The sequence below is a fragment of the Ruditapes philippinarum genome, unplaced genomic scaffold (assembly GCF_026571515.1).
Source record: "Ruditapes philippinarum isolate M1 unplaced genomic scaffold, ASM2657151v2 ctg3070_1_1_1_1, whole genome shotgun sequence".
NCBI classification, from domain to species: domain Eukaryota; kingdom Metazoa; phylum Mollusca; class Bivalvia; order Venerida; family Veneridae; genus Ruditapes; species Ruditapes philippinarum.
In genome coordinates, this window is record NW_026856030.1 from 12,846 (window position 1) to 157,024 (window position 144,179).

The 144,179-nt window shown below is 32.5% G+C and overlaps 5 protein-coding genes across 9 annotated transcripts; 4 read left to right on the forward strand and 1 right to left on the reverse strand.

The window, feature by feature from the left end:
• Positions 1-1,827: 1,827 nt before the first annotated feature.
• On the forward strand, positions 1,828-26,993 carry LOC132745182 (interferon-gamma-inducible GTPase 10-like). Of its 3 annotated transcripts, none has more exons than XM_060734013.1 (4): positions 1,828-2,136; positions 20,717-20,815; positions 21,411-21,519; positions 22,088-26,993. In XM_060734013.1, exons 1-4 carry the CDS (start codon positions 1,952-1,954, stop codon positions 23,150-23,152), a joined length of 1,458 nt encoding a protein of 485 aa, XP_060589996.1. In that variant the 5' UTR covers positions 1,828-1,951; the 3' UTR covers positions 23,153-26,993. The 3 variants fall into 3 exon arrangements, with proteins under 3 accessions (XP_060589996.1, XP_060589997.1, XP_060589995.1); XM_060734014.1 differs by lacking the exons at positions 20,717-20,815; positions 21,411-21,519; positions 22,088-26,993 and adding exons at positions 7,102-7,200; positions 7,996-8,098; positions 8,729-10,474 and having other exon boundaries at positions 1,833-2,136; XM_060734012.1 differs by lacking the exon at positions 1,828-2,136 and adding an exon at positions 17,057-17,323 and having other exon boundaries at positions 22,088-26,992.
• A 2,317-nt stretch (positions 26,994-29,310) lies between these two features.
• On the forward strand, positions 29,311-38,079 carry LOC132745180 (interferon-inducible GTPase 1-like). Its single transcript, XM_060734009.1, has 3 exons — positions 29,311-29,991; positions 35,525-35,636; positions 36,125-38,079. The coding sequence occupies exons 1-3, from the start codon at positions 29,774-29,776 to the stop codon at positions 37,298-37,300; spliced, it is 1,506 nt and encodes a 501-aa protein (XP_060589992.1). The 5' UTR covers positions 29,311-29,773; the 3' UTR covers positions 37,301-38,079.
• A 12,685-nt stretch (positions 38,080-50,764) lies between these two features.
• On the reverse strand, positions 50,765-111,269 carry LOC132745183 (serine/arginine repetitive matrix protein 1-like). 3 transcript variants are annotated; one of them, XM_060734015.1, is made up of 12 exons: positions 111,144-111,269; positions 110,598-110,707; positions 110,110-110,235; positions 109,607-109,736; positions 105,797-105,853; positions 104,036-104,095; positions 103,737-103,846; positions 57,263-57,388; positions 56,625-56,754; positions 54,308-55,438; positions 52,808-52,912; positions 50,765-52,365 (listed from the first exon to the last, which is right to left on the reverse strand). In XM_060734015.1, exons 1-12 carry the CDS (start codon positions 111,247-111,249, stop codon positions 51,041-51,043), a joined length of 3,516 nt encoding a protein of 1,171 aa, XP_060589998.1. In that variant the 5' UTR covers positions 111,250-111,269; the 3' UTR covers positions 50,765-51,040. The 3 variants fall into 3 exon arrangements, with proteins under 3 accessions (XP_060589998.1, XP_060590000.1, XP_060589999.1); XM_060734017.1 differs by lacking the exons at positions 103,737-103,846; positions 104,036-104,095; positions 105,797-105,853; ... (2 more) ...; positions 110,598-110,707; positions 111,144-111,269 and adding exons at positions 61,381-61,490; positions 62,102-62,233; positions 69,185-69,286; XM_060734016.1 differs by lacking the exons at positions 103,737-103,846; positions 104,036-104,095; positions 105,797-105,853; ... (2 more) ...; positions 110,598-110,707; positions 111,144-111,269 and adding exons at positions 61,381-61,490; positions 62,102-62,233; positions 69,110-69,246.
• On the forward strand, positions 74,995-85,075 carry LOC132745184 (uncharacterized). The gene is made up of 14 exons (XM_060734018.1): positions 74,995-77,371; positions 77,658-77,823; positions 78,036-78,250; positions 78,609-78,767; positions 78,969-79,245; positions 79,819-80,056; positions 80,174-80,484; positions 81,009-81,233; positions 81,469-81,690; positions 82,103-82,378; positions 82,630-82,724; positions 83,132-83,379; positions 83,633-83,881; positions 84,387-85,075. Exons 3-14 carry the CDS (start codon positions 78,086-78,088, stop codon positions 84,961-84,963), a joined length of 3,042 nt encoding a protein of 1,013 aa, XP_060590001.1. The 5' UTR covers positions 74,995-77,371; positions 77,658-77,823; positions 78,036-78,085; the 3' UTR covers positions 84,964-85,075.
• Positions 91,147-92,361, forward strand: LOC132745181 (uncharacterized). Its single transcript, XM_060734010.1, has 3 exons — positions 91,147-91,384; positions 91,616-91,760; positions 92,006-92,361. The coding sequence occupies exons 1-3, from the start codon at positions 91,147-91,149 to the stop codon at positions 92,283-92,285; spliced, it is 663 nt and encodes a 220-aa protein (XP_060589993.1). The 3' UTR covers positions 92,286-92,361.
• Positions 111,270-144,179: the final 32,910 nt, after the last annotated feature.

Genomic DNA, 144,179 nt, shown 5'->3' on the forward strand with positions numbered 1-144,179 from the left:
GTATAAAACCTTCACATTTTTGTTTGTTTTTGTTACAATTATACAATAAAACATTGTGTTGATTGAATATCAAATACACTTTAAGAAACTATGTAACTTTTGGAATTTTGTACATAGTCCTAGAAAACCATGTTAGAGAAAAATGAAAAAAATGGCACTTTTTCTTTGATTTTTTAAAAGATTTTTTTTGTACAAAATACTAAAACATGACTAACAATGTGGTTAACCTAAAATTTGAGTTTTTTCTAATATATTTCACAATTTTATATGGAAATACGCATACCGTGTGCAAAGAATTATACTACAAAAGAGATATATCAGTTTTCATTAAAATTGGCAGCCATATTGGACGCCATCTTGGATTCTGAAGAAATATGCAAGAGAAATCGCTTAAAGATTTAAATTTTTGAAAAGGGAAAACTATATGCATGCTTTGGTGTAAGTTTCAGGTCTGTACAAAAAATTGGAATGAATGATCTATTATGTACATCAAATTTATATGGCGGCCATCTTGAAAATGGCGGCCATCTTGAATGAGCAGAGATATTTTTGGGCCCACTTCACTTTTGAAATCTACATGGTCTAAAGATAATTTCCTGAAAGTTTCATGCTTGTATCACAATTTGCACTATTTTGACAGCAGAGACCTTATTTCCCGCCCCACTATTAATAGGCTATTCAACATTGTCACTTACAATTTGCAAACATGTTTTTTAATTTTGATGATATATTTCTTTTTAACCGTAACATAACTACTTCTTCCTGGGAGATATTTACAATAAGCCGATTTAATATCTGGAACAAGGTTCTGTAATGTATACACCTTTATTCATTGATTCAAATATCTACAAAAACACCGAGTGACATATAGTGATTTTCTTATGTTTTTTTCTCGGTTGTTACCTTCTTTCATGGGCAAATTCTTTATGATTTACGATAGATAAATATTACCTTAAATATATGGAAGGATACATAATTTTGATCACATATTTTATTGAATGATTCTAGTAGTAAATTTGTAGTATATTTTTGAGTTCTAGATCTACGCTACTCGGTTATCGCGCCGCAACTTATGATATATACAAGTGATAATAAGTGAAATGATGTTATTTCCTTTCATCATGTAAAAGCCAATTTCATTAAATTCAAAAATATGAAATTGTAATGCGCATTAATATGCCCCGACTTAAACAATAGGAGCATACTCTGAAACGGTAAGTGATTTAGGTTTCTTGATAGGGTCATTGTCCATGACAAGTAGATGATCAACTATTGATTTTGAGGTCATTAGGTAAATGGTCAATTTCATTATTGTCTTCACCTCTCAAGCTTGTCCGACCACTTAAATTATATCTTGTTTATCATATTTTTGGCCTGCAGTTCTTTATTTTAGTATGGGGATTGATCGTGACCCTATTGATTTTAAAATGAATTGGACAACTATTTCTTATCGATCATTAATAGCTAATTCCCTTCCCCTTAATACGTCTGTTCAGATTTAAACCAAATAAAACCAACTATTGATAACTTACATAAACAATTGCAGTAATAATATCAGATACAATATACAGAGCATGTTTATAAAATTAATGGTTTGATAAGCACTGTTGTTTTATAAAACCAGTAACATGAAATATATGATTTACAATTTACATATCACAAAATTGAATAGTTTTCATTCAAAAAGTACAAAAGGTTCATTTTACTGTGCTTTATACAATTTCGTTACACAATGTTGACTGTATTTTAATATAAGTTATGAAATCATTCCTCTAAATCGTTTTTTACAATGATCAATACGCTTTCTACTTATCATTGAAATACCTATCTCACCGTGTAAACACTGAAATGCACGTTACATGTATGTGAATACTGTCAATATAATTTTATCTATAGATTTACCTTCGCCGATCGTATTATCTTTTTGGCGTGTTACAGCAGGAAGAAAGTAATGGAGAATTTATGGTGGATTTTTGTTTTTGTTTGCGTTGTTGTTATAATTGCTGCTGTTTTTCAGTCCATGGATCAGTTTTTAGCAAAAATTCCATCTAATAAACAACATGAAAAGGTTAAGAAAAAGAATGTGAAACAATCAACAGAAACAGATGAAGGTTCAACATTGACAACGCGTGAAAAGTGAGTTTCATATCCAATGTTTATTTTTAATATAACGGAAAACGATTTCTTTTCTAATAATTTACAGATATAGTTATAATCTAAGTAATACTTAAGTTGATTTTGTTTTACACATTGTTCAACACTAAAGCAATATCTCACTTTTGGTGGAGACCGTGAAATCGAAAATAAGGGTAAAGTATGGTTGCATGCAAGACCAACGTTCTCATATTCAAGGTCACTTGGAACTCAAAGGTCATATAATGTCTGGCTTATAATTTTGAAATTGCTCAATTAAATCTATTTACAGTAATTGGTTTATTTGCTTTATGCGACAAATATGATTATATTACCCTTGAAATATATATTTGAAAAAGTAGTGCTTGTTTAAAATTTCAACGAAAAATATTTGCACTGAAGATCAATATTATATTGTTTTAGTTTGTGTGAGTTGGGGGCATACTTGAAGTAATGCCGTTGATTTCAGATTAATATATTAAGCTTTAATGCGTTATTACTAATCTATACGTTCCGTACGAGGAAAGTACTATTGTTTTAAATCAAAGCACTGAATGTACTGATGGGGAGGCTATGACAGAATGTTTCAGACTTATAGTTTCTTTTCTTTTTGCTTAAAATGTGCTGTTAAATAAGAAGATATGCACATTGCGCCATTTATCGTTCAACCATTCATATATATGGTTAATACGGTTGACTATTCATTTTGTTAATATTCCAGAACATTTCATTGAGGTCTACATTCGGATTGTTAATCATGCAAATTTTGAAAAACCTAAAAACCATTCATAAAAGACATACCAGCAGGTATGACGACTGTTCATTATAATATCATAATACCATTTTACAACTGACGGTTCCTTATCAAAATATTCTAGGACTGTTCATCATAAATACTTTATGTCATTTTAATATCATTGAACGAAAATAACAACTGCAAGTTAAGCAACATTTTAATTGAACATAAAAATTATACATATTTACATGTACCATAATTGAGATCAATAAGACACTGTCTTGTGATGAGTATTAATATTCATTCTCTACGGACAGAAAGTTGTCTTCTCCCGAAGCAAATCTCGAATAAAATCACGTTTCAGAAAATTATTCCCATTTCATTACTCGTCGCTGACTTTGACGGCTTCGGATAATATTAAAGCTAAATATTTCTTGAAAAAATACATATCTGCAAAGCTTATTCAAAATTGAATCAACCTAAGTGAAAATTGATCAGGAAGTTATATCTTCTTTTTTACCGCCAACACTCAACCAACTTATGGTAGTTAATCGATAGATTTTAAACCTCGCTAGCTTGAAATATATACTGCGGAAAATCTGTTGTTAACAGGGTGTGCGGTTATCACGTAGGGTTTTCCTTGTCGACCATTTCCCGCAAATAGATGAGAACATCGAAGCGTCAGTGCTATAAATGGTGTTATAAATAGCGTGTTTTGGAGGTTTTTGTTGAAAATTCTCCAAATCCCTCCAGGGATATGCACGTCGCAGAGAAGCCACACGGCAGGTCAAGTCATCTCAAGTACCAGAGGTGATTGTTTGACCTGTCGTAACTTACTCTGGAGGTTTGGCGCTAGTGAACGCCGTTTTTATTGTCGTCAATCAGGAAGTTGATGCCTTGACAGTACTGTCGTCTCCTTTACCACTAACGAACGAAGAATGGGCTACCAGGAAGATTCTGCTTCAAACAGACGTCCCCGATGCAATAATCTCGGACATATGGTTATTCCTGCGCCGAGAATAAATGAACTTAAAACACACACTCTTGTTGAAAAAAAAACAAAAAAAAACAACAACATATTTTCTGTAGTAATTTTTCAAGTGTTGTAAAATGAAAACGAAATTCGGTTCATGCCGCCAATTAATTTTAGAACACAAGCATATAAGTTCTTTTTATTTGATTTATTCAAATAAACAATAATCACTTAAGCGCGCGCAAATATCGTTTTCAAATTAAAATTTCGTAAGATACAAATGTATGTTGATGAATTTCCGATGCCCGACTGTAAGTCATTCGTATATATATGCGGTTTTTGTTTTGTTTTTGTTTTTTAAAGCTTCTTATTCTTTAATATTTTTATGTATCTCACAATCTGTATTGAAAATTATTACACATGGACTATCAAATTATGATTCGTTGCCCTAGAATTGAATAAACTTTCTAATTACACAATACGGGGTCATTCATTTGATTGAAGACTGATCTTTGTGTCTTTCTCTGAAATAATTATTTCCTTGTTAAAACATATTTGACCACATATTTCTGTCATTTAACTGTTCACTTTACTTCCGATTTTTGTTGTACCGAAACACATGTTTCTATTTGTGATTTCTATTCGAATCCATAATCAGTTTAATGGGATCACCACCGGGTAAACGACTACTAGGTACTTTGGTCATGTTTTTTACCCCAAATATTTGAATGTTTCTATTGGGATTAAAATGAGCGTAGATAACTAAACAACTGGTTGTATAAATCCCTGACCTGTCTAATTCTAATTATGAGATTAGTGGATATATTAAGACATTCAATACAAAATATTCCTAAACAAAAGAGCACATGTTTAAATTTATTCCTTTACAAATAAAAGATCAGAGTAGGGATCTGTCAATTGCCAGACATATTTTTAAAAGATACTTTTATGTTAAAAGTTTGATTAATGAATTATGTAACTAAAGATGAAAATATAAGTATTGTTTTTTTTATTTTGCTAATATTAAATGTAATCTTGTGGTGAAATTTTGTCGGATTTTGTAGTTAAATAGTTTTTTTTCGGCGATACATGGTTTAAGAATATAATGTTTTCAAACTATATGTTCATCCCCATTAGTGAATGTTTAGTTAAATGTATGCAAAATATTTACTAACAGCTATATGATATAGCGGTTTATGAGCGTTTTCCGCGTACAGCCTCCTAAGGTGTACTAATAAGTTAGTTTTCCTTAGTTATCACGCAAGCATGATCCATGTATCTGATGTAAGCGACAGTTTACCATTATTTGTCTTTAAAAAATATAAAGGACTATTAATGGTTTATAACAACAAAAGAACATGCATGATATTGAGACTACGGTGTTGCAACGTTCTAGTTAATGACACGTCATAAACAGTTGGTCGCTGCGTAGTAATTGGAAAATTGTTATCAAAAATAATAAAGAATATTTGCCACCTAATTAAAACATTTACCTATAAATTTTCATTTATGCTTTTTGTTTAAAAAAGATTGATAAAGTTATTATATAAAAGGTTTTTCATACCAGAACTATTTATTACCAACGTACGTATGCCTAAACCTGATTACCGCGGCAGTATGACGTCACGGAGTAGTGATTTTGAAAAAAATAACAAACAAAATCAAGAATTTTTCAGAGAATTATTATCTTTACAAATTGCAGATATGAAATAAAAGAATGAAAATATTATCATATTGTAAATGTCTGTGATGAGTCAGCTTAGAAAAAATCAAGGTACTATTTTTTGACCTGATTACCGCGGCAGTAAGATTTGACGGATGGTATTAACATTGGGTAGGCATAGCCTCCCCAAAAATAAGAGGTACAAAACATCATATATATTTATTGATCATTATATCATCACATACCTGATCATTATTTACCTTTCGTCTGAAAGAGATATATTTAACATTGTTTAACAGATAAAGCATGGTATTGAGGGCAATATGCATGTTTACGGACTGGTTGGTCAAACTGGCCCGAAGCGAATTTTATTTGCTCAGTGTGTGAAATATCTCAAACCTAAGCCGGATGTATTTTTATTATTCTTTATTGTCGTGAAATTCATACGCCGTAAAAGTCGCTATTTAACAGTCTGTATAAAACTATGGACTGGGTAGCCGGTCTGTATGCGATTTTATGGACTGGATGGTGTCATATTAAATATGGAACGGCGTATGCAAATGAGATATTATATAAATATATAATTGTCCGGAATACGTGTGGTGTGAACATGTTGAAAAGCGGTGGCTCATTCAAGCCACCTGCTTATGATTACGCAATAGGCGAGGCTACACATGTTGACATAGTTTATCTTATTGTAAAACTGTAGTATTTGAAAACCAGATAAATGACATTGCTAAAACATTGTGTTAAAGCTATAAAATATGCCCCTTTCTTTATAGCTATTGATTTCAAACTGTCTGGTCATTTGGGTTCATTGATTGGAATTTCATTACGTTGACTATAAATGCTGCTATGACATAAGGGGACGTAATTTCTTTTTAATATATCAAATATACTTGTTTTTCTACATAATTAAAAAGTTATTTTGTTTTCATTTTTTTTTCAATTTATTTGGATGCAAATTTGTGGTAAAGAAAAGTATAATGACATTTGATATGTCCATAATGATCACAATCAAGTCAATATTAAGGCTGCAATCAATAGCATACATTTAACACATTTAAGGTTTTAACTAATATTATGATTTGTATAATACGGATATTATCTGACTCTTACCCGCCATTGAACAGCGATTCATTCTTTGGTCTGACAATAAATGTGCAATTTTAGTAATAAACATTTGTGTCTGCAAAGTGCGCTGAACAGGTGTCAAAGTTAAATGTGGTTAAAAGCATTGTAAAAATACATGAATATAATTATCAACAATAAACGGAAATAAAAGGCATAACTGTTATTCAAAATCTTACATTACATACCATTTTAATTCTTCAATCAAGTGATAGTTAATGAAGGGTAGTGGTTTCGTGTAACTAATTTTTGTATAAACTTATTGCTACTCTCGGTCATTTCCTTTTTTCTTTAGGTATATCTAATGATGTACCCTTCAACTCAATAAGGGTTATCAATTTGCCTCTAATTATCATACTTTGCATGTGTATTCTTTTGTGTATCGCTCTCATTTCCTTTTCCTTATAAATCATATTAAGACCTTTTCATTCGTCCTTATTGTTTTTTTATATTTTGGTTGTCAAGATTGATAGAAACGAGTTCGGTCAAGAAACGGAAACAAGTCGGGCCGTCTTTCAGGGAAACGTTGCAGTCGGCACACAAAATGAATGTATCACTATCAAGGTATGTAATTTTGTTTATTTACCAACGAAGTAGCTTTAATCAAAGTTTATCAAATGGTGTTACAATAATTTCTTGTTCATTTGTATACTTGTGCAGATATTTATTATTATTTCATGTAATATACTTAAAGAAAGTATCAATTCAAATATGAAACGAAATAACTGATGTGTATCTTTTGGTAAATTATAATCCTTTTTTCAAAAGTCACATAAAACAGTATGCATTTTACTCTTTGAAAACAAGAACATTTGGAATTTGTGTTACTTGCACCACAACGGAATATTATCATAGACCCAACAATTGCAATCGTAGGTTCATATTACTAACATGCTTAATGACATGAGGCAAGCAAGTAATTTAATTATCAGTGCAATATCAGTTATCAATTACAACAATATATGGTCCATTTTCAAAACAATTGTCACCACAGATTTGATGTAAATAAAAAACATTTTACTTAAAACAATGGGTAATTTCCATCATAATATATATCCATATATCATTTTAATTACGTTATAATATATGCAATATGACTAAAGGTTTTTTTCATTCTAACATTTATCGGTTACAGAAAATACTGAATTGTGACGACCATATTTGTCACAAAGACTGCAAAGTTTGACAATAAGCTACGCTCTTATATTGTATTATACAAGAAACCTTTTATGCAGAAGAAAGGGGTCACAAAACTTGCTGTCGAATAATCTTGGGTGTTTTTTCAGGCCATTTCAAGGATGGATATTTTTTACATTTGTCCGACAAACATTACTTTTACTGTTGCTTTTTTATCTTCAGCGACTGTTTATCTGAAGATGAAATGACAGACAACTACATGGACGAAATGAATGAAGTCCCAGGTCGTATTGAAAATAGATCATTGTCAGGTCTTAAATATGACGTAAGTTAAAGCTTCGCAATACTGTCGACTGCTTCTTTTGACTTCAGAGTGTAAGATGAAACTAATCTATAGTTTAAATAAACAAGAATCAAAATAAAGCGATACGAAGAGGTAGAATTATGCAGATTAGAAACCTTAAAATCTGACAAATGTTAATTTCTGAAAAGAAAATTTCTTTTATTTCTCCAAAATGTCCAAGAATTGGTAAAGAGCAATTTGGATTTAATTATTTCTTTCTTACTTACAACTATGTCAATTTTTGAAAATGGTCTGTTGTAAACACATTTTAAATTAATGTATAGAAACAAATAAATGCAACTATTTCATGCAATTTTATAACATTTTGTATTTGGCCCAAGGATAACATTGCAAAACAAAAAAGCAACAGTATAAGTAATGTTTGATGGACTAATGTAAAAATTATCAATCGTTGAAATGGCCTGAAAAAATATCCAATTCAATTGGCAGGTTATTCGACAGCAAGTTTTGTGACACCTTTCTTCTGCATAAAATGTTTCTTGTATAATACACATCCAAGATATTATAATTTTATAATACTTTTCATACAGACTGTGTTTTATATAGACCTTTCAAGCACGCTTTTAACACGCGTTATACACTTTTTCATAGAAATTCCGTTCATATATTGACGAAGATTGTCTGCAGGAAGAGATGGAAAAAGCGGGGGTGTTGCATGGCCTTAATAAATACATCAAGGATTCATTTGAAAAGTGGGCTTCCATGGAATTAAATGTTGCTGTGACAGGCAATTCTGGTGTAGGAAAATCCAGTCTCATCAATGCTCTGAGACAGTTAAAACCTCCAAATGAAGGGGCGTCTTTTTCTGGTGTTTTTGACTCAACAACAAAATGTATAAAATACATCTATCCTGAAAATCCAAAGGTCGCTTTCTGGGAACTACCTTGTGTGGAAACACAATGGCTCACAAAAGAGAGATATTTTGATGAAATGAATTTTCCTCGATTTGACGTGGTTATAATTGTTTCAGCTGGGCGATTCCAAGAAAATGATATATGGTTGGGAAAAGAATTGCGCAGCATTCGCAAAAATATTATTTTTGTTCGAACAAAAATTGACATTGACATAACGAACATAAAACAAGCGTGTCCAGACATATTCGACGAAACTGAATGCCTGAATAAAATAAGGAAAAACTTATCAGAAAACATTCGTCTTGGGGGATTTCAAGATTTTAGTAGTAATGTTTTCTTGGTCAGCTCTGCCGAAAGAGAATTGTACGACTTTAGTGGTTTCAATCAGGAACTTAAAGGTTTATTGAGCATCAAAGCAAACGCCATCAAAGATTTACTACATAAACAAGTTCAAAGACAAATAAAGAAAGTCCAAGAATCGTGCAAGTATAGATTCAAAGGTCTCAGTGGTTTCCTTTACGTTTGGTCTTTGAAATTTAACTCCAACTGTCAATTACTTGATGCATACCGGGAAAAGTTTTGCATCGATGAATGTTCGCTTGATTTCATAGCAAATGAGTTAAAAACCTCAAAAACTGAATTAAAAAAGTATCTGAAATCTTACAAGAAACAGTCAAACGTTGTATTTATCGACAAAGGGAAATGTTTGAAAATGTGTGGTGAAATGGCAGAAGACGGACGATGTTTGGCAATTCTTCGTCTTGACCTTCTTGCAAAACAACTAAAACCGATTTAGTAGAGCCCAGCTGAATATGGTTTTGCTAAGATAATTGAATAAAACAGTATGATAGACTTTATTTTGGACAAAACACCTCAACTGGAAACATTATATCTACAATTTGACAGATGTTCAAAGCCTCACAAATAATATGAATTACAATTGCTTATTAGATGTCTGGGTCAGAATAACTTCATATTCAATCTTTCACAAATATATTTCATTCAAGTTAAATTAACAGTTGTGTCCCTTTTGATGGTGGTACAATTACGGTATTCAAGAAAAATGCAAAGCAAACCATCAGGGCTTCGGCAGCACAGGTTATCCAGGTATTTTCATTTCTTCATGATAATATAACGGAGATGCGAGCAGATTTAACATTAACAACGTCTACAATTGATGATAATTTCCTGTTGTAGATCTTCTATATTTTTAAAACAAGACACATTCAGACGGTCAGTGTTATTGCACTAATCTAGCAATGAGTCCAGGTATGAGAGGGAACTGAGCTACAATTGAGCAGAATTTATACAAAGACGATGTAGAACTTTCAAAAACGGAAAATATGACAATCAAAATGTTCTGTAGTTCACACAGTAGAAAAGCAGATATATACCCCTTTATAGCTAACTTCTAAAACTTAAGAAATCGAGAAAACATTTCCAAAAGTAAAGAAAATCTGTCAGTAGTTGATCTAAAAATATCATCTTATTTTCTTTAAAAATGGTTGTATGGTATTATTCCGTGTTAAAGAGACATGGAATGACTTTAAAATATATTTTGCTAGTCTTTTGCACAAATCGACTTCAACCCGACTTTTTTGCATATATTACAGTTTTATATGTTTAAAGTATTTTATGTAGGTCCAAGCTAGATGTCATTTTAAACAAAATAATAATACGCTTTTGAAGGCCTCCAATGATACACAGTATGTACTTTTTCAAACACGACTTAGATGTGAACTATAATCAACATTTCGTAATGTTAAAATATGGATCATAATGAAAGTCAATTTTAATGTGATGAATACGGGTGCAATTATGTATCTTTTGTAGTTTGGAATGGATGAACATGGAATTTGCTTCATTTTTGTCCTTGTGTTTTTGCCCCTCCACGAATCTCGCTCATGAAACGTAAATACAGTGAAATAGTTGTTGAATCGAAGTATTTTTATTGTTATATTCAATACAATATAACGGTAACCGAGACATAAAATATTTAATGTAAATTTATCTTCCAATGACGGTTATGAAAAATATCCTATTTTAGTTCACCTGAACACAAAATGCTCAAAAGCGAGATTTTGTGATGTCAGTGTATCCGTCGCTTATCGTCATCGAAGATTTCTTTAAACAACTTCTTCCTAACCATTTTTGATGGTTTTGGGGACTAAATTTTTACAAAATTAAGGACCCCCTCTCCCAATTTTTGTAAATTTTTTATCTAGGGCAAATTAGGCCCACATAGAAAACAAACCATTTTAAAAAAGGGAAAATTATTAAAAAACTCCTCCCCGTCAAAAAACTAAAATTCCCAAAAAATTATATTGGGGCATTGGGGCATAACCTTGTGGTCCCTACAAAAGGTTAAAAATCATTCCCCTTGGTAAAAATTTTGTCCGAGGGGTTAAGGTTTTTTGATTTTCAAACCACTTGCCACTCACCCCCCTTTTGGGTTTGGAATCCCGACAGGGATTTTTTTCAGTGAAGGAAAAAACTATCCGGCTAGTTTAGGGAACGTCGGGGGTTTCACTCGGGTGCCCGTTCGTGGCCGAAATAATTAGGGGGGGGCACCGAGGTTTTCCCACCAACCATTAAAGGGCTTGGAAGTCGCGATATGACCTATACTGTGTCGATGTGACGTAAACACCACCCAACCCCCCCCCCCCCGCCCAAAAAAAAAATAAATAAAAAATTGGTCGCTTTAGGAATTTTCATTTCAGTCTTCTTTTCTATAACTACTCTGCAAAGAGCCCCTGGGCTTAAAAGAGGGTTTTACCCTGGTGGTAACTTAGTTAAGATGTGCAAAGAACAATTCCAAAAGATAAGATATAATGCATTGAGAAATTTGACCCCGCTCCGTGGGAAATTAATTTTTTTTATAAATTTATGATATATTAAATCTACATTATAGTCTTCTTTTATTAAACTAAATGCATATAGCTTAGATACTTAGCTTGTAGCATTGCCAATTAAACATCTACTAACGTTATATAAGTTATGTCAAGGAGGTCAAAATTGGCAACAACCTAGGGTTACTTAGTTTATATAGACATGTACAGTAAGAATGTTTATAAAAAAATGTGCATGTCTGAAAATTAATGTCCAGAATTTAGATATTCTGCACGTAGCATCACCTTGTGGCCCTCTACAAAATTTATATATAGCTAGACTCTTGGCTCAACCTGCTCATTGGCCACTGAGTTAATATAGACTTATACAGTGAATCACATTTAAGTTGACTTATTGTGTGAAATTGTAATGTCAAGAGCTTAGATAAATGTGACTTCTTTACTAACTTTCACATTAAAAGTACAAATTATGGTCTTTTCTAGTAATGAATTATAGGTGAGCAATCCGGGGATATCATATTCCTATGTTTATTTTTAAATGTTCAGTTCATTTGATTTTTGCAAGTTGTATCGCTTTTTTGTTGTTGTTATTTTATGTGTTACCGAATTTGTATACAAAATGTAATATTGAACAAAAGTTTACTGGTTTTGAGTCGAAAAAATGCATCATTTTGATCATGTTGATGTTGCGAGTAAATTGTGATATGTAAACTATATACATTAATGGTATCATTGACGGCAGCGTTTAACTGGCATAAATGTGTCTATGAAATAAATTTTAAAATTCATCATTTTTTCTGAAAGTGTGAGTTTTCCTATATATAGAACAATTGATGTAATTCAATGTTATTCATTTCGTTTGCTTTTGCCTAATCATTGAAATATAATTCATATCATTTTCAATGTACGTGTAATTGTAATGCACATGTTTCGCATTATACTTGTAATGTCATGCAATTACAGTCCACTGTAATTGGCCCTATGCGTGATCATACTTTACCATTATGCAATATTTAGTTGATGGAAGATCGAAGATGAGCCCCGACCAGGGCGACCGCAGCAACAACATTTAAAATTTTAATATTGCAGAGGTTTATACCCGCTTTCCTGTGAAGGGCATTATAAATTTATGGAGCAATAATTTGTCATCAGCATACTAACAAACACTTTTAGAGCTACGTAAAGTTTAAGTCTGATGGATACAACGCCTCAACATAACGGTTTCATATGAATATTAAATACAACATCTCATTAATTTGTAAATCTTTATTATTTTAATATTTTTGCTTTAATTATTGAAACTGTTCGAAGCCCTCTCGACTTCATAGTAGTTAATTAAGTGATTTATTTTCTCTTATTTCATTCTCTTTCCTTTTTCTGTTGCCACTGTTACTATGCACATGTTCTAATTATTGATTTGTTATCATTTGTCATGTCATAACAAACTTTTAAATTGAATTAATCGTTAAAGGCCAATTATGCCCGCCCCAGAAAGAAATATTTCTCAAAACTGTTTTGTTTTTGGTGTCCGTTGATTGTTTCCAGAAAGTTGAACCCTCTTTGAAATCTTGTTCAATCTGGGAATGAGTACAATTGTAGTGATAAAGTATGTTGTATGAAATTCAAAATACTAGATAATTTACGGTTTCCTATTTATTTAATTTTTTAACAAATAATTTCACATTCAACACTTCTTTCTTCTTATGATCAAAACAAATTTCTAAAAAAAAAAAAAAAAGAAAAAATTTAAATTTTCCCCCTTTTTAAAAAAGAAATTTGTTTTTCCCTTTTTTTTGGGAATTAAAGTGCCTTTTAAAATAAGCAATTTTTAATTTTGAGATTTTAATTTTTTCATGGTTCTTAACAAAAAACAAAAAAAATTTTTTACGCCCGTTTAAAGACGGGTCGTATTATAGTTTCCCATAGGCGGTCGGGCGGCTGGGCGATCGGCGTCCAAATTTTTCAATGTACGTGTAATTGTTACATTGAAAATACAGTTTGTGTAGAGATCCACAACACGTATATGAACACGTATATTTTATTGTTTATATTTAATCAATCTGATTAAATTTCATTTACGTAAGGTAATATTTGTCATATTTTTTTATTTATCGTAATGAAAAATACGTATATAAAATTGAAATAATGAGTTAATGTCAATAAGTGATAAAAGTATAGTATTATATTTTTTCTGAGCTAGCTATGAATTTGCTTGATACAGAATATTAATAATGATTTATTTTTTTTTTCAAATCTTATGTAAGCAAGAAATATACAACTGAAATAATCTGGGGCCCGTCTTATCAACGATCGTACGATTTTGGAAATCTTATCGTACGATTTTGATCTACGATTGTCGTACGCTCGATCGTAAGAGTGTCTTATCAACGCGGTCGTACGTTCAACCTAAAATCTTACAATTTTCATAAGCGTACGATTCTTACGCCTGCGCACTAACACGTACTCTTCAAAAACGGAGGTAACGCGCATTTTAATGTCATACACGAAATATGACGTCTGCTACAATTCAGCGATGTCTGACAAGGCAAGAAAAGTTAATTGGACAACTGGAGAGCGTGATATGCTCATTAGCAAGTGTGAAACTGCTGATGTAGTCACCGGCAAGTTTTCACAGACAATTACAGCCGCGGACAAAGCCCGTTTTTGGGCGGATGTAGTGGAAAGGTAACCAGCAATGTTTATTAAAAGATCAAATAGACTGCGATCTATCCGTTTTAGGGGAAAGATCAGCCCGACAGAGCTCCTCCAACTCTTTAATTGCTGCTTTATTGAGTCTGTATCGGGAAATGACTTCTCGATTGGTTAAATCATCAATATTAACCGTTCGTTGCCGAAAACAGCGTGATTTTCGTCGGCGGCGTTCGTTTACAAGTAGTAAGGCGGCCATTTTGTTTGATCTGCGACTGCTTCTCAGCGATCGCAGAAAAAATGCATGATCTTAGGATAATCGTACGATTATGAAAGTCTGCGACTTTTGATAAGACACCGCCAAAATCTTACGATCGACGTACGACAATCGTATGATAAAAACGGTCGTACGACCGTTGATAAGACGGGCCCCTGATTACAACCTCGTGGTACTGATTTAGGAATCTCAATCACAACATATTATAATTTATCACAATTTTGTGGACGTGCACGCATTATATCGTATGCTTTTTTGGCATTTTTCTATTCAAAAGGACCACATTTGTAAACGTTCTGCCTTTAAATAGGCTATTCAACATTGTCACTTACAATATGCAAAAGCATTTTTCTTTTACCCGTAACATAACTTCTTCTCCTCGGGAGATATTTACGATACGGCCTTTATATAAACTAATTTAATATCTGATGCAAGGATCTTTAATTTATTCACCCTTATTCATGGATTCAAATATCTGCAAAAACACAGTTACATATTGTGATTTTCTTATGTTATTTCTCGGTGGTTACCTTCTTTCATGGGCAATTCTTTATGTTTTACGATAGATAAATATTACCTTAGATATATGTTAGGACATATTTACATAATTTTGATCAGATATTTTAGTGAATGTTTCTAGTAATACATTTGTAGTATATTATTGAGTTTTAAATCTACGCTACTCAGTTATCGCGCCGCCACATATTACTTAAACAGACACAACAGACATACAATGGTTATTCGGTCTATCCTGCTAGACTCCTTGCCGGGCGTCATGTGTTGGAGGATGCGTTCTTTCAATGTCTCCTTTCCTCGATCATATCCTACGCTATACAACACAATTAAAAAAGTATACAAGTGATAAATGTAATGATGTTATTTCCTTCCACCGTGTAAAAGTCGATTTCATTAAAAACAAAAATATAAAATTGTTATGTACATTCATATGCCCCAACTTAAAAAAATGGACTATACTCTGAAACGGTTAGTGATTAAGGTGACTTAATAGCGACATTGTTCAGAAAACATAATTTTTTTAATGCGTTTATTTAAGGTCGCCGCCGGAAAGTTCATGTGGGCGACCGTACACTCAAGTCGGGCCATCCTAGAGCGTCACGCCGAGATTTTTTCGTCGATTTTTTTTCCAGCTTTATTGGTGGAGGAAGACCCCAGGTGCCCCTCCGGGCATTATTTCAGGCACGAGCGGGCACCTGGGTAGAACCACCGACCTCCCATAAGCCAGCTGGATGGCTTCCTCACATGAAAGATTTCGACCAAAGTGAGGATCGAACCTACAGCGGTGAAGAACCTGTGATCTAAAGTCAGCCACCTTAACCACTCGGCCACGGAGGCCCCAGAAAACATACATTACCATCTATTGATTTTAAGGTCATTGGGTTAATGGTTAATTTCATTTTTGCCTTGACCTCTTAAAAATCCTATTACTCGATTGTATTATGGTTTTGTATCATAAATATAATGCGCTAATGAAGATTTATCAATATTGTAAGTTCCAAAAAGCATTATTTGTAAAGATATTTACATTTTTGTGTCAATAAAGGGGGGTTATTAGAAATTTATTTTCTATTATTTGCCAATAAGAAATGAATGCATATATTTTTATGATTACATATTTTAATGTGGACAAATATTTGCAGTACATATTTATTTTCTTCGATGTTTGAAAATTATTTTAGAAGCATCATTATATACATATATAAAATTTCACGTAAGTGTTGTAACAACCAAAATGCAACAAACAGGATCTGTAAGCTTGTCCGACCACTTATTTCTTTATTTTAGTGTGGGGACTGATCCTGATCCAATTGATTTTGAGTTACATTGGCCAAATATTTCTTGTCGATCATGCTTAATAGTTGGCTAATTATTTTACCCCCCTAATACGTCTGTCCAGATTTAAACAAAATAAAACCAAATATTGATAACTTAACATAAACAATTGCAGTAATAATATTAGACACAATATACAAAGCACGTTTACAGAATTTAAAGTTTAACAAACACTGTTGTTACATAAAGCCAGTAGCATGAAATATATGATTTACAATTTACATCATGCACATATCTCAAAAGTGAATAGTTTTCATTCAAAAGGTACAAAAGGTTCATTTTACAACACTTTATAGAATTTCGTTACACAATGTTGACTGTATTTCTATATAAGATTTGAAATCATTAATTCAAGTCTTTTTATAATGCCCAATACGCTTTCTCGTTATCATTCACCGTGTAAACATTGTAACCGCGGGTTATCATGCACGTGATACTGTCATTATAATTTTATACATAGCTTTTCGTATACCGAGGCCGATCGTCATTATCTTTTGGGCGACAAGAAGGAAGTAATGGAGGATATATGGTGGATTTACGTTTTTGTGTTCCTTCTTATAATTGTAATAATTGCTGCCGTTTTTCGGTATATCGATTCGGTTTTAGATCAAATTCCATCCAATAAAAAAAATGAAAAGGTTAAGAAAAAGAATGTGAAACAATCAAGAGAAACAGATGAAGGTTCAACATTAACAACGCATGAAAAGTGAGTTTATATCCAATGTTTATTTTTAATATAACGGAAAACGATTTCTTAACAGATATAGTTAAAATTTAAGTAAAACTTAAGTTGATTTTCTTTACATATTGTTCAACACTAGAGTAATATGTTTCAGTTCGTGGATACCTTGAAATCGAAAAAAGGGTAAAGTATGGTTGTGTGCAAGACCCAAATTCTCACATTTAAGGTCACTTGGAAGTCAAAGGCCATACAATATCTGGCTTATATTTTTGAAATTGCTAAATTAAATTTAATGGTTTTATTTGCTTCATGTGATAGTAATGCCTACATTACCCTTCAAACCACTTGCCCCTCACCGCTGTGGGTTCGAATCCCGACAGGGACTTTGGATTCATTCATGTGAGGAAGCTATCCAGCTAGCTTATGGAACGTCGGTGGTTCTACTTTGGTGCCCGTTCGTGACTGAAATAATGCACTGAAGGGCACCTGAGGTCTTCATCCACCAGTAAAGCTGGAACGTCGCTCGCCAAATGACCTATACTGTGTCGGTGTGACGTATTTAACCCAAACAAAAAAGACAAAAAAACATTACCCTTGATATTTAAAAATGTACTGCTGGTTTAAAATTTCACTGATTAATATTTGCATTCATGATCGAAAGTATACAGTATAAGTGTGTATGTGGATGGGGTATATTAATGTTTTAAGCTTTATTGCGTTATTGCTAACCTCTACGAGTACTATTGTTTTAAAAAATAAGAGTCACGAAACAGTACATGTCAAACCGAAAGTAGAGAATGTCTATATATCATAGATATACATATCATAGATATACATATATATCTCTGATCATTATTTGCCTTTAGTCAGAAGAAGATACATAAATTGGTGAATGTGATGCATACGTTTGGTGTGAACATGATAAAAACTATTGCTTCATTACAGCCCCAAACTTATGATTACGCAATCGGCAAGGCCCCACATGTGTGTAGCTTCTTGTAAAACTGTTGTATTTGAAATAACGAAAACGACATAGCTTCAACATTTTAGTGTCTACTTTTTCCATTGCTCGTTTATTAATTAATTTGCGTTGATAAGAATAATGTTTGGATGTAAATATGAAAATGTTGTAGCTGTAAATTTTGCCTTTATCTTCATATCTATGTTTTCAAATTTTCTGGTCATTTGGGTTCATTGACTGAAATATCATGACGTTGACGAAGACATGCTGCTATAATTTAAGGAGTTCTTTCACACTTTCTTTTATATCAAATTAACACATTCTTCTACATATTTTAAAAGCTATTTTGTTTTTAAAGTTTTCAGAAAATGTGTATTGAGTTTTGTGGTAAAATAAAGTAAAATGTTTTGTGGTAAAATAAGAATGACTGCCTTGATGTTATTTAATCTCAGGAAAGATTTAGTAATAAATACAAGAACCAATTTTCAAGATATGGGGGCTGGGCATCACCGCCTGACTTAAAATTGAAATATTTTCAGTTGGAAAATTAGCGTTTAATTCTTTAGTTAACACTATTTTTTAAGTATTTTTATCTTGTTCTTATCTCAAATACATACACATTTAAACAACAAACTCTGATTATTATTTACACCCAAAACAAAGAACTCTGATCATTATTTACACCCAAAACAAACACGCATCATTTATCAACCACTTATTTCACGTATACGTCTTTTATACGAAACAATACTAGACACCTGGCGACTCAAAGCTCTTAACAACTTATGATCAAACAAAACAATAAAATCACCACAAAATGAATAACACAAAAATCAATATTTTTACAACTCTAAGATACAGTATAAACCACAAACATTCAGCCAACAATATAAACATCACAAAATCTAATCAGCATCTAAAAAGCAAACTAAAGCACCTAATATTATACAAATATGGACTTTTTAGCTGTTGAATATGATGTGATATGTACTGAAAAAATTAATATTGACCGAGGCGATAGCCGAGGTCAATATTAATTTTTCAGTACATATCACATCATATTCAACAGCTAAAAAGTACATATCTGTTTTATTATATAATCTATAAATAGCTTTTATATGGCTTATCACATCTGCCATTGCATACGACGGAAATCATTATTTTTCAGCTTGTCTACTGTTTCCATAATTTGGCCCTTTCCACTGGCATGCTAATCCCTATTTTTCTTAAAAATGAAAAACGGTAACTAAAACAGACTAATTTGACTCTTGTGTACGCCAAACTCAACGTTTCTTCAGAATAATAACAACAAACTTGGCGTGACGTCACGTCAAAGTCTCGCGTCTTTTAGGGATTTCCAGAAAATCTAATTTTAGAAGAATAACCGGTGAATATACTCTGAAAATCTATTTTTAGGAAAAAAAACAGTGAATATTACAAAAAGTTGCTTGTTAGCCAATCAGGGAAAGGCATTTCAAAGCTATTTATAGATTATATAATAATTACATATATCCTCAATACAAAGCATCAACTAATATAATCTTGACTCCAAACATTCAACCAATATCAACGAAGTATATCTTACCAAACAGATATAACTTAATAACCGAAACAACTAATTACAACCGATAAACCCCAATCAATTAAGATCACCACAATTATATTCAACCAACTTCAACAAATCAACAGAACTCCCTTCAAAACAACACATTCTCTTCTCAACAAAAAAATAAACGCTACACACTATCAGTGTATCTCTACTAAAGTGATGTAAAATCTCTCCCTAAACTCGCATATTTTCTATTTGACATTTACATATAGAAATTTAAACCTCAGCCACAGGTTATAATTGAAACATGATACACTTCGGTGTATTGCTGTAGGAAGACATTAACTCAGTTAAAAAATATATCTACAGTACAAACTGTACGACTGACACAAGTCACTGCCAATTTTAAAGCGGAAATCAATAGGGTATATGTAACAAATTTAAGGTTTTTAAATAATATTAATGATTGTGTCACATGTAACCCGTCAAAATTATTTCTGTAAAGAGTGCTAAAATGTGGTTTAACGTTGTGTGAAAATAATGTGTGTAATTATCAACGATAAACGGAAACAAAATGCCTAACTGCAATTTAAAATCTTACTTTAGATACCATTTTAATTGTGTTATTAAGCAATAGTTATTGAAGGGTAGTCGTTTCGTTTAATTAACTTATATGATTATAAACTATTGATACTCTCAGCGATTTCCTATATTATTTATGTAATGCTGTAAACTACAACCCACATTGTGTTAAAAAGTAATGGATACCGATTTGCCTTTATTTATTGTACTTTACATGTATATTCTTTTAGAGCATTTAGTTGACTCCTTTTCTTTTATTTTTTTTAATCATGTTAAAACCATAATTCGTTCTGATTGTTTCTTCTTTTAAACTTTTACTGTCAAGATCGTTAGATGCAAGTTCGGTCAAGAAACGGAGACAAGTCGGGACGTCTTTCAGGGAAACGTTGCAGTTGGCACACGAAATGAATGTATCACTATCAAGGTATATAATTTTGTTTATTTAATAACGATTTGTCTCAAATCAAGATTTATCAATGACAGATTTCTTCAATGGTGTTATAAGAATTTCTTGTTCATATGTATGCTTTTGTGAATATTTGTTATTATTTCATGTAATATACTTAAAGAAAGTATCAATTTAAATATAAAAACAGATAACTGGTATGTGCCTTTTGGTGAATTGTAATCCTTTCTTTTTTATAAGTAAGTCGTAAAAGATCAATCGTATCGTTCAAAGCAGTAATGAAACTGTCCCCTTTATAACAAAAAGCACAACTCTAAATAATATGTTATTAGCTTTGAATTCCAGACAGATAAATAGTCAAAAGACAAAAAAAAAGAATACTAAATGTCCCATCCGAGCCACTCACTTTACAAAACATATCAAATTATTTTTTGAATGTAAGTAAACTAAAGAAAAGTTTCATGAACTTTGACTTAAAGTTTTTGATTTTAACATTTATTGGTGAAAGAAAATAGTGAATCGTGGAGACGCTATATGTCGCAAAGGCTGTAGATTGTGACAATAAACTAAGTACCTTATACATATATTTATTTTATTGTTATCTTATCTCCAGCGAATGTTTATCTGAATCTGAAGATGAAACGATAGAAAACTGCAAAGACGAAATGTATGAAGTTCCAGGCCGTTTTGAAAATGAATCATTGTCAGTTCTTAAATATGACGTAAGTTACAGCTTCACAATATTATCGACTGCTTGAAACTAATCCATCTTTTAACTTACCAAGAAACAAGATAAAGCAATACTAAGATGTAGAATATGGAGCTTGAAGACTGCTTATTTCTGCGAAATATCAGAGAATTGGTACAGAGTTATTTGTAGTTAGTTATTTTTGTTTCACCTTAACCTATGTCAATTATTAAAATGGTCTGTTGTAAACGAGTATTAAATTCATATATGATATAAAAATTGATGAAAATATTTAAAGAATATTTTAAAAAATCTTTAAAATCTTGTATTTTCACAAAGGATAAAAATGTAAAACATAAACCAATGTTTAAAGTAAGATTTGTCTGACTAATTTATAATTATCTGCCCTTGAAATGACCTGAAATATTACCAAATTCAATTGGTAGACTATTCGACACCAAATGTGGTGAAAAAGGTTACTGATATCATACCCTAAGATCATCAGAAAAATAATAAATTATTTCTTTAATAAGTCTATAAAGCATTTGCATTTAAATAGAACTTTAAATACGCTTTGACACAAGGTATGTACTTTTTTCTAGAAATGCCGGTCATTTATTGACAAAGACGATCTGAAGAAAGAGATGGAAAAAGCGGGAGTCTTGCATGGTCTAAACAATTACATCAAGAATTCTTTTGAAAAATGGGCTGACATGGAATTAAATGTTGCTGTCACAGGCAATTCTGGTGTTGGAAAATCCAGTCTCATCAATGCTCTTAGAAAGTTAAAACCTTCGGACGATGGGGCGGCTGCTGTTGGTGTTTTTGAATCAACAACAAAAGGTATAAAATACATCTATCCTGAAAATCCAAGGGTAGCTCTCTGGGAACTACCTGGCATGGAAACACAAAGCCTCACAAAAGAGAAATATTTCAATGACATGAATTTTCCTAGATTTGACGTGGTTATAATTGTTACAGCTGGGCGATTCCAAGAAAATGATATATGGTTGGGAAAAGAGTTGCGTACCATACGCAAAAATATTATTTTTGTTCGAACAAAAATTGACATTGACATTGCGAACATTAAACGGGCGTATCCAGACATATTCAATGAAACTGAATGCCTGGATAAAATAAGAAATAATTTATCAGAAAACATTCGCCTTGGGGGAATACCAGATTTTGTTAGTAATGTGTTTTTGGTCAGCTCTCCCGAAAGAGAAGTGTACGATTTTAGTAATTTCGATCAGGAACTTAAATATTTATTGAGCATCAATGCAAGCGTCATCAAAGCTTTACTACATGAACAAGTTCAAAGACAAATAAAGAAAGACCAAGAATCGTGCAAGTATAGATTCAAAGGTCTCAGTGGTTTCCTTTACGGTTGGACTTTGACATTTAACTTTGACTCTCAATTACTTGATGCATACCGGAAAAAGTTTTGCATCGATGAAAGTTCCCTTGAGCTGATAGCAAATGAATTGAAAGCAACAAAAAGCGAATTAAAGAGGTATTTGAAATCTTACCAGAAAAATCATTTAAACGTTGGGATTATCGACAAAGGCAAATGTTTGAAAATGTGTGCTGAAATGGCAAAAGACGAAAGGTGTTTAGCAAATCTTCGTCTTAGCCTTCTTGCAAAACAACTGAAACCGATTAAGTAGATAAATATGGCTCTGATAAATTAAGTGATAGACTTCATTATGGACAATACACCACAACTGGAGTTAGTATATTTTGTCTGAAGTTCCAAGCTTCACAAATAATAAATAATAAAATTGCGAATTACATGTCTAGGCTAGCATAACTTCGAATTCAATATTTCTATGGCGGCATAATAACAGTATCCAAGAACATTGCAAAGCAAACTATTAGGGCCACGGCAAGATGTGTTATCCAAGTATTTTAATTTCTTCAAGATATAACAACGGTGATGCGATCAGATGTAGCAGAAACGAAGTATACAATTGACTTTTTTTCTCATTTGTAAGTCGTTTTTATCATAAAATGAGAGACATTCAGACTATCAGTGGTATTGTTCTAATCTAGGAATTAGTCCAGATTTGAGAGGGAACTGAGCTACAATTGACTAATTTATACAAAGGCATTCTGGACCTTTTCAATAAAAAACAACAACAAAAAGGTGCCAATCAAGAAGGTCTATTGTATACGCAGTAGAAATGCAGATATGTGTCGTTTACATCTTAATTCTAAAATTTAAGAAATCGAAAAAATATTTCCAAAAGTAAAGAAAATTTTTTTCAGTAGTTGATCTGAAAATATTATCATATGAAACATTTTAGTATGTAGTAATTATCTTATTTTCGTTAAAAAGTGCTATGACATAAGATCGTGTTGAAGAGACATAGACCGATTTTGACAATGAATTTAGAAGTGGTGTTCCGTATTATGCAGATAATATAGTTTTAAAGTGTTAAAATGTTGTACATAGATAAATGCTTGATATCATTTAATACATAATAATAATTAAATTAAAAACTATTGATAAGCTACGTATTTGAGTGAAAACGCAATGAAATTGTCCCATGATATACACTATGTATTTTTTCAAATATGACTGTATTGTGAACTATCACAAGCATTTGTAATGTTTAAATATTGAACATAATAAGCCAATTTTAATGAATACAGGTGCAATAATTTAACTTTTGTAGTTTGGAATGGATAAACATGGAATGCGCTTCATTTTTGTCCTTGTGTAATTGCTCCTCCACGAATCTCGTGAAATATTTCTTTAATCGAAATTCTTTTATTTTATATTCAATACAATCTAACGGTAACTGACACATACAATATTTAATGTAAATTTATCTTCCACTGTCTGTTATGAAAATATCTCATTGTACTGAAGTACGCAGAAGCGAAATTTTGTGATGTCAGTGTATCCGTCGTTCATCGTCATCAAAGATTTCTTTAAGCAACTTCTTCCTAACCATTTGATAGATTTGGACTCAATTTTACAATAATGATTTGTAGGCGGCCCTCTGCGAATATTGTAAATTGTTTTACTCTGATGCATAATTAGGTCACAGGAGCTAACAAATACACTTTAAAAATGAAATCTTTCAAACTCTTCTTTAAGAATCTACATTGCAAAAAGATATGAGGCATTGAACATAACCTTGTGGTCTTCTAAATCATTACCCTTGGTCAAAATTGGTCGCTTTAAAAAACTTCATTTATGTCTTCTTTTGTAGAACTATTCTGCAAATAGTCCTGGGCTAAAAAAAATGGCTTAACCCTGGGTGTAACTTAGTTAAGATGTGTGAGTATAGTAAATTGTCTTTAAATCTTTTTCTCTGAAAGAACAATTCCAAGAAATTGGATATTATGGATTGAGAAATTTGACCCCGCTCCGTGGGACAATTATTTCATATATAGATTTATATAGGCAAATAGATTAAACTACAATATCTAGAGCTTAGATAATTGGCTTGTTCGAGAGGTGCCCAACTTATTTTTGAACAAAAGAAATCCGTGCTTAGTAAGACACATGCACGATTTTATAGTGGCTGTTGTGTATTATCGGTTTTGTTACAACCTATGTATACATTTACATGTACCTTAGCTCGATTGGAAAACATGGTACGTACTAAACCGCAGCTACAGAAGTATTCATAAGGAGCTTAAAACTATGGGTTATAGCATTTCTTTGGGCTCCATCAGGAATATTCGCTACCAAATAGGGTTACAACGCAGTGTCACTTCTCCGAATGTTACAGGGGGACATTTACAAAACGGCCCACGGCGGCTACACCTGACGTCATTAGGAAGGTTGGCCGTTTCATCGCCAAAGTGAATCCGCCTACTCAAAGAGAAATGGCTTCAAGATTGGGTGTGTCAAAGGGAACTATCTATAACATTATCAACAAAATTCTGAACGCAAAATTACGAAAGAAGTGCAAAGTTCATCAACTAAACATGGCTCAAATTAAGAAGCACAGGGCCAGATCTTGGAAGCTTTATCTGAAATTAAAATGCAACCAATGGAAAAACTTTGTCACTTCGGATGAAGCTATGTTTTACTTAGGCGGAAGTTATGGGCGAAGAAAGGTATGTTATATTAGAAAAGGGGATAACCTTGGTGAGAAATTGAAGTTTGTTAAACGCGATGCTTTTGCTAGCGGTTTCATGGCATGGGCTGGTGTGTCTTCTAGAGGGAAAACGGAGATTCGGATCATCGATAAAGGTACAAAGGTGAACTCTGAGTACTATATCAACAAAGTGCTCAAGCCATTTTTGGAGAAAGAAGTTCCAAGACTTTTTCCTGAGGGGGCAAAAGCAGTGACATTCCACCAGGACAGTGCATCTAGCCACACATCTTAAAGAACGCTGTCATTTCTGAAAAACCGTCAAATTTACTTTATTACAACCGAGGAGTGGATGCCAAAATCACCTGATGCTGCACCGATGGACTTTGGGATCTGGGGTGTTCTAAAACGTCGGCTGCAGAAGCGGCAAATAAACATGCTTGTCGGTCTTAAAAGGGCACTTAAGAACGAGTGGCGCAAACATGATCAAGAAACTATAAATTCGACTTTAAAATCGTGGCAAAAGCGTTGTAGAATGATCTACAACTGTCATGGGTCTCATATTGAACATTTACTACAATAAATGAGTATTTCTAAAGAATTGCTTGAAGTTTTGTTTTTGTTCAAAAATAAGTTGGGCACCTCTCGTAGCATTGCTTAGTGAACATCTACTAAAGTTATATAAGTTATGCCACGGAGGTCAAAAGTGGCAACAACCTAGGGTCATTTAGTTTATATAGACATGTACAGTAAGAATGTTTTTAAAATGTTCGTCAGAAAGATAAATGCCCAGAATTTAGATAGTTTGCACGTAGCATCACCTTGTGGCCCTCTACAAAATTTATATAAAGCAAGACGCTTGGCTCAATCTGCTCCTTAGCCACTAAGTTTATACAGTGAATCATATTTAAGAATGACTTCTTGTGTGAAATTGTGATGCCAAGAGCTTAGACAAATATGACTTCTTTACTTACTTTTACATTAAAAGTATAAATTATGGTCTTTTCCAGTTATGAATTATAGGTGAGCGATCCGGGGTTGTCATAGCCGTATGTTTATTTTAAATTGTTCAGTTCATTCGATGTTTACAAGTTGTATTTATAGAATGTGTATACAAAATGTTATACACATTGAACAAAAGTTGTGAGGCGTGAAAATGCATCTAAGTGGTGATGCATCTAACATCTTGATGAAGTTTATGTTTAGAGTAAATTGTGGATATGTAGACTATATACATTAATAGTATGCTGGCAGCGTTTAACTGACATAAATGTGTCTATGAAACAAATTCTAAAATTTATTATTTTTCTGAAAGTGTGAGTTTTTGTTGCACGTATTCATTATCTCTCATGTACAGACTCAATCAAACCGAGTCTGCAATTCTCTTGTAATTTTATTGTGATTAATGCTTCCGAGGGATCACTTTGTTACCAGATTTTTCCTATACATGTATATAGGAAATCGATGTAATCGAAGTTTTAGGAGTCGAAGTTTTAGGAGTTCGGGCCTAAAAATGATTCTTTAAACTATAAAGGATTTTAATCAACAGCATGACTGTATAAAATGTTTTCTAATACTGTATCTGATACTGATTGGCGAATTTGACAAAATACACGAATTCAAAGACTAATTCCAATCCGGCTTGTTCCTACAATTAATAATCACATTACAAAGTATTTTGCAGAAATACATTTGTAAAGAGGGTAAGAATTTATGTTCTTTATGAAAAATTTAAAAAATGCATTTAATGTATTTATTCATCATCTTATTTGCAACCATAAGTGGGACTTTATGGAATTCAGTGCATGTGTCATTTTATCAATATGTAATAACGCTGGCACAAAAACAAGACAAAGGGACATTACGACTACGATAATGTCTAATTTATATTTTATGAATGATCTACCTTTTTGCTTGTAAAAAATACATTACCTACATGAATGTATTTTTTCCCAGCTCACCGACCAGTCTTTACCATTTCGTAATTTTATAATACCGGTAAAGTATGGCTTTAAATGAACAATAATTTATTGTGCTGCAATTAATAGTAGTGAATTTCTGAAAATATAGAATGAGTCAAAATACAATATTGAAAATATTTTATAAGCGTAAATTAGTTTGTAAATCATCAAGTTACATTTGAGAAATGTGAGGACATGTGTGTGAGTGACTAAGTGAGGACATTTGTGATTTTAAATAATTTAATGATCAGTTAAGACAGGGTATATTCGTTAATAAATATAAAAAAAGGAACGAAAAATAAATTTTAAAAAAAGAATTCCGAAATGTAAAACTCATATAACTTAATTTATTGCAAAATAAATGTTTTTATGGTCACTTACAAGCTTGATGGTGGGTTTCATTAGGTCTTTAGTCATAGGTCGAAATATATTGGGTTCGAAAAAGCCGTACTAGTAAGTACACTAAGGTTATCGTTATGAGTAAGTACAATGTGATAATTGATGCTGATTATGTCCGCCATTTTAGAAGAAGAAATAATTCATAACAATTTTCAATAAATTGCTTTTATACACGGAATCTGTGTCTACAGTACGTTTTGCGATTGGATTACTACATAATGTGTATAAAAACACCGGTGGATGATTAACTCTTCAATTCTATGTTAGTAAAATGTCTATACTAATATTAGGAACATCTCACATACACTGGTTGGAACACAGGAGCCTGAAATTATATCAAAAACAAAAAAAAAATAACGATTTAAAAAAAAATCCCATATATCTACTATAAAAAACACAAGGAAGGCAACAACATTTCCCCACCCACCGCTACATTTACCAGGAATATTTATAAAAACGCCTTGGATTTACTTCCGAGCACTTTTAATCAATAAAGCACATTAAAATCTATCAGAAACACTGATTACTCTTATCAACTATCCAACTTTTACGCCAATTGAATGAATTCATCACTGAATTTCTCCCATCGTCGGTTCCATTGCCAGTTCTGCGCTAAATTCCGTCATACCGTCATTGACTGGTTTTTGTAGATCCTGAAATTCTATCAAAAACGAAAAAGAACGATTTAAATAAAAATCCCATATTATAAATACTATTATAAATATGGGATTTTTATTTAAATCGTTCTTATTTTTTTTTGTTTTGGAAAGAATTTCGGTAAGTACATACCAACAAGTGAAAAGTGAAATTTCCTGGATCTCAAGTGAAGAAGACAATTATTTACCTTACATCTTAGTCCCAAAGTGAACTTGGGACTGATATGAATTGTGGTTTAATGTGAGAGTTATATATTATCATATATTGGGTTCGAAAAAGCCGTACTAGTAAGTACACTAAGGTTATCGTTATGAGTAAGTACAATGTGATAATTGATGCTGATTAAGTCCGCCATTTTAGAAGAAGAAATAATTCATAACAATTTTCAATAACCCACCATCCCACCCACTTTCAGTATTCAATTTTTGACAAGCTTATAAACATCCCATATATCTACTATAAAAAACACAAGGAAGGCAACAACATTTGTACAGCCAAATAGATGTTGCAAATTTAACATTTCTAAGCGATTCTCATAACCATGTTGGCAATTTCCAAATTTACCTTTTCCTTTTGAATCACGATATATCTATTAAAAAGTTTAGACTTCACTCAATTTCAAGCTATTATCATAATTTTAAAATAAACATTACTGTGTCAAACGAGGAGGCAGCCAACCAAACTTACCATACATGGCATAATCAGGAGTATATTTACCCACACCAAGGAAAAGTCTCATTGTATTTATATGAGTAGGATAATCCCACAAAGATGCCGCCCAATACGCTATAACTGGCCATACTGTGCTTTCATACAGCTTCTAATATATTTTTTATAGAAAGCCATTTCTTGATTTAAACTTGGCTTAACAGTAACCCTATAACCCTTCCCGCATTGCAATATACTTTAAATTCTAGAAATTCGGTAAAAACACACACAAACAAAACACAGTGCCAAAGATTCGGTTGCCTGACTCAGCATAACCGTAATTATTTTCAGGCAAGTTAGCGTATACTATTACATGAAACGCCAGTAAATCATTAATAATGGATTATTTACCTACGCGTTTATGACTTATTCTTTAAAGTCAGTTGTCTTTTATCTCTTGTCGTTTTGCGGTATATTTAGCGCCGAGTTCACGTAAAATAATACATTTAAACATTAGGCTTTTGTTTAGGCAGCAATATTAATAATTGTCGATTTTACAACTTAAGCGATGTTAAAACAGAAGCTTGAACTAATGGAGATAAAGTGGGGGATAGTTGGGATTGTTGCTGTTGTGATTGGTTTAATTGTCTTGATTATAAGATCACGTTTCAGGAAAATTCCTGCTAAAAAGCTAAATGAAGATGTGACGACAGAGCCTGTAAAAGCTTCAAGAGAAACTGACTTTAATACATTGACAAAGCGTGAACGGAGAGCTTCTCTATCCAGGTAAATATCTTCTAAACAGAAAACAGAGTTTTTATTGTTCTTTTCTTAAATAAAAATGATAATGATGATCGCATAAGTGCAAAACAATATCAAATATTTTATCAGCTATCAATTTGTTTTATTCTCAAATACTAGACCATATTTCATCATTTAAAAATGCTTGAAGTTTTTGTTTAAATGTTTGTTAAAAAGACAAATATTTATCAAAAGAGGAACATATACTTTCTCGCCTAGACAAACACTTCAAGGATATCGCTTATTTGCCGTATATTGTTTAATGTTTGTTAATAATAATAAGTAGATTTGTGTTTAAGGATCTAATCAAATAGACTTAATAAATAACAATCGCATTAAATTGAAACGTTTCCACACATGTCCATGTTTCCAAAATTTGAAATTGAACAAATGCAACATGTTTGCCTACATGACATTTTTGAGTGGGGTTGGGATTTGATTGTTTCCTATTGTTTTGATTGGATTTTACCTTGAAACAAAACAGTAGAGAGCATATGGCGACTTCCAAGTTTTACTGGTGGAGTAAGACCTCAGGTGTCCCTCTGTGTATTATTTCAAGCTCGAGCGGGCACCTAAGTAGAACCAACAACGTTCCAAACCCTTAATTGAAAGATTCTTGAGGGGAACTTTAATGTCAAACACAGTCGTCAATTAACATGGCATAACAAACATTTTCATGATTTGCTTTTTATCAAAATTAACTGCATTCGGAACGGCTAGAACAATGAAGAGTACAATCTTTACATGGAGTCCAAAAATTTCTTTGTAAGTTAGCATTAACATTGTACTATGTTTTATGCTGAATAAACTTCGTATTCGTATTCAGATATAAATAAATAAATCTGTACTTCAAGGGTAACATGTATATTTGCCATTGTGTTAGGTATAATTACAAATCGCTCGAGCGTGGTTGAAAGTTATCATTTAGACATAAGTATATATGTACTTCAAAAGGGTAATTATAGAGGGTATATGCACCTTCTTTCGTGCAGTAACACATGCATGAGAGGGAGAGTCACTGAGTAGGATCACGAGGATTTAGTGAGAGGGAGGGTCACTGAGTAGGATGACGAGGATTAAGTGAGAGGGAGGGTCACTGAGTAGGATCACGAGGATTTAGTGAGAGGGAGGGTCACTGAGTAGGATCACGAGGATTTAGTGAGAGGGAGGGTCACTGAGTTGTGAACAAGAGCAGCAATGGCGCGTGCTCGTTAATTCATGTTTTAATCTTCGTAAATGTATGCCTGCGTGCGCCGTTTTAGGGTTTGACATATGATACAAGGTAATTCAACGCACTCTTTGTGATTATCATTAATAAGACAGTTATTTAGAATCGAATGCATATTTAATTTTCTTATATCTAAACATTTTCTCGCAATATATATGTTTGTCCGCCAGTTTGTCCGTTGGTAAGTATGCCAAGTAAGGACAGATAGACACAAACAGATATCTTTATTCACTACATATTCAATATAATCAGCATAGAACAATGAACAACACAATTATTATATGGCCAAAAATTACTTGTCAAATTTAGCATTAACATTTTACTATGTTTTATGCTTAATAAACTTCGTGATCGTATTCAGATATGAATAAATAAATCTGTACTTCGAGGGTAACATGTATATTTGCCATTGTGCTAGGTATAATTACAAACTGCCCGAGCGTAGTTGTTTATGACACTGAAATTTGAGAGGCCAATCTCCAATATACGAGTAGTTGTTAATGTAATTAATGTTCTAACAGAACTTAAATCTCCGTGTCGTATCATGTAGTATATCATGTTACACTTTACAATCTGAAATACCTTTATTTTCAATGTAGCATTTCAATATACATATGTAGCTATATAATATAATATATTATATTCTATTATGTATATATGCTAAATTGAAATATTTCAAATAAAAGCTACCCAAAAAAGGTTTATTGAAATGGGTTACTGCATACAATTCTCTTTTATTAGTTCATTGAATCTCCGTGTCATAGGACGCAGTATATCATGAAACACTTACTGGTTTTAAGATATAACCCATCATAAAAGAAAAAAGAGAAGAAAATATTGCCGAATAAATGAAGGTTAAATGGGGGTATTGCATACAATTCTCTCTTATTTGTTTAACTAAAGTGTCTAAATGACCATTATTATTATCACTTTTTATTACATGCTTTCAGTGGTTTGTAGAAATATATCAGTGAATTATAAAAGTGATATTTCACTGAAATTATTGATTTGATATTTTTCACTGTTTTGAATTTAAGCCCGTTACGTAGTTTCAGTGAAATTCCAGCGTGCATAGTACTGGAAACCAACCTAATGACGTGACGTCGTAAATGACGTCACTTTGTATTATTATTTCGTATCGATTTATTCAGTGAATAGACATAATTCTACACATACAATTTTATCACAGAAATCAACTTGCATATATATAAAAACACACAAATAAATGCACAAAAATAATTATAAGATTAATTAATAAGTATGTTCTATGTAACCCTAGGATTGCCCATTAAGCTAAAAGCTTATTTCCAATGGGGTCCATTTTCTGTAAAATTATTACACTAACTTACATAATAATAAATGAGTTATAAAGAAGTTAAAATTAATGACAATTTTCAATAATCAAGACACATTTTTCAATATAATAGATTTAGATTTTATTCCAAATACATGTGGGTATTATACCCATGAGCACACAGCATATATACAAACATATATACATACATAAACATAATATCAAGGTCATTAAACATATATAACATATATTTAGCATTTACTGTATATTTGAGTCATAAGTTTGCTTTAATATGAACAGAATAACATATTGCAGCAAGGTTTAAATGAAGCACAGGTTTTACATAATGATATCAATTAAGTAACATTACATTTACCTTCCTAGGTACTATAATTTACGAATATTCATCATTTGTTCTTAATTCAAACATTTTAAAGATAAACATTGATAATTTTCTTATAACATTTTCATTTTGAGATGTTAACAATTCAATAAATTTTGGTATATTTGGTTTTTTCCAATAATATTTATCTATGAGCTGTTTTCTCAAAACATTGTATTGTGGACATTCTAATAATACATGAAATTCATCTTCTAGTTTTAAGCAAATATTACATTTTCTTTCATTATAAGGAATTGCTTCAGGTTTATGCCATCTACCAGTTTCTACTTTTAATCTATGCGATGATGTCCTGAAACGTGATAAAGATTTCCTAAATTTTTCAATATTAACCATTGACAGATATGACTTAAAACCAAAATCACAAAATAATACATAACTTCTTGCTCTTGATGAATCTCTTAAAGTTGCATACCAATTTTGTATAAATGTATCTGTTAATCTTTGTTTTACTACTGCTAAAAATATATTTATATCACCAACGCCCTGATTAATCCATACTTCATTGAAACCTAAAGATTGTAACAAAATCATAACAGACTTAGCCCAGGACATTGAATTCGGTTTAAGTTCTAAATCTCTACACATAACATCATATACAACTTTGACATATTTTGTACTACTTAACTGAACAACTTTTAACCAGTATTTTATAACATTAATAGCTCTCATTGTTTTTAAAGATGTCCTTCCAAGTTCACCATAGATAAAATTGTTTTGTGTTTGTCTTTTAACTCCTAACAACTTCTTACAATACTTTAAATGAATGTTTTCTAATACATGACTATCAAGTAAACCCCATATTTGTGATCCATAGTTAAGAATTGGTAAAATAAGTTTATCAAATAAATCCAGTTTATGTTTAACTGACATACAAGGGAATCTTATCAGCTCTTTTTCAAGTTTATATAACGCCTTCAATGCTTGTCCAGAGAGTGTTTCAAAAGTCATATTAAAAGATCCACCAACAGAAAAAACAATGCCTAGATATGTAAACTTTTTAACTATTTCAATTGACTGACCTTTATAATAAAAATTCAAATTCTGTCTAAGTCTACCCCCTTTTTTAAAAATCAAAACCTTTGTCTTTGTACAGTTAACACTTAATTTCCACCTATCACAATATATTTCTAATAATCTTAATCCTTTTTGTAAGCCCTCCTCTGTTTCAGACATAATCACTATATCATCTGCATACAATAATAAAAATATCTTTAAAATACCTAAGTCAATACCTTCAAAACCATTTAACATAAAATATTCTTCTATATCATTTAAATACATAGAAAATAAAAACGGCGGAAGGGATTCGCCTTGTCTTACTCCCAAGTAACATACAAACTCTTCACTAATAGTATTATTGTATTTTACTCTTGATCTGACATTCTCATACATGGACCTAATAATATCTAACATTTTACCTCTCACTCCAAATTGAATTAATTTATACCAAATAACATCTCTTACCAAATAGTCAAAAGCTTTAGTGAAATCTACAAAAACAGCATACAACTTTTTATTATTATTTAATAAATGTGTTATAACACCATGTAATATAAAAACATTATCAATAGTGCTCATGTTTTTTCTGAAACATAATAAGACAAGTACATTGTACACAAACAAAATGAAATAAATTTCGTTTAAACTAAAACATATTGAGTACACATAAACATGTTTCAAAACCTTATCATAAGTTACACATCAATTTAATAATAAATAAACATATTATTCACTTGTTTATCATTTTCATTACTTAAAAAAAGTTTTACTTTCGTTTTAAATGTTTGGATATTGTCAATTGATCTAATGTTGTCTGGTAAAGAATTCCAATCTTTAATGGCATTGTAGAAAAATGTATTTTTAACATAAGAATCATTTTGAGGTAAAACAAAATTAAAATTACTGGATCTTAAATTGGATATTCTACAAACCTTAAACAATTCCTTTAAATAAGAAGGGCTTTTGTTGTAAAAAACTTTATGAATGTGGTTGAGTCTTAACTGTCTAACTCTATCATTGACATTTAATAATTTAAGATCGGACAGAACCTTATTTGTCACTGAAGTCCTAGGAGTGTAGTCTTTTATAAAGCGCACAACCTTATTTTGAGCTACTTGAAGTTTGTGCTTCAGTGACTTACTCAGTCCTTGGTACCAAGAAGATGAAGAATAATCAAAGTGACACAGCAAAAGGGCAGGGCGCGATTTTCCTTAAGTATTAGGTTAAACGTTTTTTGTTTTTGTTTTTTTTGTTTTTTGCATATAATAAAAAGAAACTTTGTTAAGTTGAGTGTAAGATCGAAATATATAGTTCACCTCGTGAATACCAAAAGTTTATATTTCAATCGCGGCTGCGCCACTCGTGAAATATACCTTTTGATGCTTATTCGTTGAAATATATTCCGATCTTACACTGAACTAAACAAATATCCTCTATATCATTATCATTAGTAGAAGCAGTAGTAGCAATGCAGACTTGTAATAGTAGTATAAATATTATCATTATTATTATTATTATTATCATTTTTATCTTTAATTACTTTTATTATTATTATTATTATCATTATTTTACAATAGGAAAGAATATCTTTCAGCGACTATATTTACGATGGGCCTGAGTCAGTGCAGGGTAGGAAAGCTGGAGATGTTGCGGGTGATGTGCATTCTGCAAAGTCTATATACAAATTGGATGAGCTTGAATTTGATGTACGTTTATTGTTTTACAATGTTTGTCAATGCTTATACAATGTTGGCATTAGGTAATAATTGAAATTATATTGCACGTTTTCTTCTTCCGTTAATCAATTTATTATCATAAAAATACAATTTTACCACTGTAGAGCATTCGTTTGCTAAGTAACACAAAGATAGTTTGACCTCTTTGAGGCAACACCTCACAACAAGGCTCTGTAGCGGATGCACTGTAAATGCTAAAAGTGTATTTTTCATTACCGATATTAAAATTGTATAAATTTATTTTGACCTTTTGCCTGCTGTGATATTATCCATCCATTTACAAATCAATTAATTTCTATCTGAATTGCAATCTATTCTCATTAAGCAAATATACGTTTGCAGGCGAACAAAATAAGTAGTTAAAAGATATATTTATAACATGATTTACGCAAAATAAGTGGTTAAAATAGATTGGATATTTTGGAAATTGTAAATATATGTACTCTTGATTATTACAGAAATTCCGTACGTTTGTTAATGCAGATGTTTTACAGAAAGAAATGAAAGAAGCTGGTCCTTTGCATGGTGTGAATAAGTTTATTCACGATTCACTTTCTACGTGGAATGAAATTGAACTTAATGTTGGTATTACTGGAAATGCTGGTGTTGGAAAGTCAAGTCTAATTAATGCGCTTCGGAAATTGAAACCATCTGACGAAGGTGCAGCCGCTGTTGACGTTGTTGAAACAACAACAAAAGCAAGTCGGTATTCACATCCAGATAATAAACATATAGTATTTTGGGATCTGCCTGGAGTCGGGACACAAAAATACAAAAGAGAAACATACCTTAAAGAAATGGATTTTGCAAGATTTGAAGTCGTAATAATTGTTTGCGCTAGTCGCTTCATGGAAAGTGATATGTGGCTGGGAAAGAAGCTTCGGGAGCTAAAAAAGAACATTCTGTTTGTTAGAACTAAGATTGACTTTGACATTTACAATGCACAACGAGACCATCCTGAAACATTCGACGAAACTAAATGCCTAACAAAGATAAGAAATAACGTATTAGAGAATATACATGATGGGGGATTACCAGATATTGTTAGTGGCGTCTACTTGGTTAGCTCCTCGGAAAGAACAAAGTACGACTTTCATGAATTAGATCAGGATCTAACAAGCATGCTGAGCATCAAAGGAAAGGCTATCAGTGCTTTAATTCAGAAAGCCGTTCAACAAGCTATAGGCAGAGATAGAGAATATTACAAAAATGAATTAAAAATTCTTAGGGCACTTTCAATTACATACGGATTTCTGCCATTACCAGTTCTTGACAAACGACTTGGCAATTGGTCTGTGTCATTCATGCGTAGATTTTGTCTTCGAAGATTTTGTGTTGATGAGATGTCACTTGACGTGATGGCAATTGAATTAAAAAAGCAACCTTCTGTTTTAAGGATCATTCTAAAAACCTATCAGAATGATGACTTCCATGTTCTTGCTACACAGAAGATAGAATCGGCCTTAGCAAATAAATACGTTGTTCCGATTCTTGGCTTCTTTCTTTCAGCACGCAACTTATATGCAGCGCTTGGAGAATGTTTGAAGGCAATGTGTGAAGCAGAAGACGAGCTAAAACTGGCAAACCTTCGGCTTGATCTCCTGGAGGATAATCTTAAACCGATGAAAACATAATATGATCAGAAAGATAGTATACGAATATTCAGTTTTCAAAATACCAGTACATTACAGACTTGATATTATTTTGCATTGAATACGGTAGGTTTAAGACAATGATGCAAGCAGCTGGCAATTTTATTGCACAGGTCAACAATAGGACAACATTATGTCACATATATGGAGAATTTGACATAAGTAAAGTTCTTGTTTACTAAAATACACCTAAAATATAAAATAAAATAAACAATTGAATCGTACTTTGATAAGACCTAATTTCAATCAATGTGTTTTTCTTATATCGCATGCCCAAAATCAAGACTCAAACTTTTACATATTCATTATTAAAAGTCCTAGTCATTTCTATCATATCGGAAATTATCACATTAAGCGTTTGTTTAGAAAATGGATATCAATTCTGAGTACATTGTTGTAGATAAATGCACGGTTCGAGTTAAAATGCTAAGGAATATATTCACGATTGCCGATAAGCCTGAGTGATTCATTACAAAGCGGGTAATATAACAACGTTTTGTTTCATGTCAAGTGGAACCGGGTTCAATGTTTTGCTCAGGGCAAAGTTCAAAGTGCAATAACTCCAAACTAAGGCTTTCTTTATGGATTCTGTATTTATCTATTTTAGGCAAGGCAGAATTACTGTTCTTTGCACTGCACTTCTACCCACTTAGTTTTTTCTTGATACATATTGTAGTACAATATAGGTTGGATATGGATTTTTTTCACTCGGAAATTGAAAACCATGCTAGCACGGGCAACTTAAGTACTTTCTTTGGAATTGTGAGATGCAAACGAGGCAATAGATAAAATTGAATCAAGTAAAGATTTCTACCGATCATCACTGGTGCAAACTTGTTTCGTTTTTATAAAGTATGAATAAATGATAATCCTATTTGCTATTATTTTTAAACCTTGCAAAGGAAGAATGTTTCCCTTTTTCTAGTTCTCCTTTTCATCTCAAATTTAATCGAAATTAGCCCGATAACAGTGGCGTTAGAAAAAAAAGCTATTCGACATTTTAATGAATTATCATGGTGCACAAAAATTTAATTTAGCATTTTCGCTATCGATTTGCAAAAACAGGACTCCATTATTACATTCCATGCAAAGGAACAAGTCAATGGCAATTAATGACACGCGAACGTTTCTACAACGGCCGACACAGTCAACGAAATGTGTTGTTCGAAGACAAACAGTCATGTTTAAAGATGTGAAAAAATAAAATAGCCTTTAAGATGATAAGACATCTTTGTATAGGATTTTAGATTAAAAAATATAAATCCTCAACTCTGAAAAACTATAGAAAAGTTCGCATATTAAATGCCGGTAAAAATCATTATTCATGAGAGTTTTATAAAAGACTGAATTGTGAGAAATCGAAAAAGAATTTAACATCCGTTGAGTCTATATTTTACATCAGCGAGAGCGCCGAGTTTATTACAACGAACTTGTTGCTAAGGAAGTCACTGGTTGCTATTGAAAGTTACTGGTTGCCATGAGAAGTCAATGGTTACTTTGGAAAGTCAATGGTTGTTATTGAAAATCAAAAGATGCTTTAGAAAAACACTGATTGATATCTAAAGTCAATGGTTGTTATGGAAGATCAATGGTTGTCATGCAAATCACTGGATGGAAAAGGAAGTCAATGATTGTTATGCAAGACACTGGTTGTTAACGAAAGTCAATTGTTGCTATATCAATTACTGACTGCTACGGAAAGTCAATAAATGCACTGGAATCCGATCTGTTGGAATGTTTGCAGACTGACCTAATAAGCGCAATGATCTAAAAAAAAAAGGCCCGCAGTGCTGTGTATTATTTCTGAAATAATGAAAACCAATCACATCTTTGGCGGGAACAATTTTGAGTCCAATGTCATAATTTGAACAACCTTGTTAGAGACCCATTAGGCATACTTTTGAGCTCTGGCATTTGTGGTTTAAAAGAAGTTATTTTTACACTATTTAATATAATTTCATACATTGAATGAAAATACATGACCCCTCCCCACAGGCGGGTCCAATTATGTCTACAGGGCTATAATGTCATCATGCATAGAAATTGCGCTTTTGGAGAAGACGATTTTTAAATCTGTCTTTTAGCTTCTGTGACCTAAATACGGACAAGAACCATTTGAACACACTTGGTAAATGTTCATGCAATGAACATTTGTCACATTTCGAACTGGTGCTCGGGAACAAAAGATACTACAGTTTCCATTATCTTTATGAACAGACTTAACAAGAACTGTCCGCGGACAACGCGCTCCATCTTTCTTGATAGTTAAATAAAAGCAATATAGAACAAGAGTGCTATGATGGCCCTGAGTCGCTCACCAGAAACAACTGATTTTCAGTGTTGGAAATTATCCATTGTCAATATTTTCTAATATTAAATTTGAGCATAGAATATTTTTAAACAATAATTTGAAGAAATGCCATGACCTGGGGTATTTAAACTTTAGCTTAAACGGGGCCAATCAAATTAATATGAGCAAACTTGATAAAAGACTACCCAAGAATGCTACGACAATGTTTGGTGATCATCCGTCTATTAGTTCTGTAGAAATAGACGTTTAAAGATATTTCTATTTTTAGCTTTATCGGCCCCTTAAAGGGGCGAATCAAATTAATATGAGCAAACTTGATAAAAGACTACCTAAGAATGCTACAGACAAAGTGTGGTGATCTTCCATCAATTAGTTCTGTAGAAGATGTCTAAAGGTTTTTTTCTATTTTTAACTCTAGAGACCACTAAAAGGGGCCAATCAAATTAATATGAGCAAACTTGATAAAAGACTACCCAAGAATGCTACAGACAAAGTTAGGTGATCATCCTTCAATAAGTTCTGTAGAAATAGATGTTTAAAGGTGTTTCTATTTTTATCTTAAGCGGCCCCTAAAAGGGGTCAATCATTTTAATAATGGGCAAACTTGATAAAAGACTACCCAAGAATGCTACAGACAAAGTTTGGTGATCATCTATAAATTAGTTCTGTAGAAGAAGTTGTTTAAAGGTTTTTCTATTTTTAACTCTGTTGACCCCTAAAAGGGCCCAATTGAAATGACATGATCAAGTTCAAGTGTGACTGTCACAAGGATGCTACAGACCAAATTTGAAGTAAAGCTGCCAAGCAGTTTCAGAGAAGAAGACGATTGTTGACGCATCACGACGGACGCCGAAACATCCTCCTTTGATACTAATAGCTCACCCTGAACCTTCGGTTCTGGTGAGCTAAAAAGAGCCAAGAACTTTGCCAAAATAATTGTTGGATTATCTCTTCTTTTGAAATGGTGTCATGAATTATGACCACAAACATGCATATTAAGTTTGAAATGAGAATCTTTTACATTTTCTCAAAAAAAGGACCATAAAGAAAAGGTTAACAAGCAAATTCGTTGAATTTATATCCCCCGCCGAGTACTGGTTATTATTAACACAACAACTGAAGACATAAGGCTTTATTTATATATTAATCATGGCATAAACAGTAATATTCTTTGAACCTGATAAATATTCAGGGAAATAACAGAGCCATAACTTTGTGTTAAATAGTAATATCTGGAAATGCCAATGAGATGTATGCATACTACATAACTAATCAAGGGCCATAAATCTGAGTTATAAGTATCTGACCGGAACAAGGCGACTATATGCACATCTCCTCTTAGTATCCCATAAAGTTTCATTGAATTCCAGCCAGTAGTTACAGAGAAGTAGCACGGAAACGATTATTGCTCTGGTTGTATACTGCCTAAGTTATCAAGGGTCATAACTCTAAGTTAAAATGTCTGACCCGAACAAGGCGACAATATGCGCATGTCCTCTTCGTATTGAAGGTTCAAATAAAGTTTCATTGAATTCCAGCCAGTAGTTGCAGAGAAGTAATGAGGAAACGAATATTTTTCTATATGGATACTGCATAACTAATCAAGGGCCATAACTCTGAGTTAAAGTGTCTGACCCCAACAAGGCAATGATATGCGCATCTTCTCTTGGTATTGAAGGTTCCCATAAAGTTTCATTGAATTCCAGCCAGTAGTTGCAGAGAAGTAGCGCGGTAACGATTTTTTCTCTATATGCATACTGCATAACTAATCAAGGGCCATAACTCTGAGTTAAAGTGTCTGACCGGAACAAGGCGACGATATGCGCATCTCCTCTTGGTATTGAAGGTTCCCATAAAGTTTCATTGAATTCCAGCCAGTAGTTGCAGAGAAGTAGCGCGGAAACAATTTTTTCTCTATATGCATACTGCATAACTAATCAAGGGCCATTACTCTGGGTTAAAGAGTCTGACCAGAAAAAGCCAACGATATGCGCATCTCCTCTTGGTATTGAAGGTTCCCATAAAGTTTTGTTGAATTCCAGCCAGTAGTTGCAGAGAACTACTCCGGAAAAGATTTTTACTCCATATGCATATTGCATAACTAATCAAGGGCCATAACTCTGAGTTAAAGTGTCTGACCGGAACAAGCCGACGATATGCGCATCTCCTCTTGGTATTGAAGGTTCCCATAAAGTTTCGTTGAATTCCAGCCACTAGTTGCAGAGAAGTTAGTGCGGAAACGATTTTTACTCTATATGCATTCTGCATAACTAATCAAGGGCCATAACTCTGAGTTAAAAGGTCTGACCGGAACAAGCCGACGATATGCGCATCTCCTCTTGATATTGATGATTCCCATAAAGTTTCGTTGAATTCCAGCCAGTAGTTGCAGAGAACTACTCCGGAAACGAAATTTGGACGGACGGATGGACGGAAGGACGGACAACGCCAAAACTAAATCCCCCTCGGGGGATAACAAACGCCGATTTCGCCGGCATCGAAAAGTGGAGCTAATAAAACCGTGTCTTCGATTTTCAATTAGACTTTATTTGTTTTTGCTGCTGTTCTTGTTGTTTTTTCAGGATCATTTTTGAAGAAAAAAATCTATGTTTTTGCATTGAACTTAAAGCAAAGCAGATCATTCAATCTAGGGTCAATACACAAAGAAACAAACATGATTTGTGAAGTTTTACTACATTATATAATTGCAGAAATACACTGGCACAATTTCTACAGATGTTACTTCCACCTTAACAGTATCAAAATGAACAACACATTTAACATAAAATTATACAGTTAAGTAAAGTAAAATCTAGTAAAATTTCAAGTAATTTTCGGCATTGTCTATTATAAAAAGAACATGAAATGAAGGTTTCTATCATAACAGGCTTGGTCATTCACAATAACTCAAAAGAAAAAAGATTTCACAAAATATATTGCATACAGTTCTGAATTTCTAAACTTATTTTTGAAACTAAATTCTTTAAAGAAAAATTACAATAAATGGAAACCTTGGGATTTGATGACAATACAGAAATATTTCAAATATTGCTTTCAAAATGTGAACACAAACTTACTGAAAATGTTGAATTTAAGTGAGTCCAAACACAGAAAAAAAACTTACAATCTAATATGGTTTTTGATTTATAGATTTTGTTTAAAGCAGCATGCCTCCACATTCATGCTTATTTTCATGAAAATTTTGAATATATATTTAAAAGTAAAATATTGTGATGTGAACAAAGAAGGTAATTAACATATTGCAAACGGAACTTACAATCCACATAAATTACCAAAACTAGGTTAATATATGCTTCCTGAAAAGCCCTTAGGCCCCTTACTGTGTTGGTCACGTAGTAGAAATATGCAGGTAAATACTGGAAAATCAGTCATTAATTGCACAAAATAGTACAATATTACTTGAATCTTGAATCATTTTATTTTTCTTAAAATCATACTACATTTTTTACATGTTTGCTTTCCTTGAAATATTTTGGCTCATCTGGAGGCATGCAGCTTTTAAAAAAAAAAATTCAGTGACAAACTAAAACATACACCAGTGTAAAGTATACTACATGAATATTGCAGCTAGGTCTTCTTAAACAACCAAAATTATATATAAAAAGAGAAGATAATATACAGTGATAGAATGTAAAAAAATAGTTTATGGAATGTATACAAGATTATGAAGATGGGTATAGAGATATGTATATATAATTTCATAAAACCATGAACTTTATTTACAATGAATGAGCATGTACAAATTATTTGAGCCGCGTCATGACAAAACCAATGTAATGCATTTGCGACAGGCATGGACAGCCTTGTTATAGGGTTTGTAAGCGAACAGCATGAATCCTGATCAGACTGCGCAGGCTGCTCTGGATCCATGCTGGTCGCAAACGCATTACGTTGGTTTTGTCGTGACGCGGCTCATATTTCTCTAACAGCTGGATATGTACAATGAAGATTATGTTATGACCATGTAAAAAAACTAAGCTATCACATTACATATAAAACATTATCTGGCAAGCAAAGTTTTCAAACAAAATAAAAGTTATCATTATGATAAAATACATCTAAATATGACCAGACTGACCAGCAAAAGTTTATGTACAGCATGACCAATATGTACAGGCTTCCATCTTGAATGAAAATAGTGTAAAACATGAACTTCTAGCACAAAGAATATTTTCATATGATAGCTTTAATCAAACAATTTGTGTCTAAAATATACCAAGGTTTCTCTTTTAGCTCTTGTAGAAGAAAAAAAACTACTAAACCCGGAGTTGCATTTTGTTTCATTCTTGCATTATAAGGAACCTTATTTGGGAATAAAGGGTATTTTGTTCAACTGATGCTGTAAACCGAACCATCAATCTTCTACAAGCTAGCGGGATAGCTGCCTCACTACTAAAACCATTTACTTTGAAAAGATTCAAACCTGCAAGGATGAAAGGGCAAGTCAGTGACCTTACCCACCCCCAGTCCCTACCAACTATACCCTTTACATGTACAAAACCTAAGACCAGTACATGATTCTAGATCTGTATTTAGATATATACTATGAGCTAGCAAATATTGAAACTACTAAAAATAATATGTTACGATAACGAAGCTTCAGTCAAGTATAGCTTTCCGCAATATTTCAACTAAGATTTATGCTTCATTGCCAACTTGAATGGAAACTTAGACATATTTATCTAAATTAAAAAGGTACTTTTCTATTCCTACACAACAAAGCTGATATAGGTACCTTAATATTCTCTAAACAAAGGTTAACCTAACCAAATTATAAAATATAACATTATAATGCTGCTCATTTACCTACACATACCGAAAAACTTCTAACACCCCATTCCTATTAATGTCAAAATATAAAATATTCAGGATGTAAACTCTTAATTTATACAGAATTTCATGAATCAACTCTTGCCATTTCAACCATTTTTTACAACAGAAAACCTTTAAAGTTGCTAAAACAGTCAAGAAAAACACATTTTCATCAGTTTTTGTGTAGGTTTACTATTCTTATGAAAATATAATTATCATTTGAATCATATAACTTTTGTTTATGTAACTTGTCACTTTTGACAATTATTGATTGAAAGAACAATAGATTTGACATTTATTGCGGTTGTTTTTGGGGGAGACATTTATTTTTACAGGTAAGTTGCAGATACAAATATTATATAACAATGGAATAAATATATAATACATTAGTAAAGCATTAAGATATATGGCACAATTACTCAAAAAACCATTCAAATATCAATTAAAAATCAATTAACTTATCTATACTTATCTATACATTTATAATGTTAGTAATGAAAATGTCAATTAATCCATTCATTGCCTGTAGCTATATTAATTTTTCACTTCGGTGTTTCTTTAACAAATTATTAATATAAAAGGATTTTATCATATTGTAAGATATTTTTTAAAGTATACTAATTTTGCAATTTCATCATTCTATAGATAATAAGATGTTTAGTCCAGAGGCAAAATTATGCATGTCATTTAAAATTCTTTGGTTCCTTAATAACTCAATTATTAATCAAATTAATTTACAAAATTAATTAACATAAGAAATGATACAACTATAATAAATGTATTTTCAGATGCGAGTACTGATTTTCATATATTTTAACAGACATTTTTTATACTGGACTGTTGTATATTTATTGTGGTACTTCTAAAACAAAACACCTAAATATATCATGCACCAAGTATACAAACATATATACAAAACATTTAAATTAAAAACATGATAAGGCAATTTTTAATTTCTCTTAATTGTATGGTTGATTAATTAATTAATTAATTAACTTACTCATTTATTTTTGCCTTCTCCAGCTTTTTTTTATATTGACAAACTTATATATTTATTTCAGTCAACCTTAAATTTTCAGTAAGTAACGGTTTATCAAATTATGTAAATTCAAAATCAAATATAAATTTTTTGATTTTTCTTTCTTTTTTTAAATAATTTTTTTTTGGTCATTTTTGGCTTTAATTCAAAACAGCACATTTAGCGATAACAGTTAATTTTTCAAACCATCTACTGAGACAGCTTGTTATTTTAGGTAATAAATAAAATGCACCAGGTGAAAAAAAAATTACAAATTTATGTAAGTGAGCTTTTGCTAAGCAATACGAGCATGAACAGAAATTACTATGTACAGTTGAAACTCAGGTATTTGAAGATTCATTATAAAACACTTTGATAGATAGTAGGGAATGCAACACTTTTCAGTCAATTCCACTTGTATTGATATCTCAATATCAATATAAAAATAATATACGAGTATAATTATGTGCTGTATTCTTATTTGTTGTTTTAATTCAATTTTTTTATACAGTACTTAAACAAAGAGTATGGTATTACACTTTATGTACATAGGAATTATTTTATGATTATTCTGTTAACATGAAATATTTTGTGTCTACCTTAAGCACACTTTAAAAGATCTACAGTAAAAATGCAAGTAAGGGTCATTTTTAATACTTTGACTTTTATAACTTAATCATATTTATATAAACTTTCCTTTCAAGAATATTTACATTTAAATAAAATTAAATTGCCTGTATGAGTTTTCAAAAGGCTAAATATAAATATGGTCACAAATTTTGTAAAAATAATTGAAATAATGTATATTTAATCTATTCTGTAATTTTGATTAAATGAATAAAACACTTTATTTAATTTTATCCATGAAATATGGTGCTATATCAGTCAAATATATTTCATATTTTTTAAAAATAAATATGAAATATAAATATGAAAGTGGGCAAAACTCATAACTCATATTTATTTTAAGGGACTTCTTTTGCCATTTTGTTTAAAAAATCTGATAAATACAAAACATTTTTTTGTTGAATTTTGTTTTGAAAACTATCTAGAATGATAGAAAATGGTCCAACTAAGAAAATAAATCCGAACACAAATATCTTTAATTCAGCCATTAACGCTGTACAGACGTTCAAAGAGTTGTTTACGTGACGTCACAATGTAGCGCCAAATATCGCGTGCAGCAATATATTACTGCACGTTGTACAGTTGCAGTTCCGTAGCAAGCAAGGGGATTCGTCACCATTTTCTTTGATAATGAAATTAAATAAAAAGGTTATTTTTTCGTTTTTCGTGAAATATGGTATATATTTTCACTCAACATGATAAAATGCTACATATTTTCACTCGCCGTCCCGGCTCGTGAAAATATGTGGCATTTTATCATGTTTCGTGAAAATATATTCCATATTTCTCTCAAACGAAAAAATATCCTCTTATTATTACTTTATTTATAAGAAAATATAAAAAAATAATATTATGATAAAATTCAAGTTTTAAACTTTACATAATTTAACCAATAACATCATTTGATATAACCAAAAAGAATCAAAAACTTCTCTTTTAAACACATTAGTTCCATATTTCAACATTTGACATTTTCCTTTTAAAACAATAATTTATTATCAACTCTTGAAATATTCTCTTATTGACTAGAAACTACTTTTACTGAAATATGAAAAGAAAGTATACCACATTGTTCTAACAAGAATCATTTTATATACACTAACAAGAAGTATATACAATAACAAGGAAAGCATTTCTCTTTACTGTTTAGACTGTCATTAAATCTTATAAATCAAATGGGAAAATACCCTCTATAGAAACATAAATCTTCGCATAATATAATTGTCTCTGGGCATTTATTTAGAGTAAAAACAGTCCCATTTATAAGAGTAATTACAGTCATATATATTTTATGAATATTTAACATGACACCCTGTTTCATTTGATGCAATAGAATATATGGGAAAATGTAGCCTCACTTTAAATTGTTTTTCTGCTTTCATATACTATGACTGAGCATTTTGAAAATAACAAATGATTATCATTCTACCTTATTTTAAGGGTGAGATAACTGAGATGGAAAGTGATATGAACCAAAATCACACACTTATTGCTGAACTCACAAAAAGTGAAAATGTTGCAAACTTGATATGAATGTCTTGTTCTTGGGTGGCAGTGATAAATGCATTTTAACAAGCACATTCAATTCTAGGAAATGTTTTACAGTTCATTTTACTTCATATTTAACTATGCATAGTAGCATGTAATCATTTTGAACTTTACTCAAGAAACATTTGATAAGAATATCCATATTATAAATTTCTGTTGTTTTTATCAATATTTGAAACACACATAAAAATGTGTCCATATCAGACTAATTCTCTTAAAAACATTGTTAAAATTGATAGTATTATCATCATACTAATAATTTAAAATTCAAACACTGTCTAAAACTTACTGGCATTGTCAGATATAGAGACAGACGAAGAGTTGTACATTATTGTCCTAACCAGAAGATTGAATAAAAAACAGTTATATTATTAAAATAAAAAAATACAATGATATAAAAGTAGATAATGATAAATTATAAAATGTTTACCTAATAAAACAAAACACGTGAATATTACTACCTCAAGTAATTTTCACTACAATTTGCATGCATTTGATAAAAACAATTGCAGACTTGTTAAAATATAAAGTAAAAATGTACTTATATCAGATAAAAATTTTCATATTTAACCTTAAAAGGTTCATTTTTTAGCATCTTTGTAGATTAGAAAGGTGTATACTTAAATTCCAATAACACAACTTAAATGACTTCATTTCAGCTTCATTTTAACAAATTAATTTGTAATCAGGATACTCTCTCCATTGATCTAGAAAATGACATAAGTACAAAATAATTAGGTTTCAAAATGAATTAAATAAAAAATAATACATGTATCAAATATAAAGACATGCAATCAAAGCATAACTCTAAAAACAAGTTTTTAAATCATATAAAAAATAGATTTTGATTTTGGAATATCTATTTTAACAAATAGGAATGCTTAACATAGTAACATTTTTTGGAATGCAACAGCACAATAATTGTTGTCATAGGAATGTTAAATATACAATGTATCTTTCAACAAGGAAGAATTCACTGAATTTAACTACAAATATTTCAATGTATTTTAACAAGAAATACTTCAATGTATTTTAACTAGAAATACTTAAATGTATTTCAATAATAAACAGTTCAAAGTATTTCAAATAGAAATTATTCAATGTTTTTTTTTTCAAGCATCAATTTCTCTAGATGCATTTCCACTCTTTAATGTATCTTCCTTGAAGCAAGAAATAATTTCAATGTATTTCAAGCAGGAATAAATTCAATGTAATGTAACCAAATGATATTCAAACAGCAAAACAAAATACTGCTACACAATGTTTGAAATGACTGTAATACCAAATTTTCTGATTAATAAGTTGTAACAATCCCAATGATTCAACCTTAGATTTATCCAGCTATAGTTTTAAGATGGTGGAGATTCATTGAGAAATGAACAATAATTGTGTGTATGGTTAGAGAAATATAGATTTAATCTCAAAAACTGAGAAAATTTGACAGAAAATGGAGGGGCTTGTATAATCTTAAATTTAGAAGCTATGCATAGATGTAAATTATAAAATCTTAACAGTATTATGTGGTATTACTGGTTATATCATTTTATCATAATTACTATACAATTGCAGAGGATTACTATACAGAGGGTGTTTACTTTAGCAAACAATAGATTTATGATAAATAACATTTTACTATCAGTATTTAACTTAGTTTTTAAGACGGCAGAAATTAAAGCATTACTCTAATGTAACACATCTAATTGCTTTCAAGAAATCATAAGAGAACCAATTCTGTCACAATAGTAACATTTTAATTTTCTTTCCCAGACAAAATGCTATTTGCACCACTTTCCCATAGCAAAAAAGCAAAAATAACATTTTTTTCAAACTTTTATCATTGTTTTTAAAAAGACATTTTAATTTTAAACAAAACTTGTTCCTTTAAATTCTCCTCTTATCAAAAAGACATCAAAATTAACAATTTATTTGGTATCTAGCATTTATAAATGTAAGAATAAACAACTTTTTTAAAAGTTAAAGAGTATAAAAACATTAACCCTACCTACAAAATATAGTTTAATTATCTACAATTAAAACAATATAATTTTATTAAAAATGTTTTAATAAAACTAACATTAAAAAATATTTGGTTAGAATAATTTAACTTTGTCATAGAATTTTACATCCTATTAAAGGCCCATGATTGTTTAGGGCACAGGTTTCTTGTCCAATGTTTTACCTCCCTTTTAAAGTTTAAGAAATATACAAATATAGTTATGATACATTTATGTGCAATATTTATTTCTTTTGTAGTGTATCTAGTAAAAAAAAATATATTTAATTCAAATGCCAATAAAAAGTTTCAATATTATTGAAAGGAAAATCAGGACATTTACCTGCAACTTTACAACAAAATTTTACAGCTTCTAAAAAAATCTTGCATTGATAATTTCAAAACATAAGGTACTGATAAGCTGTTAAAAAAATCGACACACAATGTATAAAACAAAACAAACATGAAAAATAATTCACAACTCATTTCCTGATGGACATAATTATTAAACAAATATGTTTAAACATTACAAAAATGATTTAAAATGCATAGAACTATTTCTTCATTCACTAAATGCAAATTTGCAGGGAAAGTTACTTTTATTTTCTTAAATCACATGTTTATTGTTCAAAATTAGGCCATCCTTAAAATTGTGTTTGTTTGCCACTTCTGATCCTTACAGTTTTATATGGTCAGGAGGTCTAGGAAAACCTGTTTCCTCTATTTTTTTCTGTCATACCTGTGCACAATGATAGCAAAAAAAAGTTTGATTTTAGACCTTAGACTATAGATTTATTATAATCTATTTAGACTTGTTACGAAAACTGTATTTCAACATTTTCTCAGTTGTCTCCCTGGACTTAAAATTGACTTGACATGTGACCTTAGGTAAGGTATTGTACCGACAAAATAAATAAAGGTCATAATTCCAGAGAAAAGAGACAGTTATATAAATCAACAGTCCAATTGACAGTCAGTTCTAACCCTGAGTTGTACCTAAATGTAGTACCCTGTACCCCACCCCAAATTCCTAAAACAAAAACATTTTCAGATATGGATGATCAATACAGTTTTTGCCTTTTTTATGTGAATGTCATCACAAAGTCTGTGTACCTAACTAAGCTATCAGTCAATAAAATCTCAATACTAATATTGATCAAACCTCTTTTGTATATATTAAACATGAAGTCTGCAAAAAAAGGTTGTAACAATAGCTTATAGCAAATCATAACACAGTAATTTGTACAAAATCATTTCTCTAACTAGTTATTCAAAAATAATTTAATCTTAAATTATTAAAAATTAAATACAGCACTGATTCCCTAAATTTTAATCAAAGAATTGATTTTTCACCTTATGTACATTGCTTTCACTCAGAAAATATTATTTACACTAGACAACACTTTCAGTTCTGTTATTTTTCACTTGCTGAGCTTGTGTTGGGGCTGGTTTTGCTGGTTCTGTCATGGTTTTAAGCTGATCCCAGGATGACTGTTTTCTCATAGCATTGTCCTGTCGACCAGCTGGTATGTTCACAGGTCTGAAATTTGCATTTTCATAGTCTTGAGGTTGCCCACCATTTACAGCATTTTCATAACTGTCTACGCTGTTTGTTTGTGGGGGCGGAGCTTGCATCTGATTTATAACCGGTTGTATAGGTCGGTAGAACTGGTGCATGTTATATGCTGGAGGCTGAAAAGAAGGTCCGTTTCCTTGCATACTAGCAGGATTGTTTGTGAACACTGAGCTAGCGATGGAACCAGTCTCTGTTTCATCGTCTCTTTTATACTCACCATCTGTCATTTCACATAATTTTTCCCAGTTTGACTTTCTCGGTTGTCTAGGCGCTGCTTGATTCGGTGGAGGCCGTGGTGGCATCATTTGCTGAGGTGGAAGCTGCTGCTGTGATGGGGCAGGATATCCTTGGTAACCCTGTGGTACACCTTGCATAGGGTATTGGTATCCTGCAGGCACTCCTGGCTGCATGGGGTAACCAGGTTGAGCCATCATGGGATATCCTGGCTGAGGAGGGTATGGATGAGGAGCAAAGCCCTCTGATTGTGGGTAGTATGGGTTTTTAGGATCAGCCAGGTTTTCTGTTGAACCACTGGTAACAGTTTCATCAAGATTTGTAGCTGCACTGGTAGATTTCCTGGGTCTGGGTTTTGGTTTAGGTTTGGGCTTTTCCAACTCCTCTGTATGTAGCATATCAGGCACACTTTTTGAGCGTTTTGTTCCAGTTTTCCCTTTCTCCTTCCCTACTTCATCCAACTTCTCAGTTGACTTTGTCTTCTTCTTTTTCTCTTTCTTAGCAGTCTGTGTAGCTGATGAAGACAAACTTTTTGATCTCCTTTTCTTTTTCACCAAACGTTTAGATTCGAAAATAACAGAATCTTCAATTCCAGTCTGCGTTGCTGTTTCACGCAGGGTTTGTGTCGCTATTTCCTTAACACGACGACCAAGATCATTCTCAGATCTATACATTCGGTCACGATCTCTCCGAGACAGTGGTTTCTCATAACCATCAAAATCACTTTCATCAGAATAAAATTCATCATCATAGCCTCTTGTATGGCGACCAATAGAAATGTCATCTCTAACATGTGATGCTACCGATTCCGCGTATGAGCAGTTTGAGCCTTTTCTTCTCCGTCTTCTATCATACAGTGAAGATCGTGAAGAGTAAAGAGACGTCTTTGATGTAGACCTTTTCAAATCTGTAAAAATTTAATTATTCTAAATTCATCAGAACTGATTAGCAAGAACAATACGTTCTAAAGATATATTTCTTTAATACATTTTTATAGTTTTAAAATTTGTATGCACTTTTAAAATATAGAATTACATGAATACTTAAATTTCAAAATTAAGAAAAAGGAAATAACAATTGACCATTCTCATCTTCATATAAATATCCTTGCTACATTTCAATCTTGTCTTTTTTATTATCTTTGCATATGTAATTTTACCTAATTTCAGAATTGTCTTTTTTATCATTTATGTAAATATATTTAATTATTTAAAGCTATTTGCTCAAAGCTCATAAGACGCATGTATTTACCCAAATAAATTACATATATCTTTCTTACTAACATTGTAGGCAAAACAAATAGATAAACTAAAGACACAAATTTTAATGAGCTAAATCAATGGACTTACTACTTGGTAGATCAAGATCTTCAAATGAACCATACATAGAGGGTGTTGTTGGGCGTGAGTCAAGATGATCTGCACTCCGCCCCCTCCGATGGCTAAATCCTCGACCTACCAATACATGCATAAATGTTACAACGAAATCTTGATACTTTGAAATATGTCAATCTTATTTTTCGGGTTGTGTTTTAAGTCACAGACACTGTAAAGTTCATAATGACAACTTTCAAAACTACCGATTGTCAAAATAAACCTCAGGTATCCCTTTGTACTTGAGTAGGCATGAACAAATTTTTACTTCTCCAGAAAAATTCCACATTATATGATAAAAATGTTTTAGAACAACTGTTTCTGATAAAATTTATGCTTTTAACTGATTGAAACAACGTGTGCATCATATACGAGGGTTGTCCCAATATTCTGTGACAAGATTGTTTAAAAGCTAACTAAAATAGGTACGAATTTGATATTTTAAAATGTTATAAACCCATATAATTGAAACATTTTCACAAACTAACATAGAAAAATATCAACAATCAACAAACATATGCCGTAAATCCATGGCAACTATCTGAATCGCGGCGCACGTCAAACGTCAAAGACGGCGTTAAATCTATATAAGGCGACTTTCTTAAATACTCTCAATGGCTTTCAACGCAAAAATGGTGCAGCTTTACCCATAAATCGCCAATTACAGACTTAAATCATATGTGGTTGTTAAAGTCTGTTGAATGTTTGGATGGCTTACATTAATTTTTGCTTCATGCAAACATCCGGTCTGGTTGCACCTGCTTTTAGCTGTAGGAAATAGGCGACGGAGTCCGGTCTTCCTATTCATGCTTTCCTTATTTTTGCTTTTTGTAGCGCAGAACTCTGGTTCCGTTCATGCCTTTAGTACACAAATGCTAAGGATATGTTGCTAAACTGTTCTATTTGGTGTATATTTGTTGAAAATCGTAACATGTGTCATCTCGAAATAGTCACGTAACCTGAGTGACCTGCATTGTACACAATGGAGTGACCTGTTCTCTGCGCCGCAAATTCTTCAAACGTCGCCATTTTAACTTTCTTATTTTCTATGAGATATTTTCATTTATCCGTAGCCTGTTTGTTTCTTAAGTTATTTAACTAAAATTTTCTGAGATGATGTAAATATAGCAGCAGAGGAAGTCAACTTGACATCGTGCAGACACATCATCAGATATTTGAAATATATGTAATTACTTTTAGCCTATTCATAACAAAATATAAATTATTTGACGTGCGCCGGCAACTCAATCCAATGTCGTTAATACTGAAAATTTCTTAGTAACTAGAGTAAATATTTTGTAAATGATTTGTTGTAATGTTAAATAATAAACTTACCGGTTATATGTGTGAAATATTATCTATTGGCGTTAAAAATAAACCGTCTATAAAATTTGTCACAGACAACCCTCGTATATAGTGTAAAAAGTATATCAAAGTAATTCAATTCATATAAATCTGCACATAAAAGTTAAATACCTGAACTTTTCCCTGGCACTCTTGGTGATTTTCTTCCATTTGGCCTCTTACTATATCTGCCAGAACCCATTTTTTCAAATGGATCATTCTGGTCTCTGTTATTTTCCAGGAATCTGTCTCTTTGATTCCTTGGAGCAGGCTCATTATCTAGCATCTGTCCGGCGGACGCTATCCTATCCCTCCCAGACCTCGGACTCGCCTTCAGCTCAGGGTCCAACGTACTTGAAACTGACTGTGTTTGTTTCTTACGACCTTTTGGACCTTTCCTGTCAGGCCTCAGAGAATGTGTTGTATCCGTTTTCTTTTTCTCTCCGCCACTTTTTGGGACAGCTACTTCCGTAGATGAAGCAGTACTGTTATCATCGTTCATACGTCTACGATCTATCTCACCAAGTTCGTCTGATGAAAATGATGAACTCCTTGGTTGTCGACCGATAGCGGCAAGTTTTTGTTTCTTTTCTCTCTTTGGGGATCGCGATGCAGGAACAGGTTGCATAGATGGGCGTGAAATATTTTCTTGTGATGATGGAGGAGTGGGCGCATTCCCAAATCGCTCAAATGAAGATGTCGAAGAAATTCTTTTGGCTCTCTCAGTAGCGTCTCTTTCATTTTCTTTGAATGAGTTTCTGAATTTAGGATTTGAGTGCAGAGCATTCAACACAGAATTATTCTGTCTACCTTCAGTAGTCTTTTCCTTATTCGGTTCATAATTATTTCCCCTAAAATCACTTTTGTTTCCGGTGTTCATTAAAATGTCCGGTCTAGGGGGAGGAGGAGCAACCGGAATATCAGATGAACTTTTATTCCGTCCAAATCCTGTATGCCCGTTTTTTCTACTTGAGTCAGTTTTCTCATCACTACTATCAGAAGGAGCTAATAATTTTTTCTTTGACATAGGTGATCCCTTCATACTTTCATTAGTATATCCAACACTTACACTGTTTGACTGATTTTCAAACTCTTCCCTTGACTTGTGCATAATGAATGGCTGACGATTAGCACGATATTTCCTAAAGCAGCAGATGCCTACACATGATGCGATCAAAATGACTCCAAATATAGAACCAACGATACCTATAACCATTCCTACAGCTACAGGATTAGAGTCTGACGGCAGTGGATAACGTTCATCTGGAAAAAGATAATAGGAAAATAATCCAATAAAATAAACTGTTACTACATTTCTAAACACGTTACCACTGAAACCCCCCAAAAAAGAAGATCTTTACTTTTCAATTTTCAAAAAATTTGCAAGAAATTTTTTGTTCAAAAAAATTATAATGATGCAAATTGCATACTGCTTTCAATATTGACAACCATAACAATAAATAATACAAGAAAACATGTCAACAAAATTAGTGATTTTTACAGCACATTTGAATTTATGTTTAGCTAATTCACTATTTTGCAATATTCTTTGTTATTAATTAATGATCCTGTAACACAATTTTTTATGGTTTTAAATCATAAATATGATGCTCAAATTAAGATTTATCAACATTGTAGGTTCCAAAAAGCATTATTTATAAAGATATTACCAAAATTAACATCATGTAAATAAGGGGAGGTAATAAAAAATTTATTTTCAATAAAGTTTAAGTCAAATTTTACAATAAGAAATGAATGCATATAGATCTATTTTAATGATTACAGATAATATGCACAAATATTTGCAGTACATATTTTACATATTGTTCGATGTTTGAAAATTGTTTTATTTGCATAATTATGTACATATATAATTTCGCTTAGTGTGGTTTACCACTTTGATCACAACAAACAGGATCTTGAAGCAGTAACTGTTATATCTACTGCAATGTGAGGTTAATCATTTGTCATTGCGAGACTTTTTACCTTGGGATATCATAGTATCTATAATATACTTTCTTATCTGCTCAATAAAAGCTCTATTTACTAATTATTAGTCATAATTGTTGATCTATTACTTTGCACTAATTTATGTTGTCTTTATAATTAAATTAAAATCAATATTTATATATTTTTTAGGATCTTTCTAATAAACAGGGATTTTTCTTATAAGCCAAAACACTAAAATTATGAAAAAATAAAATCAATAGAACCGAAGCACCTAAAAATGGGGAATCACATCAAATTGTAATAATATATAATTCAATACAACACTTTTACAGTTACAGCTACACAGTGCACATAACCATGTACAACAGAGTGATCAATGTGCTGTGACATTACAGATATATTTACAAAGTTGTAACTGTAAAATAGCAAAATAAGAGGGAAAAACCCGAACTCTGCCAAGTTATGGAGTATCTCCTTAAATAAATTTGTATAAGCTTACCTCTGACCGCTGTTATTTTGAGCTGGAAGCCATAATCATTGGTATTTACAGTGGTCCTATGTAGTGTCAAGGTCACACTTCTTTGGTCAGCTGTATACAAAGAGGGATTATCACCACAACTGTATTTGGTCTGTTTTGAAGAGAAAATGTAGATTTTGTGAAAATAATACACCAGTAAATTGTGACCATAAAAGTCCCCAACCCCTAGGCAATAGCAGGGAAAATTTTCAAAACCTTGCTGTGGTAAAGGCCTTCTTGTCCTGTAAGGGACCGTTGGAAAGTTAAAATGCCCCTGTAAGAATGTAAAACTACGCTCGTTTTTACTGCTAATTCCCCCAACTATGCAACAGGGTTGGAGGACCCAGATTTCAACTGACCGACAGTATAAGATGCATCTAAGGTACTACAAAACATTAACCTGACTTTCAACAATTAGGTTTTTTGACAAACTACAGCAATTTGGATGGGGAAAATAATAGAATTTTTAAATTGTTTCTAAAACAAGCATTTAAATTTTGTACTTAATTCAATTTTATTTATCATTTTGTGGATATGACGCAGATCAACTGATCTCAGCATCTTAATAAATTAAATGACAACATTACAGTATAAACCCTTAAAAAATTATTTCAACGTACCATTTCACCACCCGCATCTCCAGATAGATACAGTTTCACATCACAATCATTGACAATAAAACTTTCAAAGTCAACTCTTATAGTGGCATCATTGTCAGCCGTTTGAAAATTTATTGTACATCCAGTCTGAAATAAAGTTCACTGGTTTTAGACATACTGAACAACATAAATAATAGTCTTTCACCAGCACTCAGCATTACCTTTCTCATAATTATAAAGATAGCAAAATTAATCAAAGCACAGAAGGCGCTGAATTTGTTTGGGTCTCAGAATGTAAGAAAAGTGCAGGTTGTGAGATTATATGTATAGTGCCACCAATGCTTTCCAGCGTTTTAATTGTAGTAAATTGGCTATAAGACTTATTGCAACACTGATATTCAATCCAATGTTTATTTGACTTAAACAATTTAAAAAAACAAGAGCTGTCTGTAGGACAGCATGCTCGACTATTCTAAGTGCTTGATAGTAAAAGAGCCTTGATATTGTTAAATTTTTTAAGTTCACAAAAGGGCTAATTTTTTTTTATAAATTCATGTTATAGGCCTTAGAGAGAGTCTAATTATACAGAATTGGGTTGACTATTCGGAAGGTAATGTCACAAGGGTTTTTAATTGAGTATAATAATACTAATTACCTATGAATACATAAATTTGACAGAAAAGGTACAAAGGCTTGTTATTAAGATGTTTTATCAAGTAAATCACTACTTTATTATTATGAATGCATAAAATTGTCCAAAAAAAGGCACAAACCCTTCAGTAGTTATTGAGATAACAGCTTACAAGCAAAACTTTATCATGAATTTCTTAGTTGAAAAAGGGGAGAAAAATCAGCCTAAATGCAAGATAGAATTATGGATCTTTGTCAGTGACCTACAATTATGACCCTAAATGCATATGTGAAGTTTTAAATAAATATCTTTAATAGTTATTGAGATATGTAAAACTTGCATGTAAACATTAACCAAGAGACTAAGTAGAAAAGGGGATATGAATCAGCCTTAATGCAAGATAGAGTTATGGAACTTGGTCAGTGACATACAATTATGACCCTCCAATTATGACCCTAAGTGCATGTGTAAAGTTTCAAGTAAATATCTTTGAAGACCGTTAACCTTTAACCAAAATTTCTAAGTTTCAAAGGGGTAAATAATTCTGCAAATATTGCAGATAGAGTTATGCAATTTTGCAAACTGATGTACATTGTTACTATAAATAAGTATTTTAAATTTCAATTGATTATCTCAAGCAATAATTGAGATATTTGACTTGACAAAAAACTTTAACCAAAATTTCTAAGTTCCAAAGGGGCATAATTCTGTCAATATGGTAGGCAGAGTTATCCAACTTGTCAATCTGATGTACATTGTTACTATAAATAAGTATTGTAAGTTTCAATTGAATATCTCAAGCAATAATTGAGATATTTTACTTGACAAAAAACTTTAACCAAAATTTCTAAGTTAAAAAGGGGCATTATTCTGTCAATATTGTAGGCAGAGTTATCCAACTTGTCAATCTCATGTACCTTGTTACTATAAATAAGTATTGTAAGTTTCAATTGAATATCTCAAGCAATAATTGAGATATTTGACTTTACAAAAAACTTTAACCAAAATTTCTAAGTTAAAAAGGGGCATAATTCTGTCAATATTGTAGGCAGAGTTATCCAACTTGTCAATCTGATGTACCTTGTTACTATAAATAAGTATTGTAAGTTTCAATTGAATATCTCGAGTAATAATTGAGATATTTGACTTTACAAAAAATTTTAACCAACGCAGACGCCGACGCGGACGCTGACACCGACGCCGACGCGACTACAATAGCTCTCATATGTTTCGAATAGTCGAGCTAAAAATGAGTTGCCTTTACTGGGATTTGAACTCCAGACCTCTCGCTTCCTAGGCGAGCGCGAAAACCCTTCAGCCACGGTGAATTTATATGTGAACGTCCCGAAGAAAACCAAATTATTCTAAATTAGGGCTTGTAACGACTTTAACTGTTGTTTAACACAGATGTAAATAATCCTGGAGCTTACTATAAGCATGTATATTTATAAAGAATCAAAGGGATGCAAGTTCTGTGGTATTTTCTGATCTTTGCAATCTTAATCGTACTGTATATCTGTATGCATTTTCCTGTATAAGTTTATTTTTATGTATTATAATTAATTTTGCAAGGCACCAGAGTTTGATACATACGGAATTCTGCATACCTAGAGATGCATCAAAAAATTATTTATGTTCATTTTTTAAGACAGTCACACTTTATCCTTGCATATCATGGCTACTTCCTTAACAAAGACACTTAAAAAAGAATTAAAGAAAAAAGTTTCCTCGACTTGGATTTGAACTCCAGACCTGTCACTCCTTAAGCGAGCGCGTTACCCCTGCACCACGGAGGAGTTATACAAATAATGTCTGAATAACATCAAGTCATTCTAGATTTAGAACTTCCATTGCATTTCGGGTTTGTAATCCTTATTAATTTCGAGGTATTTTGTTCAGGATAAACCTGTTGTTTAAAATTGAAGTAAATAATTTAGCGAAAATCTTCTCGCCCAAACAGTCTGACATGTAGAATCTATATATACCACTACTCGGTTTGTGTAGTATTCGGTAATCGACATCGCTAAAAGTAGTATTTTCATTGATAAAATCATATTCATCCGCTTTATTTGTGATTGTGCATTTATTGACAATTCTATTAGCCAACGCTATTTTTAAACTTTGAATGCGTTGTTATTTGTTGGATACTTGTAACAAAATAAAAATATTTCTTTCTTTTAAATCGCTAGTTTTAAGCTGTTTAGAGAACTACTTGTTGTTAGGTTTGTTGTGAACTCTTGTGTCAGAGATTGAATGTCCGCTTTGTATTTACTTATTTTCGATCAGAAATTCAATAAAACAATATTAGAAATCTTCGACCATTCGGGAATTATTTTGCTTGAAAATTAATTCACCTGTCTTTGACCATCTTTACGCAGTGATCTCCCCTGAATTTTTCGGCGTTAGTGTACATATAAAGGGAAGTAACCGCTTCAGAAAAGTGGACTACTTTCGGCGTTTGCAATTGACAGCATTAGACTCTGAAATTTCGCTACCATTATTTGTTTGGTCTGACGACCCAAACAAATAACAAGAGGGCCATGATGGCCCTGAGGTCGCTCACCTGTATATAGGCCCCCCCAACCCCAATCCCCCCTCCCCCAATGTTGCAGGGCCAATTTAACCCAAGTGCTTTTATTTGCACAATCTTGGTAGACACCCATAAGAAGATGTTTCATGCTAAACATCTAAGCTCTAGCTCATTGGGCTTTTTAAAATAAGATTTTTTTTAAAGTTTTTACTATACACATATAGTTAAAAACAATGACACCCCTGGGGCCGGGCCAGTTTTGACCCCAGGTCTTTTATTTAAACAAACTTTGTAGACACTCACTAAAAGATATTTCATGCTTAATATCTTAACTCTAGCTATTTGGGTTTTTTCAAAGAAGATTTTTTAAGTTTTTGCTATACACATATAAGGAAAATCAATGACCCCCAGGGCGGTGCCAATTTTGACCCCAGGGCTTTTATTTGAACAAACTTCGTAGACACCTATTAGAACATGTTTGATGCTAAAAATCTTAGCCATAGCTCTTTGATTTCTTTAAAAGAAGGTTTTTTAAGTTTTTATTATATGCATATAGGGAAAATCAATGACCCCCTGGGGCGGGGCCAATTTTGACCCCAGGGCTTTTATTTGAACAAACTTGGTAGACACTCACTAGAAGGTTTCATGCCAAATATCTAAGCTCTACCTCTTATGGTTTTTGAAAAGAAGATATTTAAAGTTTTTTCTTTCGGTTGCCATGGCAACCAGAGTTCTGCATGGAATTAAATTCTTTGAACAATTTTTAAAGGTGACCACCAAAGGAACATTCCTGTGAAGTTTGGATGAAATTGGCTTAGTGGTTTATGAGGAGATGTCATTTAAAGTAAAAGTTTACGGACGGAAGACGGACGGACGACGGACGGACGGACGACGGACGGACGCCGGACGAAAAGCGATCACAAAAGCTCACCCTGTCACTTTGTGACAGGTGAGCTAAAAATTAATTAAGTTACCTACCTGTGTAGATGAGGATGTGTCTCTTGTTTTTGCATGAACAATTATTGACTGACTTCTCCCTATCTCCTGTACACCTATATATCCACAATCAAGGGAGGAATCCATATAATCTAAAATAATTAACCAAATTTGTAAAATTAGAACAACATTTTTATACATATCTGCCCAATAAATAATATAACAACTAACTGGCAAATCATTTTCAATCTATATATGAATTTTTAACAAAATTTAAATAAATCACCCAGTTTAAAAGACTCATGACACTGGTAAAAACTTTAAAGCCAGGATGTAATTAATTAAATAATATCCAATATAGTGTGTGTGACAAGAGGGATGAGGGGGGTTTCCAGTGGATGGTTGGCATCCATTGGCCCCTTCAGCCTTGATGCTGAGACTCTCATTAATTTTTGTAAAAACCATTATTTTATTTCCAAAGTCATCCACTACAGCATTTTAAGATTCTTATAGTTAAGGCGGGATTGCATGACTCCTCTTGTAACAACTGGCATCCCCCTGCAAAAGCCACCTTTGAAAGCACTGCTCATTTTGTACTACCTTTGCCAAAATTGATAGAACCTAATTTTTCTTCACAACTGATCCTCAAAGTAAGAGAAATCATTCATTTTTAAATTAGTACTGCTTATGCTTTATAATATGAATTAATCAAAACAATAAAAATCAGTATAAGCTATAAAAGGTATGTTGTAGGTTTACTTACAGACACTTTTAGCCGCCATTGTGTTACCTAGCAACAAACAAAATGTTACTATAACAATGGAAACATCCATATTTTTTCTTCTTTTACTTCTCATGATGCAGATTGATATGTAAAGACTACATAATTATTTCCCTGAAAATAAAAACAAAAAATATATAATATGACAGTGTCACAGTATATCAGTATTGCTGCTTCCTTAGTATTTTAATCAGTGATTGACGTATAGTGAAAGAAGCCATGCCCCAATATTATGAAGCAAATTTTTCGAAGTTCTGCCTGAAATCTCAGGATTTTCATTGATTATGAATGTACATTCTGACTGGTTCAGTTTCTGACCTGAAAACCTGAAATCTGAGATTTTACTGAGGACATTTCTTTATAGTCTCAACCAGACCAAGGCCATCTAGAAATTTCTAAGTAAACAAAGGGGGACAATTCTTATAAAAGAGTATGCCATGCAGAAATTTTCCAAGGTATCAAAGGGGGATAATTCTCTTTTTTTTTTTTAAATCATGGTAAAATGATAGTCTGGATTAGTCAATTGTGGCTTAAAAACCTCTATGAAGTTTCAAGTGAATATCTTTAATGGTAAAAATTGCATCAAGTTTGGGAACTTAATACTTTCTAGGAAAATAAATTCCAACTAATTTTACTTCTTCTATTATAATTGCTGTTAACTGGCATAAGATGTTTTTAAAGATTTTAGTTATCTTAAATACATTTTTCATGATGATTAACTTTATTTATCATTTGACTGAAAACGGTCATGTTAATTTTCTTTTTTGTGACCAATAAAGAAGAAAGTAATGATTTAATACATCAGTGATCAATTTCAAGTACAAGAATTCTGTCTAAGTCTGACAGGCACTTGCCTTTTATAAATGTGTAATAACTTAATATGACAATTCTGAAAAGCATAAAGCAATTTCAACAGTGATTGTCAAATATATATATACATGTATAATATGAAGTGTTATGATATACTGATTATTTATCTTAAAGACCCATTCATTATGCCTCAGATATGCTTCAGTTTTTAATTTCTCAAAAACTTTTTATTTTTTGGTATCTTGTTTACAGTTTCAAAAAAATACTTGTATGCCATATAGATGAACTATCTTTATTTACTTTGTTCTGACCGTTGTTGACAATTGGTTTAATTATAGTGAATTATGATTTTGTGTGCATGGAAGTCAAATTACTACAGTGTTTACATTTTGCTACCTTTACAACACATAATGACATTTCTTCACATTCAGCAGTACATTCTATGATTCTTCATTTGTTTAAACATTTAACATGCTCTTCTTAACCCATAATTGAAACATTAATTATCACATGTTTGACCTCTCTAAAGTATTTAATAAATATAGATAATCCGAGGCATAATGTGCCTTTAAGTATAAAATAATAATTAAAACACTGTTGGTGATATACATGTACAATTATTAATCATTAGTCATTTTCATAGTAAATGTGTGGGGCAAGGAGACAGGAGGAATGTACAGTAAATGGGATGATGATATTTTATAGACTGTAACCAGTAAAGTAATTAACATCATATTATACTTCTTATGCTCAGTATTGAAAACTTTTCTTTTTAGTTTATAATAAACACTTAATTATAACCATTTTAAGTGCTGTCTTGCTTATGGTTAAAGGCCCATTATGCCTCAGAAATGCTTTTATTTTTATTACTTAAAAGCTTTTTAGTTTGTTGTTACTTTCATTAATAGTATTCAAAAAGTTAGACTCATTGGCTAATTACAGAAACCATCTTTTTCATCTGTTGCTTCTTGACAATAATTATAATTATAGTGAAATAGTATTTTGTGTGGAAGTTAAAATACTTAATTTTGTGTACATTTTGATACTTTTATGTCAAATTATATATCACATTTATCACTTCTTTCTACAAGTAAAAAACAGTTCTCTTAAACCATTATTTAAACATTATAAAATTCATATTTGCCCTTTCTAATTTTTTAGTCGAGTAAGAATTTATTTGTTTCTGAGGTATAATGTGCCTTTAATTAATTATAATACCTTTATTTGAACTTAAAAAAAAATTAACATTATTATATATATTGATAATTATTTTAAAATAAAGAAAAACATAATGATATATGATTATGATACAATCAAAGATCAATTACCTTAAAAGCAAAATATACAGAGGATCAAGTTAACATTTATAGGCATCTACTTTAATTATATATTCATTATGAGTTGTTGTTGTGCATAATTTTGTCCCGATTCTAGTTCAACAAATATGGAAATTCTCATTTCATAACATTAGATTAATTCAGGGGTGGGTGACGGCTATATTTGTAGGAAATATAACAAATTTTAGGGGATAAATTTCATGATCATGTAATTCAGATTTTGGTTTCAACAGAAAAGTAGTTCTAATTAAACATCTGAATAAATTTCAAAAGATTCAACCTTTCTAAAATTGTTTGTGAAAATGGACTTGACTTCTTAGCATTTGAACAATTAATTGTAAATTTCATCCTGAGTATTGTTGAATGGAGGTTCCCAGTGGGAATGTGTGTGACCAAAGCAGAGATCTAAATGTATATTATTTTCAAAACCCAGGGGTCCATTGGATGCAGGCTCTTTAATAAAAGATCTAATAAGCCAGTAATCTATTATATTTTTATATTTATATTGGATGCATAGATTAAGATACAAGAATTGTGCATCAAAACAGACTTTTTGGGGGTATCTTGATCCTTGCCCAAGGAAGTCCAAAGTTTCCAAACACAAAGTTTAGTTACAAAATTGCCAGGGCTAGTTTTGCATACTTGGACATTGATCATATCTTTTTGGTAATTTGATTGACTGCTATGTTTAAATTACCTTCTTTCTTACTTTTAAAATAGTTTACTTTTTTCATGAAAATTAGAATGAATCTAAAGTCGTGCTGTTTTTAAATGTATTTTTTAGCTGTATCTAGAGGCATAAACCTACTGATCTCCAATAAATTGGTGCCAAAATACCCAGGTGTATAATTTCCTATGCTGACATCAACTCAAAATTCCTCTAGCAGTTATACATACAACAAAAGTCTTTAATTTCGTAGCTTTATCAGGGGGCATAGCTGCGCTGATCTCATATGAATTTGCATACATTAGTTTATATGCTGAAAATATTAATATAATCAAAAAGTTTCATGGTTCAATTAATTTATGTTTAGTGTAGCATGGTAAAAATTAAAGATTTTTTAATTGCTCTTGTTAGGCATTAATAAAAATAAGTTATTTTGTTGGATTAGTGTTTTCATGATTTTAAAGCCCAAATAAGCCTAAAAAAGCATCATTTTTGTCAATTTTTTTCTGGGTTTGTTTTGTTCCAAAAATTTGGCCATACATGACAATGTAATACCAGAACATGATCTTTCATTTTGCTACAATTATCAAAAATTATTTTACATTCAACCCTATTGTGTTCATATGATAAGCATCTCAAATCTTCTCAAACATATCATTACAACATTGTAAAACACTTTCTACAGAAGGATAAAAATAATTATTTCTAAGGTTTTAAGTGTTTGAAATTATTTTTTGTCCAATAGGATTGCAGTATTTCAAATGAATCGTAACACATTTACTTTGGTAAATTCTGCAAACTGTTATCAGTCTAGTAAATCAACTGTCTATAAAAATAATTTAAAACACTAAGCTGGTTAAAATTTATTAGTACGTATTTACAAAATCAAATTGGCCGCGCTTTTGTGCTGCGTCTGACCAATTTAATTTTGTGAATATGTACTAATAGACTTTAACCGAAACATAATACTCAGCCTTATCATATAGTACTCCTGTTAAAATATATGCACAAATAATTATTATTTGTAAAGTTTTTCAAGTTCCAGAGCATTTTATTTTGCTTACATACACGCATATATATATATATTCATGTTTATTAAATTAAACAGACATTCTGTGTTTATTACATCTCTCATGAAACTACTATGAGGTTATGAAATTGCCCCCCCCCTAAAAATTTAGGGACATTGCCTCCCCACCCCCCCCCAACCCCATAAAAAAAATTGAATACATTCAAAAAACAAAGCTTGATGTAATAACTAAATCCTAATTATTTTATCACATTAACTTTCTTTTTCCGGTACAGAAATATGTAAATAATATTTTAATACAGCATTCCTCTACAATTTAAATTTATAATAATTTATCATATAATAAACAATTAAGGATAATGTGTATAATGGCACCACGTGTTTAAGATCAATTTCGAAAAACTGCTATTTATTGTTCATTATGTCAAAAGCTACTTGGCTGAACATAAAGAAAACTTTAATATGTACACTTTCCGGCAATAAATAATTATTTTCTTGACAGCAAAATAATGCAGCAAATGTCCAAGGGGGCAAATGTCATAGAATCTTTTCTATAATATTCCCATATTCAACAAGGGTGCCATAGTCACAAAATACGCCCGTTTACGAAAGCTTTAGATGGAGATGGGGGCATTATGGATAAGTGTTATCTAGCAAGCAAGTTTTTATCCTTGGCACTGTGTTGTTAAATGAACCTTAAAACAAATCAGTAGGGAAGATAAAAAGTACATGTAATTGTAATTTAATAACTAAAACATTCTGATTTAAGATTTTATTTTCGGGAAATACATTTCATTACAATTCTTAATCTTTGAATGAGCTGAACTGATATTTACTTGAAAATTGAAATATAATTAAATTTCTATGGGAAAGTATTTACATTTGATAAGGTAATTACTGTATGATCTTTATGAACAAATACCAAGTCTACATAACACCATAGTTATCACAGTTAAGAATCTTGACCAATGAATGAAACATGTGTAAATAAATGTTACATTCTTTAGAACATACTCAAGTCCAAGAAAGAGGATTATTTTATGCCCTTTGATTAAATTCTATTTTTAGAATTGAAAGTGAAAGTAGATCAAGGGGAGTAATTGTGTAAGTCATTTATGAACAAAGTAATAACTTTGTTGTCGCCCTTTGATTAAATTCTTTTTACAAAATCTGGATATTTCATCATCTTTAGTGACCTTGACCTTGAATATATTGACCTAAATTATATGTATCACATACATAATCTTGATAATAACCATTTGTGTTACAATCCCTCAATAAATGATGACTAAATGGTCCATATACACATCTTCATATTTTTATCTGAACTTTGACCTCTATGTGTGACCTTGACCTTGGCCGCAAGGACCTGAATCTTGCACGCGACACTCCGCCTCACAATGGTGATTATTTGTGCCAAGTAATATTGAAATCCCTCTATACATGTGGAAGTTTTGCTCCGGACAAGCATTTTTCAATGACCTCTAAGTGTGACCTTGACCTTTGACCTAGAGACCTGGTTCATGTGCGCGACACTGCTCCTCATAGTGGTGAACATTTCTATGAAGTTTCATTTAAATCCCTCCATACATGTAGGAGATATGTTCCGGACAAAATTGGACGCCGCCCGCGCCGCCCGCCCGCCAGGGGCGTTCCCATAATACGTCCCGTTTTTTCAAACGGGCGTATAAAAATGGACAGTGCCAGAAATGAATGAAGTTCTTTTCTGGTTTATTTGTTTTTTGTTTGTTTGATTGGGTTTAACATCACACAGACACAGTATAGGTCATTTGGCAACGTTCCAGCTTTACTGGTGGAGGAAGACCTCAGGTGCCCTTCCTTGCATTATTTCAGGCATGAATGGGCAAATGAGTTAACCACCAACATTCTGTAACCTACCTGGATAGCTTCCTCACATGAAAGAATCTAAAGTCCCTGTCAGGATTCGAACCCACAGCAGCCGGTGAGGGGAAAAGAGTCAATTCGGCCCTATACCAACTCGGCACGGGTCAACTATGCCCACTTTACAAAAATATATATAATGTATTAACTCTGCTTTGCATGCTGTTAAGGTAAATGAATCATGAGAAATATCTTATTATTATATAATTATACTTCTGTCGAAATAAGTACATTTAGAATTTTTTTTATTTATTTGTCTTGCGATAAAATTAATATAGATCGATCTAATCAAAATGTGTTTTCTCTAAGAGGCATTTTGTTTGTAAAGTAATATTCAAAAAAATATGAAACAAAAACGTGTTAACTTCATATCATAAGCTTCTAATTAATTGCAGGTGGTCACTAATCAAATGAATGAATGAGTCAATCATAATCATCACCTAATTAATCGGAATCCTTAACATACACACTGATTTGATAATATTAATAGCCCGTAACAATATATTTCAACACATTCAAATGTTTGACACTGAAGGTATTTAAGTCAGAAATACAGTGAGATACGCAATCGGTAATCTTTACTCGCAATTCTACTGAGAAGAAAAGCCTGTCTGCTGCTAATTTCGGAAACTGTCAATATGTGTATTATAAATAATTACAATAATTAATTAATAAATAGTGATAACACAAACCTAAATATTAATAATTGAAAAGTGGGCCGAGTTGACCCGTGCGGAGTTGGAATTATGAGGGCCGAGCTGACTCGGGGGCCGATTACGTTTAAGGGCCAAGCTGACCCGGATTCCCGGTGAGGGGCAAGTGGTATGAAGTCATTTCTGGTTTAAATACTAAATAAATCAAAAGACTAAGCTAGAAGTTGGCTTTTTGGGCATTAATTTCCACTTTAATAAAAATCATAAAATTTGAAAATGGGACCCACAGTTGAACTAATTATTGATGCATGACTCATTTATGACAATTTCACTTATTTGAATTTTTCTTGACCAGTTCAACAGTTCTGAAATATTATAGTTTCAAACAGAAAAACTTATATACACCTGTATCAGTTGACAATTATATCAGCATATTTATAAATTATACACATGAATAAAGAAATTGAATATGAACTTACTTACACAAACTTTACGAAAAGAAACGTAAACATTGACGAACAAAAACATTTTCAAATCGAAATTCAACTTAAGATCTAAACCATATATATACACCAGGTAAGTCTAGCATACCTTGATAAAAACACAGGTAATATGGAATGGCTGTAATTAATTTCCTTGAAAATAACAATAATAAAATAAACATACATGTACAGTAATGTTTCACGAATCAAATTTCTAAATTTTATATTGTGTGCTTCCGTTTTGACGCCATGACAGTTATTCCTTCTATTCTATTTTTAGCAGTTTACCTGACATAATTAACACACCTGTCCATAAACGAAACTACCTGCGCTATTTCCTGTACACTAAAATCTAAATACGGTTAAGAACGTGTTCATTGACATACGTTTATAATGTATTTTACAACGACATTGAGCCTCATCAATTAGACGAGAGAAAGGATTATACATGTGTTTATAATTCATCAAAGCAAGTGTCACGGTTCAGAACTGTTCACTATTTAGGGGAGAAGATGTGTAAGCGGCCGGATAGCTCTCAACATAACAAATAAAACTGTATTTCAACATCCAATAGAATGCTTAGAAATCATAGTTGCAAACTATGTTTCTGAACTATGATTTGACCAATCAAAAGGCTCCTCTCACTGAGGCTGACAGAAATGATATTTCAGCCATCTTGAAATTATTTTAGAACTTCACAGAAGTAAACAGTGTAGAATAATTCCAAATTATATCAGTTTATTTCATTGTGCATTAGTTTTATTGTGTTCTTTGGATAACCTATAACCTTATCTGGATTATTTTGCAACTGAGCCACAAAATTATCAAAGGTAAGTCAATTTGTTTGAAATATTAGCCCTAGATAACGTTAATGTACATGTACGATGCTGTCCGGTAATCTTGCGCACCTAAGCACTTATCAGCTAATTTACTACGATTCAAATAAATACAAAAAACTCATAATTTTTTCCTATTTGCAAAAATCTTAAGACATATAATGACAGAAATATTTTTTTGGAAATAACTCATTGAACTTCAGGAGTGCAACAATGTAAACACTTACCACCATGTTTAATCCCAACATTTATTTGTCCGGTGATCTTGCGCATGTGTTATGAATGACCTCACAAAGCTGATTTTTTTAAAGTATGGTGTCCCAGTAATACTATCAATATAAATTTTGTGAGTCCAATTAATGAAAAGCTAATTTAAACTGTTCAAACTGTTCAAACAAAACTATAACACAAACTTATTTACATCAAGGGTTTGTTATTTTACTGTTCACTACTACACCTGGGACACCTGAAATCATCACTACCAGTCAATGTCTCAATTTCTGTACAGAATTTCAGATGCACCCATTGACTACACACAGTACAACACCAGTTAACAAATTCAATGCTCTTTTCTAGACCCTTTTACGCTTCCATAGAAAAAAAATTGAAAAGCGCGGGAGGGGCCATTTTGACAAGATGGCGGGAATCGGCAGGAGATAACAACTGAACACACCTTAATTTGCAAAGGGAAAAAAGAAAATTTACAACATTTTATCGGTGCAATACTGCTTTAAAATGTGTGATATAGATTTTTTTTGCTGGACGTAAGATTTTGGAACTGGATGAATAGACCATGTACATAGACAGGAATATAATGGGAAAATAGGTCAGTGGTAATTAAGTTAATTAAGATGACGAAATAATGTAAACAAATATGTTTGACAGATATTTTTTTGAACTTTCTTAACTTGTTGTAGTTCAAAGTAAGACCAAGTCACAAATTTTGGCTGAAAATTTCTAGCGACAGCATAAACAAACAGCCAAACAAAAGGAAATGCCGAGTGCGCAAGATCACCGGCCGCGCAAGATCACCGGACATGACTGTATGTACATGTTGATAAAAATTTAGTTTGAAACTTATGATATTACTGTCTTGATTAATTTCTATCATGATTTCATCAACAAGACTTGCCATAGTCAGGCAAATATGACTGTATCTTTTTTGAGAACAACTTCACACCACCTGTTATGAGTAGACAACTACATGTACACCTGAATATTAATCATAGGTGTAATGAATAAATAACTTTAGCAATAAGTTTTGTACTGTGGCACAAAGGTGGCATGTGTGTATTTTTATTTATCTTGTGGCCACGAGATACTATGTTGTGGCCACGAGTTACTAAGTCGTGGCCACGAGATTACTATGTTGTGGTCACGAGTTACTATGTCGTGGCAATGAGTTACTAAGTCATGGCCACGAGATAGGTAAGTCGTGGCCACAAGATACTATGTCGTGACCATGAGTTACTAAGCCATGGCCAAGAGATAGCTAAGTCGTGGCCACGAAATAATTAACCAATCAGAATACACTATATATATTATTAAGGAAATTCATATAACTGGTGTAATCTGATTGGTTATTTATCTCGTGGCCACGACTTAGCTTTCTCGTGGCCACGAGTTACTAAGTCGTTGCCACGCCATAGTATCTCGTGGCCATGACTTAGTAACTCTTGGCCACGCCATAGTATCTCTTTGCCATGACTGAGTAACTGGTGGCCACGACATAGTATCTCGTGGCCCGGACTTAGTAACTCGTCGCCACAACATTTAGTATCTCGTGGCCACGACTTAGTAACTCGTAGCCACGACATAGTATCTTGTGGCCATGACTTTGTAACTGGTCGCCACAACATAGTATCTCATGGCCACGACTTAGCTATCTCGTCGCCACGACTTAATTTTAAAGTTAATAACTGGTGGCCACGACATAGTATCTCATGCGCACGAGATAAATAAAAACACACACATGTCACCTTTGTGCCACCGTATTTTTTACCTAGACTACATTACTTTTTATTAGTTTCAGAAATCTGTTATGACTGCTACATGAAAGTAGCACATATTCACTAAAATACAGTACAGATGGACTACAATAAATTGAATAATCCACCTTAATTATGATAGACAATTTGTAATATATGTCCCTTGCCATTGATAATTTACAGATTTTTTAAGGGTGTGGCAACTTTCAAGTTGCTGTAATACAAGTGATGGACCAATTAATGGGAATAATTGATTAGTGGCTAGAAAAGCCCAACTAATTCCTATAAAAGATTGTGATTGCACCAAACTGATAATGGGTAAAAAAAAAACATCCGGGTATGAACAAAGATTTCTATATGGGAAATAACTCTGAAAAGCGTACGAAATGAAAGAGTGTCCCATACGTGACAATGTCACAATAAATAGAGCACTGGATTAGTAATCAAGCATTGTTGGTTTGAGACCGGACCTGATGGAAATTTCGCCGTGACATTTTATAATAGCAATAAAAGAATTCGATATTTCAAAATATATAGCATTATTTAAGTCTTTTTTAATCCTGACCCAGTAAAATTGTGTAATTCATTTTTTCAGCTGTATCATGTTCCCAGTCTTCCGAAAAGATGCAAGTGGCAGAGTCAGTCTGACTGATACCCCATCAGCAAGACTTGTGAAGGCTGAAAATCGTAAGTGGGAAAAGCCTGTAAGCTTCATTGACGAGAAAGTCCAGGCTCGTTGCAAGTGCAGGGAGGTGGGTGGAGATGAGTCCCAGCCAAAACAGTGGATGGGTTTTCTAAGAATGCAGTTTGGTTCATTCAGGTATGATACATGTTTATCACATGTTTCTAGAATTTTATTAGTGAAATTTAATCTGATGTTTCACTTTCATTATTTTGATATCTTTCACTGTTTGAAATAAAGCCTGTTTCATTGTCTAATTGAAATATCAGTGTACACGGTACTGGGAACCAACTTAATGATGTGAAGTACAAAGTGATGTCACCTTGCATTATCATTTAGCATGATTTTCATGTACCTTTAGATTTTAAAATACGTCCCATATAAACCTTTTCTGGCATGAAAATTTGTTTTGTTCAGTGTAAGATCAAATATAATTTATTTCATCCAGTGAACACCAAAAGTATATATTTCACTCGTGGCTGGGCCACTCATAAAATATAAACTTTTGATGCTCACTCGGTGAAATATATAGAGGATATTCAAGTTTTTTCTATAAATACATGATTTATTTTCATCGAGTGGTATGAAAATAAATATTTCATGAGTGGCGGTAGCCACAAGTGAAATATGGTAATTTTCATACCACAAGATTTATAGAAAAAACTTGAATTTTCTGTTTATTATATACATTTTTCTCTTTCCTTTTTTGAGTACTGGCAGAATTTAAAAGAAAGTAGTCCGGCAAGACACCAGTGAAAATATGGAAAATATGTTTCACTGCAGTGAAAAATAAATTTTTACAGTGAAAGTACAGAAAATGAAAATACGCATTTTATTTCATCAATATTTCTCAATATTTCATTTAAAAGTATGTAATAAATTCCGATCTTACACTGAACCAAACAAATATCCTCTTTAAATGTAATAAATTAACGGAAAGGGTGACTAATAGAGCTTAGCACATATTATGCAGCTATAGTATTGCCACTTTCCTTTAAATAATTTGTCAATCTTTGTTTTGCAGAGGAGAAACATATCGTTGGCTGCTAGAAAACACACCAGGGTATTGTGGGTGGATGGTGAACAAGATAAAGAGTGAAACTTTGTCATCATCGGACCATCTCTTCCTCCATAAGATGACATTCATAAAATATGTCAGTATGTTCCCAGAAGGCAAGGAGATTATTGACTTAAAAGGAAACATTAAAAAGTCAACAGGTATAGTTATTTCAATCATTGATTTTGTATGAAACTGCCTTGTCTGATTCTGATCAGTCTGTGTAAAATGTACTTGCAACTTAGAATTAGAAGTTAAATGAAATTATGAAAGAAGAAGCAGCAGCTAAAGATAGCAGCACTTAACAAAGTTTGGACACATATATATTTTCTTGCAGTTTTGATGCAAAAGTGATGATTTTTCTTCCTACACTTTTCAGATCGCAGCACTAGTAATAAGCAGCAGACAACTTCTCAGATAGAAGACCAGCCAGGTAATAGACTTTTGTTTTTGTCACACACTGTTGATGTCTGTATAACTAAAGCCAGTTTTATTTATTTGTACTTTTGTTAATATTATTATTAATTAGACTTATTTTTGTAAATATTACTTTTTATTAGACGGCAATCATATTCAAGTGGTTACAGTTGCTGACTCATAATCAAGTGACCTCTGTTTATGGTTTGAGCTCTGTGTGATGCTTTGAAATTTGCATTTTTGCAATGTGTTGATCATGTTTGATAGAATGATAGTTTTGTTTATAGCCATTAGCTTAATGCTATTATATAAATTTTACCATACTCATTCATCTGTACTGTTGTTTTTTTGACTTGTAGGTGAAATGGACAGTGCAGCTGATGAGGAACTATTGGTTTGTTTAGAAAACTATGAGAGCAGCATCAAAGGTAATGTTTCATATTAAAGTTTGAATATTCAGTTTGTCTTAATATCTTAAAATTATTAGGTCAAAGATTTTCAGAACAAATTATGAGTTCTGTTGTACATGGTATTACATGTATCACAGTATGAAGTTCAACATTTCGCCTTCCTGTCAAATAATGACAGTATTATGCTTTGCTTGGAATGACCGAAATTATATGAGCCGTGTCACGACAAAACCAACATAATGGCTTTGCGACCAGCATGGATCCAGACCAGCCTGCGCATCCGTGCAGTCTGATCAGGATCCATGCTGTTCGCTACAGACCCTATAACAAGTAAAGAAACTGATAGCGATCCATGCTGGTCGCTAAACCACTATGTTGGTTTTGTAGTGACACGGCTCATATGTCATTGGAACTTCAATTGTTAAAAACTATATGTGTACCAATATGGACAAAGAGACAATGTGCATATTGTTGCCAAGTAGCCATTGTTGAATCACTATGCTTGGTCATAAGCAAAATTGGTGTGTATATGTACATGTATGAATAGATATATTAATATTATAAAGCATATATTCATTTCAGGCCATCCTTTTTAGGAGGAAATTAAAAAGTCACTTGTTTCCACCAAATAGAAGACCAGATTTTTATTTTTAACCTTAAACCTTTTTTTTATGAAACAGTGAAAGCAATGCATGTATTAGGCATATTGTGTTGCAACTTATTCTGATTTATGCAAAACAATCATTTGTTTCCATTATAATTATATATTAAGTAACTATAAAAAAAAACACAATTTTCTGGAGTATGTTAGTGGAAACATAGTATCTTTTTATTTTTGGGTAAGATTTAGGTAAGTATCAGACAAGCCCATTCTCAGAATTTCAACAAGTATTAAGGAAAGAGACACAATTTGACTGCTGTAATGCACACAAATATATGCTTGTGTTAATGATTAAAATTTTGTGTCAAAAATGAAAATAAATTAATGATATTCCAAGACTTCTTGAAAGGATGAGAATGGGTTACTGTCTCAACTGTGGTACCAGTTTTTCTCACTGGATAAATAATGGCATCAGTGAATTAAGAATTTACTAATGATGGCTAGTCACTTAAAATAAGAATTTGACAATATTATTATGTCATATTACATGCTGTATGTCCAGTGTAAACATTGTTACCACATTTGTTAAATTAGATGTATTGATATGGTGGTTTGTCACATTTACTCTAGACTTTTTAAAGTACCTGTGAGTCTTTCTGTTGTCTTGTAGGATACTTATATTGCCATATTCACTACCTAGTGCTTTCTTTCTTGCTTAAAATGTGTATTTGTGATTCCACAGATTGTCCTGCTTTCGCCTACTGATCTACTATCCAAAATGTTTGTTGTGAAAATAATAGTACTAATAGTTATGATATATAAAAGATATTTGATTGAACTGAATGAATATGGGATTCAATTAATTAAGAATTGAGATAATTTCAAATGTAAAGTTTTCTCTTTAAAAGTAAGATAGATTTGATATTCACTGAAGAACATAACAGATTTTCAATTTTATGCACAATGCCATTGAAAACAAAAGAATGTGGCAATGCTGATCTAAATTTGGACATCAAAATTGATGTATGATTATGCACACCTGACAGTTCATTATATGATATTATTAAATAACAAGACCCAGAGCAAATTTCTAATACCAGATACCCATAGGAATGGCTGATATGCAGAGATATGGCTAATATTTACTGTGTAATATAAAATTATATTTTTTCACTTCACATTATATATAGAGAGAGATAGATAGAGAAAAATTTATAGATTTAGTTTTAACAATACTTATGTGATGAATTCATTTGATATGAATTTGGACAAATGTTATCAAAAGTTATTTTATAGTACTGTGTATGCAATGTTCTTATGAATATTGTTGTAAATTAACTGCCATCTTTAAATTCAAAGCCGGGGCGTCTGTGGCCGAGTGGTTATGGTCGTTGACTTCAAACCACTTGTGAGTTCGAATCCCGACAGAGACTTTGGATTCTTTCATTTGAGGAAGCTATCCAGCTAGCTTACGGAACTTCGGTGGTTCTACTAATGGTGCCCGTTCGTGCCTGAAATAATGCACGGAAGGGCACCTGAGGTCTTCCTCCACCAGTAAAGCTGGAACGATGCCATTTGACCTATACTGTGTCGGTGTGACATAAAACCCAATAAAAAAAATAAATAAATAAAAAAAAATTCAAAGCAGTGAGAAATTTTTGACATTTATTTGCAAAGTGTTACAAATAATGGCATTGTTAAGTTTTAGGTTCACCATTTGTCCAACTTCAGCTTATTCATAAAAAGGAGTAAAATGCATGTAGTGGTTTGGGTTTTTTTTTCTAATTAGTGTAAGTGTCTTTTGTGTTTATTGTAAAAATCTGCAAGAGGTGTTAAGTGAAGATACATGTATACTGCAAGCATTTATTAATTGATTTTGCCTTTATTTTTTACACATTGTACTGCCTTAACATATACACCATGCCTTTTTTTGTTCTTTAGTGACTTTCTCACACATACAGACTTCCTAACATGTATAGTTTGTTATAGTTTCTCATACTCATACTAATTAATTTATGTTTGTTTACATATTAACATATCAAGATATTCCATAATAAAGTTAAATAAAAAGGAAATATTTTGTTTCACTCATTTACTTAATTTGGTAAGACAGAAATACAAATTTATTTTGTGGTGATAACATTGGTATATATTACCTACTGTTTGCACCAATGTACTCTGGTATTGCATGATTAATTTGCAAGCATTTGCTTTGTTACTGTTTTAGCCCCAGGTGAAACTAGGCAGGTTGTTTCCCAGGTAGATGTCTCTCAGGATCCCCTTGGATCAACTCGGGAATCTTCCACAGAATTCCCAAAACAAGTGCAGGGGCCTCCAGTTCAGGACCAGACAACTTTAAATAAACAATGTCTTTCAATAGGTATAGTGTTAAGATATAAAATTTTTACTTAAAGTTAAATTAAGTCTTTTGTCAAGCTTTTGTTAGCACAGTGTTGACTGTACAATCAAGTTATGTTGTATTTCATATTAAAATACTGAAGAGAATCCTGAGCCATACAAGTTCAGTTCAAATTAAGTTTAATTGTAGCCATTACCTTCAAATTGTTTATATATTTTATTCTGATTGGGTGAACACTGTGTGGAACTGTTTGTTAAAATTGAGATATTAACATGTTTTGCAAGTTATTCAATTTCTCTGATTTTAGATGATGATATACCTTTGACCAAAAAGTGGAAGAAAAACACTTCCTGTCGTTGACCAAGGCTGGATCTCAAAGACATTTTTCCACTATGCAACCAGAGGGCCACAGTTTGATTTCAGCAGAGTGACCAAGCTGTGGTATGAACCTCCTCAGCCTAGTTTGTCCAGAGGTAATCAATTATTTATTCATTATTCTCAAAGGTCAAAGATTATGTATGGAATTGTCTTAATTGGACTGTGTTAAGTATTTTTCAGGGCTAGTCAGTTATTGTTCTTTCCAGTTTCAGGAGATGTTTTACAGTTTGTAATAAAAATGAGAGCTATGTTTTGCAGATAGTTATTTACTGAACTGGTTCCTATTATACATGTACTTGTACCACAGGTGTACTGAACAAACAGGACTGTTTCTTTGGGCACCGGCTATTTCTTTGGATGCCGAGACATTTATTCCAGTACCATTTTGTCTGCCCCCACTCTGGATGTCAGGGAACCTTGGTGAACAATGGAGTTCATCAAAAAACTAGGATGGTACTTGATATGAAAGACTACTATATTATAGCAGGAGAAGATTATGAATGCAGCAAGTGCAAGAGAAGGGTCAGTTGAACTACAGCTACTAAAATAATCAAAGAATAATTCATAATCATGGAATATAGATGATAACAGATTACTTTTGAAAAGAAATATACTTAACTTCCACCTATTCTCAACATTAATGTTATTCGTAATGTAAGTTTGCAACATGTCAGTTTGTATTGTGCAGTTAAATGCCTCATTTTTGTGTTTTCAAATGAAATAAAATGTGTGTTAGACTAAGGCAGATTAAAATATGTTCATTCTCAAAAGAAGTTCTAGTCTTAAACACTGTTTTTGTCAAGATTCATTGCCAGTGAGCTTGACATACCAGATACCTTGCTTGAGCACCAGGTACATTATGGTACAATGTTTATTACAGATTATCAGTTGGAGCCATAGTATTTTAGGGCAGTTAGACTCAACAGAGCGAAGTAAGTTTCCATGTATCCTGACAGACAGGTATGCATGTGATCTCAATGTTGTAAGAATGATGAGACAGAGGACACTTGGTAACAGCAGTAGTCTAGTGTGCAAGCAGGTACATATGCATGTTACAACTTGTGAACTTTCATATCTTCTTGCTGATTTAAGTTATAATTTTGTTTTTGAATTATTTGATGTATACTTATAAACTGGTAACATTGTTCAACACCAAGAGGATGTGTAAATATGATAAACATTTTATGATTGAAAGTTTATTTTAATTAAGATGCCGATTACTTATGCTGATTTTCCACAGATTGCTGAAAATCATGGCGAGAACTACTTAGATAAGTGCCGCCAGTATGCAACCAATTATATGGCCTTCCAGAAATCTGCAGCCAAAGGCTTAGTGACCATCCCAAACTTTGCAGAGCCACCACCAGTGATGAACATCCCCAGGCATCGCTGGTTTATGAAAGTATATCTTCTGGATGTCATCTCTAGACTGGACTATCAATTGGCTGAGTTGACATCCATTACAGGAGATATTCTTAAAATTGACTCCACCAAGAAAGTAACAAATAAGCTTGCAGGTAAGCTATAGATAAACATTTGTAATGCTACTCATAATTTTAGTATGTGATTTATACTTCGTTTCTATTAAATTTGTAACTTATATTAGACATCAGTTTGAATGAATTTCACAGCCCAACCTGTTTGCAAAAACCATAATGGGAAAAACACCGACAATAGTCCCTAAAGGTAGACAGGTAAATTTATTCTTAGAATATGTAATTTTGGAAAAGAAACTTGGTCTTTATTCTCAGTTGGTATTTATTTGCAGGTGCTTGTTAAAAAGTTTGATTGTAGTTTGGTCCATTCCTAGACGTAATCAGTACTAAGCGGTGACGATAACATTTCCTGCCTTAGCAGGGTTCAAACCTACTGATGTCTTAAGTCCAGTGTGGTCATGCATTAACCACATCCTTCATGCCATCCATTGTAATGAGTCCAAAGGTTGCACTCAAGTATATTTAATAAAACCAAGATAATGCGAAATATTTTGAAAATCAGTTATTAATACAAGCTTTAAATATTATTAAATTACTCAAGAATTTAATGATTACTTTGTTACACAGTCAAGATAAATGAATTCTACATTTTAGGTTTCAGCAGAGGTACAGCGATGTGGGCCACAAATGTTGGTAATGAACATGGCCAGGTCCTCATGTCAGTACTCACTGAAGGTGAGGGCGAAGGGTTAAAGAAAATGCTCAAAGGCATTACCCTTAGGTACAGGAATGCTGGCACGCCTCCACCTAAAGTGATGTATACAGATAGAGATTGCTGTGGAAGGCAATGTATAAAGAAGTACTTTGATGACTGGCCTTTTCTCAATATAAGGTGTGTACTCTATTACATATTTTATATATTCTAAGTGATAAAGAACTGTGGTTTACATGGGAGTAAAATTTTCTTAGTCTTTATTGTATATTTTTGGTTTTTCTTTCGATATTTCAGACTTGACTCCTGGCACTTTATGCGACGCTTTCCGAATGGCTGCACAACCGACAAACACCAACTTTACGGTCCCTTCATGGCAAGGCTAAGTCGTTGTATCTTCAAGGTTGATGAACATGACTATACACTTCTGATGAAGGCCAAGAGACAAGAACTTGTTCAACAGGGTGTCCCAAGTCCAACAGACAATGATGTAGTCCAGCGCATCACATCTGATGAAATAGGCCGCCACTGCAAGCGTGCTACTAGGGGCACCAAGGAGACAACAAGTCTCATAACTGACCTCATCATGTCAATGGATGGCGAAAAAGGTAAATCAAGTAATTTTTAAAAATTTACATGATATAGATTGTTGCAAAATGGTGAGTAGACTGCTGTGCAGCCAAGCTGATATTTATACAAATTACACGGGTAGATTAATCTAAGAATCAACTTACTCAACCACACTTTGCATATATACCAGCATATATATACTTGGGGTGAAGTGAAATTAAAGAATAGGCTTCAGACAGTCAATGTCTATCTTGCAGAGACCTTGCACATGAGGATGTCAGTGTAAATGTTTAGGTGCAGTGTAGACTTCTTTAGATATATAGACTATCTTTGGACTAGTGTAGACTTAAGGCTGTGAGATTACCACACAGTATGGACTTGGCCAGAGTGCAAAATAATCATGGAGTATGGGCTATCTCATGTAATGCATACTGTAACAGGCTATTTATAAAAAATCAGACACTAAGTGATTGAAGGTAACTTTTGACTATGTCACTTTGTTTATAATATTTGGCTATTCAGATTCTGTTTGTATCCCTAAGTAACTTTGTCATTTATATAGGAGTTGACACGAGCGGTGTACCCCTGATAGATACAATAAAGATGTCTGACATCTGGGCCAAGCAGAGCCAACATGTTGCCTGCCTCCAGGACCCTCCAGGTGTCAGACTTTACATACAAGTATCGACTATTAAGAAAGGAGGTATAGAGTTGCCAGTGTACAAATGTGCCAGAGGGTCAACTTCTCTTGAGAATTTCCATCTACACATGGCCAGGTTCATTCCAGGTAAGAAAATTTGATATTACAGCTTTTTTTCTTTCTGTCATATATAAAACTTTGACCTTTGGGATAAATATGTTCAGAGTATTACACTGTAGAATATGCATTTTTTTCTTTTTAAACACAGTAACAGTTTTGAAACAAACTTTCAATCTGACCTCCATGGATATGACATTGTTATTTTTGTTACTAGAGGAGGCATGGAGTTCACTAAAACAAATCTTGTACATAATTATTACAGGAACGCTTGCAAAGGACACAAACTTTCAAGTCTACCTCTTGGATGGCATTTTTAGATGGAATACAGATAGGGCTTCAGAGGCTATCGCTAGTTCCAGTCAACAAACAACAGATGTTCCCAGGACATACAGCGGTTCCCTGAAGCACCAGACTAATGTGCTCTGGCAGGAAGTTTGTGGGAAGCCATTCTTCCCTAACTTTAAGCCTCCAGCAAAGTATACAGGTATGTATGAATGAATTAATTGATATCTAAAGTGTAGCTTTAAAAATAAATAAGAGTATTTCTTACATAGCCAAGTGCACAGTTTTAAATTTACACAGTTTTCAGTATTTGGTCTTCAGCTTTGCCGTGCTTAGCTGTAATACTGGCTGTTCAAGCTGCTCATTTATTTATTTAGTTCTGCTGTGAATACGAAAAAGCAGTACATTGAAAAGTTAAACTTTGTTGCCTTCCATCTTGATTCAAATGAAAAGATCATCAGGCTTTATATATCAATGTTTACTCAAATAAAAAGCTGTACTGTCTATTGTTTTCTAGAAACAAGATTTATTAGATGAAAGAGCAAAATCATTTACAGCTGGATAAACATTATCTTTTACAGCTCTAAGTATGTGTTTTCTGTGTATATTTAAAGGTGAACTAGTTGGACTGCAGTATTTATACGACCAAACTGGCAAACAAATGCCAAGTTTAGCTCTCACAAGGGAACAATTAGAGAAGGATGAGGATAATAATGGACAAGAGGAGGGAGACAGTGTTGAGGATGAAGGGTTCATAGAGATGGAACAGGAAATCCTGAATCTTCCAGAAGAGCCTGTTTCAATACCTCCCTCAGAAAGCACAAAGCCCATCCTTCACATTCCTAGTGAGGCTGATTATCACCAGTTAGCAATGGAAACTGCTATCCAAGGTAATTTGTCTCAAAAATATTATTGTTTTATTGTATGTTGTTTTTTTTTAGTTATTTTTTTTTAATTCCATCTCTTGGATTCAGTATGGCAAACTGAAAGCCAATTAAACTTTTTGACGAATGCTGCTATTTTATTGAAATGACCTCTTGAGCACATATCAATTGAATACTGTTCAGAGTTCATAGTACATGTCCCTGTCTTAGTGGTGCTTTTGCTGAAAAGATAATTAAACACAATATCTCCTATACAGGTATGGAACCACTAAAAGAAAGTTCACTGCCAGTTTCCAGTTCCGATATGTCTCCATCTTTGGAAGATTCCAGCCCTGCAGATCAGAGCAGTCATGTAAGTGTTCATTTATTTTGTTAATATGTTTCTCTTATTGTTTCTGTCTGCAATAATGATGGACACATGCTCTATCACACAGGTTTGTAATTTATTTGAAAATAGAAAGTTATAATTATGTATGCCATCTTTTAACATTTTTCTGAGTATAATGTTGTTTTTTTATTTTTATGGTTGCTGATGCCAGGATTTCATAACTTTTTTTCAGATCAATAAAAACTATGGTTTACAAGATTTGTAGCCTGTTGTTCTAAGGAAATGGTTCAGATACTACATAAATTATTCAATTTTTTGGTCACTCAAAGTTCTTTTAATCCATAACAGTCTCAAATCAATAATTTACTGTAATAGGATTTGCAGCTCTTATAATATTTGATGTAATAATGACATAAATATCTGTATTCCAGGTCCTTGGGCCAGACAATGTTCCAGGGTATGATAAGGTGCTTAACCTTGCTGAGTTCCTTGTTGAACTTAGAGATGAGAAAGTTCTGAGTTTTGACAAGGTTAGACGCCTTACCTACCTTTGGGAACAGTTGTCTGACTTTGACAAGAAAAGGACAGTCTTTCCAAAGAGGTTCACAAAGAAACCATGGTCAGGGAAGTTTGGTGGGCGAGGAAAACATGTCACCCAAGGAGTAGAAAGCATAACAAAGTAAGTATCTAAACCTTTATTAACAATTTAACACTTTTAAAATTTTTGTGTATTTCCATAATAAACTATTGAAATTTAATTTATGACTGAAACTGCACACTATTACTAACTCTTATTATTTATTATAAAAATCTTAATTTTTGTAGACAACAAAAGTTTAAAACATTACAATGTTATGTTTTTGTTTCAAAATAAGTTGTACTTCATTGCTTGTTTTAATAAAACAGTTTATCTGTCTTTTCTGCTCTTTTAGAGTTCTCCTTGGACCTAACCAAGGCCCAGCACAGTGGCCGAACTGTAATAGATACACAGAGGCCACTTGTGAACTTCTGATGAAGCTGTATCCTGGGGACCGGAAGTGTGAGGGGACTGTGTGGACCAGATGGCGTCTTGTCCTCAGGGCCTTTCATAACATCAGGCAGGTCATTTTAAAATCACAGCAGGCCATGCAGAGAACAGAAATACAGCTGCCTTTGCTGAACAAGAAGACACTACAACAATGGTAAGAAGCTATTATATATTTCAATAAAAGTTCCATGTACCCTGATCTGTCAACACTGAAAACAAACAGGGAAATGTGAAAAAGATGAATTTTTACTAATGATGTTATTTATAAGTTAACTCATTTGCATTTGATAGTCTTTTACTTTTGAAATTGAATATTAGTATTGTATCTGGTTCTGATTACTGCTATTCAACTTCCCTTTTTGTACATGTTTCTGAGGATAACTATCTTTAGATTAAGTTTTAGTAAAGTAAAGACTCTTCCATGAAAGCCGAGCCAGGTTAAATACTTAATTTTTCTCCAGAATTTCACTGAAACTTGTTTGCTGCTTTGTTCAAGCTTCTACGAGTGAGCAATCGGATTCACTCTCCTTATAATATTAAAGTACTTTGTTTAATCAAGGGTTGACATCTAGATTTTTATCAATTTTATGTTTTCCAAATGTCTTGAGGCAATTTTTCAGCACATTTTAACAGTATGTATTTGTGCATTTGTATTTCAGGTACAACAAGGCAGACAAAGAACATGAACAGAAGGTCCTCTTGCAGGGAATTAATATGCCAAAGCCAGCTTTGACCGGAAGTGACTTGCCAGAGGCCCGTCAGAAACCAGCAGCACTGCCTTCCAATCAGGCTCCAACATACAAATTCAAGGATAATCCATGCACTGCTGGACTGGCACACAAGAGGATCAACCGAAAGAGGAAGTCAGATACCAAACTTTCAGTAAATCAAACACCAGAAGCAACCGTCATAACATATCCTGTCATAATGGAGCAGCAACAAATAATTATTCTTCCAGGACAACAAACTGCAATAGTTCCTCCATTAACAACAACATCAACAACAACATCACCTATTCCAACAACTTCAATTACTTCAAAGAAAACTAGACCATACAAGACTCCAACTTTTGTCAATTGCAGCAAATGTGGACAAAATAGAAAAAATTCAACAACCCATAAAACTTACATGTTTAAAATATATTGCCAAAATTCAGAAAACATCACTTTTGAAGAATGGAGGAAAATCATAAAACAACAAATGGATGAAGAAAGAAGACAAAAGAAAAGAAATTAAACTATCAACAGCTCCATTATGGCAGGCATACCTTACATACCCAATCTTCAAAATTCGTCACTTATTCGTTTAGACAAATGATCATCAAAGAAAAAAAACAACCAAATTTAAATGCTGCCTTGTGCACTTTTTCAGTCCCATTTGGTAAAGATGTTAAAAACTAATGAGACAAAACAGCTGCACAAGAAGGTTCCAAGCCCTTGTAAAAGCAGAGGAAAATTTGTTGTTTTTTAAATAGAAATTTCAAGTCTATAATTTTCTATCCTAACTTACTTTTCATGTATCAATAGGTTTTGTAGATTGAGACAACAAACCAAGGATTTACAAGTTGATTGAAGTGGATGGAAAAGGGCTTTAAGAACTTTTATAACAACAGAAAGTGATATATTCCTTTGTTTAAGGTGCTGATTTATATAATCTGTTGGCATCTTTTACTTGGGCAATGTGGCTTATCTGTTAAATCATCATTGAAGGACATACCTAGCAGCATACAAGTAGATGGAAATGAACACAAATGGATAGAATTTAACTAAATTCATCACAGAGTAATTCTATAATAATAAAAAAGGTTCTCATTGAATATTGAGATCTGGATCATGATTTTTCACCCTGTGACCTTTTTTTTTTCATAGTTGCTCAGTACAGTCTTGTGGGCTATGGCCTTAGCTCAGTCGGTAGAGCCGCGGAACGGTATTCCGAGGGTCCCGGGTTCGAGTCCCGGTCAGGCTGCACATTTTTCTCACCCTGTGACATTTGGCGCCCAACGGGGGACCGTGACTGATATAGCTCAGAGTTTAATTTACATTGCTCTGTAACTCTGTGAAATTCGAGGACGAATTTCAATATAGCAGGGGAGTATGTCACGGTTCAGAACTGTTCACTATTTAGGGGAGAAGATGTGTAAGCGGCCGGATAGCTCAGTCGGTAGAGCCGCGGAACGGTATTCCGAGGGTCCCGGGTTCGAGTCCCGGTCAGGCTGCACATTTTTCTCACCCTGTGGGGAGTCTTCTCTTTTCCATTTATTCTCGCCTTTTAAGTCCATTTATTCCCGCCTTTTACGTCAAAATGCACATTGCAGCAATATATTCGCAATACTTCAAAACAGTAAATTAAAGAATTTAATTGATTGTCTATTATGTTAAATGTTAATTATCGACACGTTTTTGCACGTTTAAGTTGTCTACCATGGTAAAATTAGTTATTATCGATTATTTGAAATATCACTTGCACGTTATGTGCGTGCAAGTTATTTATTTTTTTAATTTCAAAAGCACGTTTTAGTTCGCGTTTGTTGTTAATTATGTTTGAGCCGCATGCCTCCGGTATCATGCAAATATCCGCGAACATTTTGAAAATGTATTTAAAAGTAAAATATAGTTATGTGAAGATAGAAAATAATTTACACACTGCAAACGGCACTTACAATACAAATAAATCGCCTGTAGAAAAAGAGGTCAACAATGCAAATATAGCCTTTACCGCGATAGTCACGCAGTAGCACTAATTAAGGTGGTAAACACTGCAAAATTAGTAAACGATATCGCACATTACATGCATATTAGTAATTATGGCTTGAATCCTTTTACCTTTCTAAAAATCATAATATATTTTTTTCTCAGGTTTGGTTTTCTTGAAATATTTCGGCTAATCTGGAGGCATTCAGATTTAATTAATAGACTATATTATTGTCTAAGGGGAAAAAGCACTAAATATATGATATGCTGGCAAAAGTAACTTGGAAATACAACAAAAGTCATATGGATTGACTAAAAAGAACAATTGATTACGGACAATATGGATATTTATATATGTATATTAATTAAGTTTTAAAAAATGGAAGATATCACCGCTGAAGACGGCGGATGACAGTGACTTACCTGAGACATTTCAACAATTTGTACGACATTAAAGCTAAATATTATTGACTGGCAATACTTGAATTGTTTTAAAGGAAATTGCTTGAAGCTAGTCAACTAACGATCTTAAGTACGGTTCATTATTTTTCAGGTTCTACAGTTTTTAACCTCTAACCCTATATATTTCTTACATAACATGCCTTATACTAAGAGGATATTCTTTCGTTTGCGTGAAATATGGAATATATTTTCACGAAACATGATAAAATGCCACATATTTTCACGAGCCGGTACGGCGAGTGAAAATATGTGGCATTTTATCATGTTGAGTGAAAATATATACCATATTTCACGAAAAACGAAAAAATATCCTTTTTATTTAATTTCATTATCAAAGAAAATGGTAACGAATCCCCTTGCTTGATATCAACTGCGATTGTACAGCGCGCAGTAATTTATGCGTAAGCACGCGCTGTTTGGCGCTACATTGTGACGTCATGTAAACAACTCTTTAAACGTCTGTACAGCGTTAATTACTGAATTAAAGATATTGGTGTTCGGATTAATTTTCTTAGTTAGACCATTTTCTATCATGCTAGATAGTTTTCAAAACAAAATTCAAGAAAAAGTTGTTTTGTATTTATCAGATTTTTCAAACAAAACGGCGAAAGAAGTCCCTTAAAATAAATATGAGTTTTGACTCCGCCCACTTTCATATTTATATTTCATATTTATTTTTAAAAAATATGAAATATATTTGACTGATATAGCACCATATTTCATGGGTAAAATTAAATAAATAGAGGATATTCAAGTTTTTTCTATAAATACATGATTTATTTTCATCGAGTGGTATGAAAATAAATATTTCATGAGTGGCGGTAGCCACGAGTGAAATATGGTAATTTTTATGCCACAAGATGAAAATAAATCATGTATTTATAGAAAAAACTTGAATTTTCTGTTTATTATATACATTTTTCTCTTTCTGGACATTAAAATTTGAAGACCTTCCCTTAAATTTTGAGTACTGGCAGAATTTAAAAGAAAGTAGTCCGGCAAGACACCAGTGAAAATACGGAAAATATGTTTCACTGCAGTGAAACATAAATTTTTACAGTGAAAATACGGAAAATGAAAATACGCATTTTATTTCATCAATATTTCTCAATATTTCATTTAAAAGTATATAATAAAGAGCTGTATTTAACAATTAAAACACTATTTACTATATTTACTATATTGTCATTTTGTTTTATAGACTATGTCCGCCAAACAAGAGGATGTCCCCATTCTCACGGTTTGTGAAACTCGAAACATATAATTGTCAACAACATTGATCGAATGTGTCTCAATCTATGACCTCGTACTATACATAAGTACCTCAATGAAAGAAACAAACAAACAAACTAGTTATTTCTGAATAGTTCGGTGTCTGAAAATGTTTCTCGTTGGGCGTCCTGTTTCTTAACATAGTAGTAAAATGTTAATTATGCAAGATCAATTGTTGCATATATTATAAACTAATCTTTCGCTATTGCGCACATTTACACTGTACATGGTATTATCATGAAAAGCAAGAAATGTACAGATGCATGTGCTGTCGGAATGCAAATTGTATACATTTGTATATGGGAAAAACTTTAAAAAATACACGAATCTTATCTTTTTTCTCTGTTTTCTATAATATTACTATAACTTGGATAGGAATTCTTACAAATTGAAATAAATTGCTTTGATTCTCTTGATCACGCCAACATTTCTTTGTTTGACCAGCACCGAAAAGCAAACCTTACGCGTCTAATAAGTATAATTATATACATGTATTATCTATCTTTTTCCTCAGATAATATAAAATTGGAACACAAATAGCTTATTCACCAAGATATAAATCAAGGCCATATATAGTTTTGTTGAAAACGTGATACTTGAATTTGGCGTTATCATGTTTTTTTTGTTTGTTTAACCCGATATCTATCAAACTTGTAAAATTCAAAAGTACTTTTGAGTTATTTTAATCATGTTTTAACATTGTTCCGATTGTTTGATGTTCTTTTTATGTTATGCCTTTATATTAGATATAGGCCTACACTTTTGTGTTTATGCCCTCGCTGTTTAAGAATATTTTTCAAAGTAATCATGTGCCTCGCCTTGTTTTGTACTCGTGTTTAATTGTTTTTTGTTGCTTTTTATTCATTTATTTATATTTTGGTTATTTGTTTATTTTTATTTATTTATTTATTATTTTTTTGGAGGTGGGGGGGGGGTCATTTCAGAGATGTTATTTTTCAGAACTACATTGAATAGTTTACACAGTTTAAATTTACAAGCAAATCTGTGATAAAATTGTTAATGTGTTGCCTTTTCAATGAAAACGCAGGCTTCACTCGTCACGGGTACTACTTGTAACGCACATTGGGTACGTATCTTTTAGTATAATAGACAGTACACAACTATGTAAAAAATGCTTATTATTGGTACCCGACAATGCTGAACTGCCCCGAGAACTTTAAAAACACTTATAATTGATATCAATTTACGCAAAATAAATAATGACATTAAAAAAAGAACGACCGATGTACCAAACTAAAGTGACCCCCATAATATTATGACCCCGGTCTATAGTTTTCATAGAATATTGTCTCCGTGGTTCTAATATTATGATCCAATGGTCAAAGTAATATGACCCCCCCCCCCATGAAAAAATGACTGTCGCGAAGAATGACAACCCCCTTTTAATAATGACTCCCTGTAATTTGTTGTCATTTGAAAATAATAATAAAGGTAACCCATTTCATACTATACGAGAACTTAAAGACGATTTTAAAATATTAAAGAGATCATTTGAAATGGCAGTATTCTATATGGGACTTTACATTTTTCTCCAGGATGAGCAAGTCTCCTATAAAAGTACGGCTCTAATGATGACAAAATTTAACCAGTTTCGCCTTTGTTTTTAAATTTGCCATTCAATGCTATTGTGGTTCTAACTTTTCTGTTTTTTTTTTCTTTTCTTTTTCAATTAAAAAACAACAACAACAACAACAAAGGAAAAAACACGTTAAATACAAACATTGTAATTAACCTGTATGTATAAGAACTATATCCATATTGTTTATTCATATTAATTCTTGCTATATAAACTCTAAAAATAATAATTGTAACAACATACTCACACAAATTTCTATGAACCTTTGCAAGGAAAATGAATGATTCAGATTCTCCATTCATGTTTCACCATGTTTATCCGTAATATCATAATGTTAAGTGGAATAAAAATTAACAATTAAGCAAATTAACAGATACATGTCAGACCCATTCTGTTAAACTATCATCACGTCAGTAACGTTGTCATGACGTAATCATAATTGAATTTGCTGACGTAACTTGTCATAGAAACGACGTTCCGCAACATTAGATATCAACACTCAAAGGTATGTAGATACGTTTTTTTATTATCATTTACAATTTCTTTATTAATACGTTTTACTGGAAGTTATGGCCAGTAAAGAGATTCAAAATGTTACAAAACTTAATTAAGATTAAATAATCATTTAATCTAATTATTTACTTTTTAGCTCGTTTGTGATAAAAGCTTTAACACAATAAATTCGATTCACAGTGAATTCCGCTTCCTCACAAAATGGTTATGACTTAAATATGACTTGGACCCACTTTCAGTTTCCTGCCAATTTCAATTTGTGAAAATTGATCTGATTTCTGACAACTGTTGAATAAATTGATATTTGTTATGAGCACAATAATTGAGTATGAAAATCTTGTTACAGTGAATTATGAACAGATTATCAAGAAACGACTACAAAGATCATTCTAAAATGGACAAAGTTTGTTCGTCAAAAAGGGCAAAACCGATACGTGGCGCCGCACATAAACGACAAGATTCTTAAAGAAAATTGTCAAAGCGTAGAAAAGGTAATGTTTTCAAAGAATTCTAATAATTTTTATTATATTCTTATAACTTTTATGATATTTTATAACTGTTAAAGGGATATTTTTTCATTTGAATTATGAATTAATCAGGGACAGTGATATTTGTAACTCTGAAATATATATTTTTTAAAAAGGTTCTGACTGTTTTCAGTTGTTTACAATGTCAGTAAATCATTTTTCTGTCATGAAACCTTTACATGACGGTCTTACATCAATACTGCTAACCGGATGCTAAGCAAGAACATAACCGTTCGTTGTAACAAGACATGTTAGTCAAGGTAGTAAATATGTCTATAGTCACTTTCTATTTACAATCTGGTGTAGAAAAAACAAAGTCCACCGCAACTTTTCGGCCGTTTTTGTCATACTTCATTTCATGATAGAGGTGTTCCGTTGTGAACACTGCATCATCACAAGTTGTTTATGCTTCTTTTTCCTTATATTTTCAGCTGATAGTAAGACCTCACAGAAGAAAAGGCGAAGTAAGAGCGCTTTACCGCCACAAAGTCAGAGTAGGTCAATACCACAACAACATGGCCAAGTTGGAGAGCGCAAGAGACGCACAGCAGGATATAATAGTTCTAGAGCTGAAATAAGGAACCAGTCTGAATATGGTAATTTAATCTAAAACCATATATCTAATAACTATATAACTTTTTTACCGGCGACTACTAATGCTTTGGGGTACTAGTATAATTTTAAACTTGAGAACTGTTTTGCACAATGAACTAATAAAAAGGGTAAGACGTGTATTTATAAACACATTTAGTATAATCACTTGCGGGATAAGTAAAAACTATGTTGCATTATGCTTTAAAGGGCTTTTAAAATTCTTTTTTTTCCAGAGTTAAAGATGTACCTCGAAGATAACTATGACTGCGTGCAACATACAAATAGTTATAGGGAATTTCCCAAAGAACCAGTTTCTCAACAGCAGAATACAAAAGTGTCAGAAAATATTTCTCCTCTACAGGAACCAAAAGTAAAAAGGTATAGAGTTTTTGCAAAGATACATTTTGGTCTCTTTATATGTTTTGTACTATTAATAATTGATTAACAAAAACTATTTTTTATCTTTTTTTATCTTGTTTTTTTATCTTGTTGTGTTAAAGACAGAAATATTTAGAAAAAATAAATCACATAAAAGAAAGAGTATGTCATTATTTACGATGGATGTTGTACATGCGCTTACATTGTGTTTCCATTGTTAATTATTATATTTTTACGTTGAACAGTGACTATCGAGAAGCAGACGACATCCAGTGTCAACCCGCCAAACAGCAGACGTCCGACAGCCAAACTATGAAATCTACTAAACACGGCAACTTAGACATGAACATTACAGATATCTGCACAAAGTCACAAGTTTCTAGCACTCAGCAAATCAGTGAGAAGTGGGCGAAAGAAGATATAAGAAATGAGTTGGCAAACAAGAAGAAAACAAAGAAAGGATTTTTCATCAATGCCTATCGCGCTGTTCTTGCTTGTTTTAGAATTAAAAGTGGCAGAAAATAAATTAATTAATTCGGACATTGTTAAAATTGCGCACAATATAATCTTTTTTATGTTCTGATATTTATATGATTCACTTTTGTTGAAGTAAACTTTATTTTTTTACAATTGTCTAAGTTTTGTTTTCTTTGATGTTTTATGAAAATAAATGTACATACATGCTCCTTGTATACATATACCATGTAATGATTATCAAGGTTTTCACAAAATGCCTAAACATTGAAGCATTCATAGAAAAGTAATGGCAAGGAATTGCCATTTCAAGTTCAAGCATATAAAAGTTTCGTCAATTAAAATGCAGAAGCTCAGATGGGCTGTGATATGGATTTGATATGAATCTTTTGTACTCTAGAAATGAAAACGAGGCTATAAAGGGTGTGATATTGATTTGATATGAAACCTTTGGAGTCTGGAAATGAAATGAAAACGAGGCTAAATTGATAAGATTGGACCCAATAATGATATATTGTTCAAATTCTGTAAGTGCATTGGTTATATTTTATAAGGTGTGAAATAAAGAATATATACCGACTGTCATTGTGTAGCATAGATGTAAACACACACACACACGAACACCAAAACACGCACACGCACGCGCACCAACACACACAAACAAACACACACACTTAAAGTAAAAACGCATGCAATAAATAGATCGGCATGTAAGATCAAGTTATATTTCACTCGCGAACACCAGCTTTTATATTTTCACTCGTGGCTATGCATCTTGTAAAAATATTGCTCTTTGAACTATATTTCGATCTAATATGCAAAAAATAATTATATTGATGAATAAGCTGAGGGAACAATTATATTGGAGCATTAGCTACATGTGTTGGTATAGCAATAAGCATACTACTTAGCCAAAACTGCCGTACTATTGTCGCTTTAGCTGATGAAAAAGCTAAAGAAATGCTTAAGCTTATACAGCAGTAATATACTGATGCTGTTACAGATGACAAGTGCTGAAATATTGAGACCGAAGCTGATGGCACCATGATGGGGCCACAGTGATGATTGATAAATAAGTCAGTGGTAGAATATCATTAACTCTGTAGCAGTAATATTGACGCAACATTTAAAGCTGATTGAACAGTAATATTGACGCTGTAGCTGATTGAACAGTAATATTGACGCTGTAGCTGATTGAACAGTTATATTGACGCTGTAGCTGATTGAACAGTAATATTGACACTGTAGCTGATTGAACAGTTATATTGACGCTGTAGCTGTTTCTACAGTAATATTGACGCTGTAGCTGATTGAACAGTGATATTGACGCTGCAGCTGATTGAACAGTAATATTGACACTGTAGCTGATTGAACAGTTATATTGACACTGTAGCTGATTGAACAGTAATATTGACGCTGTAGCTGTTTGAACAGTAATATTGACGCTGTAGCTGATTCAACAGTAATAGACACTGTAGCTGATTAAACAGTAATATTGACACTGTAGCTGATTGAACAGTAATATTGACGCTGTAGCTGTTTCTACAGTAATATTGACGCTGTAGCTGATTGAACAGTTATATTGACACTGTAGCTGATTGAACAGTTATATTGACGCTGTAGCTGTTTCTACAGTAATATTGACGCTGTAGCTGATTGAACAGTGATATTGACGCTGTAGCTGATTGAACAGTAATATTGACACTGTAGCTGATTGAACGGTAATATTGACGCTGTAGCTGATTGAACAGTAATATTGACGCTGTAGCTGTTTGAACAGTAATATTGACGCTGTAGCTGATTCAACAGTAATATTGACACTGTAGCTGATTGAACAGTTATATTGACACTGTAGCTGATTGAACAGTAATATTGACGCTGTAGCTGTTTCTACAGTTATATTGACGCTGTAGCTGATTGAACAGTTATATTGACACTGTAGCTGATTGAACAGTTATATTGACACTGTAGCTGATTGAACAGTAATATTGACGCTGTAGCTGTTTCTACAGTAATATTGACGCTGTAGCTGATTGAACAGTGATATTGACCCTGCAGCTGATTGAACAGTAATATTGACTCTGTAGCTGATTGAACAGTAATATTAACATGTAGCTGATTGAACAGTAATATTAACATGTAGCTGATTGAACAATTATCGTGTCACACGTCAAAGATGGGTGCTCACAACGAGGAACGGAAGTTGCTCACAACATTTTTACCGATGGACATTTTTCACTCGTTGTGTGTTAAACGGGCGTGTAATATGCATAATACATACATAAAGGCGATTTTTGTATTTAGTAAATATATTTAATACACTTGTTACTATATATAGTAACAAAATTGCCTATGATTTCAACTGATTATGAGTGTCACGTGACCTATTATGAGTTTGCGGCCCGGGCCGAGAACTTAGTTATCAGCCCGCCAGAAAATGTTGCACGTGCACAAACTGAAACAATGACGTCATATTTTTACGTCATCAAACAGTTAACTGTAAAAAGTGTAAGTAGGTTGTCAGCACGAATCGCTTTAAAATTTTATTTATGAGAGCTTAAGCGTATTTAGTACAAACACATTTTTGTTACTATTAAAATTTGTGGAAATAATACGACAAATTCATTCCGAAAAAAATGAAAATAAAACTTGCTTCTAGATTCTACTGCTTTGAACACACAAACAGTAAACATCTCTGTACAGAACAGTAGAAGAGTAGACAAGAATGTCAACGAAAGAACTTTGTTGTTTTTTTTTTTTTAAATGCTACTATTAGATCTACCAAGTGTATTAAAGACATTAATACACGTCAGAGTAGGACCGGAAGGTGATAATCAGCCCTGAATGAATAATGGCCCTCGGGCTAAAGCCCTCGGGTCCATTATTCATTTTGCGGGCCGATTATCACCTTTCGGCCCTCTCCTGCCGTGTATTAACCTCTTAATACAGTCAAACGTTAAATAACATCTTCAAATAAAGGCCAACCTATAGATAAAGTCCATTTTGCTATGTACAACTCTCCAGTGATTAAAACAGAACTGAGTACACTTTAAATAAAAACCACTTATCTATAAAAGCCATATTCAGTCTCTCCTTTGGGTGGTCGTTTTTTAAAAGTTTGACTGTATATCTCATTGAGAAGTGAGAAAATTATTAGATTTTCACGAGTTCTTAGCAGAAGCTAATAGACGATACATACATTCCCTGTTCGTTAGAAAATGTAAGTACACCCGTATTTACCTCACGACACCAACAGTTATGCTTGTATAAGCCAAAACAAGCGACAGAAATTATTACAAAGCCAGCTAGAATAATAATAGGTAATTCTCTTCAAAACTGGCAAGAGTCTTGTGCAATAAAGAGTATTCACCTAATAAATATAACTATCCAGTCAACTTTTTTTATTTACATATTATAAACAAACAAAAACAAAACGATAAAATATAATAACAACAGAAATATGATCACATTGAGTTTATTAACAAAGTGGAGGTATTACATATTTTTACATAGTTGGTTATAAATATACTAGTAGATAAAAAAAATCAAACCTACCCAAAATATCCATACAGAATAAATATGAAGAAGAAGAAGAAGAGTCTTTATTTTGTAAATTATCTCTCAAAAGAGTCATGTACAAGCATTCATGATATATACAATTACATGTATGCATAAGTAAATAACTAATTACATAGCAAGATGACGTGACTGCAAGTATTTCTTTTCTTTCATTATTATAATGGTTACCATTGATTATGTATTTAATTTACAAGTTATTTACTTTTTGAGAGATTCTACATTCAAGTATATAATAATAAGAAATACTTCGTGTATGTATTAGGCTTGCAATCTCGGGAGAGACATTGTCAGCATCTATTACATAGTATACTTTAAATTATCTTCCATACACTGGTCTTTGAAGTACATTTACTAATCTAAGCTATATGGTATTGATTTATTGCAATAGTAATATGGCACAAAATATTGAAATTATACAAACAAAACAAAACAAATGTTACAACAATATGTCATATAATTCACAATCTAATTCATACATTGTATTCTTCATTTTTCGAATTATTTTATGCACACCTTTAATTGTCTCTTAAGCTAGATATAAGCTCAATAAAATCTGTAATGTTTTTTTCTTGTATATACAGTGTGTTTTCTTTCAAAATGTTTTAAGATTAGTGATAACTGTAATTTTAGTACTTGCGATAATTTGTTTTTAACTTTAAATCATTTGTAATTTTATATTTGAGTAAATGCTAAGGTGAATATGCAGCAAATCTTTGAGCGAACAAAACCTATAACCTTCTTTACAGTAACATAATTATACAAAACCACTATCACTGCCAGAGGTCAACGAATAACGTTCATCTGAAACAAAATAAGGATAGGAAATCGTTATTAAATTTTCGTTTAAAACAGCATTAACCAACAACCTCAAGGCCACATATAGGACTTATATTTAGATTGAAAATATACAAGATATCCGTAAATTAACATTAGAAATGAAAGGACTTTTTTAATTATCATATTTTTTGACGTTCCTGTTCAAACCTCTAAGTCTGCTGGAGTAGAAAATGATAAGCCTTTGCCACCCAGTAGAGTCAGGTCAGCCTAGCTGAACATCCGTGCAGCCTTACCAGGATTTATATTGTAGACCGAAAAATTTAAGTTTTCATATAGATTTCCCTAAAAATTGGTTATGGATATTTCCAACAGTTTTAATTCATTAAAGAAATTCAATAGCTTAAGAGTAAACATTCATTCATAAATAAAGCTGTAAATAAACAAGAAAAATGTCACCCAGCAGAACCATAGTTTTTTCATTGGACCGGGTTTTTTGTTATTATGTATGTAGCGGACAGGTCAATTCCTTTTCATGGCAGTTGACAATGTAAAAGAAACTATTTTACAAACGCAAGCACTACAGTCATCTCAATGGTATTGTTAAATACTCTAGTTTTCAATTTTATGCTTCCTTGGCCGAATCGATATGGTCGCCCATTTCAAATCACTTCAATCTAGTCAACGAATTTGGATTTTGTCATATTAGGAAGCTATATGGTAAAATAGCTATCCCGCTTGCTTAAGAAAGATGCTTGGTCCCACTCAGCTGCCCGAAAGCACACATGAGATCTTCATCCACAAGTAAAGCTGGTAAAGTGACGATGTGACTTATAATCCGACAAAACAAACACACAAATAATTCAATTTTACCTCTAACGGCTGTTATTTTTAGCAGGAAGTCATAATCATTGGTATTTACAGAGATCCTATGTAGTGTCAAGGTCACACTTCTATGGCCAGTAGTATACACAGATGGATTATCACCACAACTGTATTTGGTCTGTATATAAGACATGATAAATAAGGTGAGATTTTGATCAAATATCTATTTATATGGATAAATAAAGAAGCATGATTTAACATTCACGTGAAAGAATGAAACTGAATTGTGTAATCAAGTACACTCCCATCAGTCTGTTTGATCATTATGAGGATTCAATTTAATTGTCGAAAATCTCATCCGAAAATCTTCGTTTACAATCACAACTACTTGAACAATTTTCAGCTGTACTTGTCAAACATTATATAAATGAAGCCGGTCATATACAAACAATTTAGTGTTTCAATTAGCTCGATTATTTCGTAAAATATTATAGTTAAGAGTACTTCTACAAAACTTACTTTTTAGTAACAGCATGAACAAATATTTGACTTTGACAGTCATAATTTATAACGTTTTAGCCGATTTTAGCAAAAAAATCAAGCAAAATTCAAACATTTGACCTTGGATGTCAAGGTTGTTGCTGAGTCAAGGTCAAGTTCAGTCTGGCCTTCTAAAAGAGTTGTTTTCTGTTAAAGTGTGAATAGAGAAAATAAGAAAGCACACATGAGATCTTCCATGAAGTCAATCCATGAAGAAATGAAAACAATGACCAAGTTTCTTGACGGCAACGACAGCCTGAATCTAGCAATAGCTCGACTTGCAAAACTCGAAGTCGAGCTTAAGATGAAGGAATGAGATTTTCTCCCTCCAATGTTTCACATGTTACTATGTCGACTCAATAAAATTATGTTTTCACCAGTACCAATGTTGTTAATTAAACATCGTAATACAATTAAAACCTCACGTTTTGAGAATAATCAATGTTATTAAACATGTTAATGTTTATTTCAACGTACCATTTCACCATGGGCACCTCCAGATAGATACAGTTTCACATCACAAGCATTAGCAATAAAACTTTCAAAATCAACTCTTATAGTGGCATTATTGTCAGCTGTTTGAAAAGTTATTGTACATCCAGTCTAAAATGTAAAAGAACACCATTGCTTGCATAATAAAAATATTTTCTTTTTATTCAGTTCGAAGATGCTGAAAATCTGTTACACTTAACTAATATGATAGTAAAAAGTTTTTGGATGTTTTTTACAGATAAGAACTCAAAAGTTTTAAGCCTAAATGCAATTCACTGCTTGTTGGTAAACAAAACGTTTGGGTTTTTTAAAAGAGATTGAAATGTAAGATGTAAATATAAATTATGTTATAATTTGAGTAACTTACTTGAGTAGATTTGGATGCATCCTTTGTCTTAGCATGGACAGTGACTGACTGACCTCTCCCTATACCCTGTACACCTATATAGCCACAATCAGGGAAGAATCCATATTAATCTAAAATTTTCAAAATATAATGAATCGCCCCATTAAAAGCAAAAAGGTACAAAAGTGACATTTTCATGTTTTCGAGAAAATCGCGTATAAAGATTTGAAGTTCCATATCAAATCAGGTTTTTACAACATGTCAAAGAAACTTCCCCACATATATTTAGATAATAAAATTATTTAAATGTTACATGCCCAAAAAGTTGGAAAGCTTTAAATATATTTACTTATAAGTGATAATTAATCAATTAAAGGGAATGGTTCCTTTTTGCACTAATAAAATATTTTGAACGACAAATTGCAAGAAGGTACCATATGATCGGCTTGGCCCCTTTTTGCATTGTATGATTTTTTAACATTTGCTGTCGAATATATCAAAAAAGGTACCATATGGCAGTTTGGGCACCTTTTTGTCCCAATAATACTAACAAAAACATCATTTGGATACAGTTTTATTCTAAAATGATGCAAATAATAATATGAAATTCTTGTGTTTTCAGTAAATGTCTGATACAACTATCACACTGCATGTTTTTAAAATCTTCCTTTGTGGTCAATTTCAATGTCTACGTCAAAATCTCTTACATCGTTAGTCAAAATCAGAATCATTCTTATCCGATTCCATCGTGACATAACCCTTTTCTTTCCTGTATGTTGCCTAAGTGGCATTATAATTATGGAACTCTTTTGGGATAATTTCCTTTGCACACGAAGTAACCAAGTCATTTGTCTTTTGAATAGAAACTGGCGATTTGGTATTTGGTATCTTTTTCACCACTGATACTTTCTGTCTGTCTAGATTCTGTATTCTGAACTTCTATTTCCATAAAATCTTCAGCATTGTAGCTGTTATTTACAAATACTGACTTTGGGTTTTCCTTTGGTACCTGTATCCATTTCACCTGTAGCAAGTTTACTCTTTGTACTTCAACGGATGTTTTGGGTCTCGGACACTGTTTTTTTTTAATGAAATATTTGAAATCAAAAGCATGGCTATATTTCATTGGCACAGCAATTTATGGCTGTGATTTTCTGGTCAGTGATATAAGAGAACACAACTGAATGATACATAATTATACAGGAATTATTTACTTTGCCCCATCAAGAGTCAAGTTGTCACTCCATCTGTGAGTGACCCGATACAAGAAATTTGTGATGACCAATCTTAAACTTGGAACTTGTGATTATATAAAGACGCAGCTACGAATCAATTTCTGTTTTGTCCCCCGTATGAATCTTAAAAATATATGACTTATTTGACATTACCACTCTGGCAAGTAAAAAAGGGTTTTTTATTAAGCAGGAAGCTATTTCACATGCCTCTATTTGCAGTTGGTTTTATCCAATACATGACATACAACATTTTTGTCTCATAAGGAATATACTGTCAAGTTGTGTAGCAACAGAGTTTTCTTGAATAGTAAAGCTCACTCACTAATGAGCAAGGGGTTGTTACAACGGCCTTGAGATCAAAACATGCAACATAAACGCATGTGTCACCTTTTATTTTTAACCTTTTCTTCTTGTGAATGTTCCATCTGTTTTTGATGTTCAATATATTTTTCCTTGCTCGTGCCATCTAGTGTGCCTTCTGCCTTCTTCTATTGTACAGTGTACATAATGAACATTGGTTTTTTTTTTGGTTTGGAAAATGATTGGTTGTAATTTTCACAAAAGATACAGGTTTTATTTCCTTCTTTTCAATTTCAATAGTTTACAGTTTCTACATCTTTTAATGTTGAAGTCATAGTCATGAGAAAGGTATTGTTTCTTTTAGAATTTTTTCTTGTATAATGAGATTCCATTTTAGGAAATTACCCTTTATGGTGTTTCACCAATTTAACTGTATCATAATCTTGTTTATTTGCAGATGTACACTTCCCTGTCATGTTTCTCCTTCCTGTACCTCATGTTTCTTGTTGGCAAGAGTATAGTCAATTACTTTTCTTTTCACGTCCAAGTTTTTGTGAAGGAGTCATTTATACACTATCATTATCTTCACACTGTTATCATTCCTCAATTTAAAACAGAAACAATATTTTGTTATATTTGATGTCCTTATCAACATCTAGATTGTGTATTCATTAAAAAGCTAAAAGGTACCAAGTTAGCAATTTAATATATAAAATAATCTTAAGGTAGGTAAATTATTTGTGTGCACATGGTTCCTTTTTGCATTAAAATAAGTGCTCAAAACTAATATAGTCATTCAATGTAAACAGGTACTATGTGACACTTGGTACCTTTTTGCTCAAACTGGTATACATATGGTACCTTTTTGCATTATTAAATGAGAAAATAATTACATTGTACCTTTTTACATAACCTTATATGTCTGTTAATAAACATGATACTACAGAGATATTTCTACAGATTAAAGATAACATTAAAACATAATGAAAAATGTTAAAAAGTAACTTTTGGCCAAACTGTCGCTTGGTACCTTTTTGCTTGAATGGGGCGAAATTATGTTATAAGAATATTTTCCAATCCTTCTGACCAGTTAACTCACTTCCGAACATTTTTTAGTTTTACATTTACTGAGCATTAATGAAGGTGAAATTAAATGTAAAAAAAACATTTCTTTTCTGGTAAAAACATAAATACATTTCAAGATTCAAGAATCACGCGTTATTTTGTACATTGTCGAAACTAACATAATCTGTATTTTATTCCTTGCCATTTTATCTGACCGTTTGTTAACATTTATTATGCCTATCTTAAATAATAAATATAATCAATACAAGTGCGATATAGGTCTACTTACATACAATCTTAGTCATTATGTTTTTATCACTGCTTGTGGGCAAAGGATACCTTTCATCTAAAAAACAAGTTGGCATATAAATTAAAAGAACGGCCATTACAAAGCAAAGGTTTGTTATGACACAGCTGCGTTAAAAATAAATACTGAAAATTGAAAATGAACAGAATGTTCGTTTTATGAAATTAGTATGTGTTTCCTGTACTGTTTATATAATGTTGATGTTGTTTGAAAAACATTACATTATCGCAGCGGCAAATAACAAGGATAGGTTTGAAATTGCAGAAAATAACTCTCAACATTGCTACATGTGCATTTTTATTGGACTTGCCAATTATTTTTAACACAACTAATGAATGTACCAAGCCTTGTCTTCCAAACATTGCTTTATATAAGTCTTAATGTAAATGGCTTATATTTTCAAATGAATTTTAAAGCTCCTTATACAATATCTACCATTGCAAGTTCAGTTCATGCTCTAGATCTCAATAGTACTTATTATCAATATTATATAATGAATATGGTATGAAAAATAGTTGTTTCCAACCCAGTATCCTTCTCTTCGATAAACATTAAAATAATTCACACCCCGAATAGGTGTGAGTTAACATTATATAACAAACAATTTCAATGAAAAAAAGAACCAATCTCTAATCTGCTACAAACTTGAATAAAATTTTAGATATGAAAAGAGGCACTTATCATTTTGAAAAGTATTTTAGCTTCATTTTTTATTTGCCATTCTCAAATTATATTATTATTTCACATTGTGTATTTACTCTTAAGAATGCAACCGTCTATGTTAATTTAGATCGATTAGATTATCAATTCTCCTTATTAGTCTTATATTGATTGATGAGATTAATCATTACAAGTAGGTTATATGCATACTTACAGACAGTTTGTGCCATAATGTTACTATCACTGGTTATGGGCAATGGATAATGTTCATCTTAAAGAAACAAAGGCTATATAAATAGAAATGTCCTTTACAATACAAATGCCTGTCTCATATACAATTGTGTTATATAATAAATTTATGATGTAATGACTTAATATAAATTGAAAAGAATGTTTGTTTTATTCAATTACCACAAAGTTTTATAAAATGATGTTACTGTATGCTTATTCATACATATCTGTACATGGTAATAACAATTACAGATAATGACTCTCAATACAGGCTCGTTTGAATCTCTTGTTGGGCCTCCTTTCAGCGTGTTATATTTTTCTAGTCCTTCGGAATCATTGCCTCAAGCACTATTAAGTATTGAGAATTGAGTTGCTTGGGGCGAGGGAATGTTGCACCTTTTTATTGTCCCTCATGTACAGACTCAATTAATTTTCTGTAATTTTCACTATTTTCCTAGATTTTGTTAATTTTGTGAATAAATAATTTTTTTTGTCAATGAAATGCCGATGTGTGACGTCTAATTTTAAAATGCTATAAATATTCCGACTTAATTATCAATCTATTTATCTTGAATCATATCTTTTTACTATTTTCTTATACTTATCAACCAATTTAAATGACAGGTGAAGAATAATGTTCAAGTATTAGTAATATCTTTTTAAATAATTACTCCGTACACAACATTTTCAATTACACGAAAAAGTTAAACAGTTATCTCGATAGTGTTCATTAAATTATAATTTCATGTTATATTCAATCTTACCTCTGACGGCTGTTATTTTAAGCTGGAAACCATAATCATTAGTATTCACACTGGTCCGATGCAGTGTCAAAGTCAAACTTCTTTGGTTAGTAGTATACACATATGGGTTATCACCACAGCTGTATCTGACCACCATTGTTTGCATAATAAAAATATTTTCTTTTTATTCAGTTCGAAGATGCAGAAAATCTGTTACAGTTTACTAATGTGATAGTTTTTAGTTTTTGGATATCCTCTCGGAAACGAACTCATTAGTTTTAAGTCTAAATGCATTTCACTGCCTGTTTGTTAACAAAACTTCTTGATTTGTTAAAGAAATTGAAATGTAAGATGTAAACAATTCTTGTAAAATATAACTAATGCTTGTTAATTTGAGTAACTTACTTGAGTAGATGTGGATGCATCCTTTGTCTTGGCACGGACAGTTATTGACTGACCTCTCCCAATAAACTGTACACCTATATAGCCACAATCAAGGGAAGAATCCATATAATCTAAAAAAAAAAGAAAATAAATTATACAAGAAGAGCATTTACCATCCTTGTGATCAATTATATTAAAATAACTAACCTTTGGTTTTACAATTACTGAGAATAACTGCGGGTGGCCTTTGATGTAAATAAAGTTTCATTTCTGGTACAAACTTATATACATTTCAAGATTCAAGAAGTACGTCTACTTACAGACACTCTTAGTCGTCATTATGTTACTATTACTGCTAGTGGGCAAAGGATACCTTTCATCTACAAAAAAGTATTAATATCAATAAAAGAATGACCCTTTACAACGCAAAGGTTTGTTACGACACAGCTGCGTTAAAAAACAAAATGAAAATTGAAAATAAACAGAACATTCCTTTTAAGAAATCAGTATGCCTGAATATAATGTTGATGTTTATTGCAAATATAATCATAAATGCAGCGATAAGTAACATGAATATGTTTAAAATTGCAGAAAGTAACTCTCAAATGTGCTTCATGTGCATTTTAGTGGCTGATTTACACCATGTCGTATTTTCGCTTCATCATCTCAAATGTGAAAATGCGAAAACCTGAAGGGACGACGTCGTCTCTTCGTGTTTCCTCTTTTTCGGATTTTCCAGGCTAAAAATCGAAAAAAACGACAGAAGAAGGGCAAAAATACCAAACACAAAATCTGTGATATATTCGCATTCCATCTGCCGTATTTTTGCTTCTTCGCGTTCAAAATGCGAAAAGATGGAGAGACGACAAAGTATAACTTTATCGTCTCTTCGAATTTTCGCATTTTTACATTTTCGCATCGTTGCATTTTCGCTTTTTTTGCATTGTTACATTTTCGCTTTTTTTGCATTGTTACATTTTCGCATTGTTGCATTTTTTATTTTTCGCATTGTTACATTTTGTTAAATGTGATAGAATGTACTTGTGGATGATATGTTTATCATATTTTATGCATAGTTGCTGCAGGCGAAAATATGAAAATGTAAAAATACAACAATATGAAAAGGCAAAAACATAACAATGCAAAAACGTCAAAAGACAACAATGTGAAAAAGCTAAAACACAACAATTCGAAAAAGTCAAAATGCAACAATGCGAAAAAGCTAAAGTACGAAAGATGAACAGATTTTACGTGTAATATTGTCGCCCTTCTTTTGTCGTTCTTTCGCCTTTTCGCCTCGAAAATCCGAAAAAGCGAAGAGACGACAAAGTCAACTTCAGTTCTTTGGTGGTTTTATGAAATAAGTATGTGCTTCCTTTAAAGTGTATTTAATGTTGATGCTGTTTGCAAATTTATATACATAATTGCAGCGGTAAATAACATGAATGGGTTTGAATTTACAGAAAGTAAAGTAACTCTAAACATTTGTTTCATGTGCAGTTTTATTGGGCTTTTAAATTATTTTTATTAAAATTGATAAATTTATATATTAGTCAAAGAAAAGGAACAATGTGCCGCTTTATTGGCATAACAATTCCAATTTTTATGATCAGCATTTTCTGTACTGAAACATTTCCTCTAAACATTTTTGATACAAGTCAATCCATCTTAATGACAGGTGAAGGATTAATTGCTTATACATGTACTTTCAAAAACAAAATCTACCATTGTAAGTTCAGCTCACGCTATACAGTCAATATAACTCATTATCAATATAATACAAATAATATTATACAAAACATCCCTCTCTTCGACAAACAGTAAGAATGGGTTTACGTTACAATATGTAACAAACAATTTCATTGCATATTCTGTTACAAAAAGTGAATACATTTTTAATATTCCATAGGCACTTATAATTTTATACAGTATTTGCCCAAACAAACAGAAGCTGAATATTATTCCTTGCCATCCTCGCATGATATTATTATTTTACATTGTATAATAAATCATCCTTAAAGACTGCTACCGGTTATATTATGCTAAATTAATCAAAACAAGTACGTTATATGCATACTTACAGACAGTTGTTGTCATTATGTCACTTTCACTGGTAGTGGGCAATGTATATTGTTCATCTAAAAAAAGGAAAATCATATAAATTTCCCTTACAAATCAAAAGTCTGGCTCATACAAAACTGTGTAAGTAGTATTCGGCCGAGTCTTATATGATTTTGAATAAGACGCATGATTTACTGTGGTATGACTCGATTTATTTTGCGATTCGTCAATAAAAACTCAAGTCCATAAAAACGTTCACATACATAAGCTTTATGACAGGCTTTTTGCAAAACTTTTTTATTTATATTTTCTTCAAATGGGAAGGCAATGTTTTCATATCTTCGTATACAAATAATGGACCGTGCAACTGTCTGTAGTTAGCGAGATTTAATCATGCGTTATCATGTTGTCTCATCTTAAGGGAAACTAGCTGTTTCGCATTTGGACAAAACGCATCGGTGTAAGAGCTGTTGCATTGCACTTCCCTAAAAATACACCATATACCATATACATATACGAGGGTTGTTCGGAAAGTTTTGAGACAATATGATTTTCTCTATTTCTAATTACAGCTGCGAATATTATTTAATACAAATTATAGCTTAATATGTTATTTATCCGAGTTATGTGTTTAAAACGTTGTAACGTTACTTTACGGCATATAATCGTTTTCATAGCAACACCTCACTACGCATCCTGGCGCACGGACTATTTTCTTGTTATAAGTTTTCTTACTGAATAAAAAGAGCCCCTAAAATTGCGCCAAACGTAACGAAAATTTTATGACGTCACTTCCAACTTAAGGACGTCATTTCCGCTAGTTGTTTAAGCCGTTACCGCAGATCATTATAGCAATACGTGCGCGACAAGACAACGACTATGGAAACACCGTCAAAAGAGGAACAGCGTATTTTTATTAAGTTTTGCGTTAATCTTGGGAAAACGCCAACAGAAACTAAGCAACTTCTAGAACAGGCAAACGACGGACGTACTGTTAGTCGACCATTGGTATTTAGATGGCATAAAGAGTTTCGGGATGGCAGAAAGTCAACAAAAGACAAGGAAAGGAGCGGTCGCCCATCCGTCATCGACAATAAACTGATACTTGCAAGAAACGCGCTTCAGTGCGACCGTCGCATAACAGTAAGAGAAGTTGCAGAAGTTTGTGATGTAGGTACGGCAACTGCTCACAAAATGTTAACTAAGACACTTGCAATGTCTCGGGTTTCGGCCCGTTGGGTACCGAGATTATTGACGGCTGATCAGAAAGAAAACCGAGTAAAAGCATCTCGACAGTTTCTACGTTCATACCAGAGAGAAGGCGACGCGTTCTTAGGACAGAATTATTACCACCGACGAGAGTCCTGGTTTTACTACTTACGACCCAGAAACAAAGTCGCAGTCTTCAGTTTGGAAGCACACGTCGTCTCCACCCCGAAGAAAGCACGTGTAACCAAATCCGTTGGGAAACATATTTTATTCTATTCATGAACCGGGGAAGGGGATTGCTGTTAACACATTGCTGTACCGAAGGGAGAAGACGGTGAACGCTGACCATTACTGCAGGGTGAGTAATTATGTTTAACTTTATTTAACATGAAAATAATTAAAAATAAATATATAAATAATATAGATAATTAAATTGATTACTTACTTAATTATTAAAATAATTATTTGAAATTAATTCACCTGTATCTGTATTAAGTACGAGCTCCGATATTTTCTGTTTAAGGTAATCACACGGGAACTGAATCAACGCTATCCGTAAGAAGCGGCCGGAAATGCTTGCGAATCTGAGGGAGAACATCTACCTACATCAAGACAATGCGCCTGCGCATACAGTATCTGCCACTTCTCTGGAACTTGATGTTCTCGGGTTTAACCGCATCGCTCACCCACCCTACTCACCCGACCTGGCCCCAATGACTTTTCCCGTTTTTCCGGCCATCAAAATCCGAACTACGAGGAATCCGGTTTGAGACCTAGTTGAACTGCGCTCTAGAGTTATGAGCATTATTGCAACATTTAAATCTGACTGGTATAGAAATGTATTCGCTAAGTGGGTTACGAGACATGAGACATGTGTACGTTGTGAAGGAAAATACTTTGAAAAGGAGTTGCAGTTGACTTTTCTACGGTGACGTTAAACTCTGGAAATAACGGCAATGTCGGATAACGTCGTTGCGTGCGCCGGGTCACCGGTAGTGTCTGTGCCTAACGCTTTGTAGCTTTTGTTTACATGAAGCTATTGTTATGAATTTTTACACTATATTAGATGAGGTATTAAAGTAATACATAGTAAACTCTTGTTTGATTTTATCTTTTCCAACGCTAAATATTGACCCAGTCTCAAAACTTTCCGAACAACCCTCGTACATATATCAATTTGTTGACTTTTAATAACTAGGAAACAAGTTCGTTCTAATGAAATTTATCTTTAAAAGTTTTGTATTATTCTTTTGTGTTGATTTGGATAGTGCAGTGCGGATATAGTTCTGGTTTCAAAAACTAAAATAGCCGCATTTTATATAGTAAAGCGTGGTTACACGTGTGCAGATTTGGTAAGGGTCGAATGCCTTTAATGTCTTATATAATAGGTGTATGCTCAATTTTGATGTTTTATCGTTGGTCATTTGCTTATAAAAGTTTATAAATCGTTTAATCGGAAAATGATTAATTAATTAATGTTCAAGGCATTGTGATGAACCATTACGAGCTACACCGTCTATATATAAATAAAATCCGTATGGTGTCGGATTTCTGGCACATCACGACGTTGACTGCCCTATCACAGTATTAAACGAGTACTACTAGTGTGAACGCCGTGGACGCTTCCCCTTTACTTTCAACAACTGCGCAGATCTAAACAGATATTTGTCTAGATAGCATCTTAAGAGTATGCAGTACAAAGCTGACCATTAATTCCTTCGCTGCCATTATATATGCGTGCGTAAAACATTTCTTGAAAAATAAATTCATGGTTGATGACTCAATATAGATTGAAAAAAAAAACAACAGAATGTTCGTTTTATTCAATTTATAATACTAATTTCCACGACCATTAATAAAATGTTGTTGTTGTATGCACACTCATACAAATAGAGAATAACAGGTTACTGTCTTTTGAGAAAGGGTTTCTCAGACGAGGTTAGATATGGTCCTGGAAGGGGCGAGGCTTGCCGAGCCCCTTTCCGGACCATATCTAGCCGAGTCTGAGAAATCCCTTTCTCAAAAGACAATAACCTGTTATTCTTTTTATCAAGCCTCTATTATGATTTTGCATCTTATTTTTTTAATTCGGGGCGCTAATTTCTGAAAGTACGGTAACCACAAGAGGGTTATACGCCAAAAAAGTAGTCCGAGGGTTTTTACCAATAATTTTATAACACAACACAATTTTTGGTACAATTTGCTTTAACAATTTATTTACTGTGTATTATCATAAATATTCAGCAAAGTCAATTAAACAATACCAACAATAAACATCATCAGTGCTGATCTGGCGTAGGAACATAGTGTTCTCAAGTCACTGACTGAGAAAGGTTGCTGTTCTCAGACAGGCTTTATCAGGCAGTTGTCATAGTAATGGCATGATAAATTTACAGCGGTTAATAGCAATTACAGATAATGACTCTAAACACAGCTGCATTTGAATCTCTTGTTAGACTTAATAATTCTTTTTCAATTTAATTGACAGGTGAAAAATAATGTCCACATAATATCTTGTTAAATAATTATTCCGTTCACAGCATCTTCCATTACACAAAAAAGGTAAACAGTTACCTCGATAGTGTTCAGTAAATTATAATTTATGTTATATTTAATCTTACCTCTGACGGCTGTTATTTTAAGCTGGAAACCATAATCATTGGTATTTACAGTACTCCTATATAGTGTCAAAGTCACACTTCTTCGGTAAGTAGTATACACAGATGGATTATCACCACAGCTGTATGTGGTCTGTATTCAAAAGAAAGAATATGATATAGCAATCAACTTTATGTTCAAGCACCTAGTGCCGCCCTTTTCATTTTAAAAGGTAATGATTTTTTATTCTCGCGATGAAACCTTCAGCGACATTGAGTATTAGGTTTTGCACTTTTAACTCTTTCAATATTCATTTTAGCTGTTTTAGTTGTTCGTTGGAGATTCCCTATTCTTTCCTCGAGAGAATCACCTCTCCATGTCAGGTTTAGATCATCAGGGGACTTTACGTTATTTGCACAAGTTTATTTTGGAAAACTCCCGTTATGATCACATTATTATACAAACGAAACTCTAAATGTTGAGAAAATCATTGCTTATTAACATGTTCACGTTTATTTCAACCTACCATTTCACCACCTCCATCTCCAGATAGATACAGTTTCACATCACAATCATTGACAATAAAGCTTTCAAAGTCAACTCTTATTGTGGCATTATTGTCAGCTGTTTGAAAACTTATTGTACACCCAGTCTGAAATGAAAGGGACAAATGTTGATTTAGAATTTGGCACAATGTAGGTATATTTCATTCATTTTAAAGATGTTGAAAACCTGTTTAAATAACTTAATCAATTATCGATGATAGCTTTTTGGATTTAAGTATTCTAATTGCAAATACATTATATAATAAATTGCATAAAGTAATCTGTAACTATTTATGATATTCTCATCCTTTCTTTATAAAAGAACAAGATATAAATTGTCCAAAAATAAATTTTCTAGAACTACACATCATCAATTATATACAATAGTATATTGTTACATTGAAAGAATAATATATTTGAAACTCAGAAATATGTTTTGCTTGATTCATAACTTATATGAGTAACTTACTTGAGTAGATGAGGATGCATCCCTTGTCTTAGCATGGACAGTGACTGACTGACCTCTCCCTATCTCCTGGAATCCTATATAGCCACAATCAAGGGAGGAATCCATATAATCTAAAATTAAAAGTTACAAATACAATAATATTTACAGGTACGTAAGTAGGATATTATAATAACCTCTAAATTTACTTAATTTAACATTGCCGAATAAGAATGTTTCAGAAAAAAATACATTATCTTTAACAGACACATTTTTACACTTGGCAAAAGACAATAAGATTTGAATTGAAATAGTCTTAACAATATTTACAGAGATTGTTAGTGCTTATATCAACTTCTACATATCTACTATTCATTGTATCCACACTCAAGGGAAGAATCCATATGATCTTAAATTATATACAGAATGATATTATTATGAAATTATGAAATTTTTTTTTCCAGTTCTGACAGTGATCCTGATTATGCTTTTTTTGTTTTAATTAAAGTAATCATGGATATGAAATTTCTTATCTGAATACATTGTAGTACGTAAAAGATCTATACATACAATCACTTTTAGCCATTGCGAATGTGTTTCTTAGCAACAAACAAAAAGCAATTATAGCAAAGGAAGCTTCCATTTCTTTTCTTCCCTTTCTTTTTATGATACACATCAATATATGAGTCCCCTGTAAGTACCAATAACATTTTCGTACACTAACACATTAAGGATTTTTTGTTTATCTTTACGAAAGTACATCAACATAGATTACAATAGTAACTATATATCCGTAAGATTCTGCTATAAAAGCGTGACTAATCAAAGGGTATCTTCTTGGAGCACATTAAGTAAATAGTTGACACACCTGAAACATTGACAGGACTTAGTGGAGAGGCATTCGGCATTTTTTTTACATGATTTTATGATTCACATGATTCTATGCCAATCTATTTTACGGTCTTAGCAACATCTCAAAAAACTATATACGAATCTTAGTCATTAAAATCACTAATTATCACTGCATATGTCAAACATGTATGGCTATCTTCAACACAAAATCGCCATGTGCCGCTAAACTCTTTTTTTAACACACAATTTACAGGATATACTTCACAGCGTAAGCTCGTTTCTGGAAGAGTTCAAAGTGTTCTCAACCATTGAACACTTTTTGTGATGATATTGAATATTCTGTTTTAACACCCCAGTCGTCTCCAGATATCCAGAAACCTATTATTTTCCATTACATCACTGAATATGCAAAAAGCTGATAAAACACCTACTAAATTGCAAGTTAAAATTCCAACATAGAAAGATTATCACTGACAGAGGGATTATTATAACTGATTAATGTTTTGGTTTCTTAAGTTTTCCATATCCATATACATATATAGCAAATTTCCAATATATCAGACCATATATCACATTATAACTACGTACTACAATTATAAAGTATTCTTTAAGTACGCGACTTTCACTGCATAAAAGGTGACTTACAGTTAGGTTTATGCTTTACATATATGTTCAAACTAAATAAAAAGTTTAACATTTAATTATACTTAGTATCAAGGACATATACTGATAACAGATAACGATGTTTATGTTTATACATTTTATCAGTTTCTTAAATCGTTTTAGTGTTGTGATTTGATTTTCATTAGATAATATTGTTGGCTAAATGTCGACCTTACGTTACCAATTGAGAGGGACAAAGAAAATGGTGACATCGAAATGCTTTGCAAATATCTTATGATTTAAGGGTACATGTAATTTACTTCGTCGAATAAACAAATGGTTTAGAAAAATAAATTCTATCGAATGTAGCCTCAACAAGCGGAAGAATAAAGTTTTCAGGGTAATGGAAACTATCAATCAGCCTTACACCATGGTTTAACGATGTATTTTGCCAAACTTTGATATCTGATAATAATGATAAATCTTATACAACCTTTTTAAGATAAATAAAAATAACTATATATGAGTAAAGACGATATGTTACGTTCTAAAACTTTTACATACTTCAAGTAAACACAATTTTCCTCTCAATACGTTACACTCAAGTGGGAATCAGGTCCATTATGACCCTTTTGTTTTCCTTAATTTTCATATCGACATTCGGCAAAATCATAAGATACCTTAAAACATTTTGTATTCAATTACTCACATGTGTATGGATAATAATACGACGTTCACATGCACGGATTTTTTTCCTCTTGAATCTAGGAGCTGAAAATCAAAATTATCATCGTCGGATACTCACGGTTGATTAACATGTATCATAACATGTAATGGGTCTGATAAATGCCAATGGTTCGGCCGTTGGTATCAGACGATGCAGAATAACAATCAACAATTCCTTAACTTACATCCAAATTGATCGACCTTCATTCGGCTTAATACGCATTATAATAAATAATCGGCGAGGTGTTACAAGTGATGATCATCTGAATGTAAGTTAGAGACGAACAGAACAAACTACAAAGTTTATTCCTACATTTGATGCAAAGAAAGGTCATCGCAAAATATAGAATATCATTGCTGTGTAATTTCTAAGAACATATCTAAAGAGGAAGTTGGAACCCTAAATGCTATCATAAAGGAGTCCTACGATTAAATGCTCTGTACTGTTCATATAAATTGAGCATAACTCCAATCACATTTCCCTTGTTGCTGGCCTTTTTGTATTTACTGGTCTGGAATTTTTAATGTTTTAAGTGGTGCACTCTTTCACTAAACTATTTCAATAAGACATGATTGGAACACTTCTTGACTATATTTTATTGACAGCAAATAGGCGATGCCAATTTGCTGCAGTCGTTATTTTCAAACCAAAAATTATTGTCATATTTAGATTCTTCTAGGTGAACTATTCGCAACTTTTGAAGGCAATACTTCAATGTAGGATTGTCTATAACAATGTGTCTTGAATTTTCAGACAATAACATTTACTGTATCTTAACAAAATTGCGATCGTGGCCGTGAGAAAAGTGAGCCTTTCTGAGAGAAAAGTAATATAGCATGTTATGTATTTGACACTGTATATTACTGCTGAAATGTTGTTTAAGGCATGTCAAATCATTCCTGTTGACACTCGCTTGTCATGGAATAGTAAGAAAGTGTCACATTGAAGGTTTCATGATAACCTCAGTATGAACACATCTGCGGATGTTTTGTAGATTGACAATTTCACCATTTTCTAGTCTAAATGTTGTTTAGCCAGTGCTAGGAGGCGAGACGGTATTTTGCAATTACCACTACAGTCAATGAATCGGTTCAATCAAAGCGAGCTTTCTACATTTTCAATTTAGGGATTCCTTTTTTCCCCATCTTGGCTTTGGTATATATGTGCAATATTCGTTCTATTAGTCAGAATATTGGTCTTAATGTATCTACAAGACGGTACACTTCTTTTTAACAAAACCAGGACAAATCGCTAGAATATGAAAAACATGCAATCGAATTTTGTAATGGAAAGCAATTTGTAATGTGCTTGTTTAGTTGATTTGATACCAGTTTCATACTCATTATAAAGCATTTAAGCCGCCTGCAGTTGTCTTTCAATTCATAGACTAAACCATTTTTTTGTCAATTCTCAAATAATAATCATATGCAGCTTAAGCTAATGAATTCTAATGAATTATTAATAATAATAAACAACAAGCAATTATCATAGTATTTAAAGCAATACAGAAATCCCCTACCGGTTAGAACCCCAACAACATTCTGAAAGGCCATGACCATTCATGATTTATGCCAATGTGGAAGACATGAATGAACTTAACTAGCTCTGAATTTGTCTGTATCATAGTTAAGTTAAGTTTCCCTGCCTAGTAAGCATAACGGTTAATCAAAAGATCCAATTTTCTCAGGAGGTATATATATATAACTATTGTTTCATCTTTTTTTTCTTTTTTAAGTAAATTTGTTTGAAAAAGTCCAAGTTCTTTAAAAGTGATCTTAAGAAACAGATTTTAGAAACAGACAGACGGACTGACATACACTCTCAGGGTAGGGTAAATCTTTAAACATCCCTGGTTGGTGCCAGAATGAAACATTTTTAAGTTAAAATTTAAAATATATATTTATTATACATAATCATATAATTTATTAGTTTAGCGCCTGGGTTTCCATGAATTGTTTTCATGTTGAAGTCTTCTTTCAAACTTTAAATGGTATATTTGAAGATTGATATTCTTTCAGTTTTCTTCGTTGTTACTATAAATGGTATTTACTTAAAACTTAAGATAATTGATCTAAGTCAATACTCACATCATATATTAATACGATGTTCGTAAGTCTAGCATCTTTATGTCAAGAGTTCTTTCCTCTTTAAGTAAATCCATGAAAAATCAAAGTTTAAGGAGAAGATAATTCTGGAAATATGGACACTAGATTTATAAACTTTGTCATACTATTATAATGTGGGAGTTTAAAGTTTGATGTAAATCCTTTAAGAAATGAAGTTTGAAGTAAAAAAAAATAATTCCTAGAAAAGAAAATCTAAATTCAAAGAGCGGGGGTGCATAATTCTGAAAATGGAGATTTTACTCTGTAAATACTTTTCGCGGTCGTCGTTGCTGTGTGAATAAAACAGCTCTCTATATAACAAGTCGATCTTAAAATGTTGTGCATAAATCATACTGACTGTCATCTATTCATATTTCAAGTTTCATAAAAAATATTTTCAGTACTTTTTAGTTATGATAAATATTATTATAGTGGCCATATTGATAGTCTAGTAGTTGCCATAGCAACCACAATTTTCAACAAATGAAAAAAGACGTGCATAAACTCCAGATTGCCATCTACCCATATTTCAAGTTTCATAAAAAAATTTAGTACTTTTGCCTCATCACGGGATCCAGTTTTGTGGACAAACGGACTGACGGACGGACGAACGGACGTATTGGCGGACGGAAGGACAGTCAAACGTACGGACAATCCTAAATTTCCTCAGATAAAACCGGTATTGGACTAAAAGCACACTTGTTTATTACAAGTTTTTTTCTTTGTTATTAAATGGCTTTCATTTTTATTTTGAATTGATCTTTATCGAAGCATTAATTATTTTTTTCATTTATATTATTTTATTTTATTCGTTAGATAGGCCTGTCAAAAAGACATGCTCCCATTTGCTAAAACAATTGTTATTTTTCCAAATGGAAGTAAGAATAATCATATTTGCAATTTAGATAATAATTGGTGCTGTTGCTATTTTCATTTTCCTGATGCACCTAATTTTACGGTTAAACATTTCGCAATTGGATGGATCTAGACTTTTTCACCGAAAGGTAAAAATCAAATGACAAAAACTCACAGCTAATAATGGCATGGGTGCTGACCTACAATTGCATTAAAAACAAACAAACATATTATCAATTCCTTAATATATTTGGCATAAATGAACTATTACAAGCACAAATTTGATTCATACATACATGTATAAATATCGATAGTGTTATAATTTTTATTCGGGATCTTCATATACAACTGTAATAGAAACTGAATATTGATGCATTCTTTTTCACATAAAAATGAATATTGACACATGTGTCGAAAACTTAAGAAAACTCGGCATTTTGACATCGTTATCATTAACAAGAATGAAATATTGATGCGTCTGTTACATGAATGTGCTGAATCAATACCGGTTTGTATGTCTTATACACAATAAAAGTTGCTATCCTTAGCATACTTATACACTAACACTATCACAGCTATTTTATGGTATGTAAAACCAATATTATTAGCCTTGTTTTAGAAACAAATTATAATGTACGTATTGTTTTAGAAACAAATATTAAAATAACAATAAATCTTTTAATCAGTAAACATAGAACATGTATATCACAAACAAAATACAATCTGTGATGGAATTATTCGCTTTATGCTATATTTAAAAATTACACGAAAATCATAAATTTATATGCAATATAATTGTAATACATGTACTTTAAGTATGATACTTGAAAAAAAAGAAAAAGAATTAAGTGTTCTTTCACTTCATAAAATATAAAGATGAAACAATCAAAGAATACCATGCATTTTAAAGTTATACAAAACCGATTAAATAAGCAATTTAAATTAACAAGTTTACATTTTACATTTTTTTAAGTAATTTGCTGAAATAAAATATAAAATTTAAAATAAAAGGTTAAAATATAAAGGTAGATCGCTCTTTGGGTTAACTATATCCAATAATTGGATACACTGCAATGTGTATTCATTCAAATCATTATCGTCTTATTATTTCATATGTACATTCAATATTATTATTTTTATAGTTTTTTGGCAGGTGATATGACCTAGTATGGACAGTTATATATCTTGTATAACTAGAACTGACATACTAGTATGAGCGAAATGAGCGGTCGGGCGGTGGGTAAGTGGGTAAGCGAAACAGTGTTAAATAATTCGTCCTTTGTATTTTCCATTTACTTTGTAGTCTAATCAATTTCTTTTCTCATTGCTTCAAACAAATTCATTTTCAAAAAAAAAACCATAACATTCTTTCTGCACAAGTTAGCAATGAAGAAAAATAAATCAACTGATACAAACACAATGCTTAAGATAAAGATTACACTTCTGTATTCATTATATTATAAGAACCAAAAAGTGTAAGACTGGATGTCAATGCATTACGAATAGCGTATATAAGACCAGGATGTTTTAAAACAGTGTTGGCGTGTTAACGTGTAATGAGAAACATGCTCCTTTGTAGGGTATACCTGCATAAACAGGTCCTTGTCAATACCTTTGAAGAATATCCTTCCTCACTTCTTTGACTGATTGATTCCATTTCTGTTGATTCAAATTGTCGGCCATTCGCTTCGGGGCTTCTTCTTTCTTTATTATGTTTTGACTGATTGATTCCATTTTCTGTTGATTCAAATTGTTAAAATATTCGGCTATTTGCGCAAAGCTTCGCGTACGGCTTCTTGTTTCTCTTTTATATTTTGATTGATTGTTTCCATTTTGTGTTAATTTAAAATGTCGGCCATTCGCGTCGGGCCTTCTTCTTTCTTTATTATGTTTTGACTGATTGATTCCATTTTCTGTTGATTCAAATTGTCGGCCATTCGCGTCGGGGCTTCTTGGTTTATTATTATGTTTTGACTGATTGTTTCCATTTTGTGTTAATTTAAAATGTCGGCCATTCGCGTCGGACCTTCTTCTTTCATTATGATGTTTTGACTGATTGTTTCCATTTTGTGTTAATTTAAAATGTCGGTCATTCGCGTCGGGCCTTCTTCTTTCTTCATTATTTTTTGATTGATTGTTTCCATTTTGTGTTGATTCAAAATGTCGGCCATTCGCGTCGGGGCGTATTGTTCCTTTTTTATGTTTTGATTGATTGTTTCCATTTTGTGTGGAATTATTGTCCTTCTCAATGGCATCTTTCAGTGCACTTCTTAAATATACTTTAAGACCGTTCCTACCAAGGTTTCTAATGAAAAACAATAAATCCAAAAACGCACATACAGTGCTTAAAATGAAGATAACACTTCTGTATCCATCCGCGCCTGACGAATAATCATGGACCAATTTACCTTCTTGCCTTGCCAACAAATATGAAAAGCAAATGGTAAGTCCCTCCAAGACAAGCATACAAAACTCGGAAATATGGAATTCAATTTTTTCAGTAAACTTAATACAACAAACATGACGGTGGCAAAGTAGCAGAAATGATAAAATATACACCAGAACCCAAAATATAAAAAGAATGAGATTGGCAGTATTCAATGCATCTTTCAATTCTGGATTACCCGAGGTCAGGTGTGATGTTTTCATCATAACAATAAACTCTATAAGAGTTAATAACATAAATATAACAAATCGTATTTTCCAAACAAAAAAAACCAGTATTGTTTGAACAGCAGAAGTAGCAGAGTATCCAAAAGAATAAATCCAACGAATTTATTACATCCAAGCAAGTCATTTCTTATTATTTATGTATGATTAAATACAAGATAAGCACAGTCATGCAGCTACTCCCTAATTTCCTAATTATCAACTATCCGTTGACATAAGATATGTAAATTGTAAAGCAATACAAAGGTACTTTCCTTATTACCGTTGGAGATATAATACGTCATAAGCAACATGTCAACTGACATTTGCATTTAAACATTCGAAAGTAGATGACTTATAGAATGAACCTGATTTACTATAGAAGTCAACTACGAAACACAGTTACGAATAAGTCAAACCTGTTTCACCAGACAAATACTGAAGTACTTCGAAATATCCTGAATTCACATTTAGACTATGCCAAATGCAAAGCAGGAAAAGTCCATTACACAAACGTAGAGAGATATAATAAAGACTGGGTATTAATATAAGAAGGAAGTAGCATGACAAATGAACGATTTGAACTTAAACCAACACAAAGAAATATTAACCGAAAACATAGTTTTAATAATTATACGACTATACCCCAAGCAGAGCTATTCAAAACGTGTCTTCTTACGTCTGTAAGAAGACACTTTTAAATTACCGTTACTTTCCACGCGGATTAAATACAGTTGAAATATACGGTGTCCTGCTTGGGCCAGTTAAAGGACTCCTATTGACATGCTATATTTTTTCTAAAGTCATGCCCCGCCTTTCTGTAATTTTAAAGATATTCTAGTAGCAAGATTACATTCTCGCAAGAAACTTTTCGCGCCATTCAACGTTGAACTTGTCTCATGCTTAAACTTTAGTGCTTGATAGTAAAACAAGAGACTGAATAAAGTAGAATTTTCTAAGTTCAACGAGGCCAGAGTTCTGTCTAAATTCCAATCACAATAGCTCTCCCTATTTTCCGAATAGTCGCGCCGAACGTAAACAAGAGATTTAGTCAATCTTAAATCGTAACAGGCGATATTTTAACTGCCTCAAACAGGAAACCATAGAAACCTACGGAAAGTTTGCGTAACTGATGAATGAGTAAATTCAGGTCATTGAATAATGAATCACATGATTTGGATAGCCATTTCCAGGAACATAGTTAATGTTGATTTTCGCATAGACGAAACTAACAGATGTTCGTTGGATGATGCTAAAAATCCACCTTTTTGGTATATTGTCTGACATCGAATAAAAAAAAAACAAAAAAAAAAACATCAACATGGCATTTACTTGCCAGCCTCCACACACAATCATCGACCATATACAGCTGAACATTGCGTTAAGCTACTAAGCATGTGTATAAGGAAATTTTGGGTCCAAAACGTTATAACAAAACATGTTCAGAGACGGTTTCAAATTTGAATGTCATAATTGATCTCTCTGATGAAGGCAGCCATTTTTACATTGTTTATCATTCATGAATGACAGTAAAATCTGTCCAATTGAAATAAGTGCACGAAAATTCCGTGCGAATACAATTTACCTACACCTTTCACTGCCCAAAGCTTTAGGGCCATGAACATATTTTCTATAGTTTTATATTTTTAAGATGAACATTCCTTTAATTTCAATTAGATCTATTTATAATTCAATATGTTTCTTAATGTATCGCTCTTTACACTTAAATGTCGTATAAGGCAGATACAGTCACTCGTATTTTCTTCAAAAGTATCTTCTTACAGACGTTAAGATAAACAACAACTTTTAGCTTTAGCGGCCCCTAAAAGGGGGCAATCAAATTATTATTGACAAATGTGATAAAAAAAACTACCTAAGAATGCTACAGACAAAGCTTGGTGATCATTCATCAGTTAAGTTTTTATTTTCTATTTTCTAGCGTTAGTGGCCCCTATAAGTGGTCAGTTGAAATTATATGAGTAAATTTATGTGTGACTGTCACAAAGATGCTACAGACCAAATCGGATGTTAATTTGCCCAGCAGTTTAAGATGAATGTTTATGCATGACAACGGAAGACGGACTCTGGAGAAGCATCCCCCTTCGGCACTTATTGAAGTAATTTATTTTGTATAACTGCTACTTAGGTAAATAATTACGCATGTACAATACAAACATATTTTGTATAATCAAAATACCTTTCAAAGTGTCTATCGAATATTATAGCCGAAATGTTTTTATTCAAGGATTTACCATTCAATGTATTTCAATTTGTTGTTTGGTGGGAGGAATGCAATTTCCGAATATTGATAAGGTCTTTCCGGTAGTGCCCATTATGTTAAGACATGGTGATATTTGCCAAGAAGCAGAGAGACAAAATAGGTTGACATAGCTTTACGTGACTCTAATCAACTCCACAATGAACAAAATATTGTCGACAGGCCTTGAAAACATATTGTCAAGATGTCTTTATCATCCGCTCAAAAAAAATGTAGAAGACGTCATGTCGAGTTCGTATATGACGACATGCCGACAGACAGGTTATCACGAACATGGCATTTAAAGGGGTCAATTCAAGCTTTCATAGTCTTTTGTAAACATATAATCGAATATAAGTAGCTTAATAAACCATGCATATTGGGTAAGAGTAAGATACACGTGTCACATAATCTAAAAATAACTATTACATTTATCATGAAAAATTTGGGAAAATCCCTTACACAGGAACATATACAGTTACAATACTGAACAAATATCATGTTTCGATATATTATTTTGATACATAGGTTCTTTGTTACAAGGAATGTATGTATTGTTCGTGCTTATTTGCTCTTTATTTATTTTATTGAAAGTGCCACGGGCATGTTTAAAAGGCATGTTCCCTGTGACTTAAGTAAAATAGAAAACAACGGCAAAATTGAAAATGTTGCAGTCGGTTTAACTGAGCTTTTTCATAAACGGTACTGGGTCGTTCATGCCCGTCCATGCCCCATGTCACCGGCTTCAGCAGAATTCAACACTTAAACACGAAAATGGTGAACTTCAAAACATCTGCAGATTCTGTTTTCGAAATGAAGACCAAATAATCACGATTGTCATCAATATAAAATAATAAGAATAAATCTTATTGTACGGCTAAATATTTCGCAAGTGGATCAAATGGTAAAATCAGATAACAGATCTCACAGCTATAAAAGAAGAATAGAGAAATGTCGACGAGCTGAGCTACAAGGTATTTCTATTTATTACGATAATCAGTAAATATGATTGGCATAAATGAATAATCAATGACACACGTATAATCTTTATATTTATTACAATTGAAAATTAACCACAACAATTTGTTGAAAATTTCCTTTTTGTTCACAAATATTATAAAACATTAAAATGACCACATGTGAATATATTAACACAAAAGAAAATGAATGAATGAATACTAGTATCATAAAATATTTGAAAAGAACTGATGTATATGTGTACAAGCAACACAAATGTTGATTTATTTTCATTCAAAGTGAATGTCGAAATCTTTCAAATATACCAATTGAACACTGGCATATTTTTTGTCATAACAAATAAATATTGATCCATCTGTCGTAAAACAGAATGAATTGTGGAGACCTGATTATAATTATATAAAAAAAACAATATTGGTATATTTGTTTTATATAAGGAAAATCTTTATAAATGGTTTCCATATACAAAATTTAAATAGGAAACTACATTGTATGTACAATACACAAAAAAATTTTTAGTTATTTTATAAAGTATGAAAGAAGTTTTGGTAGTTTTGTTATGTACACAACTTTGATAATGTACAAAAACTATTTCAGATGGTACTGTGCATTATAATGTATAATGTATTTTTCAGCATGTTGATACTTCACAAAATATAGTTCGAGATGACATCTGTTGAATGTGTTGCATGCTTATTTTCTTCCTGATTTGCTATAATTTAATGCATTTTGCCCGCGAAAGTTAAATTATACCGTTATACCAACACATCACTCTCTTGAGTCAATGAATGAATTGCACAACAACACCGTAATATTTATCAATGCATATCTTATTCACATTGTATGTCTGCCCTAAACAATTGAGATTTGTCCTGCCCACATTTTTAATGAAAAGAAAATTGAATCAAGGAACGCAGACACAATGCTGAAAATAAAGATTATACTTCTGTATCCATCCGCGGCTGACGAATAATCCTGGATCTTTTTACCTTCTTGTTTTGCAAACGAATATGAGAAGCTAAAAGTAAGTCCCTCAAAAACAAGCATACAAAACTCTGAAACTTGGAATTCAGTATTTTTTTTGTCAATTTAATACAATAAACATAACGATGGCATAGTACAAAAAAAAATGATATAACATACACCAGAATCCGAAATAAAAAAAGAATGAGATTGTCAGTATTTAAAACATCTCTTAATTCTGGATCTCCCGAGATCAGGTTTGATGTTTTCATCATAACAATTAATTCCTTCAGGGTTAGTATCATAAATATAACAAATCCTATTTTCCAAAGAACAAAAACACTATATTTTGAACAGCAGCAATAGCAAGGCATCCAAAAGAATACATCCAACGAATTTGTTAAATCCAAGCAGCAAGTCATTTCTTATTATAAATATATGATTTATAAAAAGATCAGCACACTTATGCACCCTATTTAACGATAGAGGAATTATCAACTATCTGTTTTCAATGTTGCATAAACCAGTTACATAATATAAAGACAATTGTTGAGAAATGCAGATACTTGTACTTATATATTTCCTTATAATCATGAGTGATATAATACGTCACAGGCAATATCAACTAGCCTGATCAGCCATGGCAACTGACATTTACATTTAAACATTCAAAAAGAGATCACACAAAGAATGAACCTGATTAACAGTAGGAGACAACCACAGCGTCGCTTGAAAACTGTAATGTTCTATCTCCAAATTTTCCAAAAACAAGTTAAATACACAATTTTGTCCGTAATGGTTTGTTCTATCTCATTGGCATGTTATTTTAGTGCTTAAGAGCTTCATAAATGAATTACAACAAAACCATCCTGTTCTAATTCCACAAATTAAGAATGTTTTGATAAATAGACTGTTCTAACTTATTTGACCAATCATATCATCGCTAAATGTCACGTGACCTGTGGGGGCATATGTAACAACCTGTTCTAAATCCAAAGTACCGTATCAAAACATTGCATTAAATCACGTGATGGCAGGACACCCACCATGTTGTACGAAAGATTTTGAGCTAGCTGGTTATACAATGTTTGCTGTTTATTTCATATATAAATACTAAATGTAAGTATTGAATAATATTATGCATACATAAATTTACTCCAATCATTGACATTTTATTCTTAAGTCCTGAGAATTAACTGCATGTGATTAAATAGCAAATAGAACTATCATGATTTGCAAGTAATTTCGGATGTGTATTTTCGGATAGAAACAACTGTGATCAAACAATGTCAGGAAACAAATTCCTAAATACGAAATGTTTATTTGTTCTAAAGTTACTTTAATGAAAGGCACATAATGTCTCAGAAACCATTTTTTTTAAACTTTAAAACAGGCAAATATGAGTTATTTTGACATTGTAAGTAATAATAAACAGCATGCTAGATATATTTCGCCTGAATTATACTTATGAATGCAAATTCTCTTTATAATAAAGGTAGCAAAATATCAACAAACTAGTATTTTGACTTCCATTCATAATACTAAATGACTGTAACTGTACTAATTGCAAATAAGAAACAAAAGCATAAGATTGTTTAGGTTACATGTATACTGTGCTCCTCTTAGTTCACGGTACTTAACACTTTGAAACCAGAAAGAAAACAACAAATGAAACTTATGGTACAATAATTGCCATAAGCTACAACATTTAGGTATTTTCTGCTGTATGGCACAAGGAAACAGCAATATATTCAGTCAAAGTCAACTTTAATGGATCAAACGTAGACCATATGTCGGTCATTTTGAAAACAGTATATCATCATTTAAATCGCGGTAATGGTGTTACATTTCAGTTTTTTCATGTTTCAGTAAAAAAATTTACATGTTTTTTTGCGTGATTGTAAAACTTAGAACTATCCTGACGTTGAAACTCAAAATTTATTTTTTCAACAAACAAGAACTTTAAGAAAATGATGATTGTTTCAGACCTACGCAAAATTTTAATGGACTATTGTTGCTTTTTGCAATTTTCTGCAATGTTGATCTTTTTTTTAATACGTAAAACTCTAGAGATTTAAAATATTTTGCACAAAAACTTTGTTATTCATGTATATGAAAAAATATGTCAATTCAGACCTTATTAACACTGGTCACATGAAAATATGCCATTACCGTGAAATAAGTGATGACACGGAATTCGTGATGTTGAGTATGCTTGCCAATGTGGAACTTTTTTTGGAAACTATAACAGAATTCCAAATATAAAGCTGTCGTATCGATTTATTCAAGGAAAAGATAAATAAAGATAAAAGCATTTCTGGGGCACAACGGGCCTGTTAGAAAATTTGTAGATATTAAGCGTTTATATAAAATTTATGTTTTATAATTAATGTAAAAACATTTTATACCTAAGTCAGAAGGAAGAAAAAATATTCTTATACGTATATTCAGTTTGTCTTGTAATTTGTCTTTGAATTTCTGAATGTATATTTATATGACATTATGTTTGTGATGTTTTGTACACGGACAATCTTTAACTATGACTTTTTTTCAAATATAAAATATGATAAACAAGATCAACAAGGAAAGGCGGCGTTCAATGAACGCAACCCCCATATGACCCAGCAACAAGAACTATTGGCAAGGAGCCCAGGCGGAACCCAAACAGAAAAAAAGGACAGGACAAAGACAGGTTTATCATTAAATGATAAATAATTTGTAACTGATTAGGAATTCAAAGAAAATAATAATAGGCCCACAAAGGGGAAGGGGAAGCCATGCTTTCTACTACCTTTAAGGTAGATATGTTTCCATTGCCTACTTAAGCTATAGCCACAATTTTTTTCTTTCCTATAATTAGAAGAACTTCTTACGAACACAAACAGAACATAGTTACTACTATTTCAATCTTTTGGAAGGAATTTGAATTTGACCATCTTTTGAATTTTCATGAAAAATTTCTTGAAAGATTTAAAGATTTTTCCAGCATTCTAGAGGATTTTGAAAGTGTTATTACACTAGTGTAATATCGTTTTTATTTTTTTTGGGTCGTCAGACCAAACAAATAATGGTAGCGAAATTTCAGACCCTGATGCTGTTCATAGCAAATGCCGAAAGTAGTCCGCTTTTTTGAAGCGGTTATTTCCCTTTATATGTACACTAACGCCGAAAAATTCAGGTGAGATCACTGCGTAAAGATGGTCAAATGACAGGCGCATTAATTTTCAAGCAAAATAGTTCCCGAATGGTCGAAGATTTCTAATATTGTTTTATTCTTTATAGATATACATGCTTATAGTAAGCTCCATGATTATTTACATCTGTGTTAAACAACAGTAAGCGCCGAAATAATAAGGCCACCTTTCCTTGTTGATCTTGTTTATCATATTTTACAAACCCTAATTTAGAATAATATGGTTTTCTTCAGGTCGTTAACGTATAACTTCAGCGTGGCCGAGGGGTTTGCACGCTCGCTTAGAGTTCAAATCCTAGTTAAGGCAACTCATTTTTTTCAAATTGTTTAGGTCAAATAAACATTAAATTGAATATCAGTGTTGCAATTAGTCTTATAGCCAATTTACTACAATTAAAACGCTGGACACATTTTAAATAAACCTCCAAACAATTTGTAACATTGTATATTAAGATCTGAGCCCTTTGTCAGCTAAGGTATTTGTGGAGCTCTAACTTTCAAGCTATACAAAATAACTGATTAAATAATCAAATGATCAGTTAATAATATAAAAGTAGATCGCTATCTGGGTTAATATCCAACAGTGTAATGTTAATCCATTTTAATCATAATCAACTTTGTATTTCATATGTGCAGCTTTTGGCAGGTGATATAACTCATTATAAACGGTTATATATCTTATATAACTAGAACCGTTAGGAATCAATTGTCATAAAAGCGGTGTGAGGAAGTGAGCGGTCGGTGGAGTGTAAGCCAAAGGTCACGGTGTTAAATAATTCGTCCTTGATTATTTTCCATTTCCTTTTTAGTCTAATCAGCTTCTTTCCTCATTGCTTCATACAATTTCGTTTTCAATTAGTCCACGAGATTCTTTCTGCACAAGTAAGTCTTGAAGAAAAATAAATCAACTGACGCAAATACAATACTTAAGGTAAAGATTACACTTCTGTAAACATTATACTAATATAACCAAAACAAGTTGTTAAAGAGTGTCAGTCTTGTTGTCGCTGAAACATTCAATGCATCTCGAATAACGTATACCAGATTAGTATGGTTTTTATCTTTTTAAAACACAAATATTGGTGTGTTAACATGTAATAATTAAAAATGCTTTTTTTGTAGGGTACGTAAACCTGCATAAACAGATCGATGTAAATACCTTTGAAAAATATTCTTCCTCATTAAACCAGTCCTCTTTAAAATAAACTCTTTGTCCGGTATAGAGTTTTTAGTAAATGTTGGGCATTCGTGTCGGGCTTGATGCTTTTGTATTAGGTTGTTACGGACGATTTCCAATATGAATAATTAGATTTGCCGGATATTCTTGTCGGGGCTTGATGCTTTTATATAAAGGTTTTGTATAAAGGTTGTAGTTTTCAGTTTGAGTAGATTTGTTGATTTTGATTTTAAACTGTCGGGCATTCACGTCGGGACTCCCTGATATTTTATTGTGTTGTGATTGATTGTTTCTATTTTGAGTTGAATTATTGTCCTTCTTAATGGCGTCTTCTACTGTCATTCCTAAAAATCTCCCGAGATCTGGCATATATAAGCTTTTAATGAAGAACATTAAATCAAGACACGCAAAAACACAGCTTAAACTAAAGGTTAAACTTCTGTATCCATCCGCTGCTGTCGAATAATCATGAACCGTTTTACCTTCTTGTTTTGCAAACGAATATGCGAAACCAATGGTTATTCCCTCCAAGGCAAGCATACAAAACTCAGAAACATGGAATAGAGCTTTTTCATAAGTATCTTCAGAAAGTACAATAAAACAATAACAACATTGGCATATTACTAGAAATGATAAAATATAGACTAGACCCCAAAATATAAAAAGAATGAGATTGGCAGTCGTCAAAACATCTTTTAATTCTGAATCTCCAGAGGTCAGGTGTGATGTTGTTATCATCCCCACTACCTCTATCAGAGTTATAAACAAACATATCCCAAATCGTACTATCCAAACATAAAAAACTTTGCAATCGGAACACCAGAAAAAGCAAAGTATCCAAAAGAATATATCCAACGAACTTGTTAAATCCAAGCAAGGCATTTCTTATTTTTAACATATGATTTAATTAGAGATCAGCAATTTTAAGCATTTACTCCCTATTTAACCATAAAGATATTATTATCAACTATCTGTTTTCAATGCTGCATAAACAGTGACACATTAGATAATACAAATCATAAAGGAATGCGAAAGTCCTTGTACTTATGTAGTTCCATGTTACCATGGGAGATATAATACGTCATTAGCAATATTAACCAACCTGATCAGCCATGACACCTGAAATGCATTTAAACATTCAAGAGTAGATGATTAAAAGAATGAACCTGATTTACTAAAGGAGACAACCACAGGCCACAGTAAATAATTTGTCAAACCTGTTTCACCAGACCAAATACTGTAGTACTTGTTTAATTACCATTCGAAATCTCCTGAAAAAGTGGAGAGATATAATAAAGGCTGGTTATCAGTGCAAGAGGGAAGTATATATAAATCAGAAATTGGTTCTTTGTAACATGGTATATAACGATTTGAACTTAAACCTACACAAAGAAATATTGAAACGAAAAACTAGCTTTAATAAAAACTAGACAATTGTTAATGAAAAAAAATGCTTTTGAAATTCTTAAAGGTATCATAGTATCATATAAGATTATGCTCCAATTCGTTACACACAAACGAGCATAAATCATTTACATTCTTTATAATACACCTTTTTAAAATAGTCTAGATGGAGTCGTCGGATTATCTTAACGTGAAATCCATGATACTTTTAGAATGATTTCATTTGCAACAAAGAATGGAATATTGAGAATTCTGGAAATGTACTTCCTCCCTAACTGAACTATGATTTCACACTTTTTTTTCTTTTAGTGAACCACTGTACTCGCTTTTTTTCTAAGAATTTTGACAATGATTTCATACCCCACTCAATAAGTTTTAGTTCCCTCCATGTAGAACTTTTTGTTTGTCTTGGTAAAACCATGGTTTATGTGCAATGCATTCTGGGTAACTTAGGGAGTATAATCACTGGCGTCAGAATAAACTGCGACACAATCTTGATTGGGAAAAATAATTTCGATAACCTAATTGGTCTAAATTCTTTCAACCAAAAAAGCGGGAAGTAACTATGTTAGGTATATTCTTGAATTTTTAATTTCCTAAATACCGGCTATTCAAGTTATTCCATTTTCAACTGCTACGATACCAGTCTGGCAAACATTCTAACTTGTTATGTTCCTTTGTCATTATTATACGTATTTCATATACTATTATCCATTTAAAAACAAGGATGTCACTGATTTCCCCTACAGTGAGACGTCTGTCTTTTTCAATTTTTGCAAAGATCTACGATGTTGCGCCTGTGCTTTGGTCGTACAGGGCGTTCTTATCAGATACAATGACAGCCTGCTTCTTAATCAGTTTAAATAATTTAAAAAACATTTTGCTTTTAAATATATTTGTTCGGTTTAGTTTTTAAAAGAAACGTTCATATCTCAGTCGGTGTCGTATAACCCTTTCCCTCATGAGCATATTGTGAAAAATGGCCGTTTTCATTGAAAAGCCTCAAACTGCTATGAAACTATTAAAAATACTTCAATACTAATCAAACTAGGCACAAATGTTGACTGGACCAATGCCTTTGTAACGACATGCTCAGTCTTAAATTTCCTGTTACCATGGCAACGAGGGGAGGTCTCACAATTGCCAAAAATCACTTTTTCGCCTTGATTTTTTCTATCAAAATTTATTTTAAAGTGCTGCAACTTCTCAAAGGATTGAGATATCTAGTCAAAGGCTTTTCAGCGTTGGTTACACGTTACGTTATGATCGACCTGGGTATTTTTTAGCCTCTCACAAGTCAAAAATTTTCTTGGCGATGATGGTCACTACCGCCCCCTTAAAACCCCTAAAACAGGAGGGGGCACATTCCCCTTCTGGCAACCCCCTGATGTATCTTTTGGATGGGGCGGCGCCGAGAAAATGCTCACTTTTTTAGCAACATTTCTCAAACGAAAACATGAGTTTGGGGCCCAAATAGGACATTTTTTCACTATTTAAGGCCTAAAAGAGGGGGGTTGAAAGTGCGTTGTTTCGCGTATAAATGAGGTAAAGGGGTAAGCGTTGCGATGAAGTGAAATAACATTTCGTTGCTCCGTCTTTGAATTTGACGTCATTTCCCGCAACACAAATTTCGCGAACCTTCAGTGCATAAAACCGTCGGTAACAAGTTGTTTATTTGCATATGACGTCATGATGTTTACTAAATATCATACAATCATGGTATTCTTTCATGTCACGTAAGCAAAAAGAGAGTTTACCGCTAAATATGCAATTTTTAGCTATCATTGTTTTCGGGAAGCTATTGTTATAAAATCTGAATGCTCCGTCGCATTGTAATATGCTCTCACATGACTCGTGCTATTGTAACTATTATAAAACTATACTCAACGAAGAAATAAAACAGAGCTAAACAGCCAATAAACACTGAATATTGTATATGCGGCAATTTTAATCCCAAAATGGAGACCCCAAAATACACAATTACTTTATCAATATCAATTATAAAAGATACTGTCGTTATATTTTTTTCCTTATTTACCTAATTTTATGGTTAAAGGTCGCAACTGGATGGATAAAGACTTCTTCCCGAATGGTAAAATCAGCTTACAAAACTCACAGCTTACAAGGAATAGAAGTGCAAAGTCAACGAGCTGAAATACATGGTCATTGCAAACTACATGTATTGTCAATTGCATTGCGATAATCGTTCATGTAATTGGCATAATTTATTTGAAAATCAATGACACAAGTTGGATTTTTATATTTAATTCAATCTAAAAAAATCAAATAGATAAGACAAAAACTTGTTGCAAATAGTTCTTTTGTTCACATATATTATAATACACTAGAATGACTGTATTTCATTGGTATATACATGTATAAACATACAAAAAAATGCGAGTCGTTGTCTTTAGTATATAAGAGTTTTATCACGTACAAAATGAATATGTACATCTGTATTTTATATATTACTTTGATACGAGCTGAATACGCGTATTTGTATCCTTGGCATGTATATTAGAATCTTTGTCATAATCAAAATGAATATCAATATCGTTATATTATACAAGTGTCTTGATAATATGAAAGTAATGTGAACTTTGAAAATTAATATTGGTACCCTAGCCTTATGAGAAATAATATTCAAATGATTCTTTGTACCTTTCTTATATTGAAACGTATATAGGTACCTTTGACATATAGAATATGATAAACAAGATCAACAAGGAAAGGCGGCGTTCAATGAACGCAACCCCCACACGATCCAGCAACAAGAGCCAGTGGCAAGGAGCCAAGGAGGAACCCCCCCCCCCCCCCCCCCAAAAAAAAAGTTTTTGTCATCTGCCTGGGGCAAAGACCCTCTAGTTTGTATTGTTTCTGTGACATTTCTAATATGTTACTATTGTACATGACATTAAGTGTCTAGCCTACTCCTTCTAGTTTGTAATCCATGGATGATATGTGTTTTGTTAGAAAATAATCAGCTAGTCTATCGTAAACTGAAACCTCGTGATTTTTTTATTGTTCAAATGGTTTCCTTTTACAAAAGAAATAATGACTTTTGTCGTAGAAAACTATTAATGTATGAATTACAAACATTGCATAAATTGGGTGCGCTCTATACTTTATTATTTGTAAAACAACGAATAAATAAAGTCATTTTTAACCAAATGGTTGTCTGGAAGAAAATGCTACCTGGCTCGTTATTTATTTTGATTTTCTGTCCCACATAGATCACAAAAGTCACATGCTATAGGCACCATGGCATAAATGTTGATATATTTTCATATACAGAATGTTAGAATCTCTAAAATAAAAATTGTAAAAGGGGTGATCCCATGGAAGCATTAAAAACAACAAAATTTTATGAAAATTGCAGATTCAGTTTGATTTTTAAAGTAATCATCTACCACCAACGAACGATCGGATAAAATGACTGCATGGCAAGTCGCTTATGTGAGTAAGAACACCGGAGCATCAAGTTCGCACTTAGTCTTGCCCATATATTTAATTTTGTGTGGCCAGTATAAATTAACATATTTAAAACTAAACGATGGATGTACTTGAGGAGTCGACATGGTGACTGACCAAAGTTGTAACAGTTTATACTTTGTTTCCATTTTGAGATTCTATATCGTCTTTTTTCATTGCTTCTTTCAGTGTTTTTCCTAATATTACTGCGATACTCTTACTTTGTAAGTTTTTCATGAAAAAAATCAAATCAATTGTCCCAAACTCAATGCTTAAGATGAAGATTACACTCCTGTATTTATGCACATCTGAAGAATAATCCTGAACAGACTTGCCTTCTTGCTTTGCTAACATATATGAGACTGCAATGGTAAAGGCTTCCAAGACAACCATACATAACTCAGAAATATGGAACAAACTTGCTTTAAAGTTTGTACAAAGATAATAACAATAGTGTTAATGATATGATATACATCGCAAACCAAAATATATAGAGAAATAAGTTATCATCCGAGAATATATCATGTATTTCACGATCTTCTGTGTTCACATGTGATGTTCCTACCATGACAGCAATCTCAATCAGATTTATTACCAGACACATTGCATATCGAATGTTCCAAACACAAAAAACATTCAAATCGGAACAGCAGAAATAGCAAAGTATCCAAAAGAATATATCCAACGAATCTGCTATATCTAAACAATTCATTTTGTTTTCAATGCCTCAATGGCTTTTTACATTAAATATTAATTAAATTCACTTAACATATTCAACATATTCCTTATCATGGCTACTAGTATTTACAATTAAACTATAATTATCAACATGTTTTTTTTGTATGACTTAACCTTCACTATCAACTATCATTTTGTCTTTTTGACTTTTGTATTTTCCAATGATATATGATATTTTCAAGAAAGAAATGCATGCACTTAAACAGTTTTTCATGTGTGACATTTTTTTTTTGTCTTTTGTAAACGCACGCACAAAAGTACGTAACCTGATAAGCCATGCATATTGGATAAGATCGTATCTATTAGTGGCCAAACCAAGGATTATAGCTGATATGCCAGCATGACATGCATACCTCAGACATACCATTCTTCACAATTATGCTGTCTTGAGAGTAGCTATATCTCATCTCTAAAATTAAGTCTATTACATTTACTGTGTAAAATTAGGGAAAGTCCTTTACACAAGCAGAGGTACAAAGGACATAATTATACAATTACAATGCTGAAAAAAATATCGCGTTTCGCTACATAAATGTTGATGTATAGGTTCTTTGTTACAAAGAATGTATATATTGTTCGTGCTTATTTGGTCTTTATTCGGTATATTGAAAGTGACACGGAATAAACCTTGAAAATAAGGTGTATTCTGAAATATATATATGCTTGAAAGACAAAATGTATTCCTGACATTTTTGCTTAAATTCATGAAACGCCTTGTATAACTAAAAACCTTTTTCTTTCATAACTTTACCGTTTTGATGCCATGCTATGTACAGTCCCCAAAATGTACTCACTTGCCATATTGCTGAGCCATCTTTTGCGTTTTTGTAATTTGTATAGTTGTAGTGACTTAGTATTTTATAATGACAAACAATATCACATTCAGTACTATTTGCCTTTGATGAAATCATAGCACATGATCTAAATTCAATATTACGACATTTCAAACCTTTAGAGAACTAAAAATGTTAAGCTAGGGGAGCATGCCTTTACAGCTAACTTGAGACATGTACGAATATATTAAGAAAAGTAAAATGATTCAAGATTTAAGTAAGCATTTACAAGTTATGTGCGATTAATGACTGATTTGTAGTATTTATTGCCATAAATATACAGTAATTGTCATTGTTTGTGCATTTTTTTACCTCCTTCATGTGGTTTGCGGAATAGATTACTTAAATCTTACTTTTCTTAAACTCTCAGCTGAACTTGTTTAGTTCTATAAAAACGCGAACATGTGGTTTAAAATGTTTCAATTGAATTCAGATCATGTGATTATAATCTAAAGAAAATAGTGCTGAATGTGATATTGCTTGTCATATAGGAAGAGAAACGTAAGCAAAATGATACTTTAACTTCCATACAAAATACTAAGTCACTACTACTATACAAATTGCAAAACCGCCGCTGAGCGATGGCTCAGCTCTACTGTTTATGAGTAACATATTTGCGCGACCGTAACATGCCATCAAAACGATAAACTTTAAAATGAGTTTGCGGCTTACTGGGCCTCTAATTATTTCAACACATATAATAATATAACAGGAATATTCTTTTTCTTTATTCAAGCGTATAGTTCAGTAAACACCTTATTTGTAAACTTTATTTTATGTCATTTTCATAAAACGGATAACATCAAAATCATGTACCGAAACCTTTGCTTCTATAAGGTACTTTCCCTAATTTCCCCCCGGAAAACGTAATAGTTATTTTTCAATATTATAATGAATTGTTCAGATATAGCAGATTCGTTGGATATATTCTTTTGGATTCTTTGCTATTTCTGCTGTTCCGATTTGAATGTTTTTTGTGTTTGGAAAATTCGATATGCAATATGTCTGGTAATACATTTGATTGAGATTGCTGTCATGATAGGAACATTTCATGTGAACTCAGAGGATCGTAAAAAACATGATATATTCTCGGATGATAACTTAATTCTCTATATATTTTGGTTTGCGATGTATATCATATCATTAACAGTACTATTCTTATCTTTGTGGATTGGATGTTCAAGTATAAAATTTAGAATAAGTTTGTTCCATATATCTGAGTTATGTATGGTTGTCTTGGAAGCCTGTACCATTGCATTCTCATATATGTTTGCAAAGCAAGAAGGCAAATCTGTTCAGGATTTTTCTTCACAAGTGGATCAATACAGAAGTGCAATCTTCATCTTAAGTATTGAGTTTGGGACAATTGATTTGATTTTTTTCATGAAAAACTTACAAAATAAAAGTGTCTCAGAAATATTAGGAAAAACATTGAAAGAAGCAATGAAAAAAGAAGATAAAAAATCTCAAAATGGAAACAATCGAGTACAAACTGATACAAATTTGGCCATACGCCATGACGACTCTCAAAATACATCAATCGTGTAGTAATAATTATGTTAATACATACTGGTCGCCAAAATTAAATATATGGGCAAGCTGGTGTTCGTACTCGTCAGTGACTTGTCATGCAGTCATTCTATTCCATCCCATCGTTCGTTGGTGATAGACGATTACTTCATCCATACCAAGACATTCTTTCAAACAAAAAGCGTTTATTTGTAGAACCACACCTTCACGACAAGCATGCACAAGTATGCGTCAATCGATTTGATTTTTTTTTTTGCTTCTTAATCTTTGTAAAAACAAAAACAACCTCAAATTAATTTTAGAAAATAAATTGCATGAATAATACTTTTGTTGGTTATTATAAATATTCTATAATATTAATTGTTATATGGCATACATCAGGGCTGGCTGATTTTGACTTACTTATCCATTTTTATGTGAAGCATTTTTTAACTTGTCCGTATGATATTTACATAGTTTATTCTTGAAAATTTTCACTTGTCATTACAGCCTGCGTCACATTTGAACTGTGATTTTATTGTATTATTGTGATGGGACAACCTGAGCAATACGGACAATTGATTTTGCTGGCCCTGATACATTATATTGATTCCATATACATGTATATATATATTGTTTTGTATATGATTCACTTGCCATTCATTTTTATGTGACAAAGGCTATACCAATGTTTAATTGGTTTATAGGGTGCGCGGGATGTTGCACTTTTTAATTATCCCTCATGCACAGACTCTGCAATTTTCATATAATTTGGTTGCTTTCAATGCTTCCGAGGGATCGCCCTTTTTCTAGTTTTCATTTTGGAGGTTCCGAACTTCTCTTTGTATATGAACATAAACCAACATTTATGCGACGGTGCCTATATGTGGCTTCTGTAATCTACGTGGATAAAAAAAAACTAATACAAATAACTATGGTGGCTGATTTTGGAACGATTTTGTACGTCTTGTTGGCGCTAGCAATAACAGGACAAAGCGCCAAACGGCGCGTCGTCTGACTTTCGTCTTGTCGTCCTGTCGCTAACGATATACGCTAAACGGCGCGTTGTCGTGCGGCGTGTTGTCGCGATATCACATTGTCGCTCGGTTCAAATCGAAGGATTGGCTTTTAAGCCAAGCGACAGGGCGACATCGCGACAACATGCCGCACGACAACGCGCCGTTTGGTGTACTTCGCTAGCGACAGGACGACAAGACGATGCAACGTACAATATACCAAATCAGCCACCATAAATAACGGTTCGGGTAGCATTTTCTTCTGTACCTTATGTAATGACTTTATGCATTCATTATTTTACAAATGATAAAGTATATAGCCCGCACAACTCGAGTTATCCACAAATGAATAGTTTTGTAAGAAAAAAAAAACATGATTTCCTTCGTTAATTGAAATTTGAAAATCACGCGGGTTTTTTTTTACAAAAGAAATACTGATTATTTTCTAAAATAAGTGTAGATAAGGTTAAATTAAGCCAAGTTCTCTTTTTAGAATGTTTACGGTAATAATTTCCCTTTAAGGCCAAACCAAATCTATTGTGGTGTTATGTGTTCATGTTTGTCTTTGTACCTTTTGTTATGAGTGATTGAACTTTTTTGCAATTGGAGGTTTTATTTTTTTGGTCAAGTTTTTTTAGATGATTTTCGGGGATAGCTAACATTTTTTGGAAAACGACCACCCTTGCCCCTTTCAAAGTAAAACGCTTTAAAATATAGACTTCATTTTTTCTTAATAGAAAACTGCTAATAAAATTTTTTTACTCAATAGATTTTTTCTTTTACAACCGGTATGTATATTTATATATTTTTTTGTGAAATTTTTTATGAAATTTTAATTTTTGAAAATTTTCGTATAGTTTTTTGGGAAATGTATTTGTTTTGAAAAATATTTTTTTAAAATTTTTATTTTTTATTTTTTGCATTTTATTTTATTAAAATAAACAAAAAAACCTCGAGTTTTGGGTTTAACAAAACCCCCACAAAAATTTGGCCCCGACAAAGGACAGAAGAAAAACCGGGCAGGTTCCAGAGGGGGAGAGCAGCGTTTCCCGGGGCAAACAACCGGGGCCAAGCAGCGGGAAACTCCCTATCCGCGTTCACCCCACAAAAAAAGACGTCATCTTCATCTCAAATACCCCACCCCCATTCCCCCACCCCACTTTTTCATAACCTTTCCGCCACAACGACAAATCCTTTTACAAATACATTACTTTATTTGAAATAACACACTGGAAGGCAAATCAGCCCGGGGGAAAATTTTTGAATAAGGGAAAAATTTAAATTTTAATTTTGTGATTTTTTTTTGTTTGTGAATTTTTTAAAATCAGTAAGACATATTTTATTCTTGTATTTTATTTTTTGCGGTATTTTTTTTTTTTTGTAAAGGACTTTTTTTCTTTTTTAACTTATACTACTTTCCCTTTCCAAATTTTGTTGCCCGTTTCAAAAAATTTGATAAAAAGGAAATTTTTTATATTTAACATAAAAAGTAATTTTTTTTTTAATTCATTTTTTTTAAGGAAAATTTTTTTTTCCTTCTTTAAATAGACTTTCTTTTAAATTTTATTTATGAAAAACCCCGATAATGTAATTTTGTCACAAAATTTTTCGCGATCTTCATATTTTTTTTAGGAAATTTTTGGATAAACCTAAATTCGGATATTTAATACTAATACAAGAAACCACTTCCTTTTCTTTTTTTGAAAAAATCTTTTAAAAACTGCTCTTTTATCTGTTATGTTTTGAAATATCTTTTGGTTATTTTATTTTGTGATTAAATACATGTAATACATTTGTCTTAATTGATATAAAATTGGTTTACTTTTGTTATCTGGGTTGATACAATAAAAATAATAGTATAGATATATTTAAATAGATATTTAAGAAATCTTTAGGGTCTTTCGATTATTTGTTTAATTTTAAAAAAGATATTTAGAAAAATTTAAGGATCTTGATAACTGTGTTTGTTTACTTTGTGTATTGAATATATATATTGCATTCTATTTCTAATCTTTCTATCTTTACTTCTCTACAAACTAACAAATTAACACCCAGAACCAATTCGCGTGAAAGTATTTTTTTTTGTTTGAAAGTGAGTGCTGGCGTGTGATTTATTCGGTTTATTTTGTTTTTTGGCGTTTGTTTGTTTGGTAAGTCATTTGATTGGACGGCATAGCAGTATCAAGTCATCTGGTAATTGCTTAAGGGTATTGATAGTTTTGTTGTTTTTTTCTTTGATAAACTAAATTCCTTATTTTTTTCCCAGACATTTTAATTTGAACTGCCAATTTTTTTTAAAAGTATTTTACTGGTCATTCAAGTACTGGTTACATCCAGGAACTACAGTGTATTAATTATTCTACATTTTTTTTATAAATTGATAGTTAAGTACTGGTTAAAACCAGGAAATATTTAATATATAAGTACTGGTATTTACCAGGAATTATTTGAGAGATATCTGCCCAAATATAACTGGTGTATTATATATGTTTGATTATTATTCTGTTTGAATATTGAAATATTTTAGTACTGGTTATCCCCAGGAACTGGTAATGTCCTAGTAACACTTGTTGTACTGACAACTCAGTACTGAACCAAATTATTTGGTATCATTTTTTTGTTGAACAGTACTGGTTCAAACCAGGAATTTGTGAATAAGGTTCTTGTATTAGTACAGTTAGTACTGGGTAAAATACATAGTTACCTTTTATCATTTTTTTTAAAGGTGTATTGATTTAAAAACAATTCTGGTAAGAGTTATCAGGTAAACAAAAGCATTTATACTTGCTTTTCATATTGTTTGTGAATGCATCAATAAATTTGATTATTGAGTGTCATTTAAAATAAACTTATTGGTTTTTCGCCATGAGTTAGGTGTATTTCCCTGGTCTATTTTACCCCAGATTTCCGCTTCAGTGTCTTATTCTTTGTACACTTATTTTTTTATTTTCTATTTATTTTATTTATTGACTTTGTTTTCATCTGTCTACTCAATCCAGGGTCTATTTTTCCCCTCTTATTTTTTTTTCATTTTTTTTTTTGAAGATGGAAGATTCAGAAGGTGAGAAGAATATTCCTTTTCTGAGGAAGAGATGATTAATTTTTGTCCTCAAAGTACCATATCGCTGTTAAGGATGGAACACCAGCAGCAGCTAAGACACCCTCTCATGGTTATGGTAGAGGTATAAAGCCAACTTCCTTCAGTTTTTCTCCTTTCTGCTCCCCCATCTTCACCTTCCCCAATTTTATCCCGTACCCCTAAGATTCCACCTTTTTCTGGGAGATTGACCCTACCCCTAAAGGTGAAATTTCTTATTATGAGTGGCACCATGAGGTACAGTGTCTTAAAGAAAGATACATCTTTACTTGACTCCCAAGTTCGTCAAAAGCTGTGAGATCTTCTTTAAGGGGCACAGCTAGACGTTTGGTAGTTTCGTTAGGTGAATCTGTGTCCATAGATGATATTTTACATAAGTTGTCTGTGAATTATGCTGAACCTTTCAAGCAAGGTATTATTACTATGAAGAATTCTTCAATGCATCTCAGGGCGTTGATGAATCGGTAGCAGCTTATGGGGTGTCGTTTAGAGTGCACTTTGCAGAGAGCTTTTGAGGGTGGTTCTGTACCAAAGTCTGCTAGGAATGAATTATTATGTGAAAAGTTATGGTCAGGTTTAAGGTCAGATTCTTTAAGAGCAAGCAGTAGACATAAGCTTGACTCTGCTTCTGACTATGATGACTTTTTAATGGAAATCCGTAGGATTGAGAAGGATACTATCCCGTCTGTCCAGCCCAGGTCTAAAATTTCTGTAAATTCGCAGGTGTCTAGTGAAATGGCTTCTATTTCCTATGTAGAAAAATCTATGAATGACATGGAGCACCGTTTCACTGAACAAATGCGTGCGTTTACAGTCTGAGTGTGAAGGAGATTTAATGCCATTTTACAGAACTTTGATAATCTCTCATTACCTACACAACCTACTCCTTTCCTCAATGGAACACACCACCACCCCAGTACCAGACAACAGATATCAGACACCACCCAAACAGCACCTAATAAACACACCAGTCCGTAACACAGCTTTACAATACCAAAATCGCAGTTGGCGTGCCGTAGTAAGGGTTATAAATCAGCAGGGCCATGTTGCTGCCGCAACAGGGATCTTCTGCGGTTTACCCAAACTAGGGTCGGCCTCTGTTGTTGGCCAATCAGAGGGGTATTGAGAAAGCATCACTTGCTAGTAGGATTATTGGATGTCCAATAAGGCCAATATTGTATTAATGGTTTTCAGCCATAGCTCTAGTTGATACTGGCTCAATGGTTTCAACAGTATCAAACTCATTTTATTTGTCATTGTCAAATAGACCGCCACTGTTGGAATTTGACAGATTTTCAATATCAATTTAGACATTTCAGTTGCAAATGGGCAATTTTTAGATATTTTAGGGTACATTGAAGTTCCGATTGCCTATACCGGAATTAAACCTTCAGTTGCCTGTGCCTGTATTAGTTGTCCCTGATACACATAACAACATATTCTTGTCCTGTGATATTTGGGGTACCAATGTTATCAGGCTCTGTAAACTTTCAGTCTACTGATTTCAAATTTGTCCCAAAGTTTGGCAATCAGCATTTGACAGTTTAGTTTGTAAACCTCACACAGTCAAATCTACCATATGACCATCCTATCACAGTTGCACCGTATGAGTCTATTTCTGTTAATGGTCTTGTTAGAGGTGTCTCTAGTGATACTAAAACTTGTGACTGAAAACCCTGATGCAGATGTTTTATATATTGGTTCGGCCACAAATAGTTTTCAGTGTCCAATGAAGCGGTTATGGCAAAGGTGCCTGTACGCATCTGTAATCTGACTGCGAGGACATTGACTAATTAAGCCGAAATCTAACATTTGTGTGGTTAATGAAGTTACAGTGCTAGACAACCTTGCTTCTTCTCATTCTGTTTCTAAGGGTGTGAACTCTACCACTTTCACAGCCAGATTTATCTTCTCTGGTTTGAATATTGATACTGAGAATCTGTCCCCTCAGCAACTTCTGCGTGTTCGCCAAGTTTTTAGGCAATTGGAATCATGTTATTTTCCAAGGGATCAACTGATATTGGTTGTACTGATCTCACACGCCATAGGATTGTTTTAAATGATGACACCCCTTTCAAGCCAGCCTTTACAGGGAAAAAATTCCCCCTGCGAATGTATGCAAGAGGGTGAGGCAGCACCCTTAAGGATATGCTTGATTGCCGGTGCCATCAGGCCTAGTGACTCTCCTTTCTCTTCTTAATGTTGTTCTTGTTCGGAAAAAGGATGGTTCACTTAGGTTCTGCATTCGGATTTTAGAATGCTTAATTCAAAGAACAAGAAAAGTGCCTAAATGCTTGCCTCGCTTTGATGACACTGTAGACCTTTTAGTGGGATCTAAATTTTTTCTCTAAAACTTTGACTTTACGCAGTGGTTACTGGCAAGTTGAGATGGAGGAAGATTCAAAGCCCTATACTGCTTTTTCTGTTGGTAACCTTGGATTTTATGAATTCATAGGCTTTGCCTTTGGATTGTTAATTCAGGTGCTACTTTTCAAAGAGTTATGGAACGTGCCATGGGTACCTTCTTTTGCGTAAAAATGTCTTGTTTTTTGTTGATGACTTTTGTCTTTTTTGAAACTTTTTAGGGGGCTATTTTAGGGTGAAAAGTTTTTCAACGTTTTCTTCTCATGTCTTAAATTAAAGGGTCTAAGTGTAATTTTTCAAACTCGTTTTTTATCTAGGGGATGTTATCTCTGAGAAAGATTCTACTGATCCCGAAAAACTTTTCTATTCTTTTGGGCCCGCCCTAAGAAAAATTCAGAATTAAAACATTTTGGAACGCAGTTTTATGGGGATTTATTTGGATTTTCGAAGTTCCAAACCCCTTAATACTTACTTGAGGGCATTAATTCTCCCAAAAACAAGCCAAGCGTTCAGAAAGACTCTACAGGGGTGGGGTATGCCCCGCAATCTTCTTTGTTATTTTGAAGGAAAAAAATTCTCCTCGTTTTTGCTTTTGCTGCTTTTGTAAACCCCTTTAAAACCATAGACCGAGGGGTCGGGGGGGCCCTTTACTTTAAAGCAGGTGGCTCAAGCATGTATAGCTTATCCAGCAGAGTTTAAGACGAGTAACAATTACCCCTCATAAACGAATTTTTAGCTTTTTAAAAGGCTCTTATAATTTTACGACTACTTTTTGGGAACCCCCCCCCCCAATTTTGTTCTACTGACAACAACCCCTTTAACTTATTCCTGTCCTCTCAAGTGGGCGCGACAGTCATCGTTGGATTCTCTTTTTTGCCTATTTGAAATCATAAAAGTCAGGGAAACAGAACAAGATTTTTACTATCTCGCCGCCACAACTTTCAAAAATGCTGTCAAGCAGGGGTTTTTCTGTTCTGCTCTCTTTCTTCTGCTGAATTGCTCAGGAATTTGGGCCCCATATGGCCCAATGAGGAATCTTTTTTTTCTGAAAACTCAGTAGACCAGTGGATTGGCAGAACAATCTAAAAAAAAAACTAAATCTTTTTTCTTTTCCCTCCACTTTTGTTCTCGCAGGGGGAGAAATGCGAAAGACTCAAAAATCTTCTTCGGACTTTTCCCCCCCTCTTTTCTATCAAAAGATTTTTTTATCTACGCCATCTGGAGGAGAAAAAGTACAACAACTTTTTTATTCTTTTTCTCAAGGAATATAGCTTTTAATTTCATGACAAGGGAGGCCATCCGGGCTTTATAAACTTATTTTACTTCAAATTTTAATTTCCCCGCATGGGGGCGATTTAATATCGCACAGGGTTCAAAAGTTATTGCAGAAAAACACCGGATACCTCTCGAATTGGGTTCCCAAACCCCTTCAAACCCATCAACTTGTGTTATGGATTTTGAAGTGGGGAAAATCCAAAAGGGGGAGAGGACTCTTTCATTACCCACCAAATTTTTCCAGATACCCAAGGGTATTTCCGCCTAACAAAAAGGCGACACCACCTCCCTTATAAACATTTTATTGTCCACATTCTTTTTTCCCGGCAGCTGCATTTCTGACCAGGGGCGGGAAATTTTTAAATGAGTCATAAGGGAAATTTGCAAGATTGCAAATTCAAAAAAAGAACCCCCTTTCCACCCTAGGAAAACCCTCAGCGAACGATTTAAACGCCCTTTCAGAATTTATACTCGGCAAAATCTTAAATCTAAATGGGGGAATTTTTTTTCCTCTCGTTTAGGCTTATAACGCCCCAAAACTCTTCTAAGTTTTTCTCCTCACTTTTTTTTGATGCATCCCCTCTTTTTGTTTATGCCCACTTGGACTTTCCAACCTAACATCTTTCTCCCACTATTTTGTTTTCTTTTAAAACCCTTTAAAATGCTTATCGGGTTTCTGGGGGATGTGCCCCAAAAAGCGGGGTGATCAAAAAAAAAAAATGACCGTAATTTGCAGAACAAATTTTTGTACATATTTTTTTTGGGCCGAAAAAACAATCTTCAAGGGGAAAACTTAATAATGGGAGAAGAAAACCTTTTTACATTTACATACCATTTCCCGACCAACCTTATATAAATACAACTTGGGCTGAAAATCCTCGAACCCTACAGAAAATCTCTTTAATTTTTTTATCCCGAAGAAGATACGATTTACCTTTTAAAAATAAGCCTAAACCAAAACCAGAGTTTATACAAAAAATATAGCTACTCTCTTAATCACATTGGGGTTTTAAAACACAACCCCAGAGAAAAATTTCCAGTACTCCAGTCGCCAATATCTTATTAGGACATTCCTATGCCCTTCTATTCTATCCCCCATTTTCCAGATTCCCCCCAACCTGTCATAAAATTTCCCCCAAAAATTCCCAACCCAGTAAGTTTCCAGTTGCTCATAATTTCCCCTTACTCCCGTAATTCCCGTTACTCCCTAATATCCCATTTCCCAGTAAGTTTCCAGACCCCAGGTTTCCCTTACTTTCCCGAAATTACCTACCCCTATAACCTCTCCAGGACTATTCCATCATTCCATCATACCCCGTTTTTCTTTACCCCCCACCCAGCCCTGACGGGGAACCCCCCATTATAAATGGGAAAATGTATAATGTTTTTCATTTTTTTAATTTCACCTTTTAAATTTTACAGGGCCCCATTTGGAGTATATCTTTATTTATTTTTTTCAATAGAATTTTACAAATCCGTATGCCCTTTTTCTTTTTAATTTTTCTGTTTAACTATGCAAAAATAGTTATGGAAGGGCATT

What these genes read in the sequence shown, in the direction of transcription:
- LOC132745181 (XM_060734010.1), top strand. Translation starts at nt 91,147, where the DNA reads ATGATAGAGGTGTTCCGTTGTGAACACTGCATCATCACAAGTTGTTTA. An exon ending in AAGGAACCAGTCTGAATATG is followed by an intron (nt 91,385 to 91,615) that starts GTAATTTAATCT and finishes TTTTTTTTCCAG; the next exon opens with AGTTAAAGATGTACCTCGAA. An exon ending in CAGGAACCAAAAGTAAAAAG is followed by an intron (nt 91,761 to 92,005) that starts GTATAGAGTTTT and finishes TACGTTGAACAG; the next exon opens with TGACTATCGAGAAGCAGACG.
- LOC132745180 (XM_060734009.1), top strand. Translation starts at nt 29,774, where the DNA reads ATGTTAAAACAGAAGCTTGAACTAATGGAGATAAAGTGGGGGATAGTT. An exon ending in CGGAGAGCTTCTCTATCCAG is followed by an intron (nt 29,992 to 35,524) that starts GTAAATATCTTC and finishes AATATCTTTCAG; the next exon opens with CGACTATATTTACGATGGGC. An exon ending in TGGATGAGCTTGAATTTGAT is followed by an intron (nt 35,637 to 36,124) that starts GTACGTTTATTG and finishes TGATTATTACAG; the next exon opens with AAATTCCGTACGTTTGTTAA.
- LOC132745184 (XM_060734018.1), top strand. Translation starts at nt 78,086, where the DNA reads ATGCCGAGACATTTATTCCAGTACCATTTTGTCTGCCCCCACTCTGGA. An exon ending in GTCAATGGATGGCGAAAAAG is followed by an intron (nt 80,485 to 81,008) that starts GTAAATCAAGTA and finishes TCATTTATATAG; the next exon opens with GAGTTGACACGAGCGGTGTA. An exon ending in GCCTCCAGCAAAGTATACAG is followed by an intron (nt 81,691 to 82,102) that starts GTATGTATGAAT and finishes GTATATTTAAAG; the next exon opens with GTGAACTAGTTGGACTGCAG.
- LOC132745183 (XM_060734015.1), bottom strand. Translation starts at nt 111,249, where the DNA reads ATGTGTATCATAAAAAGAAAGGGAAGAAAAGAAATGGAAGCTTCCTTT. An exon ending in ATGCATCCACATCTACTCAA is followed by an intron (nt 57,389 to 103,736) that starts GTAAGTTACTCA and finishes ACTTTATTTCAG; the next exon opens with ACTGGATGTACAATAAATTT. An exon ending in CAAAATAACAGCGGTCAGAG is followed by an intron (nt 55,439 to 56,624) that starts GTAAGCTTATAC and finishes ATCTTTTTCCAG; the next exon opens with ATGAACGTTATCCACTGCCG.
- LOC132745182 (XM_060734012.1), top strand. Translation starts at nt 17,133, where the DNA reads ATGGAGGATATATGGTGGATTTACGTTTTTGTGTTCCTTCTTATAATT. An exon ending in ACATTAACAACGCATGAAAA is followed by an intron (nt 17,324 to 20,716) that starts GTGAGTTTATAT and finishes TTTACTGTCAAG; the next exon opens with ATCGTTAGATGCAAGTTCGG. An exon ending in ATGAATGTATCACTATCAAG is followed by an intron (nt 20,816 to 21,410) that starts GTATATAATTTT and finishes TCTTATCTCCAG; the next exon opens with CGAATGTTTATCTGAATCTG.